The 142,678-nt window shown below is 51.6% G+C and overlaps 2 protein-coding genes and 1 long non-coding RNA gene across 3 annotated transcripts; 2 read left to right on the forward strand and 1 right to left on the reverse strand.

The window, feature by feature from the left end:
• Nucleotides 1-23,734: 23,734 nt before the first annotated feature.
• POU2F1 (POU class 2 homeobox 1) lies at nt 23,735-86,925 on the forward strand (the record flags this gene model as incomplete). The annotated part of the gene is made up of 15 exons (XM_038757990.1): nt 23,735-23,762; nt 43,670-43,735; nt 62,847-62,947; nt 64,834-64,953; nt 66,965-67,144; nt 70,069-70,195; nt 72,603-72,697; nt 73,284-73,457; nt 76,921-77,062; nt 77,895-78,040; nt 78,664-78,843; nt 80,310-80,418; nt 82,780-83,122; nt 84,330-84,418; nt 85,982-86,925. Coding segments are annotated over 15 exons (2,223 nt in total), but the record flags the coding sequence as incomplete, so codon positions are not given.
• A 13,941-nt stretch (nt 86,926-100,866) lies between these two features.
• On the reverse strand, nt 100,867-112,337 carry CD247 (CD247 molecule). Its single transcript, XM_038757952.1, has 8 exons — nt 112,269-112,337; nt 106,170-106,273; nt 104,953-105,006; nt 104,398-104,478; nt 104,039-104,071; nt 103,766-103,822; nt 101,620-101,664; nt 100,867-101,382 (listed from the first exon to the last, which is right to left on the reverse strand). Exons 1-8 carry the CDS (start codon nt 112,324-112,326, stop codon nt 101,317-101,319), a joined length of 498 nt encoding a protein of 165 aa, XP_038613880.1. The 5' UTR covers nt 112,327-112,337; the 3' UTR covers nt 100,867-101,316.
• Nucleotides 101,402-105,246, forward strand: LOC119938216. Its single transcript, XR_005454374.1, has 3 exons — nt 101,402-101,837; nt 103,605-103,695; nt 104,960-105,246. It is a non-coding gene; the product is annotated as an uncharacterized LOC119938216 (long non-coding RNA).
• Nucleotides 112,338-142,678: the final 30,341 nt, after the last annotated feature.

Consider the following 142,678-nt stretch of genomic DNA (forward strand, 5'->3'; position numbering starts at 1 on the left):
TATGTGTCAGGCACTTTGCTAAGCATTGGGGCAGATATAAATTAATCAGATTGGACGCAGTCCCTGTCCCACATGGGACTTAAAATCTTAATCCCCATTTTGCAGATGAGGTAACTGAGGCCCAGTGAAGTGACTTACCCAAAGTCACCCAACAGACAAGTGGCAGAGCTAGGATTAGAACCCAGGTCCTCTGACTCTCAGGCCTGAGCTATATCCACTAGGCCATGCTGCTTTTTCTCTGTCTCCCTCCCTCCCTCCCTCTCCCCCACTGCTACAGTACCATATTGATTCATCCCCATTGATTTCATGGGCATGGAGATAGCGTGTATGATATGAAATTCATCTTTCCCTTTAGTAGCTAATCTTGCCCATTTTATTTAATTTGGAAATTGATCTCTCTCCTCCCTCCAGCAAACCAAAAATAGGAAAATCAACAGTGCCTTCAGGTATACCCACTGTATTCAACTTTAATGGATACCCTGAATATTCCATAACCTACTTTTCAACTCGTCTTTGCGTTTTGGATATTCACTGGTTGTGTAGAATCTTTTCTGAATTTCGGTAGGCTTATAGCGTTATGATTTTTGCCCCCCTATCTCTTTTCTTGGGTAGAATTTAGAGTGTGTCTCAGTGGTTTTATCTGTAGTAGAATTAATCTGGATTTATTAATCGAAATTACAAAAATGGCAAGAGTCAATAAATATGGTTGAGTCATCCTGTCGGTCAAGAATAACTCTTAAGTGTTTTCCCGTTCCTGGATTTCTCCGTTAATGGGTAAATGTCAACTTTGACTTCACAAATAACCACCTCCCTCGAAAGCGATTTCCAGTGACTGCCTCCCAGCTTAGCCTAGTGGAAAGAACACAGGCTTGGGGATCAGAGGACTCGGGTTCTAATCCCAACTCTGCCACTTTCCTGTTGTGTGACCTGATGCAAGTCATTTCACTGCTCGCTGCCTCAGTTTCCTCATCTGTCAAATAGGGAGTCAGACACCCATCCTCCCTCCTACTTAGGATGGGAGCCCCTTGTGAATCAGGGACAGTGTCCACCCTGGTTATCTTCTGTGTATCCCAGCGTTTAATATAGCGTTTGACGCGTTTGGCACATAGTAAGTGCTTTGCAGATATCTAAAAAACAAAATTACTGAAACACATTCATCTTGACCTCAAGCACTAGTTTTCCAGTACTGTCCAGCTCCTTTGCTTTTACTTTTTAGATGATTTCTTGGATTTCACTTAAGAAAGACTCGTGATTCCTTATTTAACATGTGTTCTGTACACCATGTGGAAGATGGATTTTTGTGTCTGCTTAATTATGCCGCAGGGGGAGGGATCCTTCTGCTAAAAACTCTTTCTTCGGATAACCTCTGCTCCTCGTCCCCTTCAACTTTGAGAAGCAGCGTGGCTCAGTGGAAAGAGCCCGGGCTTTGGAGTCAGTGGTCATGGGTTCAAATCCCGGCTCCGCCAATTGTCAGCTGTGTGACTTTGGCCAAGTTACTTAACTTCTCTGTGCCTCAGTTACCTCATCTGTAAAATGGGGATTAAGACTGTGAGCCCCCCGTGGGACAACCTGATCACCTTGTAACTTCCCCAGCGCTTAGAACAGTGCTTTGCACATAGTAAGCGCTTAATAAATGCCATAATAATAATAATAACTTTGATTGTTGCAGCATTACTCCAGTTTTTTATGGTATTTGTTAGGAGCTTATTCTGCGTCCGGCACTGTGCTAAGCATGGGGGTAGCTACAAGCTAATCATGTTGGACACAATCCATGTCCCACCTGCGGCTCACAGTGTTAATCCCCATTTTACAGACGAGATAACTGAGGCACAGAGAAGCCAGTGACTCGCCCAGGGTCACACAGCAGAGAGGAGACGGAGCCGGGATTAGAGCCCAGGTCCTTCTCCCCCCCACCCACCCCAGTTTTAACAATTCATCGAATTCTGTAAGGCTGGTACGGGAAGTGCCCCGCGAAAAGATTCACAACTCTCTAACCTGAAACACAGTCTCTTCGGGATGTAATAATTCCCTGACATTTATTTATCTGGTGGATCAGATTCGCCGCAAGCTAAATACGAGCGCACGTTGGAGTGTCTGCTTTTTAGTGTTTCAACACAGCTGTTGAAAGGGCTTTCCGTGGAGCAGCCGTGCAGATGGCTACTTGGCAGAGGTTGACCACGATGGGTGGCCGTCGGTCGCCCTCCTGGTCACATGAGGTGGCGGGCCTGCTCCATGCCCAGGTGCCACCTTATACCGTGGCTTATCACAGTGGCATTTTGGCTCCTGGGCTTGCTAGGTGCCGGACGCTGTACTAAATGCTAGTATAGGTACAAGCTAATTAGGTTGGACATAAAATAATAATAATAATAATGATAATAATAATAATGGCATTTATTAGCACTTACTATGTGCAAAGCACTGTTCTAAGCGCTGGGGAGGATACCAGGTGATCAGGTTGTCCCTTGGGGGGCTCACAGTCTTAATCCCCATTTTACAGATGAGGTAACCGAGGCCCTGGGAAGTTAAGTGACTTGCCCAAAGTCACACAGCTGACAAGTGGCGGAGGCGGAATTTGAACCCATGACCTCTGACTCCAAAGCCTGGGCTCTTTCCACTGGGCCACGCTGCTTCTCCAACATGGGGCTCACAGTCTTCATCCCCATTTTACGGATGAGGTCGCTGAGGTCCAGAGAAGTGAAGTGACCGGCCCAGGGTGTCACAGCAGACAGGTGGCAGAGCCCTGATAAGAACCCATGTCCTTTGAATCCTAGGCCTGGGCTCTTTCCACTAGGCCACACCGCTTCTCCAGGGATTATTCTAGAACCGACAGGATCCATTGGTGGAGGGGGTAGTACCGAAGGCAGAGCGCTGTACTAAGCGCTTGGGAGAGTCAAGCGCTTAGTAAAGTGCTCAGCACACAGTAAGTGCTTAATAAATACAATTGAGTGAATGACTGGGAGTCCAGTAGAACAGAGTGGGCCGACCCGTTCTCTGTGATCTGCGCGTTTCTACTCTAGTTCCCTCTTTATTCAGTATTCCGAGGACATGGGAACCAGGGGCTGTACTCCCCCTGCCCCATCCACCGTTGGCCTGGGCTCTACAAAAACACGATGGCCATTCTAGTAAAATGTGGCCGAATTTGTTTTTGTTCCCCGTCGTTTCTTTAAGTTGGAGTGTTGTGTGCGTGCTCTAGATATTTGAACAAGAAAAAGAAAGATCCTTCCCCTCTTAGCGGGAGGAAGTATTTGCGGGCCGGATAGAATTAGAACGGCATCTTGCAGCCCGCTGTCTTTGGCCGACTACTGACAGAGCATTAGCCCGGTGTGGTATTCCTCAGAGGGAGGATGCCAGAGGGAAATCAGAGATTACAAATTTCCACGAAGGCTCCAGGGCTGGCCCGGAGTCCCTCTGGCCAAAATCTGGACTGTCCGGGCTCCTGACCCTGAATCATCTCAGTTGATTTTTTTTTTTCTTTTTTTTCCTCCTCAGGTTGGGGAGAAGGGATGTGGAATCCTGGCGGGGGGCATCAAGGCCTGCCTTTACCTTGATTTTCTCCAACCCAAATTCCCGGCGCCCTGGAAATTTTGAGAGATGTGCGAGTTGTTAGGTTTCTCCTCATCAGTGGCTCAGCGAGAGGATTAGTATTAGGTGGGGCGGAGGGCTGAAGCTTTTGGCTCAAATGAGGTTTGGGGGTTCAGGTACCACATTGCCCCCCTTTCCTCATTATTAGAGTCTATCAAGAGCCAGCGGGTGTCCTGGATTCCTCCCTCATCACCCCCAAATCTGCTTTGTCTGGGAAGTTTCACTGGTTTTCTCTCTCTCCCCCTTCTGGACTGGAAACTCTTTATGGGCAAGGAACCTGTCTACTGATTGTGTCCTATCGTCCTCACCCAAGCGCTCGTAGCACGCGCTTAACAAGTACTGTAACTACTGTAATAATAATAATAATGATGATGATGATTGTGGGATTTGTTAAGCCTTTGCTTTGTGCCAGCAGGCTTACCCCTGAATGCCCCCTGCATTCACTAGGCAGCCCTGTACTACTACTGCTACTCCGACTCCTAATGGTTGTGGTATTTGTTAAGCACTTACATTATGCTAAGCACTGGGGTAGATACAAGATCATCAGATCAGCGACAGCACCCGTCCCAAATGGGGCTTACAGCCTAAGGGGGAGAGAGTGCCAGTGTTTGAGCCCTGTTTTACAGATGAGGAAACTGAGGCACGGAGTGGCTCGCCTCCCGCACCCACCCCCGAAGAAGCAAGTTGCGGCCAGCTAGGTCGGAACCCACGGGGCTGAATTCCAGATCACCATCCTCTTCCTCTCCCTGACCAAGCTGGCCAACTCTGCGTCTGGGATTTGGGATGGGTTTCCCCAAATGCCCAGATTTTGCCCCCCACCTCCGGCTATTGCAGGCATTGGGCCAGGAAGCATCCAGGGGGATGGGGAAGATGGGGAAAAAGGGAGCAGAGAGGGAGTTGGCCCGGTTCCTGGCTCGTTTGGGTCTGGTGCCCGCCGGGCCTGCTGGAAATGTGAGGCTCCGGCCGATTTTGCCGGCCCAGGAGGACGTCCGTGGGCCTGGAGGTTTTCTCAAGTCCTCACGGAGGGGTCTGCAAAGGCCGCCTCAGCCGTGTGACTTTGGGCAAGCCACTTAACTTCTCTGTGCCTGTTGCCTCATTTGTATAATGGGGACGAAGGCCGTGAGCTCCATGTGGGACAACCTAATTATCTTGTATCTACCCCAGCACTTTGAACAGTGCTTGGCACATAGTAAGCGCTTAACAAATACCATCGTTATCGACAGAGAAAACAGTAACTTCCTCAACAGAGAGAAGGGTAACACGAACCCTCGTGGCGGCAGAGCCTGAGGAACCAGGGTTGAAAATGGCGAACAAAGGGGAGGAAAGAGGATAGTTCGGAAGCCTCCCCGCCATTTTCTTCTCTCTCTCCCCTACTCCCGAACGGGCAGAAAAACAGAACCCGAATCATCAAGGGAGAGGGAAGGAAGAGATTACCCCCATTTCGGTAGGGAAGTATAATAATAATAATTATGGTACTTGTTAAATGCTTACTATGTGCCAAGCATTCTTCTAAACATAGGGATGGGTGCAGATTAATCAGGTTGAATGCAATCCCTGACCCACATGGGGCTCTCACTCTTATCCCCACTTTCCAGATGAGGTAACCGAGGCCCAGAGAAGTGAAGTGACTTGCCCAAGGTCACACAGGCACGCGGCAGAGCAGGGATTAGAACCCAAGTCCTTCTGACTCCCAGCCCCGGGCTGTAGCCTCTAAGCTGTGGAAACGCAGCAGCGGGAAAGAGGGAAAGCTAAATTGCCACACCTGTGTTCCTTCCCCAAGTGTGGGCAGCTCCCAGATCAGGAGGGATTGAGCTGACGAGCTTTGTCTCCCTCCACCTGTGGTCTGGATCAATTTCAGCTCCCTCAGGACAGGTGCTTTGAAGGGGATATAATATTTTGGAACCCTTTGAAACCTGAACGCATTGCTAAGAGGACACCAACAAAGAAATGAGAAAAGTTAGCCCAAAGTCTCAAAGACCCGGCAGGGAAAAACAAATAGAAGGCGAGAGGGCGCCTGCGAGGGAAAGGAGAGTGGATTCAAAATTGGTTGGGTGAATTACCAGCTTTCCAAACTGAGTTAGAGCCGCACAGAAGCTAAGCTTCCTCCAAACACGCTCCCAAACACCTAATACGGTGCTCTGCACCCAGGGCCGGGGTTCTAATCCTGCCTCGGCCACTTGCCTGGTGTGTGACGCTGGGCAAGTCACTTCATTCATTCAATGGTATTTATTGAGCGCTTACTGTGTGCAGAGCACTGTACTAAGCGCTTGGGAAGTACAAGTTGGGAACATATAGAGACGGTCCCTACCCAACAGTGGGCTCACAGTCTAGGCCCACTTCTTCTCTGGGCCTCAGTTTCCTCAACTGCCAAAGGGGGATTCAGTCCCTCTCCCTCCCTCCTATTTAAACCGTGTGCCTCGAATGTCTCTGGGTGATAAAATGAGGTTTTCATTCATTGTCATCTTTATCGAGTCACTTCACTTCTCTGTGCCTCAGTTCCCTCATCTGTGAAATGGGGATTAAAACTGTGAACTCCACGTGGGACAGTGGAGTTCCAACTAATCAAGCGTCCAACTTGATTAGCTTGTATCTACCCCAGTGCTTAGTACGAGGCCTGGCACATAGTAAGTGCTTAATGTGCTTAACATGTACCACCAAAAAAATTGAGTCCTGTGTGTGGTCCGTACGTTTGCATGGTGTGGTCACACACTTGAACAATTCAGTCAGGTATTTGGGGGTATTTGGACCACTCCCACGCAACATCAATTTTAGCATAATCTAGCCCCTCGCCATCACGTTTGCATATTTTGCATAACTTCTTAATTGAGCACTAGGGTAAATAGTCGATAATTTTCAAAAGCGATTCCCGTATGACAGTAGCATAATCAATCAATCAATCGTATTTATTGAGCGCTTACTTTGTGCAGAGCACCGTACTAAGTGCTTGGGAAGTACAAGTTGGCAACATATAGAGACAGTCCTTGCCCAACAGTGGGCTCATAATCGAAAGCCTGCAGCTGATTCACACAGGCACAATTGTTATTTCTACGATTTGTTCATTAACCCTAAAGTTCAATATCTTTTGGCCTGCGGAGTCAGATTTCCAAACGCGTTCACTTACTACAGCGTAATAAAATTTCCGTCGCCTGCTCAGACGGGCCGAGCAGGTATGCACGGAACTTCCAGGACGCGTCGTTTAGCCGTCAAGGTAAGTATTTCACGGTCTGCGTGTTTAATTTGGCGAGGTAGTCATAAATAGCCCACCTGTCCGATCTGCCTAATTTATTCATCACGTGTACAGCTCACTGGTCCTAGTTTATATAACGTGGTCCGTTCCCGGACCGCGAGGCCTTGAATGATTTTTCATATTCTTTTTGGCTCTGCGTGAATAACTGAGGAGGGGGTTCTGAATTTGTGGGGAGGGGGAGGAACGTGGAATGGAGGCCGCAGTCACTGATATTGGGGGGTGAGGGGTGGGGCACAAGCCCACCCGGCTCTACCGGAGGGGCTCCGGCAGCACTGGGTTCCTCAGAGGCCATCGAGGAATAATAATTTATAGTTAATAATTATGATACTTGTTAAGCCCTTACTAGATGCCAGGCACTGTTCTAAACTCTGGGATAGATCCAAGCTAATCAGGGGAAACACAGTCCCTGTTCCACACGGGGCTAAAACTCTTAGTCCCCATTTGACAGATGAGGTCACTGAGGTCCAGAGAATTAATTAATTAATGATGGTATTTAAGCGCTTATTGTGTGCCAAGCCCTGTTCTAAGCGCTGGGGTGGGTATCAGGTTATTAGGTTATCCCATGTGAGGCTCAGTCTTAATCCCCATTTGACAGATGAGGTAACTGAGGCTCAGAGAAGTGGTGACTTGCCCAGTGTCACAGAGAAGTGAAGTGACTTACCCAAGGTCACACAGCACACAAGTGGCAGATCTGGGTTTAGAACCCAGGGATTAGGACTGTGAGCCCCATGTGGGTCAGAGACTGTGTCCAACCTGATTAGCTTGTATCTACCCTGGCTCTTAGAAGACTGCTTAGCAAATACTATTATTATTATTATTATTATTATTATCATTACTGGCTAAGAGATTGAATCGGGTTTTCTCTTTTAACCTCCCCCTAAGCCTTTGGGGAAAAAGGCGCTGGGTAATAGCATGAGCAAGCAAAATCCAATTTTCATTTCAATTTTTATCCTACTCATCTCTAAAAGAAAGCCACCTCTTATGGGTGGATTGATCGACTAATGAATTCAAGGAGGTGGACTCTTATGATCATTTGGGGACCCATCTGGGCTGATTCTTGTGGAGGAAGAGTATCCTAAGCTTCTGTAAAACACAGACGCCCCCGAGAAGTCTCTATGCAAATAGTTCCCAAACTCAAGAGCCCGAAAAACCATCTCCCCGCCCCATCCACACGCTTTCTATAAATCAGGCCCTGGGAGCAGTCCAGTTTTTTATAAAGCAGTTTCGGTTTTTATCGTGCCAGATCTTCGAAGCCTTCGCAGTACTCTTGGCTGGAGTGCAACACCCTGTTGTAATATTTGGTTAGGGCCAAACAGTAGTTCGATAGATGGTTTGAAGACGGTTGAAATTCGGTGGTCGGGAAGGTGGCCATCCAGTAGCCATTGTGGGAATTCTACCCGAAAAGCTGGAGAGTGACCTTAATGGACCGGCTTTATTGGAAGCAGCGTGGCCTAGTGGATAGGGCACGGGCCTAGGGGTCACAAGGTCGTGGGTTCTAATCCCGGCTCTGCCACTTGTCTGCTGTGTGGCCTGGGACAAGTCACTTCACCTCGCTGGGCCTCAGTTCCCTCAACTGTAAAGTGGATATTGAGACTGCGCCTGACCCGATTTGCTTGTATCCACACCAGCGCTTAATGCAGTGCCTGGCACATGGTAAGCACTTAACAAATAGTACAATTATTATTATTATTATTATTATTTTTGGAGAAGTCATCTGGGAGAATCAATGGCAATCATGCATCCTCTTCATTTTGGCCTGATCACTGGACAAATAATTTCCCCCTCATACCACCTGAAGTCAGACCCTGTCGAAGAAATGCATTGTGCATTAAATGGAGATTTTCACTTTCATAGCGCACCTGTTCTCACTCCCTTTATTCATTCCCCGCCCCCCGCCCCCAAGCACTTACGGCCGTATCAGTCATCGATTTATTTCTAGTCACGTCCATGTCCCCCTCTAGACCGGAAGCTCATTATGGGCAGGGAATGTCTCGGCCAGTTCATTCAGTCATGTTTATTAAGTGCTTACTGCGTGCAGAGCGCTGTACTAAGCTCTTGGGAAAAATTCAATGTAGCAATAAAGAGTGGCAGTCCCTGGCCACAGTGAGCTCACAGTTTGGGGTGGGGGGGGGATTGTGTTGTCCTCTCCCAAGTGCTTAGTACAGTGCTCTGCACATAGTAAGCACTGATTAAATGCCATTGATTGAACCTGGGAGGAAGGGAGAGCAAACCCTTATCTTACCCATTGCCCGTGGAGGGGGGTGTCTCAGGATGGGGGGGAGAGGGCATGAATCTAGGATGGAGCGGGGAATGTGGGCACCATAATGCTGACGTGATATCACGGCATGCCCGGCACCAACATAGCATGGGCCCTGACCTGCGGATCCTATTCATTTATAATAATAATAATAATAATGTTGGCATTTGTTAAGCGCTTACTATGTGCAAAGCACTGTTCTAAGCACTTGGGGGGATACAAAGTGATCAGGTTGTCCCACGTGGGGCTCACAGTCTTAATCCCCATTTTACAGATGAGGTAACTGAGGCTCAGAGAAGTTAAGTGACTTGCCCAAGGTCACACAGCAGACATGTGGTTGAGCCGGGATTCGAACCCATGACCTCTGACTCCAAAGCCCGTGCTTTTTCCACTGAGCCACGCTGCTTCTCAGAGATTTAGAGCCCAACCAATTCCTCCTACGTTCAGATGTACGCACCCGATCGGCGCGCAAGCCCAAACACGCACCCGTTTTTTTTCCTTCAGCCTGAAACGATCTGCATGCTTGAATAAAATTAATGTAATTCATTACTGGCTCGGCGTACATTCCCTCTCCCATAATAAAAGTAGCCAAGAGCTACTTCCCGAAGCTTCTCTTGCCGCAGAGTGACAGGAGGAAGCCAGACACCCCCGAGCCGTTGAGGTGCAGTTAATGCCTCATCGTTCAATTGTATTTATTGAGCGCTTACTGGGCGCAGGTACTGAGCGCTTGGGAGAAGACAGTGCAGCAGTAAACAGACACATTCCCTGCCCACAATGAGCTTACAGTCTAGAGGAAAGCTTACAATACCTCCTCTCCCCCCATTACTAGGAAAACCACAACCTCGCAAGTGTTTGCTTCTGCCAAACAGCAAGGCTGGGAAGTTCCCTCCCCACACACTTTGGCAAGACAACCTCCAAGTCGCAATAATAATAATGGTATTTGTTGAGCGCTTATGTGCCAAGCGCTGTACTAAGCTCTGGGTTAATAATAATTGTAGCATTTGTTAAGCGCTTACTGTGCACCAGATACCGTACTGAGCGCTGGGGTGAGAAGCAGCGTGGCTCAGTGGAAAGAGGGTGGGCTTTGGAGTCAGAGGTCATGGGTTCAAATCCTGGCTCCACCAGTTGTCAGCTGTGTGGCTTTGGGCAAGTCACTTCATCATCATCATCATCAATCGTATTTATTGAGCGCTTACTATGTGCAGAGCACTATACTAAGCGCTTGGGAAGTACAAATTGGCAACATATAGAGACAGTCCCTACCCAACAGTGGGCTCACAGTCTAAAAGGGGGAGACAGAGAACAAAACCAAATATACTAACAAAATAAAATAAATAGAATAGCTATGTACAAGTAAAATAAATAAATAAATAGAGTAATAAATATGTGCAAACATATATACATATATACATGTGTATATACATGTGTATATATATATATATATATATATATATATATACATATATATATTCACTACTGGGCCTCAGTTCCCTCATCTCTAAAAGGGGGATGAAGACTGTGAGCCCCCTGTGGGACAACCTGATCACCTTGTAACCTCCCCAGCGCTTAGAACAGTGCTTTATACATACTAAGTGCTTAATAAATGCCATTATTATTATTATTGCAAGCAAATCGGGTTGGACCCAGTCCCTGTCCCACGTGGGGCTCCCCATCTCAATCCCCATTTTCCAGATGAGGGAACTGAGGCCCAGTGAAGTGACTTGTCCGAGGTCACACAGCTCCCCTCCCCTCCTAAAACCTTTGCCTGAGAGGGTAGGGGCAGAGCGCCAGACCCTTGGTGACCCGAACCTGGCCACAAGTGCCCAGAGCCATTTTCCCTACCTCCACCTCCCAGAGACCTTTGAGAGTAACAAACCTTATACGAGCGAACGCAGTTTTCACACCAGAAAATGCATCCCACAGATTCCCGCCCCATCAGAGGTAATGGGAATTCCTCGATGGAGCCAAAACCATTTTATCCCTCTCTTGCGGGGTGGCGATTTTCGCTCCGTAAAAATCGCTGGGCAAGAACGGCCAGCCCGGCCTGACGAGGAGGATAGCTCCTCCGTAGCTTTCAGTCTGAGTACCGTGAAGAAGATTGGGATGGAGCCAACTGCCTTCTCTAGGATGGATTCTACCAACTTTTCGGCACCCAGGCCGATCTTGGAAACTTGCCAAGAGCTGCTCGGGGTTTGGCCTGATCTATATATGTGCATTTGCATGGACGTTTGCATAACCTAATTGGGCCTCTGGGTTTTTCATAAAGTCGACCTGCTTCGGAGTAGCCTGAAGTTGGTTGTAATTCATTTTTTTAAACCAGGATTTAGTGACTGATTTGCTAATGAAACGTCCCCTTGATTTGGATCCCCAGGAACTCTGAAGAGAGGGTCCCAACTTAAGGGGGGCAAAGTTGTGGGGGAAAGGAAAAATGCCCACCTTCATTTTTTAAATATTTAGATCGATTCTGTAGAAATTAGAAGTGTCAAGGGCTGGAGGAAAGGATTCTGGGTCCATACCCCCCTAGAATTTTAATGAGCAACACAGGGACCGTAGCTGTGGCAGCTACTTGCCTGCTGTGCTGTTATTATCATTATTATTATTATTACTATTGTGTGGGAGACAGGGATGTTCTCTAGGGGCAGGAAACCTGTATTTTGTTTCTTTTCTTCTCTCCCAAGCATTTAGTACAGTATTTTCCACTCAGGTGCTCATTCAGTACCTCTGATTGATTGATTGATTGATGGGCTTCAAAGACTTATTGGCACAAAGCTATCATTTTGGGTCCTTTTCAGCCGTGATTAGAAACTTCGTCTTGTCACGGATCTTGGAGGAAGGGGCTGGAAATCCAGGTCATAAAGCTGAAGTGGGGGAAGGTGACTCTGGGGTCGGGCACCTCCTGTGCCGCGGACTTGTGCTGCATGATTGTAGTGTACCCTCCCACTGCACGCCGGCACCATCAGGCCTGCCTTTCACCCGTGGACCGTGCCCAGGAAGCGGTGCCCGCCCCGGTCGCCCTCCCAGGCGTGGGCACAGTTTCCAGTGACTGGAGGAGGAGAGACACTGACCAAGTCCACAGTGGTTCCCCCGAGGCAGCAGAGGCATCACTGTCGACGGTATATTTATCGACTGCTTGCTATGCGCAGAGCTCTGTATTGAACATTGGGGAGCTTGCAAGAGAGCTGGCATATGCATTCCCCGCCCTCCAGATTCCGTCTTTCTACCGGCCATGTGGGCGATTGATGCCCCTCTAGGACCTTTCCTTTGCTCTCCAAATTTCAACGCCACCACCAATGCTGAAGCCGCTCCAAGATGGTATCTATCACCCAGGGCACCTGTGGGGATACGCTTGCTATTAGTTGGATCGGCGAGTCGCAGTGTTTCTCCAGAAGGGAGCCATTAATTGTTCTGTACAAGAATCCACGCTGGCGCGGACTCCTGTTTTCACATTCTGTGCAACAAATAACCTCTCGCTTGTGTCTTTACCTAACACGGCCATCTCTTTGATACGAGCTGGGAAAATCAGGTGCCAGGGTGAGAAAGGGGCTGGCGGGGGGCAAGGGGCGGGGGAAAGTAGCTGAGAAACAATTTCTTGGAAATTCAGAAGTGAGGAAATCCTGGATGGTGGTTCCAAATAACTGTCAGAATCTGAGGATTCGGGGGTTTGGTTGTTTCGTTTCTGCAAACAGGAGTAGGTGGGTAGCCTGGGCATAGTTGGGGACCATGGCACGATCACTCACGACATAGGAGCGTTACCAAATGTTTCTGGGCAAGAGATTTTGGAGGGAGCAGCAAGTTAAGTCCTGAAATAGATACCCAGCTTTGCCCTGGAAATCTGAAGGCGGTCTAATCGGTCAATCACTGGTGGTTTTTTTTTCCCTAGTATTTGTTAAGTGCTTACCGTGGTTCAAACACTGTTCAAAGTGCGGGGATAGATACAGCCTACTTAGGTTGGACACAGTCCCTCATGGGGCTTGCACTCTAAGTAGGAGAGAGAACAGGGGAACTGAGGCACAGGACAGTGAAGCCACTCTCCCAAGGGTCACACGTGCCTGTATAGTGATAAGTACGATTGAGTGAATGAATGAATAGGGGAAATGAGGGCTCAGTCGGGAAGGCTCTTGGAGGAAATGTGCTTTAAGAAGGCTTCGAAGGTGGGGAGAAGGGTGGTCTGTCAGATACTAAGCGGGAGAGAGTTCCAGGCCAGAGGGAAGACGTGGGTCGACAGTGAGATAAATGAGGGAGGGAGGGAAAGAGATATGAATTTCAAATTCCCTTCTCTTTTTTGGTAGGCACTCCCCTGAATAACTCCTATTCTTTACCCAGACTTGGTGAAGGTGTTTTCCTCCGTCAAGTGCAGTTAATATTTCCTCTGTCCTCTCCCATCTTCTAAAATATTCAGATCTCACTCTGTGAATTTCTTCCAAAACAGAGACTCCGGAATGTTTCCCTCCTGCTCTTTCCTAATCCTAGAAGACTTAGGAAGGCCCAGCCCAGTCGTCATTGCTATTCAGCATCTAGCGTTGACTCGACACAGAATCAAGCGTTTCACTTGTAGGAGGTCTCCAGAGGGAGAGCTGAGGCATGGATTCTGGCCTCCACTGACCGTTACTCTGCCCGGCTATTGCAGAGATGCGTGCCGAATGCTGCTCGGGCCATCTTACCCAGGTCCCTGGCAGCGGAATCAGTCATGGGCAGGCTGCTGAACTAGGGTTTGCTTTCAGTCTGGGAAGAAATGAAGCTTTTGGTTTTTTTGCAGGGCAGTTTTTTGGGCTTTTTAAAAGATATTCTGAATTATGTGTCTCGTTAATATGTCTCACTCTCCCCACCTTCGAAGCTTTATTGAAGGCCCGTCTCCTCCAAGAGGCCTTCCCCGACTAGGCCCCCCTTTCCTCTTCTCCCACTCCCTTCTGTGTCCTTCTGGCACTCAGCTTTGCCCCCTTTATTCACCCCTCCATCAGCCCCACAGTACTTGCGTCCACATCCGGAATTCATTTATTCATATCTGTCTTCCCCTTTAGACTGTAAGCTCATTGTGGGCAGGGAATGTGTGTACCAATTCAATCAGTTGTATTTATTGAGCCCTGACTTTATGCAGAATGCTTGGGAGAGTACAATATAACAGAGTCGGTAGACCTGTCCCTCGCCCACAGTGAGCTTATAGTGTGCTCTCCCAAGTACATAGAACAACGCTCTGCACACAGTAAGCACTCAATAACTACAGTTGATGGACTGATTAAAGTCAGTTGACCAATAGGAGTCAATAAATAATGGAGAAAGATTCAGAAGAACATACGCTTCTTGGTTTTACGAGGTGGTGGCCAGCTTAAATTTTTTTCTGTGGAATTATTGGGTGGTAGAGGACGGGAGGACGGAGATTCTTGAAATATGTAATATTGTTTCCAAACGCTCCATCCAGTGTCCACATCTCTGAGATAAGGCAGTTTAATTCTGCACATTTTATAGATGAAGAAACAGATGCAGAGCGATTAAAAATAAACTTGCCCCTTCCTACACAGCATTTCGGAGGCAGAGCTGTTCCGGAATTCAATTTTGGACTCTTAATTAGGTTCTGGCTGAATCAGAACTCTTTTTTTTTCTTTAAATGGTATTTGTTCAACACTTACAATGTGTCAAGCACTGGGGATACAAATTAATCAGGTCAGACACCGTCCCTCTCCTCTGTGGGACTCACAGTCCAAGCGGGAGGGAGAACAGGGATGGAATTCACATTTTACAGTGAGGAAACTGAGGCCCAGTGAAGTGACATGACCAAGGTCACACAGCAGGCAAGCGGTGGAACGGGGATTAGAACCCAGGGCTCTGTCTGCTAGTTCGCTCTGCTTCTCTTGATCCTTGGAGCCCTCAGATCCTCGTTTGTCTGCCCATTCGCTATCTTGTCCACTCATTCTTCCTTGGCTCAGTCATTTCATTTCCTATATATGCACACCTTTCAGTGCTTTCTCATCTCTCTGTCATCGTTGGTGTGATATCACTACCCACCCCTCTTACTCTTTGGTGGTTTTTTTAAAAACAAAAAAACCTACCAGCACAACAAGAGCATTGAAGAGTTTGGGTATTGTACTAAATAAATCTACTGTTGTTCACCAGGCCACCTCTGGACGAGTTCATTGCTAGTTTGAATCTTGTATTCTGTGCTCTTAGCAGGGCCATCCTATGTAGGAGTTGAACCTTTTTTATTTTTTATTTTTCTGTTGTTGGTAATTGTTAAGCATGTACTGTGTGCCAGTATACTAAGCGTTGGAAGAGACACAATCAGATTGGACATATTCACTCTAGGGGTGTGTGAAAGTAACTTCTCTGGGCCTTCCATTATTATTATTATTTTTGAGGGGGGTATTTAGTAAGCACTTACTGTGTGTCCAAGCACTGTCCTAAGCACTGGGGTAGAAACACATCTATCAGGTTGGACACAGTCCCTGTCCCGCATGGGGCCCTCAGGCTTATGGGGGAGAGAGAACAGGAATTGAATTTCCGTTTTACAGATGAGGTAACTGAGGTGTAGAGAAGTAAAGTGACCTGCCCAAGGTCTCACAAAGCAAGATGTTGGCAGAACCAGAACTAGAGCCCGGGGTCCTCTCTGACCCCCAGACCCGAGCTCTTTCCACTTAGGCGTTTCACAACTCTCTCAAAATTATTCTAGGAACTTAGATCAGCCGGAGTACTCCAGCTGATACTACCTCAAATCCAATTTCACGAGGGTTTTTAAGATGGTAATGCGTGTGTGGGCATTTTATTACTGCGTATATATAAATTCACCAAGTATAACTATAAAGCGTATAGACAGAAACTATTTCCCAGAATTCTCTTCAGCTTTGAGCATTCAAGACATCAGTATAAGTTCTTCACCGTACACTTAATTGTAAACTCGGAAGTCGAAATTTTGCAGATTTACAGTTCTCCCCCTCCATTCTTTCGTTCATTCGTTCAGTCGTATTTGAGTATTTACTATGTGCGGAGCACTGTGCCAAGTGCACGGGACAGATCAGTATGACAATAAACAGATACATTCCCTGTCCACAGCGAGATAGACTGTAAGCTCGTTGTGGGCAGGGAAAGTGTCTACCAACTCTACTCTGTTGGACTCTCCCAGGTGCTTAGTACAGTGACCTCCGCACATCTGCCAAGCTACCTGTCTTCCTCCCTTCAAAGCCCTACTGAGAGTTCACCTCCTCCAGGAGGCCTTCCCAGACTGAGCACCCTCCTTCCTTTCCCCCTCCTCCCCCTTCCCACCCCCCTGCCTTACCTCCTTCCCCTCCCCACAGCACCTGTATATATGTTTGTACATATTTATTACTCTATTTATACATATTTATTCTATTTATTTTATTTTGTTAATATGTTCTGTTTTGTTGTCTGTCTCCCCCTTCTAGACTGTGAGCCTGCTGTTGGGTAAGGATCGTCTCTATATGTTGCCAACTTGTACTTCCCAAGCGCTTAGTACAGTGCTCTGCACACAGTAAGCGCTCAATAAATACGATTGAATGAATGAATGAATGAATGACGTGCATACAAGAAGCGCTCAGTAAATACCACTGATTGATGGATTGATTGAATGGACCAGTAGAATGGGTGGGAGTCAAATGGCCATTAGGAAGTTGAGTCCGGCAGCGTGGCTTAGTCGAAAGATCCCGGGTTTGGGAGTCAGAGGTCGTGATTTATAATCCCGGCTCTGCCACTTGTCAGCTGTATGACTTTGGGCAAGTCACTTAAGTTCTCTGTGCCTCAGTTCCCTCATCTGTAAAATGGGGATTAAGACTGTGAGCCCCATGTGGGACAACCTGATTGCCTTGTATTCTCCCCCGGCTCACCCCCGACACTTAGAACAGTGCTTGGCACATAGTAAGCGCTTAACAAATATCATCATGAGAAGCAGCGTGGCTCAGTGGAAAGAGCACAGGCTTTGGAGTCAGAGGTCATGGGTTCAAATCCCGGCTCTGCCAGTTGCCAGCTGTATGACTTTGGGCAAGTCACTTCACTTCTCTGGGCCTCAGTTACCTCATCCGTAAAAATGGGGATTAAGACTGTGAGCCCCACGTGGGACAACCTGATCACCTTGTAATATCTCTAGCGCTTAGACCAGTGCTTTGCACATAGTAAGTGCTTAATAAATGTCATCATTATTATTATTATTATCATCATCATCATCATCAAATGAGGCCTCGTGCGATTGTGCGTGTCCTCCAGGTGGCGCTGGCTGTTTTGATGAGTTCTTTTGCCGCTCTTTTTCCAAGGGAAAAATTCCCCTTCCAGGGAATTAAACTTGATTAATTGGGGCGGCCCTTAAAACACACTCCTTCCAGGGCCCTGCTCAAAACCAGATGTTTTCCTGGTACTGTTGTAATAAATAAATATTTATGTCCACAGAGAGTGGGAACAGAAAGGAAAACAAATGAAGAGGGCCTAGAAGGGAGTAATTTGTCTTACCCCCTCGCCCCCCAGACACACACGTTTTTACCCTTTATCTGGCCATTTTATCCCCGTCTACTAACTTGCCTATTGCGATCCAGGTAAAATTCCAATAATTTCATCCCACAAACAGAACTTTCCCTTTTCCCCTCCCCCCAAGAACCAACACAGGCAATACAACTGGATTTTTTTTTTCCAAATGAAATCTCTTTGAAGTCCTTTCTTTTTCCTTTTCTTTGTGTCTCTCTGGCTCTCCCCCTACTCCCCCCTCTCCTCCCTCCCTTTCTCTCCCGTCTGTCAAGTTCAAGAGCTGCTCAGATGCCATGAATTAAGCGAAGCACAAAAGGGGGAAAGGAGACCCTTTTGAAGAACAAAGGCCTCCCATTAGGCCGCCGTGTTCTTTTTTGCCCAAAAGTGCTCCCTACACGGCTTCTATTGTCATCTCCATGCCCTGCACAGAAGGTAAATATAGGAGCTCCTCGTTACCTCACGGTCCTCCGCTCCTACCCTTCTCTCCCCCACACAACTAGTCCGGGTCTCGTGTCTCTGATGTCCGCCACACTCTTTCTTCCCCGGACACCTCACCCTCCTCCCCAAATGGACGGGGGAAGGTAACGGAAGCGGGTGACGGCCACCCCGCAGAAGGAGAGCCCGCCGGGAGAAACCGCCGTCCGAGAATCCAGGCCAGGCGGCCGGAACCGAGGGCCATGCCGGCTACCTTCCCTCATTTTCCTTGGCCTCCCGACATCCCGTGCCTCTCCTAATTTTGATTTGCGTTCACCCCCGGCTAGGTGAGTGAGTTTCCTTCTCCGTCCGCCCAAGCCCAAAAGCGGGCCAGCGGGAATTGGCATAACATCCGAGACCCGTAGCTTCCAGAGAACTCCGTCATCAATGAGATGCTCTTGTTAAAACCGCCCTCATCGTCCTGCCTGGGATCGGCCTTTCCGACGGGCGAAGGGGGTTTCAGCGGAGGCCAACGCCCTGAGAAATTGCCTCTTCTTGGGGGCCGCCCCGAGGGGTCCTTAAGCGGAAGAAAGTGGGGGGTTCCCCGGAGGTGAAAACCAAGGGCACAATCCCGGGAGAAAAATGGCATCATGTCCAAACGGCGGCAAACTGCAACGTACTGCGGGGCTGTGTGGTTGCCTTGCCAACCCTGACCAATGCCAGTGGCTTTTTGCGTGGCAATTGAGGGGTTGGAAGCGGTTGCACCTGTTAATTTTGGAAGGGATCTCACCTCCTCCCGACCCCCCACAATTCCCCCATGCAAGCCCCCTTAAGGCAGCAAGGAGGCCGGATAAATCCACTTTGAGAAATAGGAAGCGTCTTGCCTGGGCTTTGATTTTTCTTTCTTTCTGCACCCTGGCAGCCGGTAGATGATTTTTGTTTTTTTTTTTCTCTGTGTGGTTTTTACCTTGCTCAGTGCTTTTTATAATTGGAATTTATGACAAGATGTGCACTTTAATATAGGAAGACACTTCTATCTCATTATAGGTGGGGTGTGTGTATGTGTATATGCTTGGTATTGAATTTGAACCGTCTGGTTCTCCAGTGTGGGTAGCCATCAGGCAGTGACTCTGGCTAAATTTTCACCTCCATCTCCCATCCAATCGTTTTCGGGCTCTCGGCCTTTGGATATTTGGGTCGAGTAAGAGAGGTGAGGATAATGGCAAGGGTGTGGGTTTGTGAGACGGGGAGGAGAGTGGTGTTGTCTACGGTGATGGGAAAGGCTGGCGTGGGCCTTCCTAACTAGCATGGTGTGATCGATAGAGCATGGGCCTGGGAATCAGAAGTTCATGGGCTCTAATCTTGTCTGCTGGGTGACCTTGAGCAAGTAAATTGACTTCTCTGGGCCTCCGTTACCTCATCTGGATAATGAGGATGGAGACTGTGAGCCCCACGTGGGACAGGGACTGTGTCCAACCTAACTCGTGTCTACCCCGGCGCTTAGAACAGTGCTTGGCACATAGTAGGAGCTTAATAAATACCACAGTTATTCATTATAGCTATATATATGGGATGGGAACGGTTTTCCTTTTGCCCTAGGGATGTCTGTCGCTCTCCTGGGCTTCCTTCCGTGCCACCTGTTTAGCTTTTTTTTTTTCTTTTTCAGTTTTTTTTGTTGTTATAAGCGCCGGGGAAGGTGTAAGTCAGTTAAGTTGGACACAGTGCCTATCCCAAATGGGGCTCACAGTCTTAAATGGGAGAGAGAACAGACATTTAATCCCCATTTAAAGATGAAGAAACGGAGCCCCAGAGGACTTAAGTGACTTGCTCAAGGTCACACCCAGCAGGTAAGTGGCCGAGGTAGAATTAGAACCCCGGTCCTCTGACTCCCAGGCTTGTGCTCTTTCTATGAGAAGCAGCCTGGCGTAGTGGATAGAATATGGGCCCGGGATTCAGAAAGTCCTGGGTTCTAATCCTGGCTCTGCTACTTGTCTGCTCTATGACTTTGGGCAAGTCACTTAATTTCTCTCAGTTACCTCATTGGAAAATGGGGATTGAGACTGTGAGACAGGGACTGTGTCCAACCCCATTTTGTTGTATCCATCCCAGCGCTTAGTACAGTGCCTGGCACATAGTAAGGGCTTAACAAATACCATAATTATTATTATTAGTAGTAGTAGTATTACGAGGCCATGTCGCTTCTCAGCTGTGCGTGCAGAAAATCTAATTGATAGTATTATTATTGGTACATTTTACCTTGTCATTTGAATGTTTACCCTTATTGTGTCTTTTTTTCCCCCAATCACTTTAAAAAAACCACTGTCATATTGTTTTGGTTAATTCCTTGGATCCTGAGAGCACATTAATGCGCTGTACATTATTTCCTGTGGGAAATCAGACTTCATTTAGGGCTGTTTCGCTTAACGCTCTATTTTCATGGTTCCACTTAAGAATGTCCCCCAGGGGATGGCAGCCCTCTGGCCTGGAAGTTCAGCAGGTAGGCCTGCAACTGTTACCCTGACGGTCACCGGACTTCCCTTTCTGTGCCTTTTTTGTTTATTTTTAAGGTATTTGTTGAGCGCGTACTGTGTGCCAGGCACTGTATTAAGTGCTGGGATGGATACAGGTGAATGAGTGCCTCAGTTACCTCACCTGTAAAATGGGGATGCGGACTGTGAGCCCCACATGGGATAGGGACCGCGTCCAACCGGATTTGCTTGTATCCATCCCAGCGATTAGTAGAGTGCCTCGCACATGGTGAGCTCTTAACAAACACCACCGTTATTATCATCAATTTCAGTTTAAGCTTGGGTTTGTGGCACAAAATTGCACCAACAGGGCTCTCTTCAAGGCCGTGTGCCAACTGAGTCCCCTGTTTCAGGTCTCGGACAGTGCAGCATTTTGCCCACTCAGAAAGTCTGCCCGCGTAACCCAGAATGTTTTGTTTTTGTAGTCACCAGCCCCCTCACTCAGTCGATCCTTAGTATCTCCGTGTAAATATCTATTCTATTTATTTTATTTTGTTAGTATGTTTGGTTTTGATCTCTGTCTCCCCCTTTTAGACTGTGAGCCCACTGTTGGGTAGGGATCGTCTCTATATGTTGCCAACTTGTACTTCCCAAGCGCTTAGTACAGTGCTCTGCACACAGTAAGCACTCAATAAATACGATTGATTGATTGATTGATTGATCTGCTGAGCGCCTGCACTGGGCAGAACTCTGGCAAGCCTGAGTCCCGGGGAGGGGTCCAGTCGAGGGAGGGGATGTGGGAACTCCGACGGAGCCGATTTTATTTTGGCCCCACTGAATATGGGTGAAGGGGGAGGTGAATGGGTAGAGAGGCAGCCTGGGCCTGGACCTCGGAAGACCTGAGTTCTAATCGCAGCTCTGCCAGTTTCTTGCCGGGTGAACAAGGGCAAGTCACTTCCCTTCCCCGTGCCTCGGTTTTCTCAACAGTAAAATGGGGATTCCATGCCTGTCTCCCTCTCCTACTTAGACTGTGAGCCCTATGCGGGACAGGGATTGTGTACAACCTGATGAACTGAGAGATACCCCAAAGCTTAGAACAGTGCTTGACACATAGTAAGTGCTTAACAAATACAGCAACAACAATAATTAATAATAATAATAATAACAACAACAACAGGGAGAGCCCTCAGGCGCCTTGCAATTCAGAATGATCAGTTTGGGAAATGAGGATTATACCTCAGTTGATGAAAAATTTGGAGCTCAACCCGACTTTTTCCAGCCCCTAATGATTTAAAGGCAAACAAAATGCAAGCTGTAATTCACAGCTGGGAGGCCCACACCTGCTATGCATAGGGAAACCAAGTTTAAGAGTCAGCTCCATGAGGTATCTTTCGGCAGAGCAAATCAATCAATCAATCAGTTGTATTTATTGAGCGCTTACTGTGTGCAGAGCACTGTACTAAGCGCTTGAGAAGTACAAGTTGGCAATATATACAGTCCCTACCCAACAGTGATCTCACAGTCTAGAAGGGGGAGACAGAGAACAAAACCCAACATGTTAACAAAATAAAATAAATAGAATAGATATGTACAAGTAAAATAAATAAATAAATAAATAGAGTAATAAATATGTCCAAACATATATACATATATACAGGTGCTGTGGGGAAGGGAAGGAGGTGGGATGGAGAGGGGGAAAGCTAGTAGGTTTGACAAATGGACAGAAAGGCTGTTGAGGGAGCTTCACAGTTAGAAAATAAATGCTGTAACTTCCCTTCCTTCTCATCCTCTCCCTCCTCACCTTCAAGAAATAATAAAATCAAGTCCATAACAGTAAGTCATTACCCCAGAGCCAGTCGAAGGGGAGGGGAAAAGGAAAGAAATTCAGGGGAAAATTGCAGATCCGAATCCCCACGATTCTGCCAGAGAACAGGCTTCCACTAAAATGACTTTGGCCGCTAGCTTCCACTACCCCTCATCTCTCCTCGGGCAGATTTAGGGAGGAGGGGAGGCGTCACGGGTTCCTCGGTTGAAGCCCACGTCACTTTATCGTGACACAGAGCCGCGGCAAGGAAGAGCATCCCCGAGCGTCCTTGGGTCCGAAACCTGGCTCCCCATCCCGCGCCTCGGTCGTCCTAGGAAGGTACCATACCCAGCATCTCCCACTCTGTCCCTTGGACTCCAGTTGGTGACGCCGCTGTCTTTCCTCAGCACTTTGGGAGGCCGCCAGAAGGCTAATTTCTGATCTTGAAAAGATCCTGGGTGACGATTGTAGACTGCCAACTTGCTACAGGCAGGGAACGGGTTTCCTAATTAATAATAATAATAATAATAATGGTAATGGCGTTTGTTAAGTGCTTAACTTCTATTACATCTATTATGTGCCAGGCACTGTTCTAAGCGCTGGGGTCGATCCAAGGTAATAATAAAAATAATGGTATTTGTTCATTCTTTCATTCAATCGTAGTTATTGAGCGCTTACTGTGTGCAGAGCACTGTACTAAGCGCTTGGGAAGTACAAGTTGGCAACATAGAGATACGGTCCCTACCCAACAGCGGGCTCACAGTCTAGAAGGGGGAGACAGACAACAAAACATATTAACAAAATAAAATAAATAGAATAAATATGCACAAGTAAAATAAATCGAGTAATAAATATGTTAAGCGCTTACTATGCGCAAAGCACTGTTCTAAGCCCTGGGGAGGTTTACAAGGTGATGAGGTTGTCCCCTGGGGGGCTCACAGTCTTAATCCCCATTTTACAGATGAGGGAACTGAGGCCTAGAGAAGTGAAATAACTTGCCCAAAGTCACACAGCTGACAATTGGTGGAGCCGGGATTTGAACCCATGACCTCGGACTCCAAAGCCCGGGGTCCTTCCACTGAGCCACGCTGCTTCTCTGGTTGGACACAGTCCACGTCTCACATGGGGCTCACAATCTTAATCCCCATTTTCCAGATGAGGCAACTGAGGCCCAGAGGAGTGGAGTGCCTTGCCCAAGGTCATGCAAGAGACGTGGCGGAGCCGGGATTAGGACGATCTCCTCCGACTCTCGAGCCCGTGCTCTTGCCACTAGGTCGTAATTCTGTGTTGTACTCTCCCGAGCGCTTAGTACGGTGCTCAGTATATAGTAAGCGCTTAATAAATATCACTGACTGATTGATTGATGGGTTGATTTGCCCCTGGCAGTGGGATTGGGTGATCTTGGCGGAGAAGGGAGAATGGAGGCTGTATCGATGAAGCAACGTACCCTGGCGGGAGAAGAGCCCGGGCCCGGGGCTCAGAGGACGTGGGTTCTAATCCCGGCTCTGCCGCTTACCCGCCGCGTGACCTTGGGTAAGTCACTTACCTGCCCCGGGCTGAGTTTCCTCATCAGTTGCAAATAGGGATTCCCCTCCCCGTTTTGTCTCCCGCTTAGACCGCACGCCCCGTGTGGGACAGGGACTGTGTCCGGCCAGATGATGTCATACCCACTCCGGCGCTCAGTGCAGCGCTTGGCACGTGGCGCTTATCAAGCTCCCAACTCTCTGTACGCACTTCAACATTGGCCTTAACTTAGTCATGCAAGGGGGACACCCCCCCGCCCCCGCCACCGTATTTATTGAGCGCTGACTTTGTGCAGAGCACTGTACTAAGCGCCTGGGAGAGTTCAGTATGACGATAAACAGACACATTCCCTGTCCACAACTTCCCGGTTTTTGCTGTACTTGCCGGCCAGGAAAGATAACCAAAGGTGAGCGAAAATAGGGAAACGAAAGGGATCTGTCGGGAAGAGCCCAGCATTTAAGCATTTAAGACTACATTATTACTTTCTTTTGTTCATGTGTGTCTCCTCTGGACTGTAAGCTCTTTGCAGTCAGGGCAAGTGTCTCCTACCCGAGTTGTATTGGACTCTTCCCAAGCGCTCAGTCCAGCGCCCTGCACACAGTAAGCGCTCAATAGATACCACTGTTTGGTTGGTTGATTGAGAGCAAAGCCGCACAGCATTCGAGATTGGACTATTTCTCAGAGATTTCATCGCGAGGACCATTTAGGACGCTTTTAGCTTTTTTTTCCCAACCGGACTGCTCTCAGGGCGAAGGTGGAAAAATGCCCACTTTTGAATGTATCCTATTAGTGAGTCAGGTTGTTACGCTTTCAGCCAAGCTGCATTTGTTTTTTTTTCCTTTCTGGTCTGTCCTCTGCTTTGTGCAGTCAAAATTACAGAAAAGTCGGAACAAGTACCCTGAAAGCTGCCTTTTAAAGGGAGGTCTGGCACCTCTCATTTTATTCAGTGAAAATACCGACCAGCGTTGTGCTTGAAAGGGGAGGTCGGAGACTGTTTCAGAGCCGTTGGGGTTGCTCTTTTAGAAATTAGTTTTATTTAGGTAATTGGGAGAGCGTTGACTTGGATGCCCCGAAGCATCTTTCTGAGCACGCGGGCCTGACTCGAAAGTCACCTCCTGTTTTGGTTCCGTCGCGGGAAAGACGCAAAAGGAGGCGGCTACCTTCCGTCCCTTTCGCCCCCAGTCAGATGTTTTTGCTCAAACAGCCCTGGTTCCAAATTGGCCGGCGGCAGCGAGGCGTCATGACCAGAGCCTGGGCCTGGGAATCACAGCACCGCCTCTTGTGCGCTGTGTGACCTTGGGCAAGTTACTTCACGTCTCTGGGCCTCAGTCACCTCATCTGGAAAATGGGGATCGAGGCTGTGGTCCCCACGTGGGACAGGGACTGTGTCCAACCTGATTTGCTTGTATCCACATAGCAAGTGCTTAACAAAAACCATATTATTATTATTATTATCATCATTATTATTATGATGATGCCTCTCCCACTTTTTCTTTTTCCATGGCAGTCATTAAACTCGCTTGAGGTTTCGGTCATTTAAGCCTGTAGCAATCAGAAAAATATCTTTGTTACCAACACCGCAAGATGGGCATATTTATTGGTCATAAACCTTTTCTGTTTAGGCTGGGAAATGTAACGGAGCAACAGCCGAATGAGTAACGGCAACGATTGCAAAGCTTGGCCGCCCGCTGTGGAAAAAGAGCTGATTATTTTTTGTCGAGGCCATCCGGCTGATTTTAGCCAAATTCCAGCTAACCTAGGAGTCAGAAGGACCTGGGTTTTAGTCCCAGCTCTCCCACATGTCTTCTGTGTGTGGCCTTGGGCAAGTCACCTCACTTCTGGGCCTCAGTTACCTCATCTGTATAATGGAGATAAGAGTATTAGCCCCATGTGTGACAGGGACTGTGTCCAGTCTCATTAACTTGTATTATCCCTAGTGCTTAGAACAGTGCTTGGCACATAGAAAGCACTTAACAAGTATTATTATTATTATTGTTAGTATCAGGGCTATTAGTCAAACCAGGAAAGAGCTCACCAGGTCATTGTTCACCTTTTTTTCAAATACCAGGGGGTTCCAGAGGGATTTGGGGAGCCCCAGGTGGTCCAGTTAGATTTGCTTGTATTTATTCATTCATTCACTTGTATTTATGGAGCGCTTACTGTGTGCAGAGCACTGTAGTAAGTGCTTGGGAAGTACAGTTCAACAACAAATTGTATCTCCCCCCCCACACCCCAGAGCTTAGTACATTGCCTGGCGCATAATAAGCACTTAACAAATACCACAATTATTATTATTATTATTATTGTTATTAATAATTATTATTCATTCATTCAGTCGTATTTATTGAGCACTTACTGTGTGCAGAGCATAGTGCTTAAGTGCTTGGAAAGTATTATTATTTGGATCCATTCATCATTGGTTCCTAGACCCTCCCGACTGTCAGCTCATTATGATCAGGGAACACATCTGCTAATTCCATTCATTCATTCATTCAACCGTATTTATTGAGCGCTTACTGTGTGCAGAGCACATTGTGTCGTCCTCTACCAAGCGCTTAGTCCAGCACCCTGCCCACAGGAAGCGTTCAATAAATGCCATTGCTTGGTAGCGCCAAAGGCGGAGGGTGTTAGCAGATCCCCGCCTAACGATTAGTATAATAATTGTAGTATTTGTTAAGAGCTTACTATGTGACAGGCACTATACTGAGCTCCGGGATGTCCTGCAGGGCAGCCTTCAATCAATATTGTGTGTGTGTATGTGTATGTGGCGTGTTTTAATGGTTTGTGGGCTAGCTAAAGGACTAGATTCTTCCGTGTCTGCAGGGTGAGGGCAGGTAAGTTATTTTCTTGCTGTTTGCTCCTAAAAGAATAGGATGTAAATGTGGCCCCCGCCGATCGAAACGCATTGAAACCACCTTCTCTGTCTGAACGCCCGAGACGCATCCGCCCATTGTTTTGCTTTTTCATTTGCCACCATAGGCAGACCTGGAAGGAGACCGTCTGGTGGGTTTATTTGGCTTAATTTCTCAGGAGTCCTCCTCAGCGGGCCCCAAACCTAGTTTACGCGATGACCGTTCGCCCTGGGGCGGTGGTCCGGGCCCTGTCCCCCTCCCTCCACCCACGCCAGTCAATCAATCGACGGTGTGTATTGAAAGCTTACTCTGGACAGAGCTGTGTTTTACACGCTTGGGAGAGCACAGTACACCGGAGTTAGCAGACATGTTCCCTGCCCAGAGCGAGCTTGCAGTCTAGTGGGAAAAAGAAGGCATTCGCTTCTCTGTGCTCTGATGCCACATGGATCTGTCATCGCCACTTGCCATCTGGCTGACAGATTATTCATTTTAAATCTTGCACCTAAGTGACTCGTTGAGTGCAGGTTTCAGAGTTCAAAGAAAAAAGATTTTTGGCCCAATAGAACTGTAACTCATCTGATAAGCATCTAAATGATTTAAGAATGTCCCACTTCATCGAGTTTACGCGACAACGAAACGCGTGCCCGGTTACGAGTTCCGTGCAACTTCGTCATCCAGAAATTACTGCACGTCAAATCGAAATCATAACTGTGAGGGCTTCTGGGTGCCTCCGTAACTGAATTGACAGTGTGTGACTGTTTGAAAGAGCGATTTGTGTAAGGCAGCGGGCGCTTGTTATTCAAGCCCAGGACCTTCTCGAGATGGAAAAGTCTTGTATTATAGGTAACTATTTGGATTTCCACCCACTCTTCACAACCCAAAATACAAAGACGGGGGAAGGAGGGAACAAAACCTTAGATAGCCTGTCAGGAAACTGGGTGACAGAAAGGGAGCTACAAACAATGAACTCCAGGACCTCCGTTGAACTGTCAGTACCAACATGGCCCAATCCCCTACAATTAAAAGCCAGCTTTCCTCGGAGAGGGATTTCTTGACAAAAGTCTTTCTCACAAAACTCTCCACCGATCACTGATTTTTCTTACCAGTCTTCACGGGACGCCCAAGGGCTGCTCGTTTTCCATTCTCATCTTCCAATAGTAGTTTCTCCCTCTCCACAAAGAACATTGGCAGCCTGGTGCTAGCCCGTTGTTGGGCAGGGATTGTCTCTATCTGTTGCTGAATTGTACTTTCCAAGCGCGTAGTACAGTGCTCTGCACGTGGTAAGCGCTCAATGAATACGATTGAATGAATGGTGTGGGTAATGCTAGAGTACTTTCTACCACATTTTTGCCACTCCATGGTTAAACACCCACTCTTTCCGCCCTTTCATTCGTTCAGTCAGTCAGTCGTATTTATCGAGCACTTACCGTGTGCAGTGCACTGTCCTAAGCTCTTGGGAGAGGACCAAACAACCATAAACAGACACATTCTCTGCCCACAACAAGCTCCCATTACAAATATGATGATGATTAAGACCGTGAGCCCCATGTGGGACAGGGATTGCCTCTAACCCGATCAGCTTATGTCTACTCGAGCGTTTAGTACAGTGCCTGGTACAGAGTGAGCACTTAACAAATACCATTAAAATTAAAAAGAAAAAACCCAAAACCACTTTATCTGCTCAGTGTAGGTCCGAACAGAGCTAGGTGTGTGGCATAGTGGATAGAGCACGGGCCTGGGAATCAGAAGGTCGTGAGTCTTAATCCCAGCTCTGCCACTTGTCTGCTGTGTGACCTTGGGCAAGTCACTTCACTTCTCTGGGCCTCAGTTACCTCATCTGGAAAATGGGGATTATTATTATTATTACCCTGTGCAGAGCACTGTGCAGAGCCCGGTGGAAGCACCTGTTTCCTCTCCCTGTCCATCCTCGTCGGAGTAGGACCGCGGAAACCGTGGACCCCATCTTCCACCTGGTAACTCAGTCAGTCAGTGGTATTTAGCCCGTTGTTGGGTAGGGACTATCTCTATCTGTTGCCAAATTGTACTTTCCAAGCGCTTAGTACAGTGCCCTGCACACAGTAAGCGCTCAGTAAATACGATTGGATGAATGAATGAATGAATTGAGCGCTGACTGCATGCAGAGCACTGTAGTAAGCACTTGGGAGAGCCCGGTACAACAGTAGTGTTTGGCACAGAGTGAGTTTAGCAAAGTCCACAGTTATTATTCCAGAACCCCACTGTGGGCAGGGAATATGCCTGTTTATTGTTTCAATGTACTCGCCCAAGCACGTAGTACAGTGCCGTGCACACAGTAAGCGCTTAATAAATACAACTGACTGACTGACTCAGTGAAATAGTCGCAGTTCCCTCAGCCTTTCCTGATCTCCAAACTTTTAGCCCTTCCTTTTCTTGACCCGCTCCCAAGTTCTCAGGCGAAGATTTGAAATATCCGGCAGGTTCAGTTCAGCGTTCTTCCCACCCGAGGGAGGTAAACTGACTCCTGGGAGGAGGTTGCGTTTGAGGGCCTTTCAGATAAAGATAATGAAAACAGAATCCCAGTCACACTGTGGGGTCAAGAAGCCTTTTTTTTTTTCTTTTTCTAAAGATGGACGATCCCTGCTCAGAGTTTTGGTACCCGGTCCAAACGGCCGAGGGAAAAGACTATCCATTCAGAGGATGCGTCTGTCACCGAAGCGGTGACCTCAGAGTATTAACGTGTTTGAATCCAGTCCACGCGGGTGGGTGGATCGAAATAATTATTAGTTATGGATGGCTTTGGTCGCTTTGGACGAGGGGCTTCTTTCTCTCCTAAACGGATCACATTCTAAAATCCCCTTTTGTTTTCGGGGTATTCATTTTATTCAGGGTTAAGCAAAACCAAATGACAAGCCATTGAATTGATGGAGTGGCAAGAACCCACTTGATTAACCTTTTAACCTTGGGATTTGCACCTGGATTTCTCTTTCCATCAAGAATCAACTATTCACTGGAAGTTTATTGAGCTAGAAATTGAGATATGGGCACTTCCCCGAATTAAAACCCTGCCTCGAGCGTTTTTATGCCCTGGGTCAAACATCTTCTCTTATAATTTAAGGAAGGGAAGGGAAAAACCAGTGAAATAAACAGGTAGAAAAAGCCAATAGCCCTTCTTGCCCCCCCCCCCCCCGCCTTTTTTTTGTACCATCTTACTAGGTTTAATGACAGTCTAATTTTAAGACAGCTCATCAATTGCTTCTAGGAACCATCTAGCACCAATAAATTGAAATGCACCCCAGTTGACCTGGGCTTTATTAATTCGACACACCTTAAAATGTAATTACCTTGTATTTCCAAGTGTGTCAATTTTGCCAGCTCCACGCCGAACGGATTTAGTCATGTATTTTTCGTAACGAATTGCAGAACACTCTTGATTTAGTTGGCGCCAATTCACCAGTTCCAACAGCCTGTGGCATATTTCACTTTCCCAGTGGTTGTATCCCATTAAGTCTCTGTCTGTCTCTGGTCACTTGAATGTCACTACCTCAGCTGTTTCTTTGGAACAGCTTTAAAAGAGAAGCGGCATGGCTTAGTGGCAAGACTGAGCTTGGAAGTCAGAAGACGTGGGTTCTAATCCCGGCTCCGCCACTTGTCTGCTGTGTGACCCTGGGCAAGTCACTTCACTTCCTTGTGCCTCAGTTCCCTCATCTCTAAAATGGGGATGAAGACTGTGAGCCCCACGTGGGGCAACCTGATTACCCTGTATCTACCTCAGCGCTTAGAACAGTGCATGGCAAATAGTAAGCGCCTAACAAATACCATCATTATTATTGTTATTTGAAGCCCTGCCCATTAGCTTGAAATGCAGTCTGGCAGGTCATTGATTGTAGGAGAATTTGGGCCTTTATGGAGAAGTGAAACAGAAATAAGGCAAAGCCAGCAAATAAATTGCATTCCATGGTGTGGGGAATTAGGGGATTGTAGGTAAGGGGTGAAGGTGGTAATACTGCCGAACCCCAGAGCCTTACCATAAATTTTATAATTTTGTAACCATAAAATTCATAACTCATTTCCACATGCATAGTCCAGTCTCTCCCATGCAAATAATTATTCTCTTTCAAATGAACCAGTGTGTTTTCTGGCTTGCTGGGATGCGAGGGAGGAAGACAACAGTTCTTTCGGAATGGTAACTGAGGAGACTGATGTGCTCTGTGTGTGTGTGTGTGTGTGTGTGTGTGTGTGTGTGTGTGTGTGTGTTGTGTGTGTGTGCGTGTATACATGCATGCACACTCCTTGTTGTTCTTGACCGATTATAGGTGTCTTCAGGGTGCTCGTAATAATAATAATAATGATGATAATGGTTCTTGTTTAGCCCTTGCTATGTTCTAAGCACTGGGGTAGATGCAAGTTAATCACATCAGACCCAAACCCTGTCCCACCTGGGGCTAATCCCCATTTTACAGATGAGGTAACTGAGGCCCAGAGGAGGGAAGCGACTTGCCCGAGGTTACACAGCAGATGTGTGGCAGAGCCGAGATTAGAACCCAAGTCCTCCCGGCTCCCAGGCCCAGGCTCTGACCATTAAAACACACTGCTTTCTTGCATTGTCAATGGTATTTGAGCGCTTACCGTGGGCCGAGCACTGTGTTAAGCGATTGGGAGAGTTTGGTAGACACGTTCCCCGCCCACAATGAGCTTATTACCTAGAGGGGAACACAGGCATTAATAGAAATGAATAATTTATCATAGACAATTTATAGATACATACATAGTAATGATGATAAGAGAATAATAAGAGAAGCAGCGTGGCTCAGTAGAAAGAGCCCGGGCTTTGGAGTCAGAGGTTATGGGTTCAAATCCCGGCTCCGCCACTTGTCAGCTGTGTGACTTTGGGCAAGTCACTTAACTTCTCTGGGCTTCAGTGACCTCATCTGTAAAATGGGGATGAAGACTGTGAGCCCCATGTGGGACAACCTAATCACCTTGTAACCTCCCCTGCGCTTAAAACAGTGCTTTGCACATAGTAAGCGCTTAGTAAATTAAAACAGCATAGTAAGCGCTTAATAAATACCATCATTCTTCTTATTATTATTATGGTACATGCTAAGCCCTTACTATGTAAGCATTGGGGTAGATACAAGCTATTATTAAAAACTTTTCAAAATTTACTTTTATCATTAAAAACCGCTGCTCTTCCCCTGCCAACCAGAAGGCCCGTCAACTTTTGGGTCCAGGGTGGTCAGAGACCACCAACCAGCACTTGGCTGTATTTTGCTGTACTTGTCAAAGCGGGGTAGGATTTTGCAGGGAGGGTGGTAATATGTGTTTTGTTTTTTATTTTAACCAAGGCACCATAATTGGCATTTCCCTCACCGAGGGTTTAAACTTTCCTAGCCAATCGGCGGGCCGACGGAGCCTCCCTCCAGTTGCCAGCTGTGCCCGTTGCCATGGGGACGCAGTAGGGACCGTGGGCCGATGGGCGTTCTGAGGACCACACCTGGCTTATTTGCATTCAATTTAAGTTGGGGAAATTCTAAAGAAGAAAAGGAGAGGGTAGATTAGGCGGCGGGCAGCTCGAAAGGGCCCGTCATTTTGGAAACGGTCTCACGGGCCGAGGGAGACGGGGTGGGTGGGCGGGTTTCTGTGGGCCATCAGGGCTCCATCCCAGGTGTTCCGGGATGGGGGTTGGTGACTCTCAGCCCCGAGATGCCGTGGTGGCCACTCGGGCCGGCCGCAGGCCCTCGTCGCCGCTTGGAAAACCGTCATTTCCATCTCCTGCCTTTCTAAAGGCTTAAAGAAGCATTAAGGAGGTTTAAAGAACCCCCTTTTTGCCGAGGGCTTAAAGAAGGAGCATCCAAATAGAATTTTATTTCTTAAAAGGGGTGGCGGTGAAACATTTTCTAGGGTGTAATATTAAAATCCTTTGAAAGGGTTTTGAACTCACCAGAGGAAAGGTGGCGAGCGATTTTCCTTTTATGGTGTGGCTTCTATCTAACCTTTTGCTTTTTATGGTACTTGTGAAGTGCTTACTATGTCCCAAGCATTGTTTGCTGGGGTACACAGAAGTTGATCCAATTGGACACAGTCCCTGTCCCACATAATAATAATAATAATAATGATGGTATTTGTTAAGCGCTTACTGTGTGCAAAGCACTGTTCTAAGCACTGGGGGGATACAAGGTGATCAGGTTGTCCCATGTGGGGCTCACAGTCTTAATCCCCATTTTACAGATGAGGTAACTGAGGCCCAGAGAAGTGAAGTGACTTCCCTAAGGTCACACAGTAGACAGGTGGCGGAGCCAGGTCCTTCTGGCTCCCACACTCCCTAACCTTCCCTAACCTTGGCCCCACTGCCCCATTTTCCCCTTAGGAACTGAAGCCGTGGCTCAACATTGCTTAGTGATTAGAACCCGGGCCTGGGATTCGGAAGGTCGCGGGTTCTAGTCCTGCTCTGCCCCGCCCCGCCCCTTGTCTGCTGGATGACCTCAGTTAAGCAAGTCACTTCACTTCTCTGGGCCTCAGATAGGTAAAATGGGGATTCCGATTGTGAGCCCCATGCGGGACAGGGACTTTGTCCAACCTGATTAACTTGGACAGGGACATTGTCCAACCTGATTAGCTTGGATCTACCCCAGCGCTTAGAACAGTGTCTGGCACATGGTAAACGCTTAACAAACACCACAGTGATTATCATTATTTTTTCACCGACCCTTCTCCTTTTGGGACAGAGAGACGCGGGACGCCAAAGTGGAGAAAAGAGAAGCCGAGGAAGGGAAACAGTTTTAGCTTAGTCTGATAGCCTCATTTGGGGCAGGGACTGTGCATCTGATCTGCTTACCTTGTATTTGGCATCTATAATAATAATAATAATAATGGCATTTATTAAGTGCTTACTATGTGCCAAGCACCGTTCTAAGCACTGGGTGGGGGGGCCTCACAGTCTTAATCCCCATTTTACAGATGAGGTAACTGAGGCCCAGATAAGTTAAGTGACTTACCCAAAGTCACACAGCTGACAAATGGCTGTCGGGATTTGAACCCATGACCTCTGACTCCAAAGCCTGCACTCTTTCCACTGAGCCACCCTGCTTCTCTAAAACTCTTCTATTAAAAGCTTACAAATCCAACTATTATTATGATGATGATTATGATGACAACTCTGAAGTCACCCTGCGTCAGAAAGCAAATGGGAGAGGGGAACACCGATTTCTCCTAAGGATCGTTTATCGAAGTACCATTTCAAGTTCATTCTGTTAGCTGAGATTTCACATTTTTCCCCCCGTATGAGTCTGCATATTGATCACCCAACCTCACAGTAGCTCAGCGTTATATGTTGCCTGACTCATCTCTTCAGCAAAAGGCACCTGCAGTTTAGAGTGGTTAATTGGACTTGTTAGTCCTTAGAAGAGGGCCTGGCACATAGTAAGTGCTTAACAAATACCATAATTATTAATTCTATTAAGAGTGTCAGGCAGTAAGGCATTTGACTGGATTTTGCATTACTGTGAAAGAGACTTAGAGCCTCACTCTGGACAGTTGCAATTATTTAATCAGTCAGTCATTGGTATAGAGCCTTCACTGTGTGTAGAGCACTGTGCTAAGCCCTTGGGGGAGAATAATAGAACAGAGTTGGTGGACAAGTTCCCTGCCCACAACGAGCTTTCAGTCTAATATACATTAAATAAGTTGTTATAAAGTAGCTCCTGCTGTCTAGGTAGGGTTGAGTGTCCATAGAAATTTGCAGTTCTAAGAAAGTTTGGTAGAAATTTAGTGAATGGTGGTGGTTTTCGTTCCTCAAGCAGCTTGGCCTAATGGGTAGAGTCCAGGCCTGGGTGTCAGAAGTACCTGGGTTCGAATCGATTTTTCTTTTCAGCTCCGATTCTGAGCCCCTTGAGGGCAGGGGTGGTGTCTCTTACTTCTTCTGGTGATTTCCCCAAGTACCTGCATCATAAAACGTCCAGTACGTAGGCCAGCAGTCTATACCGTTGACAGCAATGACAGTAACGATGATGATGATCCCAGGTAGCGGGGCTGGCTTGCGATACAGAACCAGGCCAAGAGCGAAGCCGACCACTTGGCGCGGTTATTAATCATGGAGCCGGGAAGCCCAAACTGTATGTGTTTGTGAAGGTCACGCCTGTCAAACTGAAATGCCTCGTGGTAGAACTTTCCCACCGCGTGTAGGAAATGACATTTTACTGCGCTGGGAAAGCGCGATCATGGATTTCTGAGCCTCGTGCTTCGGCAAACCTCTGTTGTTTTTGAGGTGTGCTCTATCTCCTCGGAAAAAGGAGACTTGGGGGCCAAGAAGTCCAGAAAACGACAGAATTCAGATGTTTTTTCCCCGAGAGGTGGGCTTTTTCACCATAACGTCAGGCTCGTTGCGGGCAGGGAACGTATCTGGCAGATCTGTTGTATTGGACCCTCCCAAGCACTCAGTACAGTGCTTGGCACCCAGTAAGCGCTCAATAAATACCATTGACAATGGCGATGATGATAAAGTGTGTGGTAATGGAAAGCGAGGTGCCCGTAGCCATAGTTTATTTTAACGACCATCTCTCCCTGTGGACTAGAAGCTCCTGGCAGGCAGGGAATGTGCCTACCGAATCGTTTACGTCGTTCTCTTCCAAGCGCTCCGTACAGGGCTCCACTCACAGGAAGTGCTCAGTACGTACCATCGATCGACTGATTCGATTGCTTATTCTGTGCCGAGGACCAGGTCAAGAAGGTCATCAGGTTGCCACCATGCCACGCTTTGCCGCACGAGCCTCCTCATGTCTGCCCATTAAAAGTGGGCACTGCACCCCCCTTCCCTTGCGGTCGATCAACAGGACAGGACCTCTAGATTGCAAGCTTGTTGTGGGCAGGAAATGTCTGTTGATTGTTTTGTGGGACTCTCCCCAAGCGCTTAATACAGTGCTCTGCATTCATTCATTCATTCATTCAGTCGTGTTTATTAAGCGATTACTGTGTGCAGAGCACTGGACTAAGCTCTTGGGAAGTCCAAGTCGGCAGCATATAGAGACGGTCCCTACCCAACAACGGGCTCACAGTCTAGAAGGGGGAGACAGACAACATAACAAAACATGTGGACAGTTGTCAAGTCATCAGAACAAATAGAATTAAAGCTAAATGCACATCATTAACAAAATAAATTGAATAGTAAATATGTACGAGTAAGCGCTCAATAAATGTGGTTGCCTGACTGACTGACCTGAGTAAGCCACCCCTGTGCCCACCATGGGTGAGGAGCTAATGAATTCCTGATCTCTCGCAATCCATCAGCGATATTTATTGAGGGCTTATTGGGTGCAAAGCACTGTGCTAGGCGCTTGGGAGGGTACTACAGAGAAGCAGCGTGGCCTAGCAAAAAGAGCAAGGGGCCCGGGAGTTGGAAGACCTGGGTTCTAATCCTGGAGCTGTCAGCTGCTTGCCGCGTGGCCGCGGGCAAGTCACTTCACTTCCCTGGACTTCGGTTTCCTTGGCCGTCAAATAATAATAATAATGGTGGCATTTATTAAGCACTTACTATGTGCAAAGCACTGTTCTAAGCGCTGGGAAGGTTACAAGGTGATCAGGTTGTCCCCCGGGGGGCTCACAGTCTTCACCCCCGTTTTACAGATGAGGTAACTGAGGCACAGAGAAGTGAAGCGACTTGCCCAAAGTCACACAGCTGACAATTGGCGGAGCCGGGATTTGAACCCATGACCTCTGGCTCCACAGGCTGTATACTCTTTCCAGGTGAGTCACGCTGCTTCTCGAATGGGGATTCAGGAACTGTTCTCCCTCTTATTTAGACCATGAGCCCCAGGCGGGACGCGGACAGTGTCCGACCCAATTTAACTCATCCCTACCCAGAGTTCACAGACACATTCCCCGTCCCCAAGGAGAGAAGCGGCACGTTGTAGCGGAGAGAGCCCTGGCCCGGCCATCAGAAGGCTCCCAGCTCCGCCACTGGCATGCTGCGTGACCTTGGGTGAGTCACTTCAGTTCTCCGGGCCTCAGTTCCCTCAGCTGTAAAGCGGGGATTAAAACCGTGAGCGCCATGTGCGGTTGTCATTAGGGGGGCCGTCGACTCCATCCCGATGATTTCTTTTTTAAAAATGGGCCCGCCCCGTTTTCCCATCGCCCGCATCACCCCTCTGATTTTAAGCGGGCTTCTCTCATGGCAGTCCAGTGCTCTGCACACAGTAAGTGCTCAATAAATCCGAGTGAATGAATGAATGGCACTAACGTTCGGCGAGCTCCAACCAGACAGGCGAAAAGGACCATCTCGACGGCCCTGTGCTTTCCGTCTCCCTGGCTGATTGTTTCTGGGGGATTATTTGGATGGGGTAGAGAGCCCTTTGCAAATCCCCTTTCTCCGCCAAGTCACCATTGCCAGCAGGAATAAGATAAAAGGTTGCTTAAGTCCATCGAGTCGCCCCCAATTTGTCCGCGTCACCGCGGCGGCATCTGAACCGTACTCCGTCTCTCCCCCGTCCCTAGTCCGGGCGGAGGAGCCAGGCCACCTTATTCCATCCCCCTAATCGTTCCGCAGGCACTGGGGAGATCATTTTATTTGCCAATTAATATGCAAACGAGCCGATAAATATTTATACCGCCGTTGAAATTATGCAGGGAGCGCTTTTGGGGTGCCCGGCAAATGAATCGTTCCCCGGACTTCAAAGCACTGGCTGCTGTGCTAACGAGGGGAGATTTGCATAAGGCCCTAATCAGGCGCATACTGATTAAGCTTCATTATGGAAACTGCCAGCTGCAATCTTTGTTTCTATTTTATTACCAAAAGGGGAACTTTTCACGCTTTAGTTGCCTTGACGATGTCAGCCCCAGCCCGTCGGAGAGACTAAAACTCCACGGAGCAACTGAAGTTTCTTTTATTCAGTTGAAGATTGCTATGGTGTAACCGAAGTTGAATTTCGCTTCTCTCCCCGACCCCCGCTTTCCCCTCACCCCCTTTCCCCTCCCCCCTCCCACCCCCATCCCTTTCTGGCTCTGCTGTAGAGCGATAACGAAGATTTGTGAGAAATAGTCCCCCCCACCCCGCCACCCCCCAACTCCCCAAAGCCCCGTCGTCTTTCTTCCTTCCCTTTGGATGATCCAACCCGGGAGCGGATCCCACCACCATGCTGGCCTGCGGCGACTACATCCTAGGTGGGTACCGGAGCCGGCCTCTCTCCTCGGAGCGTTAAATATGGAAATAGGGGGGTGCGGATGAAGAGGGGGGTACGGGCAGACGGGAGCTGGAAGAGGCCCGCGCGGCTGATGTACCGTATCGCCTCCCTCCCGACCGAGACCCTCCCTCCACCCCCGTCCCCCCCGTCGCCCCCAGATCTTCTGGTTCAGAGAACCGCCCCCCTCTTTCCTCTCTCTCCCCGCCCGCGTTCAATAAGGATGTTCGATCTTAAATGAGAACCAATGGGGAGGGCCGGGGTGGGGGGTAATATTTTTGCTTTGGAAATAGGCCCGCCGGCCTCTTCGGTCGTCGAAGGTGAAAACTTGACATAGGCTTTTTGTGTTGGGTGGTTTTTGCGGGGTGCCGAGAGCCCCACATCCACTCCGAAACAGGGCGTCAGCTATATCGGACTGCGTTTGCATATAGGTAGGAACGAGTGTACCTAATTATATATAGATCCGTATATATGTAATATCTACATTCATATCGTAAGAGCGGGTGTGTGTTAGACCCACTGTGAAGTGGTCCCCGGATCTAACCCTGAATCTTAGAGTCTTAAAGCGAGGTGGAGCCCTCAGGGTGAATTGTTGCCATTGCCGTCACTGCTCAGCGCCAACTTTGATGCCGGAGACGCCAGTAGCCGCTTGTCAGTCGGTGCCAAGATAATAATAATAATAATAATGGCATTTGTTAAGTGCTTGCTATGTGCAAAGCACTGTTCTAAGCGCTGGCGGGGGGATACAAGGTAATCAGGTTGTCCCACGTGGGGTTCACAGTCTTCATCCTCATTTTATAGATGAGGTAACTGAGGCACGGAGAAGATCTGCCTCCGTGATAGGCGGCGGGTTAAATCACTCCCCCCGCAGCTTGCAAATGGCTCCTCGGATCTGTAGGTGTCTCTTTTCAGGCACTGGTTTGGTTCCAGTGGGGCGTTTGAGTTCTACTCAGGACTGTTTGACCATCCATCCACGCTAAGGCCGTTTCCATGTTTTACGGGAGGCGACATTCAGCCCGTTGACTTTCAGACTCAGAATGACTTTGCTCAGGAACGTGAGGCAGCTTTGCCAATTCCCCACTTGGTCACTGACAGAGATGTAGAGGAAATGTGTCTTCAGAGAGGCCAGATTCCAGCTGGGGCATAACAACAACAACAATAATAATAATAATTGTGGCATTTAAGCGCTCACTGTGTGTCAGGCACTGTACTAAGTGCTGGGGTGAATATAAGCAAAATCGGGTTGGACCCTGTCCCACATGAGGTCACAGTCTCAGTCCCCATTTTCCAGATGAGGTAACTGAGGCCCAGAGAAGCCAAGTGACTTACCCAAGGTCACCCAGCTGTCAAGGGGCAGAGCTGGGATTAGAACCTAAGACCTTTCGACTGCCAGGCCTGGGTTCTATCCACTATCTGTGCATTTTTCTTGGCTTCTATTGCTCCTAATAAAATACATTTTGGTCCGTGCTTTAGGCAGTAGCCGTTTATCAGTCTGTCCCTAGCCACCATCCCTTGCCAATGAACCTGCAGTTCCCCCAGAAATGTTAGTGAGGGAGGTTAGTAATGGTATTTCCAAAGCAGAGCACTGTACTAAGCGCTGGGAGGGAATACACCGGTGAGAATTAGACCTGTGGCCTCCAGAAGAAGCGTGGTCTGGTGGTTAGAATCCGGGCCTGACAGTCCCAACTCCGCCACTTGCTTGCTTTGCGAGACCTTGGGGAATTCACTTCGCTTCTTTGGGTCTCAGTTCCCTCATCTGTAAAATGGGGGTTCAGACTGTGAGCCCCATGTGGGACAAGGACCGTGCCCAACCTGATCAGCTTGAGTCTACCCCAGTGCTTAGTATGGTGACTGGCACATAGTAAAGGTTTATCAATCAATCAATCAATAATATTTATTGAGCGCTTACTATGTGCAGAGCACTGTACTAAGCACTTGGGAAGTACAAATTGGCAACATATAGAGACAGTCCCTACCCAACATTGGGCTCACAGTCTAAAAGAGGGAGACAGAGAAAAAAAAACCCAAACATACTAACAAAATAAAATAAATAGAATAGATATGTACAAGTAAAATAAATAAATAAATAGAGTAATAAATATGTACAAACATATATACATATATACAGGTTTAGCAAATACCATTCAAAAAAAAATTAGACATGGGGGTCCCTGTCTGGGGGTAAGGGGGTTCCCATTCTAAATTAGGGCTGTCACCTCGGAGGGTTAGACCCTGTAAGCCCCTGACACCCAAGACCTTGCCCACCCTCTCCCCTGTAATGTGTCTTGCAGTAAGCGAATAATAATACTACTTATTAAGTGCTTGCTATGTGCCAAGCACTGTTCGAAGCGCTGGGGTAGATGAAAGTTAATCAGGTCGGACACAGTCCCTGTCCCACACTCTTATCCCCATTTTACATATGAGGTAAATGAGTCCCAAATAAGTGAAGCGACTCGCCCAAGGTCCCACAGCAGACAAGTGGCAGAGTCTGGATTAGAACCCAGGCCCGAGCTGTTATCCACTAAACCACGCTGCTTACACGTTTGCTCCCCCGGGCATTTTACCCGCTTCCCCTTTTCGTTTTTTCCCGCCTCGGCCGAGGGCCGAGCGGGGCTGGGCCCACCTCTCATTTACCCCCCTCCCTGTGGATCTCTCAACCAGGATGGGGTAGGAGCCGGGGGGTAGGGTGGGGGGTGGGCAAAATCTCCCCCCCTCCCGCCCCTGGACCTCCCAAGGAGCCAGTTGTAGCAGCCCACCTGCTGCTTTCAATCCCGAGAGCTGGCTTCAACGGCCAGGCTTACAGATGGTACGCACAGAGGGGTGTTGGCCCCGGGCTCTGAATAAGATCAGGAAATCTCTCAGGGAGGGGTAAGAGAGGCCATCAAGCCGCCCCAGGAAAACAAAACAGAAACAGAAAAAACACACAGAAGCACCACCAAAATTGCTCAGAGTTGTGTCTGCATCTGACCCAGGCCAAAGCCCCGGGTCTTTTAGACTGTGAGCCCACTGTTGGGTAGGGACTGTCTCTATATGTTGCCAATTTGTACTTCCCAAGCGCTTAGTACAGTGCTCTGCACATAGTAAGCGCTCAATAAATACGATTGATGATGATGACTCCCGTGTAGTAACCCTGTGCTAAGTTCCTGGGAGAGGACAATGCTATAGAGTTGGTAGAGATGATGTCTACCCTTAAGGAGATTACAGTCTAGTTTTAAATCAGCGTCTCTGTGGAAGAAGCCCAGCAAATCAGTGGGTTTTCTAGAGTTGTCTAGCGGAAAGGATCTGGGATTCGGGAAATCTGGTTCCCAGTCCTCAGCTGCTGGCCTGCTGGGTGACTTGGAGGTGCTCATAAGCTCTCTTTGCTCCAGACTCTTCATCTGTAAAACAAGGAGAGTACTAGCCACATTTATACTTAAATGTCGGTCGTGCCCCCAGCCCCAGACTGTAAGCCCACTCTGGGCAGGGAACGTGTCTTCCGACTCTGTTACATCAGACTCCCCCTAACGCTTTGCGCAGTGCTCCGCGTACAGTAAAAGTGTTCAATAAATATCAGGAATGATGAACTCCCTTCCTCACAGGGGTAAGCGTGGCGATTAAATGAGATAAGCGATGCGGAAGAACTTTGGAAAATAAAAGCACTCGACAAATTCAAGAGCAGTACTCTGTGGTCCCCTGGTTCGGGAAACAAGATTATAATAATAATAGTTATTATTATTATGGTACTTGTTAAGTGCTTACTGTGGTCTAAGTGCTGGGGCAGATGCAAGTTAATCAGGTTGGAAACAGTCCCTGTCCCACATGGGGCTCACACTCTTAATCCCCATTTTCCGGGTAAGGTAACTGAGGCCCAGAGAAGTTGAGTGACTGGCCCAACCCATCAGATGGGTGGAGGATCCCGGGATTAGAATCCAGGTCCTTCTGATTTCCAGGCCCGTGTCGTAGCCACTAAGCCACGCTGCTTTTATTCCTACGGATCAAGGCTCGGGGGCGGATTGCCGCGCGCCTTACTGTAGGGATTGCCAACCAAGTGAAGATGCAGCCTTTCAGAATTTGGCCTCAGCCTAATTTGAAGCCAGCCAGAGGTATAGTGTGAGGGGGGAAGAAGCCCAGCGCAGGCGTCAGGAGGCGAGATGGTCCGACTGACTCTGTGGAGCCTCTCGTGCCCCTCTGGCCCTTTCCTGTTTGAGGCTGATTTCGTGGAGGCGAAACCACCTGCTTCTGCTCTGACTGCAAAATGGGGGGCGCTGGGGACGGGACCCCAAGATTTGGGGGCGGCGGGGGCATTGAGATCCAGGCCCGATCTTGATTATTCAAACCATTCGGGGTCCAGATGTCAGTTGCCCCCTCCAGAGTGTGGCAGCTCCTTCCGTCTCTCCTCATGGTTAAATTACCGCCCGCGGTGGCCAAAACCCAACTCGACGCTGGCTCGGGCATTGCGCGTTCCTGAAGCTGGGTTTTCAGGCGAGTTTCTTTCCGCTAAAGGGAATTTTAGGAAGAGGAATAATAATTGTGAGCTCAAAGCTCACTGCCCCTCTAGACTGTGAGGTCACCGTGGCAGGGATTGTCTGTCTTTATTCCTGTATTGTACTTTCCCAAGAGCTTAGTTCAGTGCTCTGCACATGGTAAGTGCTCAGTAAATACGGCCAAATGAATGAATGAATTGTGGTACTTGTTAAACGCTTACTTTGTGCCAGGCAGTGTACTGAGTGCTAGGGTAGAGACAAGGTAATTAGGTTGGACGCAGTCCCTGTCCCACATTGGGCTTCCAGTCTTAATCCCTGCTTTTGACAGATGAGGTAACTGAGATACAGAGAATTGAAGTGACTTGCCCAAGGTCACCCAACGTCATCATCATCATCATCAATCGTATTTATTGAGCGCTTACTATGTGCAGAGCACTGTACTAAGTGCTTGGGAAGTACAAATTGGCAACATATAGAGACAGTCCCTACCCAACAGTGGGCTCACAGTCTAAAAGGGGGAGACAGAGAACAAAACCATACTAACAAAGTAAAATAAATAGAATAGATATGTACAAGTAAAATAAATAAATAAATAAATAAATAGAGTAATGAATATGTACAAACATATATACGTATATACAGGTGCTGTGGGGAAGGGAAGGAGGTAAGATGGGGGGATGGAGAGGGGGATGAGGGGGGAGAGGGGGAGCAGCAGACAAGCAGACAAGTGGCAGAGGCGGGATTAGAACTCAGGTCCTTCTGACTTTCAGTGCCGTTCTCTACCCACTACGCCACGCTGCGCCCGTCCTTTTCCTTCGTTCATGTGACAGTCCCCCCTCTCCTTTTCAAATAGGGCTCCTCGGCATGGATCTGCCAGACGGTGTTTATTAAGTTTCTATAAAGCTCTTCCAAAGACCCCAAAGATGGTTTCTTCTTTGAGAGATATTGGGAGAGGTGGCACGCAGAGCAGCGTGATCCTTTTCTTTGACAGTCTGATTAGGTGTATGTCTTCCAAATTCTCACGGTGCTTCGCGTGCATATATGTGTGTGTTTCCTGGTGATTCCCTGAAGAAAATTAGCTTTTGGACCTGTGATCCTTGGCTTCGTTTGCAAAGGGGCCTCGCGGAAAGAGCACGAGCCTGGGAATCAGAGGGACCTGGGTTCTATTCCCGGCTCTGCCCCTTGTCCACCGTGGGACAGCGGGCAAGTCGCTTCAGTTCTCTGGGCCTCGGTTTCCGCATCTGGAAATGGTGATAAATACTGGGAGCTCCTGTGGGATGGTGACCGTGTCCAACCGAATTATCTCCTTTCTACCCCAGCACCTAGGCCGCGCCTAGCACAAAGCAAGCGCTTAGCGAATACTACAGTTATCATTCTTGTTATTAATAAAGGTGATCCGGAAGGCCTCTTCCCAAGCTTTTGAGCTTACTCGTATTGCTTCTGTTCTGTCGCAGACTCGAGAATGAACAATCCGTCAGAAAGCAGTAAACCGTCGATGGAGAGCGGGGACAGCAGCACAGGTAGGAAATGAGAAGGAAGGAAGGAAAGAAGGAAGGGAAAGGAAGGAAAGGAAGGACTCAGAATTATCTATAATTATATTTATTTGTAGTTAATACCCGTTTACGTGTTTCAATGTGTGGTTCTCCACAAGAGCCAGCCATGTTGCTCTTCTCTCTGTGGTTCTGTCAGCTCGTTGTGGACAGGGAACATGTCCCCCAACTCTATTGCATTGGACCCTCGCAAGCGCTTAGTACAGTGCTCTGCACACAGTAAGCACTCAATAAATACAACCATTTTGATAGACTGACCACCTAAGTGGTCTGTCTCCTCATTTGAACATTAATTGTCACACTCGCCAGACAGATGAACGTTCACAAAGGGCTATAATAAAGTCTCTGGGGAAAAGGAGCGCTCTACCACTAATAATAATAATTGTGGTATTCGTTAAGCGCTTACTATGAGCCAGGCCCCGTTCGAAGGGTAATTGGGTTGGATGCAGTCCTTGTCCCACATAGGACTCACAGCCTCAATCCTCTTTCACAAGATGAGGGGACAGAGGCACAGGGAACTGAAGTGACTTGTCCAAGGTCACACAGCAGACAGGTGGCAGAGCCGGGATTAGAACCCCTGACCTTCTGACACGACTGGTGTTCCCTGCCCACAACGAGCCGACAGTCTTGAGGGGGAGACAGGCATTAAGTAGGAAATGTGGATATGGGCTTAAGTGCCGTGGGGCTGAGGAAGGGGTGAGTAAAGGAATAAAAAGGAAGAAAATCCCAGCCTAAGGGCGATGCCGGAGGAAAGAGGAAATGAGGGCTTAGTCGGGGAAGGCCTCTCGGAGGAGGTGTGCTTCAGTAAGGCTTTGAAGGTGGGAAGAGTGGTGGTCTGTCCAATATGAGGAGGAAGGGCATTCCAGGCCAGAGGCAGGGCGTGGGTTGAGAGGTCGGCGGCGAGATAGATGAGATGGAGGTCCAGTGAGTAGGTTAGCGTTTAGAGGAGCAAAGTCTTTTACCGTGGTTTTCCCCTAGCTGGCAGGGATGGAACCGAGAAGCAGAAAGAGCTAGCCTGGATCTTTTACCGGGTGTTTATCACGTTTAAGTATTCCCGTTTAGTGCATCCCCTGAGGCACCTTGGCTTACCTCATTATAATAATAATAATAACAATAATAATAAGTAAATCTGAACCTGCCTTTTAAGACTCTTGTAAGATTTAATTAGGCTTGTAAAAGAGTTTGGAATCTTTGACAAAAGACTAGGGAATTTCAGGATATTACTGTTTATTAGACGTAACGGTTCATTTATTTATACGTTACGGCTCTCACCTCCCAGGCCCCGGCCGACCCCACGGACTGACTCACCGGGTTCCTTATTGGTTTTTCTTTCTCTCGTTCCGCAGCGCGTTCCCCGATGGCTCGTAAATCCGCTGCCGGTTTCTTTTTTCCCTTCGTTTGTTGGTTTGTTTTTTTCCCCCCGGTCAGAGGTCTACCAGAATAGACACCGTATGGAAAGACTCAAGGAATTTAGGCTAGGACTGCTTGGTAACAGCCCTTAGATAGATCAAAGATGCACGAAAGATGGGGGGAAAGGTTATACCCAGATAATTGCCTGGTATCATTCATTCGTTCTTATTTATTGAGCACCTACTGTATGCAAAGCACTGTACAGTATAACAATAAACAGACACATTCCCCACCCACAATGAGCTTAGCGTGGTAGGAATCTAAAGTCCAACGGTTCGCCAAGAAGGCGGACATAGAGGCCCCTCATCCCCTTTCAGATTCCTCCTGATACCGGGGAAGTCGATGTGAATCAGTGAGTGGCATTTATTGAGCACTTACCATGTGCAGAGCACTGTACTAAGCACATGGGAGAGTCGAGGACAACAAAGTTGGTAGATACGTGATACGGCCCCCTAAAAGAACCGCTCTCATCTCCCCTCTGAGCTCAGTCCTCATGCACAAAGGCAGGGGCCTGGCTCCTCTTCCTGGTGGCCTGGTTCATTCAAGCTCCATCATCTCAATAATAATAATCACTGTGGCATTTGTAGTAACAATAATTGTGGTATTTGTTAAGCGCTTACTATGTGCCAGGCACTGTGCTAAGCGTCAGAGTGGAGACAAGCAAATCGGTTTGGACACAGTCCCTGTCCCCCTTGGGACTCCCACTCTTAAGCCTCATTTTACAGGTGAGGTAACCGAGGCAAGAGAGAAGTCGTGGCTTGCCCAAGGCCACACAACAGACAAGTGATGGAGCCGGGATTAGAACCCCGGACTCCCAAGCGCTCTGCACACAGTAAGCGCTCAGTAAATACCATTGATTAACTGATTTCTCTTCTTCAAAAGTGGGCTGAGGGTAAAGCCCAGTTGCCAGGCCTTCGATGTTTCAGGGGTGACACCACCTCCCTCCAAGCCACCTCTCCCATTCCCAATTCCCTTTTTTCCTCTGACCACGGACGGGGGGCTCTCTACCACATCACTTCCCGTGGATCAATCAATCAACCAATCAATCAATCGTATTTATTGAGTGCTTACTGTGTGCAGAGCACTGTACTAAGCGCTTGGGAAGTACAAGTTGGCAACATATAGAGACAGTCCCTACCCAACAGTGGGCTCACAGTCTAAAAGGGGGAGACGGAGAACAAAACCAAACATACTAACAAAAGAAAATAAATAGAATAGATATATACAAGTAAAATAAATAAATAAATAAATAAATAAATAGAGTAATAAATATGTACAAACATATATACATATATACAGGTGCTGTGGGGAAGGGAAGGAGGTAAGATGGGGGGATGGAGAGGGGGACGAGGGGGAGAGGAAGGAAGGGGCTCAGTCTGGGAAGTCCTCGTGGATCTACTCATAATAATAATAATGATGGTATTTGTTAAGCGTGTACTATGTGCTGAGCACTGTTCTAACTGCTGGGGTAGATACGGGGTAATCAGGTTGTCCCACGTGGGGCTCACGCTTTTAATCCCCATTTTACAGATGAGGTCACTGAGGCACAGGGAAGTTAAGTGGCTTGCCCGTGGTCACAGAGCAGACAAGTGGCGGAGCCGGGATTAGAACACACGTCCTCTGAGTCCCAAGCACGGGCTCTTTCCACTAAGCCACGCTGCTTCTCTGTGTCCCTCCTACAGAAAAAAAAAAAGGAGTGTTTCTCCATGGTCAGGCTCGGTGCTCAGTGATTATTCATGGGCATTAATGAGCTTCATGAATATTGATGGCTCCGGGCCACCGTCGTCCTTCATTAGTATTAAAGAGAGCTGTGAGTATTAATGAGATTCACACCCATTAGTGCCATCTTGGAAATCTTTTTTTTTTAATGGATGTTCCCATAATAATAATGATATTCATTCATTCAGTTCAATTATTGAGCGCTTACTGTATGCAGAGCACCGTACTAAGCGCATGGAAAGTACAATTCAGCAATTAAGAGAGACAGTCCCTGCCACCATGGGGTTTATAGTCTAGAAGCGGGGAGACAGACATCAAAACAAGTAAACAGGCATCAATATAAATAAATAGAATTAGAAATACACAACAAAGAAAGTAAATAGGCATCAATGGAAATAAATAGAATTAAAGATATATACATCTATACATAAGTGCTGTGGGGCGGGGAGGGTAAAGGGTGCGAATCGAGGTGAGGCGGAAGGGAGGGGGACCTGAGGAAAGCGGGGGCTTTGGCTGGGAAATAATAGTTGTAGTGTTTCTTAAGTGTCTATTATGTTCCAAGCACTTGGGTGGATTCAAAATAAGCAGATCGGACAGAGTTTCTGTCCAACATGGGGTTCGCTTTAGGCTGTTGTATTTGGACTCTCCCAAGTGCTTAGTCCGGTGCTCTGCACATAACTCTCACTAAATGCCATGAATCGCCAATTAGGAGAGAGGACAAGTATCGAATCCCCATTTTGCAGATGAGGAAACAGGCCCAGAGAAGTGAGAGGACTCCACCACAGCAGGCAAACAGCTGAGCTGGGATTAGAACCCAGATCCTCTGACACCCAGACTCCGGCTCTTTTCACTAGGCCACGAGGCTTCTCTTTGGTTAATGTGTTCACCTTGCAGGCTTGCCCTAAAGGGTGGCGTCACCTGGAGAGAAACTGAGCGTGTTTACTGGTAATGGCATTTGTTGCTAATGAGATTTTCCTGTTCCTCCTGGATCTTCCAAGGATAGGGGTCCGGTCTATTCGTGGGCCTCGTGAACCCCAGGAAGGGGCCTAGGCTAGAGATTGTCGACTTGGAACCATCCTAGATCCTTCAGCTCCACCCCCCAGGGGAGAAATCCACGGGAAAATGGGTCACCACCACTGCCTCTCGGTGCGCCCCATTTCTTTTTTTTAAAATGGCATTTGTTAAGCACTTACTATGTGCCAGTCACTGTGTTAAGCGCTGGGGTAGATAAAATCAGTGAGATTGGCCACAGTCCCTGTCCCACTTGGGACTCACAGTCTTAATCCCCATTTTACAAGTGAGGGAACAGAGGCCCAGAGAAGGGAAGTGACTTGCCCAGGGTCACCAAGCAGGCAGGTGGCGGAGCCGGGATTAGATCCCAGGTCCTTCTGACTCCCAGGCTGACGCTGTAGCCACTAGGCCAAGCTAGGCTTTAATCTCTGCTCTGCCACTTGTCTGCTGGATGACCTTGGGCAAGTCACTTTACTTCTCTGGGCCTCAGGTCCCTCATGTATAAAGTGGGGATTAAGACTGTGAGCCCCATGTGGGACAGATACCGTGTCCAATCCGATCAGCTTGTATCTACCCCAGCACTTAGTACAATGCTTGGCACGTAGTAAGCACCGGAGAAATGCCATTAAAAAAAAAAAAAGTGGCAGCCCAGCAACTAGATGCTTCTTCAGAGGAGATGGGGAAAATATAGAGCTCTGTGATTTTAGAAGAAACCAATTTTATTTCAAGTGAAAATCATTTCAGAACTAAATTACATGCCCCCTCCGGAGAATTTCCACCTAAAAAGCCAACAGAACCAAAAGTGAAATTCACGTTATGCTGATTTCCTTCCCGGTTTAATAATAAAGTTTATTATTTTTTTAAAAAAAGAGAATATATGCGAGTGCATGAGTTCCATGAGAAACAATTAGTGGAAATGGGAAGCTGAAAAGAAATAGGGTAAGAAATCGCTCTTTAGACTGCTTGCTATATAAGGTAAAAAATTGCTCTGTAGACTACTTCCAACGGCAGTTTGATGGTTCTCAAGTTTTTACCGTGCAAAAGATTCCCTTAGGATTTGATTGTATTTGGGGACGCTGCTTGGACACCTCACAAAATTTCAAGCCCCGCTTTCAGTTTTTATATTGGAGCTCTTTGAAGCCAGTGATGTAAGGGTTTGTTTCAGGGGGAGCGGGATGTTGCTTTATTTTATTGTACGTGGTAGGGGCTACTGTGGGTCCAGCACTGTGCTAAGAGCTGAGGTAGATACAATTTAATCAGGTCGGACCCAGTCCCTGCCCCACATCACTTCTCTGACCCTTCTTTTCCTCATCTGTAAAATGGGGATTCAATATCCATTCTCCTTCCTCCTTGAATGTGAGCCCCACATGAAAATTGATGACCTTGTATCTATCCCAGCGCTTAGTACAGTACGTGACAAAGAGTGAGCACTTGAACCAGTACGTCAGTCATTGCATGTGTGTGTCCTCTAGGCTGTAAATGCGTTGTGGGCTGGGAACGTGTCCCAAGTGGTTACTGTAGTGGCCTGCACACAGTAAATGCTCAGTAAATAATAATAATAATAATAACGATGGTATTTGTTAAGCACTCACTACGTGCCAAGCACTGTTCTAAGCATGGGGGGAGATACAGGGTAATCAGGTTGTCCCACGTGGGGCTCACAGTCTTAATCCCCAGTTCACAGGTGAGGTAACTGAGGCACAGAGAAGTTAAGTGACTTGCCCAAAGTCACCCAGCTGACAAGTGGTGGAGCTGAGATTAGAACCCGATGGATTGAATACGATTGAATGAATGAAAGCGTGTGTGTGTGTGTGTGTGTGTGTGTGTATCTTTGTCATGGGTATATTTTCCTCTATAATCAGTGGTTGCCCTACTGATGGCTTGGATGCCCAAATCATCTTACCTTACTACCGTGAGAAATTCTGCACCTAGATTAACCGGTTGTCAAAACGGCGCGTGGCCTTCAATGACTATTCAGTTGTATTGTCGTATCTTGAACCTGGATTTGCCAGAGAGAAAACCCCTGACCATCTAAGACCAAACCAAGAATCTAATAAGTGCGATGTCCCGATCCCTAGGCAAGTTCAGCTCATCACCATCGACAGGGAATAGAGAAACGTAGTGATAGGACAGCCTAAGATTCAAGAAGATAGGGGCAACCTTTTCATCCAGTGTGTCTGGGGTGTATTTTCAGTGCCCGGAACACGTGCTTTGGATTTCCAAATGCCACCTGATCTAGGATTGCTTTGGAAACACCTTGGAGAAGATGTGCCAAGCCCCAATAGGGGAGCCTCAGAGCACCCGCCATTTTGAGCGGATCTCACCGGGGGCCATCCCAATCAATTAATCGGATTTATTGAGCTCCTGCCGCATGCAGAGCACTGTACTAAGCACTTGGGAGAGCACAGTGTAACAGAGTCGGTAGATGTACTCTCTACCCACAATGAGCTCACAATCTAGAGGGGGAGACAGACATTAATATAAATAAGTAAATTACGGATATGGACAGAAATGCTGTGGGGCTGAGGGGGGATGGAATAAAGGGAATAAAGCAAGGCAATGCAGAAGGGAGTGGGAAAAGAGAAAGTGAGGGCTTAGTCAGGGAAGGCCTTTGGAGATGTGCCTTCAATAAGGCTTTGAAGGAGGGGAGAGTGATTGTCTGTCAGATATGAAGAGGGAGGGCGTTCCAGCCTAGAGGCAGGAGGGGGGCGAGAGATTGGCGGCGAGATAGACGAGATCCAGGTACAGTGAGAAAATTGGCTTTAGAGAAGCGAAGTGTGAGGGCTGAGTTGAAGTAGGAGAGCAGCGAGGTGAGGTAGGAGAGGGCAGCGGGATTGAGGGCTTTAAAGCCGACGGTGAGGAGTTTCTGTTTGATACCGAGTTGGATGGGCAACCATTGCAGGTTCTTGAGGAGTGTGAAAACATAGAACAGTTTTGTAGAAAAGTGATCCGGTCAGCAGAATGGGGAGAGAAAGGAGGCTGAGGGGTCAGCAAGGAGGCTGATCCACTAATCAAGGCAGGATAGGAGAAGCGATAGCAGTTTGAAGGGAGAGGAACGGGTAGATTTTAGCTACGTGAAGGTCGAACAGACAGGATTTAAGAACGGATTGAATGAATGGGTTGAACAAGAGACGAGTCAAGGATAACTCCAAGGTAACGGACTCGTGAGACAGAAAGGATGGTGGTGCTGTCTATGGTGAGGGGAAAATCACAGGGTCCACAAGGTTTGAGTGGGAAGATGGGGAGTTCTGTTTTTGGGCATGTGCCCACGGGACACCCGGGTAGAGATAATAATAATAATGATGGCATTTATTAAGCACTTACTATGTGCAAAGCACTGTTCTAAGCGCTGGAGAGGTTACAAGGTGATCAGGTTGTCCAACGGGGGACTCACAGTCTTAATCCCCATTGTACAGATGAGTTCACTGAGGCCCAGAGAAGTGAAGTGACTTGCCCAAAGTCACACAGCTGACAATTGGCAGAGCCAGGATTTGAACCCATGACCTCTGACTCCAAAGCCTGGGCTCTTTCCACTGAGCCAGGTTGCTTCTCTGTCTTCAAGATATCTTGAAGACAGGAGGAAATGTGAGAATGGAGAGCTCAGGACTGGATTGATAGGTTCCCCAAGACATAGAAGCAGCCTGGTTTAGTGGATAGAGCCCGGGACTTGGAATGCAGAAGGACCTGGGTTCTAATTCAGGCTCCGCCACTTGTCTGCTGTGTGATCTTGGGCAAGGCACTTCACTTCTCTAGGCCTCAGTTCCCTCAACTGTAAAATGGGGATTAAAACTGTGCGCCCCACATGGGACACGGGCTCTGTCCAACCCGATTAGCTTGTGTCCACCCCAGTGCTGCGTTCAATGCTTGGCACCTAGTAAGGACTTAACAAATTATCATTAAAAAAAAATTACGATACCAAGAGAACGCATTCCCCAGTGTTAAGACGCAGAAGTCTTTGACACAGGGCAAATATCAGGGTCTTCTAGGCAACAGTTGGCAGGGCCAGAGATGATTTATGGTGCCATCTCTTCTAAATTCATTGCAGGAAGTAGCAAAGCTTTCCCAAGAAGTCCTTAGCAACCAAAGGAAGAGCAGGTCTGTGGAATATGTATGCGTCTCAAGAATTCCTACTAGCGGGCAGGAGGGTCAGGTAATGGGGAAGTCCATTATTGGGAAATCACTCTTAAAAAAATCAATTTTCAAATTGCTCGTCCTGACATCAGGCAGTTCTTGCAAGATAAGTGAGAGCACGTTGCCCCAGCAGACGTGTCTTTGAAAAGGCTTACTGCTCTTTGAGGGGTTTGGTTAGTTAGTCCTTTTGCACTGGGTAACTCTTCGAGGCTGCCAGGTATTCATTCAGTGGTATTTATTGAGCGCTCACTGTGTGCTGTGCACTGTAATAATAATAATAATAATAATGATGATGGCATTTGTTAAACGCTTACTATGTGCAAAGCACTTTTCAAAGCGCTGGGGAGGATACAAGATGATCACTTTTCCCACAGGGGGCTCACAGTCTTAATCCCCATTTTAGAGATGAGGTAACTGAGGCACAGAGAAGTGAAGTGACTTGCCCAGAGTCACACAGCTGACAATTGGCAGAGCCAGGATTTGAACCCATGACTCCCAAGCCCATGCTCTTTCCATTGAGCCACGCTGCTTCGCGCTTGGGCAAGTACAATACAGAATCAACAGACACATTCCCAGCTCACAATAATAATAATAATAATGATGGCATTTATTAAGCGCTTACTATGTGCAAAGCACTGTTCTAAGCGCTGTTTTTTTTTGTAATTCATTCATCTTTTATTATACTTTTGGCAAGCCTCATATATGACCAAAAAAACCATTGCTCACTATAATTAAACATATTCTCTTGCTTTACACAAATTGTAAACATCATAAAGTGGACAAAATAGATGGATTAAGACATATTCCTGAACTCTGACATCCTCCTTTCTCTGAGTTAGGACAAAAGAAATGCTGTGAAACTTCAATTACAAAAGGTTTTATGCCATACAGTTAACCAAGTTAGCATATACTGCATTTAAATTAGCATCTGTTATTATTTAGGGTTTCAATTTAGGTAATACTTAAAACAATGGTAATTAATGCTTGATTAGGGTTGAAGTTTTAGGAAAGAAAGAAAAGAAAAGAAAAAAGAAAAGAAAAGAAAATGAACTTACAATGAACTTACTCAGTTGGATACCAGGCGCAGAGTTGGAAAACACCCAGAAAACCTCACCTTATCGAATCAGTTAATCAGTTGTATGTATTGAGCATCTTACCGAGTGCAGGGCACTGTAGTAAGCGCTTGGGAGGGGTCAGTAGAGCAGTGTTGGTAGACGCGTTCCCTGCCCACAATTTACTTACCATCTAGGGGAGTTTGGAGAGTGTAGGAGCAAACCCGATGTCTGCCCCAGCACTTAGAACAGTGCTTAATAATTGTGGAGTTTGTTAAGCGCTTATTATGTGCCAGGCGCTTTACTAAGTGCTGGGGTAGATACAAACAAATTGGGTTGGGCACAGTCCGTGTCCCATGGGTGGCTCACCGTCTTAATCCCCATCTTGCAGTTGAGGAAACTGAGGCTCAGAGAAGTGAAGCGACTTGCCCAAGGTCACACAGCAGACACGTGGCGGAGCCGGGATTAGAACCCTGGTCCTTCTGGCTCCCAGGCCCAGGAGGCCACTTTGCTTTTAACGCTGCTTGACACAGAGTAAGTGCTTAATAAACACGATGATGATGGTAATAGCAGTAGTAGTAATAATAATAATAAACTCCAGATCTTGAGAATCCCGGCTTTGCTGGATCCCGGGGCTGGGCCTCTCGCCACTTTAATAATAATAATCATCATCATCATCAATCGTATTTATTGAGCGCTTACTGTGTGCAGAGCACTGTACCTAGCGCTTGGGAGGTACAAGTTGGCGACATATAGAGACAGTCCCTACCCAACAGTGGGCTCACAGTCTAAAAGGATAATAATAATAATTATTATTATTAAATAAATAAAGGATAATAATAATTGTGGTATTTGTTAGGTGCTTACTATGTGCCAAGCACTGTACTAAGAACCGAGGTCGATACGAGATAATCAGGTTGGACACATTCCCTGTCCCACATACTCTTAATTCCCGTTTTCCAGATGAGGTAACTGAGGTTCAGAGAAGTGAAGTGATTCGCCCAAGGTTTCACAGCAGACAAGCGGCAGAGCCGGGACTAGAACCCACGTCCTTCTGACTCCTGGGCCCCGGGCTCTAGCCACCAGGCCGCCCCGCTTCTCCGCGACATCCCCAGCCCTGTCGCTTAGACGGCGAGGAGCGGTCGGACCAACCGACGGTTGGTTGATCAGAAACTCCTGCCACAGATGAAGCGATGTCCGATATTCCAAACCCCCCGTTGCGTTCCTAAAGGAAGCGCCAATCTTTTCCCAATTGGTATTTCTGCCAAGAAATGGGGCATAGAGAAGAAGGGGCAACAGCGTGGCTTGGAGTTCACCCCTGCGTTCAGGAAGCCCCACACCTTAGTGCTCATTGGGTCCGACGCCCCGGCGTATTGTTCTATCGTCCTCTCCCAAGCGCTTAGTACAGTGCCGTGCACACAGTAAGCGCTCAATAAATGCGACTGAAAGAACGGGCACCTCTAACGGCCTCCCGACTCCACATGGGCCCGCTTCACTTCGCCGAAGGTGGCCCAACTCGTTGACGTACTACACTCGGATCAGTAATACGACTGCTGTACCCTCCTTCCAAGAATCGTCCTACCACTTCTTTGAGGTTAAATCACCCCGCGAGCTCGGAATCCAACGCGCCAATGAGCCAATCCTTCCTTTTTTTGTCAGTCCCCAAAAGAGTAAATGAAAACAAGCGTCACCCGCTCAGGTGCTAAGGAGGTCTTGGTTTTATTTAAGAGCAAAACTACTAATGCCTCACCGTAAATAGCGTCTTCCAAAACACTTCCGCCATCTCGTTTCCCCCGCGCAGTGGTCCTGTGAGGTAAATAAGGGCAGAATTATTATCCCTAGACCGAATTCAGGTGGCAGTAAGTCTCTAAAAACTACCTCTGAACCACTTTCGTCGGAGATTTGTTGCCAAGGGGATGGAGAAGTCTCCAAATGAGGTAACACGGAAAAGAGTAGAAGTGCTCGATGTGGAAAGATGGAGGCCGCCAAAATTCTTCTGTAGGCCGCGGATAGGACAAATGCCAAGGTTTTTTTCTTTTCTTTTTCTTTTTTTAGCGGTATTTAAGCACTTATTCTGTGCCAGGCACTGTACTGAGCACTGGGGTAGGTACAAGATTTAATGCAGTCCACATCCCACGTGGGGCTCACGGTCTTAATCCCCATTTTCCAGATGAGGTAGCTGAGGGACAGAAAAGTGAAGTGACTTGCCCATGGTCACCCAACAGACAAGCGGCGGAGTCTTCTGAGTCCCAGGCTAGCGCTCTGTCCACTAAGCCACACTGCTTCTCTGGACGACACGTGTCCGTGTAGAAATGGAAGCCACATGGCCCACTGGATAGAGGTTGGGTCTGAGAGGCAGAGGACCTGGGTTCAAATCCTCTCCCCTAGGGTTGTGGGACCTTGGACAAGTCGCTTCACCTCTCTGGGCCACATTTTTCTTAACTGCAAAATGCCAAATCCCTGTTCTCCCTCCTACTTAGACTGTCAACCCCATGCTGGGCAGGGGCTGTCGTCCGGCCTAATGGACTCATACCCATCCCAGCGCTTAGGACAGTGTTGTGGGTGTGGAACGTGTCTGTTTACTGTTGTATCGTCCCCTCCCAAGCGCTTAGTACAGTGCTCTGCACCCAGTAAGCACTTGATAAATGCAATTGAATGAAAGAGCGAATGCACAGTAAGCATTTACCAGGTACCATAAGCCAACCAAACTAACCAGCGCTTAGAACAGTGCTCTGCACACAGTAAGCGCTCAATAAATACCATTGAATGAATGAATGAACCCAACAAACAGTGCTTAAAAATTAGCCCGAAGTGGGGCAGGGACTGTACTTGGCCTGATTAACTTGTATCTACCCCAGTGCTTGGAACAGTGCTGGACACCTAATAAGCACCTAACAAATACCAAAAAAAAAAAAAAATGGGGGGTGGAGGAGAGGAAATATAGTTACTCTGTCTTCCAGAGGCAAGTTACCTGGAAATCACCAGGGCTCCAAGATGAGAACCTTTGAAAGCCTTCAGGGTAGCACTGAAGCCCATCCGCCTGTAGCTGGTAATAATAATAATAATAATTATAGTATTTGCTAGACACTGTTCTAAGGGCTGGGGTTGATACGAGGTAATCAGGCCGTCCCACGTGGGACTCGCATTCTTAATCCCCATTTTACAGATGAGGCAACTGAGGCACAGGGTAGTGAAGTGACTGGCCCAAGGTCACACAACAGACAAGTGGCGGAGTCCGGATTAGAACCCACGTCCTCTGACTCCCAAGCGCAGGCTTTTGACAGTGGGCCTCTCAGAAGATGGTTGTGAAAGGGGGACAGAAAGGGGAAGAGGGCGCTTTCTCTGCTTATGCAATATTTCGAAAATACCGTGAGGCCTGTCAAGATAGGCCCCTGCCCCAATTTTGTTGCTTTTATCTCCGCTTCAGGCAGAATTTTTGTAAAGAAAAAAGAAACAAAATCAGAGGGAGCTGGGAAATCGTTGATTTGTCTCCCTCTCCTGGTTGATGCTTTTAAAGCCATGGCTTCCTCTAGTTCGAAGAAGTTAGAGAAATCCTCTTCGGGCCACAAAACGCCTCTCTCTCGGTGTAAATCAAACCGAAGCCTCCCAAACAATATCTCCTCCCCTTCTCTCCGATCAAGAGGACGAGCCACTGTGTTCTGTATGGACCTCTCCCCTCGAGGAGGCCCGAGGGCAGGTGGCCGAGAACCCCGCCACACTGCTGCGCCCTCATCCGCGGAGTGAGACGGAAAGGCCGTTCCTGAAAAGGACCCAACGTCACTCAGGAAAGCGGAGAACGGACAAGAGAAGCGGAAAGCCTTAGACGGGCGATGGTCACGCCGTAACGGTTGGGCTGCTCCTGCCACTAACCATCCCTTTTCACGGCGATAAGCTTAGGCCGCGACTGTGTGTCTTTCTCACCCTTAATGCCCCCGATGCCAACCTGGCCCAAATCAATCATCAACTTAGTGTTTACCGTATGTGTGGAGCAGTTAAGCGCTCACTGCACTCCAGGCGCTGTGCTAAGCCCTGCATTAGAAGCGAATCAGGCCGGACGCAGTCCATGTCCCGTTCGGAGCGCACGGTCTTCATCCCCACTTTACAGATGAGGGAACCGAGGCACAGGGAAGGGAAGCGACTTGCCCAACTTCCCACAGCAGGCAAGTGGCAGAGCCGGAGTGAGAACCCAAGTCCTCGGGCTCCTAGGCCTGGGCTCTTTCCACTAGGCCGCCCTGCTTCTCAGGTTAATTAGGAAAGCTAATCCAGCAGGCCCTAAATGTCTCTTGGAAGTCTGGTAAGCCAATGCCCAGTCGCCCCGTTGCCTGACACATCAAGTCTGAAGTCATTTTGAGGAAGGAGCAGTGTGACTTAGGGGCCGGAGCCCGGGTCTGGGAATCAGAGGACCTGGGTTCTAAATCCAACTCTGCCACTTACCTCCTGCTTGACCTTGGGCTTAAAATCTCCATTTTCTCACCGGTATACTGTTATTTAGGGTAGGGACTGTCTCTATATGTTGCCAATTTGTACTTCCCAAGCGCTTAGTACAGTGCTCTGCACATAGTAAGCGCTCAATAAATACGATTGATGATGATGATGATGATTTAGACTGTGAGCCCCACTTGGGACAGAGACTGTGTCCAACCTGATCAGCTCGTAGACACCCTAGCGCTTAGAACAGTGTTTGACCCATAGTAAGCACTTAGCAGATACAATAATGATAATAGGAAATTTCTACTCAATCAATCAATCAGTCGTATTTATTGAGCGCTTACTGTGTGCAGAGCACTGTACTAAGCGCTTGGGAAGTACAAGATGGCAACATATAGAGACAGTCCCTACCCAACAGTGGGCTCACAGTCTAAAAGGGGGAGACAGAGAAGAAAACCAAACATACTAACAAAATAAAATAAATAAATACTCGAGGTAATTTCTTAGCAGACCTAGGCCCCCTTGCCTTTCCTAGGAGAGCAAAGATTAGAAACAGCGTGGCTTAGTGGATAGAGCCCCGTTCTGGGAGTCAGAGGGACCTGGGTTCTAATCCTGACTCCTCCACTTGTCTGCCGAGTGACCTTGGGCAAATCACTTCACTTCTCTGGACCTCAGTTCCCTCACCTATAAAATGGGGATTCAGAGTGCGAGCCCCATGTGGGACAGGGACTGTGTCCAACCTGATTAACTTGTATCTACCCCAGTGCTTAGAACAGTGCTTGGCACATTGCAAGTGCTTAACAAGTACTATTATTATTATTGTTATCTACTCCAGTGCATAGAACAGTCCTTGGCACATAGTAAGTGCTTAACATGTACCACTATTATTATTATCTACCCCCGTTCTTAGAACAGTGCTTGGCCCATAGTGAGCACTTAACAGTGCTTGGGTAAGTACTCAATAGGTACCGTAAGTACCATTATTATTATTATCTACTTCATTGCTTAGAACAGTGCTTGGCACGTAGTAAGTGCTTAACAAGTACCCTTATAGTTACTATCTACCCCAGTGCTTGGCACATAGTAAGTGCTTAACAAGTACCCTTATAATTATTCATTCATTCAATCATATTTATTGAGCGCTAACTGTGTGCAGAGCACTGTACTAAGCGCTTGGGAAGTACAAGTTGGCAACATATAGAGACGGTCCCTACCCAAGAGTGGGCTCACAGTCTAGAAGGGGGAGACAGAGAACAAAACAAAACATATTAACAAAATAAAATAGGTAGAATAAATATGTACAAGTAAAATAGAGTAATAAATACATACAAACATATATACAGGTGCTGTGGGGAAGGGAAGGAGGTAGGGTGGGGGGGATGGAGAGGAGGTATTACTATCTACCCCAGTGCTTAGGACAATACATGGCACATAGTAAGCCCTTAACAAGTACTATTATTATTATTATTATTATTATTATTGTTGTTGTTGTTGTTTAGCTGTCTTGGGCCTACCTGCCACTTGCCCCCTATAACTGGAGTCCCTCCACTAGTAGGGGGGAGCATCTGAGTTTCCCTCTCTGGCTGCAGGGCATCTTCTCACAGAGCCCACGCTTGGTACAGTGCCTGGCACATAGTAAGCGCTTAACAAATACCGCAATTATTATTATTAGGCTGGCAGAGAGCCACGGTTCATAGCTTGCGTGATCACTGTTGATGTACTATTCATCCTTCAGCTATCCCCGCCCGCACCCCCCAGGGTGGAATGTTTTATACGGGGACTGAGACGGGGTGAGCATTTGGAGCCGAAGCCCTCCGTCCTCTCCTTCACCTCACCTCCCTGCCTCAGTTTCTCTAGCTAGGAAATTACCCTGGCCCGTATTTATTGCTTTTCATTTCAGGAGTTCAGACATCAGATATTAACTCATTAATCTTCCCCCCAGCCCCGCGCAGCAAGCAGGCGATAGTACATGGCGATAACCCTTGCTACTGTACCTTGCCGAGATAGGGAGAAGCAATTAGTTATTTCTACAGGACTCGGAGGCTCGGGGATGGGGGGTGTATTGCAGCGCTACTGGGGGGTTCATTTAGGCCCAGGGCGTCGCGTTGAGCTGCATCTGACTGATAGGAAAGGCATGACAGCCCTCTAAATTCTTGTCCTTGTAGACGGCGCTTTGGGTACTTCGCTGACCTCCACCTTTGTGGATTATGCAGCATTTGAGTCTTCTTCGATTTTTTTTTTTTAAAACGGTATCTGTTAAGCACTTACTACGTGCCAGGCATTGTACTAAGCGCTGGGGTGGTTACAGGTTACTCGCAGTCTCAATTCCCATTTTCCAGGAGAGGTAACTGAGGCCCCGAGAGGTGATGGGACTTGCCCAAGGTCACACAGCAGGAAAGCGGCGGGGTCAGGATTAGGACACAGGTAGTCCTCACTCTCAGGCCCGTGTTTGATCCACTAGGCATGCTGCTTCTCGTGATGTGATTTTCTCACCAAGTAATACTGTTGTGGCTGTGTAAATATGGGATTTGTATTATTATTATTATTATTATTACTACTACTACCAATGATAATGATGATGATGGTATTTATTCATCATCATCAATCGTATTTATTGAGCGCTTACTATGTGCAGAGCACTGTACTAAGCGCTTGGGAAGTACAAATTGGCAACATACAGAGACAGTCCCTACCCAACAGTGGGCTTACAGTCTAAAAGGGGGAGACAGAGAACTAAACCAAACATGCTAACAAAATAAAATAATTAGAATAGAAATAAAATAAATAGAATTTATTAAGCGCTTACTGTTTGTTAAGCTCTGTTCCAAGTGCTGGAGTAGATAAAAGGTTATCAGGTTGCCCCATGTGGGGCTCACGGTCTTAATACCCATTTTGCAGATGAGGTAACTGAGGCACAGAGAAGTGAAGTGACTTGCCCAACGTCACACAGCTGACAAATGGCGGAGCCGGGATTAGAGCCCACGACCTCGGACTCCCAAACCCCTGCTCTTTCCACTAAGCCACGCTGCTTCTCTACTCCTACCACTACTAATAATAGTAATTGTGGTATTTAAGTGCTTATTATATGCCATGCACTGTACTAAGTGCTGGGGAAGGTAGAAGATAATCAGGTCCCACGTGGAGCTCAAGATCTAGTAGGGCAGAGGACAGGGATTGAATCCCCATTTTGCAAATGAGGGAACCGAGGCACAGAGAAGGCAAGCGACTTGCCCATGGTCACACAACGGGTAAGTGGTGGAGCCGGAATTAGAACCCAGAGCCCTCGTATCTCAGGCCCGGGCTCTTTCCATTAGGCCACACTGCTTCTCCTTTTAAGGAACCATCCATCCGCCTGGGAACCAAAAGGCCCAGTTCCTTTTGGCACTTAAGATTTGTCCTTAGAAGATTGGTTTCTGCAATAAAGAAGCAGGGTGCTTCTACTAGGGCCGCCTTACCTTTAATGGAATTGAGAAGAGTGGGAAAAAAAAAGTTGTTACAGATATCTGCTGTGGATAAAGCTGTGAAGTGCTGCCATTTAAAAGCTATTTCATACTGTTTGATCTTTCCCAATAGCCTACTTCGTATAAACCTATTAATTTTGAGGTGCTTTGTGAATTCGTGTATTAATTTGGAACGGGGCAGGGAACACGTCAACCAGCCCCGTTAGAGCGGACTCTCCCAAGTGCTTAGTGCAGTGCTCTGCACACAGTAAATACGATTGACCGACTGACTAACTGTTGAGGAGTGGAAGGAGGAGAATTTGTAACTCCTGGCTTTGACAGACTAGGGCATTATAGCCTCACATAGGTCCGTCGGTGGTATGTATTGAGCATTTACTGCATGCAGAGAACTGTACTAAGCGCTTGAGAGAGTTCAGTACAGCACAGTTGGCAGACGTGTTCCCTGTCCACGGAGAGCCGTCAGATTTGCAAGATGGCCTATCTGGTCCGCTGTAAGTCGCCAGAACTTTCAGGCTCGGATGTCGATAACGTCGTTGCTCTGGGAGTCCTTTCGTTCGGCAGAAAATGGCGTCAGACTCCACTGAGACTTTCACTTTGAATCCTGTTAATCCTCAGGTCACCATCCTCATTAATGGTATTTATTGAGCGCTTACTGGGTGCAGAACGCTGCACTAAGCACTTGGGGGAGGACAATTCCACAATGGCCTGTAAGCTCCCAGCCTACAAGGAGCTTCCAGTATGCTGTCTTTTAAAGAATAGGTGGTATGAACGGAGCTCCCTTCTGAGCCCTAACCACTGCACTTCCCCTGCCCTCAAGAGGTTTACAGTCCAGTGGGGGAGACAGTAATAATGGTTGTGGTATTTGTTAGGTGCTTACCATGTGCATGCACCATACTAAGCACTCGGGTGGATACGAGCAAATCGGGTTGGACATGGTCCCTGTCCCACATGGGGCTCACAGTCTCATCCACATTTTCCAGATGAGGAAATAGAGGCCCAGAGAAGTGAAGAGACTCGCCCAGGGTCACCCAGCAGACAAGTGGCGGAGCCGGGCTTAGAATCCATGACCTTTTGACTGCCAGGGCCGGGCTCTAACGACTACGCTTCTTAAACCAAACCAAAATGACTTCCAAATAGCCAGTGCCGGAGGCGGGCTGAGGAGATAACAGGAAGTAGCCACAGATATGGCGGGAGGAGATGTGACTGAATAGGGAATTTTAGTGTACAGTGAATAGCATCTGGTGTAGTACAGCGATAAGCGCTTAACAAATACCATAGCTATTGTTACTATTACTAGTAGTAAAGTGCTTAGCAAGTGCCATAATAATAATAATTGGAATTATCCTAGTGGCATCAAAATATCAAGTCTGGTCTCCTGTTATCCGTCCCACTCAGACTCTGAGCCCCAGGTGGGACAGGGCCTACGTCTGGCCTGATGATCTTATTTCGCCCCCAGCGCTTAGAACAGTGTCTGACCCTAGAAGCAGCGTGGCTCAGTGGAAAGAGCACGGGCTTTGGAGTCAGAAGTCATGGGTTTGAAACCCGGATCCACCACATGTCTGCTCTCTGACATTGGGCAAGTCACTTAACGTCTCAGAGCCTCAGTTCCCTCAACTGTAAAATGGGGATTAAGACTGTGAGCCCCACATGGGACAACCTAATCACCTTGTATTTCCCCCAGCGCTTAGAACAGTGCTTTGCACATAGTAAGCGCTTAACAAATGCCATTATTATTATTATTCTATTGCTATACCGTCCTCTCCAAAGCGCTTAGCTCCCAGAGATGCCACCGGAGGCTGACGCCCGGTTCGAATGCAGTCGGTTGGTGCCACGCAGACGGGGTAACGTCTTGTGTCTCTGGCATTGCAGGCACCCAGACAAACGGGCTGGACTTTCAGAAGCAGCCGGTGCCAGTGGGAGGGGCCATCTCGTCAGCCCACGCCCAGGCCTTCCTCGGACACCTCCATCAGGTAAGGCCCCGTGAGCCGTCAGCTCACTGCGGGCAGCTTGGCTCGGCGGATGACGCATGGGCTCGGAAGCCAGAGGCCCTGGGTTCTAACCCTGGCTCCGCCGCTTACTTGCTGTGTGACCTCGGGTGAGTCACTTCACTTCTCTGGACCTCAATTTCCTCAACTGCCACCTGACCTCTAGACTGTCGGCTCATTGTGTCTACCCACTCTGTTGTATGGGACTCTCCCAACCTCTCAACTCAGTGCTCTGCACCCAGGAAGCGCTCAGTAAATACCATTAATCATCATCATCATCATCAATTGTATTTATTGAGCGCTTACTGTGTGCAGAGCACTGTACTAAGCGCTTGGGAAGTACAAGTTGGCAACATATAGAGACAGTCCCTACCCAACAGTGGGCTCACAGTCTAAAAGGGTGGTGATGACTGGGCCAGCCCCAGAGGGAGTGTTGGAGATTCATTCATTCAGTCAGTCCTATTTATTGAGTGCTTACTGTGTGCAAAGCACTGTACTAAGCGCTTGGGAGATTACAATGTAACAACAAACAGACACATTCCTGCCCACAACAAGCTCACAGTCTAGAGGGGAAAACCGACGTTAATATAAATCAATCAATCAATAGATAAATTACAGATATATACATGTGTGCTGTGGGGATGGGAGGGAGGATGGCGATTGTAGACTGGAAGCTTGTTGTGGGCAAGGAACCCGGCAACCAACTCGGTTGTGTTGGATTCTCCCAAGCACTTAGTAGGGTGCTCTGCCCACACTTAATAAATACAGATGATCGATTGATTGTTGGAGTGAGAGAGAGAAAGGGGAGAGACAACCATGTGGGGGTCAACCGATCCGCCACGACCTCCAGAGGAACATGGACCCAGTAATGCGGGGGACCATTTCAGTGGGAAAGACTGGGGCGATAGTGACGAGAGAGAGAGAGAGAGAGAGAGAGAGAGAGAGAGAAGAGGAGGAGGAGGCAGAAAAAAAAAATGGTTGCCATGGTAAACTTTCATCCCCTGAGAGAGATGTTGGCCAACAGGCTGGCTCTCCAGTGCTGAATGTTTACAGTCCTGCACTGTAATTATCTCTCGTTGACTGGCAGAATTAATCAGAGCCTTTATGGTAATTAGCCGGTTCTGCAGTCCCCAAAACAGGTGGTGGAAAATATGCAAATCGATGCAGAATTTTAATGCTCTGCATAACTAACGAGTTTTAATTACTAGAAGATATCTCTGCATTCCTTTCTGGTGCCTATTGCGTGCAGCCTCGCTCTCCTTCCTTCTCCCTTTTGGATGCAGTATTTTCTTCTCTTTAAAGCTTATTTCTACTGAATCAGAAACATGCGATTTTTAAAGTTCCCCAAAATCACTGAGAAGGGAGTGTGTGTAGGGTGATTCGTTTTTCAAAGAGGGCATTTAAAGGCGTTTGAAACTGGTCCCCCCCCCCATTGGAAAGCCATGTGATGAAGCTATGGCTGAGCTTGGTGCATAGGCGACTTCATGGAGAGAATTCCCTCTACTGTTTCTCGTTTCCATCATTCAGGACTTTAGGTGGGGATTAAGTTTTAGGGATTTGTGGAGGATCAAACCCTTTTTTTCTTCTTTTTTCCTGTTGAATTAAGGTAGCTACAGCTTTGGGGTTTTTTTTTGAAGGGGCGAGGGAGGGAATAAAAAAACAGTTGAAATACGTAGAAGACAGGAAAAGTCTGCAATATCATTAGCCGTACTGGTGCCTATAACAGGATTGTGGGGGTCCAGTTTTTTTTTTTTAACGACCCCAGATTTTAATCTGCTGAATCAAGATGATGGTATCCGTGTAGACATTTGTTATCCGTTTAAGACTAAACAGAGTTATTCCTTGTTGGGTTTTTTTTTTCTTTTTCTTAGTCCAAATCTAATGAAGAATCTGGGGACTCACAGCAGCCAAGCCAGCCTTCCCAGCAGCCTTCAGTGCAGGCAGCCATCCCCCAGACCCAGTTGATGTTGGCCGGAGGACAGATCACCGGGGTAAGTCTTCCTAAAAGGATTGGCAGCAAGGCTCCGCCCCAGCAATATTGCCAACCTCAAGCCGCGCCTTTATTAAAACAGTTCATCCCACCTCTTGGGAACGTGGTTTCAAATGGCGCTCTTCCACTGCCCTGATGAAAGAAGGATTTGGTCTCGAGCGGTCTGCTCATTGGGGGAGTTTTCGCCACCTCTCTTGCGCTGATTGCAGAGGTTCAACTTGAGGGCTAATAGTAATAATCGTGGTATTTATTAAGCGATTACTATGTGCCAGGCACTGTTCTAAGCGCTGGGGTAGATACGAAATAATTGGATTGGACACGGTCTTGTCTCCCATGGGGCTCACGGTCTTAATCCTCATTTTACAGATGAGGGAACTCAGACACGGAGAAGCTAAGTGACTTGCCCAGTGTCACCCAGAGGATAAGTAGCGGAGCTGGGATTAGAACCCAGGTCCTTCTAGATTCCCAGGCCCGACTTTTAGCTCCCCCTCCTTCCTGGCTTCCCCAGTTCAACTTCCTCTTCAGCCCGTGAGGAAATCGTTAATCCAGTTTGAGACCAGTATGTTCAGAAAATGGTTAAGGTTGCTGATTCAGCGTCGCGAACTTCACAGTGGGGTACAAGTCAAAGAACTGGGAGCTATAAGCTCCCTGTGAGCAGGAAACGTGTCTGCCAGCTCTTGAATTGTCCTTTCCTGAGCGCTCAGTACAGCGTGCTGCATGCAGTAAGCACTCAGTAAATACCATTGATCAGAGCCCAGGTCATGCCATGTATCTCTTTGCTTAGGCTTTAGAGGGACCAATTCCTCCACCCCATCTACCGCTCCTATCTGTACCAAGCGCTTAGCACAGCGCTCTGCACACAGTAAGCGCTGAGTAAATACCATCAACGATGATGATCTTATCCTTCTGGGAAGGTTTGCGTTGGGGGAGGAAGGTAATTTTAATGGGGCGCCGGGATCGCAGCAACAGTTACGACAGAGTACACTGGACAGATTTGAAGGTGAATCGGGTTTCTTGGCCGGGTGATTTTTGTTGGGTTTTTTCTGTCCGGATGGCGGAAGAAAGGGAACTCGGGCAGGGATGGATTATTCATTTAATTTCCCCGGCCCACCCCCGAGCGATGTTGCTGCTCGTTCGGACAATGGCTCTGGGCCTTCGTTCCGTTCCATTCCATTCACTGTGGAGGCTTCATGGAGGCCAGACTCGGCCACGGTTTCCATGGTCCGGGGCAGAGAGATCGGCTTCCTCTCGGCGCCTTTAAAAAGCGCATTTTCAATTCACTGCCTCGAGAAAGCCGGCCCAGATCCCCTCTAAATAAGTGTCCCCCTTTGGATTATTTATGTTTTATTTTGTCTGACTTGTGCCTGCCTGCAGTGGTAAGAGGCACATGGGGCTCCGGGTCTGTGTAGACGGGGATTTTCTTAAACCTGGGCATCGGGGTTCATTTGCTTGTCGAGAGGGAGGCCAACGCCACCTGTTTCCCAGAGGTGATGGGGATGTCGGAGAAAGGATGTGAAGTCGCAAATTCCATCCGTTGAACCATGAGGAAAAAAAACGTTGCTCTGGGAAATCTCTGGAGGGAGACCAGACGGAACTCCCATTTCTCACCACCGTCGCAGCCATAGTCCGGGGTGTGTGTGTGTTTATGGAGGGGTGGGAGGGATCTAGTCCAGACTGGGGCTGCTGTCAAGTTCCCTCAGCGGCCACATTCCGCAATCAGTGGCCATTCCGTTGGCGGGGAGACCTTCTATCCTGGCGGGGCCAGGTTGGTTTTATGCGTTTTGTGTTTTCCCCTTTTCGTTAAGTCCCCTTTCAAGGGACCCATGGGACCGGGGAGAAGCTGGGTGGGTTCTGCCCGTGTCATCAGTGATGACCGGTTAAGCCTGGGTGCGGACAGAGTGGACCCCGCAACCCGGGCCTAGCCCTACCCATGTCTAATCCCTGCACGTGACGGACTGGAAGTCCGGCCCCGGCCGGCCGCGTTGACCCGTTTGCTCTGCTTCCGTGTCCAGCTGACCCTGACGCCAGCCCAGCAGCAGCTCCTGCTCCAACAGGCCCAGGCCCAGCTGCTGGCGGCCGCCGTCCAGCACTCGGCCAGCCAACAGCACAGCGCTGCCGGGGCCACCATCTCCGCCTCCGCCGCCACGCCCATGACCCAGATTCCCCTCTCTCAGCCCATCCAGATTGCACAGGTGAGCGGCGAGGGACGCGGGATACGGGGGGGGGACAGGCCTCGGCCGTCTTCCATACTGCAGGGGCGAGCTGCCCCTTTCACCCTCCTGAGTCGAGGAGGTCAGCGTGGCGCCGAAATAGCCGACTTCCCCTGGAAGCGGCAAATTGCGAAGGAGAATTGTGGTGTTCAGTACGCGCTGACTCTGTGGCAAGCACTGTGTACCGAGCCCGGGGAGACAGAGACGAGATGGTCGGGTCGGACCCGGTTCCTGGTCTTATGTGGGAGGGAGAACAGGTGCCATTTTGCAGATGACGAAACCTAGGCACAGCGAAGTTCACAGGTTCTCACAGCAGGCAAGTGGCGGAGCTGGAAATAGAACCCAGATCTTCCGTATCCCAGGCTCGTGTAATTTTTTTTTTTTTCAAATGGTATTTGTTAAGCGCTCACTATGCGTTCGGCACTATTCTAAGCACTGGGGTAGACTCGGGATAGTGAGGTTGGAGACGGTCCCTGTTCCACGTGGGGCTCACAGTTTAAATAGGAGGGAGAACAGGAATTGAATCCCCATTTACCACACAAGGGAACCGAGGCCCAGAGAAGTGAAATGACTCGCTCAAGGTTACCCAGAAGACAAGCGCAGGAGTTGGGATTAGAACCCAAGTCCTTCTGACTTCCAGTGAGGCTTGAGGCTGGTGGTTTGTGCCTGTCTGTCTCTGACTCTTTCCGTTCCTCTGACATGTACCTGACTTGATTTCCCTCTCTCTCTAGCCCAAAGCCTACATCTCTCCCCTGTTCATCAGATGATGTGGGTAGAACAGGAAGAAAACGATAAAGCATGAGCTTAGATTTGCCACTTATCCAGTTAGGAAGATAGCCTATTTTTCAAATATCTGGCCGACTGACTTTTTAAATCATGGAGCAGTGTGGTTCATTTTCATCAGCATTTTCAGCAAAATTAGTAGAAAGATCAGGGACTTGAAAGTCAGAAGACCCGGGTTCTAATTGTGACTCCTTCCCTTGTCTGCTCTCTGGCCTTGGGCAAGCCCCGAACTTCTCTGTGCCTCAGTTTCCACATCTGAAAAATGGGGATTAAATCCTATTCCCTCCTTGTTAGATTGTTAGCACCCCCACGTGGGACATGGACCGTGTCCAACCTGATTATCTCATCTACCTCAGAGCGTAGTACCATTCTTGGCACAGAGTAAACACTTAACCAATTCCATTTAAAAAAAAATTAAAATCATTAAATTTCAATCATCCGTATGCCTACCGACCGCACCCCGTTCTTCCAAGTGCTAAATAAACCAGCGACCCAGGCTTCCCCTGGGTGTGAGTTTTCATTTTGTGTGGGATTGGAAGTTTACTCCATATCTTTTTCATTTCTTCCACGATACTAGTTAATGTATCAATGAAGATGCGGGCAGGTGACAGATTTCAGTAGGTGCGTGGATCGGTCATTGATGCAAGACAAGCTAGAAAGCATTGGAATTTCTGTAAGGACAGGAGAAATCTCTAAAATGCGTAACCTTCTGGTTTTTGGCTCCAGCTGTATTTTAATCCCCCCTGGGCCTTTTGGGTTCAAGGTGGGCTCTCAGCTTGCAGGGAAAGCCCTGACATCTAGACTGGAAGCTTGTTGTGAACAGGGAATGTGTCAGCTAATTCTGTTGTATTGTGCTCTCCCAAGGGCTCTGTACAGTGTCCTGCACATAGTTAGCGCTCAATAAATACCACTGATTGATCAATCGATTGATTCAGCCTCATGCTCCCCACACTTTCAAAGCCTTATTAAAAGCACATCTCCTCCAAAGAGGCCTTCCCCGATTTAGACCTCATTCTCCCCGTCCCTTCAGCATCGCTTGGTTCTGTGACCTCTAGACTGAAAGCTCCTGGTGGGCAAGGGAACATGTCTACCAACTCCATTCATTCATTCAATCATATTTATTGAGCGCTTACTGTGTGCAGAGAACTGTAATAAGCGATTGGGAAGTACAAATTGGCAACATACAGAGACGATCCCTACCCAACAACGGGCTCACAGTCTAGAAGTCTGTTGTACTGTCCTCTCCCAAAGGCTCAGGACCCTGTCTGGCACACAAAAAACGCTCAGTAAAAACCGTCGTTTGCTTCCCAAACAGCCCTTTTATGGAGGCCCAGAGCAAGCAGCGTGGCTAAAGTGAATAGAGCACGGGTCTGGGAATCTGAAGGACCTGGGTTCTCAGCCCGGCTCTGCCGCTTGTCTGCTGTGTGGCCTTGGGCAAGTCACTTCACTTCTCCGGGCCTCAGTTCCCTCATCTGTACAATGGGGGCTAAGAGGATGTGAGCTCCATGTGGGGCAAGGACTGTGTCCACACCTGATTCAACTGTATCTACCCTGGCACTTAGAACAGTGCCTGGCATATAGTAAGTGCTTAACAAGTACCATGATCATTATTATCATTTCCTCATCCCCTGCCTCATCAGGGCCAGAGTCATCGGGTGAAAGAGCGCCGATAGTCCAGCGTCACCCGACTGACCGGGAAAAAGCCTGGGTTCCTGGACGGTGCCCAAGCTGAGCGGTTTCAGAACCTCCAATAGACAGTGACTCTCCCCCCGACTTTCAAAGCTTTACTGAAGGCACATCTCCCCCCGTGACCCCTTCCCTGACTAAGCCTCCTTTCCTCTTCTCCCACTCCCTTCTGCATCACCCTGACTCTCTCCCTTTATTCATCCCCCCCTCCCAGCCCCACACCACTTATGTCCAGATCTGTCATTTCTTTTTTAAATTTCTATTCAGGTCTGTCTCCCCCTCTAGACTATAAGCTCGTCGTGGACGGGGAATGTGCCCGTTTATTGTTCCCTTGTACTCTCCCAAGCGCTTCGTCCAGTTCTTTGCACACAGTAAGCGCTCAGTAATTACGACTGATCGAACGAATGACTGGGCCTCCCATCTTTTTCGTCTTTCAGGATCTGCAGCAGCTGCAGCAGCTGCAACAACAGAATCTCAACCTGCAGCAGTTCGTCCTGGTGCACCCGACCACCAACTTACAACCAGCCCAGTTCATCATCTCGCAGACTCCACAGGGGCAGCAGGGTGAGCACGGCCGAGGGGACCAGACCGGAATGGCCGGCCCCAGCCCGGAGAGCCACGGCTTCTTCTCTCCCGCCTTCCCTCTGAGAGGCCGAAGGGTCTGTCTGGATGCCAGGCGGTTTAGATTGAAATGCCACTTAGCTCCTGGGGAAGGGGCCTCAGGTGTTTGTGGCGAGAGGGGAAGTGTCCACCTTCCATAATCACATTCCAGAAGAAGCATCATATCCCTAAGTCATCTCTCTGGAGCGGCTAAGAGCCCCATCACCGACTAGGCCTGAATACGTGGCCTCTGTGCGGTCAGATGCACCATCCGGGCCCGGGACTCCATCAAACGATAGGGAGCAGGTGGAGGCAGCAATGTGGGAGGGTGGAAACCCACGGCAGGAAGAATGGGTGAAGAGAGTTGGCCCCGGTGGGAATGGGGGGCTGGGGGCAGGGCTTGCAGGGGAGCTGGAGAGAGACCCTAAGCTTCCCCGGGCCAGCTCTCTCTTTGCCCGATTATCCTCAGAAGGGAGCAGCAGAACATGGGTGGGTTCAGCATTCCATGGGCCTCTGGTACCCTGTGAAGCTCGTGGGTTTTAGTTGTTGACTTGGCACGCACTTTTACCGTCCGACTCCGCCACTTCAAAAATGACTACCAACTAGAGGGACTGATTTTTCAGGTCTCTCCGAATCTGACTTGAAGGGCAATTTGGGCTGATTGGTACCACTCTAACTCCGATTTAAAAACACCTTCCCCAAGATCCAGCTTTTACCTCTCATTGCCCATGGCAGCAAGAACCCTGTATTTACAAGGAACGGCGTCAATCCACTTGAAGAACCTTTTAGCAGTGAGAGCTCCCAGGCTGCATCTGTTGGCTGATGAGTCCGCCGGTAGTCTCATGGGAGAAATTAGGGCTCAATCAGTGGTATTTACTACTGCTACTGATGATGATGATGATGTTGGTGTTTTTGAAGCGCTTACTGTGTGCCAGGTACTGTTTTAAGCGCTGGGTTAGATTCAAGGTAATTAGGTTGTCCCACGGGGGCTAACAGTCTCAATCATCGTTTTACAGATGAGGTTACTGAGGTGCAGAGAAGTTGTGATAAATGACGGTGCCAAGATTAGAACCCATGACCTCTGACTACCAAGCCCATGCTCATTTATTCATTCACTTGTATTTATTGCGCACTTACTGTGTGCAGAACACTGTACTAAGCATTTGGGAAAGTACAATACAACAATAAACAGTGACATTCCCTGCCCACAACAAGCTTACAGTGTAGAGTGGGGGAGACAGACATCAATACAAAGAAATAAAATTACAGATATGTATGTAGGTGCTTTGGGTCTGGAAGAGGGGAAGAGCAAAGGGATAAATGAAATGACAGATCTGGACGTAAGTGCTTTCGGGCTGGGAGGCGGGTAGAGAAAGGGGAGCAAGTCAGGGCGATGCAGAAGGAAGTGGGAGATGAGGAGAAGTGGGATTTAGTCTAGGAAGGCCTCTTGGATTAGATGTGCCTTCAGTAAGGCTTTGAAGAGGGGGAGAGTGGTTGTCTGTCGATTAGACGAGGGATGGCATTCCAAGCCAGAGGCAGGATTTGGGCGAGGGGTTGGCAGCGAGACAGGAAAAATGGAGGCCCAGTGAGAAGGTTAGCGGCACTACAGGAGCAAAGTGGGCAGGCTGGGTTGTAGAAGGAGAGAAGAGAGGTGAGGTAGGAGGGGGCGAGGTGACGGAGTGCTTTAAATCCATCGGAGAGGAGTTTTTGTTTGATATGGAGGTGGGTGGGCAGCCACTTGAGGTTTTTGAGGAGCAGGGTGATGTGTCCAGAACGTCTTTGTAGAAAAATGATCCGAGCAGCGGGGTGAAGTGTGGACTGGAGTAGGGATGAGACAGGAGACAGCAAGGAGGCCGATGCAGTAATCTGGGCAGGATAGGATGAGTAACTGAATCAACTTGGTAGCAGTATGGCTGGAGGGGAAAGGGCAGATTTTAGCGCCAGAAAAGTTGGGCATACAGTGGGAAAAGTAGGAAACACGTAGTTATACCCTAGCAAGAATTTCATACTTTTTTCCATAGCCCTCTGCCTCCCTGCGTTTGCCACGATGACACGTAAAATTACCTGTTAGTCCATCCTGGCTTTTCACTCTTCAGCGGGTATTTCTTAGCCCCATTAAAGCCTTCCACAATCACAGTCGGGGTGGGATGAGGTGGGGGGGGTTGGGGGGCAGAGGGATGTTAGTTTCTCCCCGAAAGCCTTGCTCTTTGTGGAGGGCAGATTTTCATTTCGATCGCTGGTATCTATCGAGCATTTCCCGTGTGCCGAGCACCGCTTTAAGTCTTTGGGTGAGGATAGTATAATCGTCGGGAGATACGTTCTTTACCCGCAACGCGCTAATATCCATGGAAAACGTATTTGTCCTTTGCAGGCCTCTTGCAAGCGCAGAATCTTTTAACGCAACTACCTCAACAAAGCCAAGCCAACCTCCTGCAGTCTCAGCCAAGCATCACCCTCACCTCGCAGGTCAGCCTTCCCGCTCCGAGCTTGTTCGTTACGGCGTTCGTTAAGTGCTTACTACGTATCAGGTCCCGTACTAAGCGCTGGGGTGGATAGAAGCAAATCGGGTTGGACGCCGTCCCTGTCCCACGAGGGGCTCACAGTCTCGGTCCCCATTTTCCCGATGAGGTCACCGAGGCCCAGAGAAGTGAAGTGACTTGCCCAAGGTCACTCAGCAGACACCTGACCCTGCTGCCAGAGACGGGGAGGAGCTCAGCCGCCCCTTTGACAGCACTTCCACGACCAAACTGCCTTCGGCCCTCATTCATTCATTCAGTCGTATTTATTGAGAGCTTACTGTGTGCATAGCACTGTACTAAGCGCTTGGGAAGTACAAGTTGGCAACGCCCTCGGGGGCGTCGGAGCCGGAGCGGGTCAGGCCTAAGAAAGGGGAAATGGAGGGCTGAGGCTCCCCCTCTCCCTCCCCGAATCGGCCACAGGGTGCAGGTTAAATGTCCCCGTTTCTAACGGCGCGCCTAAGGGTTTCTCATTTTTGTTTGTGTCTGCCTCTGTGTTTTTTATTTTTTGGTCCTCCGGTCCCCTTCTCCAACAGCCAGCAACCCCAACCCGCACAATAGCAGCAACCCCAATTCAGACCCTTCCCCAGAGCCAGGCTGCACCAAAGCGAATCGACCCTCCCAACTTAGAGGAGCCCAGTGACCTTGAAGAACTCGAGCAGTTCGCCAAGACTTTCAAACAAAGACGGATCAAACTTGGATTCACTCAGGTAGGACCGAGCAGCCTTTTCTCATCCCCGTCCTCTCATCCCCGTAGAGAGAACAGCGGTGATGTAAAACTCCCCCACGGCCTCGTCGGTCAGAAACGGTTCCCCCTTTTTCCCAGTGAACCTCTCTTTGGGCTAGCTCGGGCTAACGTGGCTTCTCTTACAGCGCTGAAAAGTCCCGTTTGAAGTTAGCGGCTCCAAACAGTCCTTTTTTTATTTATGGTATTTGTTAAGCTAAGTCCCAAGCACTGCACTGAGCGCTGGGGTGGATGCGCGCTCATCAGATTGGACACAGCCCTCGTCCCGCGTTTGACTTCTGGTCTTAATGCCCATTTTACAGGTGAGGGAACTGAGGCCCAGAGAAGGGAAGTGACTCATCCAAGGTCCCACGGCAGACAAGGGGCAGAGCCGGGATGAGAACCCAGGCCCTTCTGTCTCCCAGACCCGGGCTGTATCCACTAGGTCATCCTGCCTCTCGTTAAGGCCACCCTCCGAGACTGAGGGGCTGGAGGGTCACACACCACTAGCAGTTGTGAGCGCTTAAAAGGTTGTGTTGAAGGGTGATGGGGTGGTGGTGAAGATTCTCGCCATTTGACCTCTGTGACTAAAAATCCTCAATGCTCTAAGGGGGGAGATTAAGAATTTTTTTTAAAACAGTACTTACTAAGCACTTACTCTGTGCCGGCACTGAAACTGAGCACCGGCATAGATACGAGGTAATCAGGTTCGGACACAGTCCCTGTCCCACATGGGGCTCACAATCTAAGTCAGAGGGAGGAGGATTGAATTCCCCATTGTCCAGATGAAGGAACCGAGGCCCAGAGAAAAGTTACCTGACTTTGCCCAAGGTCACACGGCAGACAAGGCCACTGCTTCTAGTGCTTCATTTCTTCCAGGGTGAATGATTGTTTAGCCTCCCTTCTTGACAGCATGGAAGCACTGTGGCCTAGTGGAAAGAGTCCGAGCTTGGGAGTCAGAGGACCTGGGTTCAAATCTCAGGTCTGCCATTTGTCTGCTGTGTGTCCATGGACGAGTCACTTCATGTCTCTGGGCCTCAGTTCCCGCATCTGCTAAATGAGGATTCAATACGTGCTCTCCCTCCTACTTTAACTGTGAACCTCGTGTAATAATAATAATGATGACATTTATTAAGCGCTCACTACGTGCAAAGCACTGTTCTAAGCACTGGGGAGGTTACAAGGTGATCAGGTTGTCCCACGGGGGCTCACAGTCTTCATCCCCATTTTACAGATGAGGTAACTGAGGCACAGAGAAGTTAAGTGACTTGCCCAAAGTCACACAGCTGACAATTGGCGGAGCCGGGATTTGAACCCATGACCTCTGACTCCAAAGCCTGGGCTCTTTCCACTGAGCCATGCTGCTTCTCTAAGACCCGATTATCTTGTAACCGCCCCAGCGCTTAGTATAGTGCTTGGCACATAGTAGGCAGTTAACAAATACCACAATTAGTATCATTATTATCATTAATACTAATTATATTTATATATTAGTCATAACAACAATAATAATAAAATTCCCCTTTCCTTTTCTCTTTTTGGCGACCTAACCGAGTAGTCCAGCTAACTCCCCCCGGGATTTAATTTGTGGCGAGTGGATGGGTACCCTCACCCGTTGTGAATCACAGGTGTAGTAAGATAAAGGGCCCCCTAGCCGATTGTCCAATAGTGTTTTAACCGGATGAACTAATTTCATTTTAAAAAGTTTCCATTCCTTGGAAAAATTTGCTCTTGTTCTCCAAATAGCCCCAGGGGTGCATATGGCTCCTGAGTTTTCAAAAGTCCTTAAAAAAAACAACCCAAAAAACCATTCTTCCCACATCGCCAGAGTTGTTGCCAGCACCGGACTACCTTCCTCCTCGGCCGTTGGTTAGGGGTCGGGTTCTTTGCATCCCCGCTGCACCTGCGTGATTGGGTTGCTAATACCGACCCACCTGACTGCTTAGGGGGGCTAGTGTAAGAATTTTTGGACTAATGTTTTGAGATCCCTGGAGGGGAAGGGAACCAGCAGTTGAGCGGTAGTAGCGGTGCTTACAACGAAGATTAGCTTGTCTGCCGAGCTAGTACTTCGATGCAGCTAATGAGGCGGGAGGTAGTGAGGGTTCGAGGAACTCTCGGTTACTTGGGAGGAGGAGAGGCGGGCGATCTACAGCCAACCGCATTCTGATTTCCCGCCTAAATGAGTCCGAGGAAAAGCGTGAGCCACTAAAATGGTGTGATAACCCCCAGCCTTCCTCTTGGGAGCCAGCCACGCTGACCTCCCCCCGCCGCTTAACGTTTTTGAGGGGAAAAACAGCCGGATGGCATCGTCCTTAGTTGATTCTCATCCCATCACCTCACGCATGCGCCAGTCTGCAGACGATATCCCAAGGGGCGGGTGGCCGAAGGGAGGAAGAGGAGGCAAAGAGCTGGATAATCCCCCACCTGACTGACTTTTTGCTGGCGAGCCCACGCTATTGGATCCAAATTAGAATCCAGGGGGGTCTCTGGGAACATTGGCTCTGTTGCCGATTGTGGCCCCGGCTCATACAAACTCTCCATTCTACATCCTTCTCCCTCCCCCCCGGCAGATTTTACAGAGATGATTAGTGGGATTCACTTTGAGAAGCACGGTCCCGAGAGTTAAAAGGAGCTGGGGTTTAATTCCGACAGAGCCGCGTGACCTGGGGCAAGTTGCTTCACTTCTCAGGGCCTCAGTTCCCTCATCTGGAAAATGGGGATTAAGACTGTGAGCCCCATTCATTCATTCATTTATTCATGCAATCGTATTTATTGAGCGCTTACTGTGTGCAGAGCACTGTACTAAGCGCTTGAGAAGTACAAGTTGGCAACATATAGAGACTGTCCCTACCCAACAATGGGCTCACAGTGGACTGTGTCCAACCCGATTAGCTTGTATCTATCCCAGCACTTAGTACAGCGTTTGGCACATAGTAAGTGCTTAACAAATGCCGTAAACAGAAAAAAGCTCCTCAGAAGAAACACAACCTAAAAAAACTGCAAGGTCTAAGTTTGAAGATAGAGATGCCATACTGGCTGAGTTGATGAAACTAGCAATTCAAAGACCTGCTGGTTGGCCAGACGAGACCCGATTGCTAGCTTTATGGAAGCATTTGTGAAACAGGTTCAACCCCTCCATTGTGAGTTCTCAAATATCTTTCTTTTTCAAGATTAGCAAAGCTGTCTTTTTAACTGTCCATCTGTACAGACCGTGGAATGCAGAGTTTGAGCCTGAAAACCAGGCTCAGTCCTTGTTGCCAGCAATATTGATGGCCATCGGGCTTCAGGTTTTAGGACTTACAGAGGGAAGACTATAAATGTTAGTGACATTTCTCTCTCATTCTCTCCCTCTCCCTCTCTCTCTCCCACCCCTTTTCCCTCTCTCTCTCTCTGCCTCCCTATCTTTTTCCCACTCCTTCTCTCTCCCCTCTTGGCTCTTTCTTGTGCAGGGTGATGTTGGACTCGCTATGGGCAAACTCTACGGAAATGACTTCAGCCAAACAACCATCTCTCGCTTTGAAGCCTTGAACCTCAGTTTTAAGAACATGTGCAAGTTAAAGCCACTTCTAGAAAAGTGGCTCAATGATGCAGGTGGGTGAAGGAGGGCATCAACAATCCTTTCCCATTCCACTGTTTTTTTTCCAGAAGGAGAGCATTGCAGGGTTCCCTGTAGTTGGGTTAGCATAACAGCTAACCAGGTCAGCTCTCCCGTGGCTTTGGGAGAGATTTAGTTCATTGATTTCTGAGCCCGAATGAAGAGTTTGCACTGCACTGGGTGGTGAGGGTTATCACAGGCTTCGGGTTCTAAGAAAACGGAGCATCGTGACCTATCTTTTTGTCATCCCAGTGGGTTTCATTCAGATGTCCTTATCATCAGTCAGTCGATCGTATTTACTGAGCACTGATGGTGTGCAGAGCACTCTGCTAAGCGCTCAGGAGAGGACAGCACATGTCTCCACCTCGAGTCTCCAGATTCAAGCCATCCACAAACGGGATCGGGGTGGAATCTGGTGGCTATATCCTCGGGTTTTCTTGGTGGTAAGCCACACCTGCTAGTTCCAAGAAGGGGTTCAGACCTGTGACATAAAGTCGCACTCCCCTCACGAATTGTACTTTCCAAGTGCTTAGTACAGTGCTCTGCACACAGTAAGTGCTCCATAAATATGATTGAATTGATGGCTTCAGCCTAGGTTGTGATTTGGCTTTGAGCTGTCTGTTTCAGAAGGCTCCTCTAGAACAGAGAGGGTTTAGGGCGTTCCCAACTCACCACAAAGACGAACGTGGGTGTCCACCTGAAAGGAGCCCCAGCTGATCAGGAAAGTGGGAGAGAAACGAATTCCGCCCCCGCTCCTTTGACCCCTTGACCTGAGAGCGTTAACGGCCGAACTCTGTCGGTTCTCCTCATTTTGGCTTTCCCTCCCAGAGAACCTCTCAACAGATTCAGCCCTCTCCAGCCCAAGTGCCGTGAATTCTCCGGGGATGGGAATCGAGGGCTTGAACCGGAGGAGGAAGAAACGCACAAGCATAGAGACCAACATCCGTGTGGCCTTAGAGAAGAGTTTCCTGGAGGTACGTGGTTCCTCGGTTTCAAGTTTGCGGGAGGTTGGTGGGAGGTGGCGGCTAGGGCCAGACGGAACGCCGACAAATCTGGACTTATCACATTCGGATAAATTCCCTCAAAGTCCCTCCATCGGGCTTCCCCCACTCCCCCCCACCCCCCGACCCACAGTGTCTTGGTTAAGAACCGGCCAGGAAAATTGGAGCAGTGAGAGTCAAAGGTAGCAAATTCATCGGTTCAGAGGCAATCCGCATACGTCAAGTAGACCTTCTAAGCACTGCCTGTTGTCGGGGCCAAACGTTTCACTGGGAATCACCATCTTTCCCAAAGCTGGGAAACGGGAATGAGGTCAGAGCCCTGTCGGCCCAAGTGAGATGGCTGCGCCGTCTCTCCAAAGGCAAGATAGGTTATCTTTTAAGAGGTAGTTTCCCGTGGCTTTATTTCCCCGATCCTTGTCTTGAGGTGCCTAGGGGATTAAAGCAGTTGGATCCGGTCAGTCTCAACCCGGTCTTAATCGCCCTCCACGCTCTCCCCCACTCCCTCCCTCCCTGCCTTAAGATGGCGACGGGCTTACGGGCCGTGAAGGCACCGCGTCCTTTTGAGAACGCGCCTCTCCCTTCTCCCCCCTCCACAGAATCAAAAGCCTACCTCGGACGAGATCACCATGATCGCCGATCAGCTGAACATGGAGAAGGAGGTGATCCGCGTCTGGTTCTGCAACCGGCGCCAGAAGGAGAAAAGGATCAACCCACCCAGTAGCGGTGGAACCAGCAGCTCGCCTATCAAAGCAATTTTCCCCAGCCCGACATCCCTGGTAAGCTGCCCGGGCGACAGGTCCGTGGGGGTGTCCTCGGACCGCTCTCCCCGTAAACGCACCCCCACTTCGTTAACAGCGGGGCGGGGGAGACGCTTCCCACCTAAATTGCCGCGACCAGTGCACTTGGGGCACGCCAGTTCACCTCCGCTTTGTCCGCTCTTAGCGACGCCCCGCATCCGCTGGTAAACACTTTGGGTTTTTTTCTTTTTTGCTAAGAACGGGGATGTTTCCGTAAGCCTGGAAAACATCACTTTCTGTTTGAAAGCCGGTTTACTCGTTGTCAGTGCCTCGCCACCATTACTGACCCCCTGAAGAAAATATCTACTCTTTCCTCTACCTGTCTTTTGTAGGAGTGGGTGGAGGCCTGGAGATGTTTGGGTATATGATAATAATAATAATGATGATGATAATTATGGTACTTGTTAAGCACTTACTATGTGCCAAGCACTTTTCTAAGTACTGGGGTACACACGAGGTATTCAGGTTGGACATAGCTCTAGGTTGGGTACTCTTAATCCCCATTTTTTCCAGATGAGGTAACTGAGGCACAGAGAAGTGAGGAGACTTGCCCAAGGTCACACAACAGACAAGTAGGGGAGCCAGAATTAGAACCCATGGTCTTTTGACTCCCATGCTTTATCCACTTAGACCATGCTGCTTCTCGATCGATGCTATTTATTGAGCGCTAACTCTATGCAGAGTACTTACTAAGCACTTGTAAAAGTACGGGTTTTGTTCCGCCATCCCTCAAGAGATCGTGGCAACTCCTTTGCCTCCAGAGGTTCTGATTTTCCCCAGGCTAATCCGGTGTCGGCACCGTTTCGATCCGACTCAAATTCTGTTTCTTTCCTCGATTCATTGTGTCGCGAGCTACATTTCGATTGGGGAGTCCCTTAAAGCAGGGGCAACTCAAAGCTCACGCGTGTTGCCTTGGCCAAGCGAACCGAAGTGTTTGGCTCAGATCACAGTAGCGCGGCCTAGGTGGTGGGGGAGCGGGGACATCGCTACTGGCTGTTGGAGGGGGAGAGGGGCCGGCACAGCGAGATGAAATGGGCGGCATGAGGCTGTGGCATCTGTGAGAGTTGAATTAAAGGAAAAGCTTTCCCTCTGCCCTCGCCCCGTGCTCCTGTTAGTTGGAGCCTGGCCGCCGTTAAAATCTTGAGCAGGGGCGTTTCATTTCCTTCTTCTCCCTTCTCCCCGCACCCCAGCCCCATCCTCAATGTCTCAAATTGTTTGGAATAATAAGAATACCTGCCCAAATCAGCTTTTTTCAGAAAGGTCCGAAGCGTAGGTCTGCCCGCCATCTGATGGGCGAGGAGTTGGCACTTCCATCCTCGGCATACGAGGCTGTTGGAATTTTTTTTTTTTAAATGCTTAGGGTGCAGAGACCGGTTGGTCCAGGATTGTTTTCCTTCCCAAAAGTTCCCGGGAGCCTCACGTCTGTTGTCACCTTCACCCTGTAGGTGGCAACCACTCCAAGCCTGGTGGCAAGCAGCGCGGCAACCACCCTCACCGTCAACCCAGTCCTCCCCCTCACCAGTGCCGCCGCCGTGACCAACCTCTCCGTCACAGGTAAGAGGCGGCCCCTTTTCCCGGCCGCCGGGCTCCCACAGAGCTGAGGCCGCCCGGATTCATTCATTCCGTCGTATTTGTTGAGCACTTACCGTGTGCAGAGCTCCGTACTAAGCGCTTGGGAAGTACAAGTCGGCAGCAGATAGAGATGGTCCCTACCCATCAACGGGCTCACAGTCTAGAAGGGGGAGACAGACAACAAAACAAACCATGTGGACAGGTGTCAAGTCATCAGAATAAATAGAAATAAAGCTAGCTGCACATCATCAACAAAACAGAATAGTAGATATGTACAAGGAAAATAAATAGAGTGATAAATCTGGACAAATGTGTATACAGGTGCTGTGGGGAGGGGATGGAGGTAGGGCTGGGGGGATGGGGAGGAGGAGAGGAAAAAGGAGGCTCAGTCTAGGAAGGCCTCCTTGAGGAGGTGAGCTCTCGGTAGGATGATGGAGCCAAACACCTCAGCCTGTGGGTGATGCTGGAGGCTAGCAAACTGACCCAGGAATAATAATGGTAATAATAATGATGGCATTTATTAAGCACTTACTGTGTGCAAAGCACTTTTCTAAGCGCTGGGGAGGTTACAAGGTGATCAGGTTGTCCCACGTGGGGCTCACAGTCTTAATCCCCATTTTACAGATGAGATAACTGAGGCCCAGGGAAGTGAAGTGACTTGCCCAAAGTCACGCAGCTGACAATTGGCGGAGCTGGGATTTGAACCCATGGCCTCTGACTCCAAAGCCCGGGCTCTTTCCACTGAGCCACGCTACTTCTCTGGGCGGGGGGCGTTTTTTTCACTGGATTTGTTGTCCCGTTGAGGTTCTCGGTTGTGGGGTGGATTTTTGGGGGTGGAATGGGCTGGCGGGAACTGGGGTTTCGGTTGGCCTAGAGCTGTTTTTTCGTGACCGGGGCCACGAAGCCTCTTGATCCCGGGACCTTAGATAGTGCTGGAAGCAGGCGGGACCCCTCTTCCCTGTTGACATCACACTTTCTCCCCCGCCCCCCTCCAATTTTAATTCCTGAGTTGTAGGATTCTAATTTCGGAGCTTTTTCGTTTGGACACGACCGAGCGAGCGATCCCTCCCTGGTTCAGTTGCTTTGTGCACTCAACTGCAAAATGACTTCTAAAATGGCCGTTTGGACGTGGCCATCATTTTGCCAATAAGAAGCGTCGCAAATTAGCCTATCCCGCCAGAGGAGCCTAAAGCAGGAGCAAGTCTGTTTAGAAACAGAAACAAACAGGAAAAAAAAAGCCGATTTCACCTCCTGTTTTAGACCAGAGAGAGACCCAGAACTCGGCAGGTTCCAGAGAGGTTTTCTGATTGCGAGGGGCGGAGTGGGGGAATCCAATTCTAAACCACAATTAATCATAAAGAGACAAACAGCTGAGAGGGGAGTCTATACAATAAAACCCCACTGAGCCCAACTTCAGAGTCTGGGGACCTGCAGTGTGACCTTAGCTAAGGCACTTCGTTTCTCTGTGCCTCAGTTTTCTCATCTGTATAATGGGCAGTAAGAGTAGAAGCCCACAGACATGGACTGTGTCAAACCCCTCAGAAGGAAGACCTCCTCGGGGTTTCCCAGCTGGGGTTCTCCCCTCTAAGCCCCCGCCGACCCTAGCCAGTTGTTTGAGAGAATGTCTACACCATTTTCTTCCAGCTCAGCTATCTGCTAAATCTGTTTGTTCTTTTCCTTGTGTGATTGCTTGTTTATTTAGGTTTGGGGAAGGGAAGTGGAAGACTTGTCATCAGGCCTACCTAAGCATGTTAGTTTAAAGTAGTTGACACCCGTGGGTGACCCTTTGGTGGAGTTTGTGGGGCGGGGTCTACGTTTTGGTTGTCCTCAGGTGGTTTACACTGTGCAAAGCGTGCTGCAGGGGGCCTCACAGAATGGGGGAGGATGGGGGGGGACATGAGGAGAGACAGATGCACAGAGAGAGAAAATCAAATGGAAAACAGTTTGCAAATCCTGGATGGAAACGGGACTAATTTTAAACAGCCATGTGCCCCTAGTCTTAGGCGGAGTGCCTGTGTGGGATTGGCAAGGAGGCACGTGTGAGGGACGGGGCCTATGGTCAGACAGGTGGACGGGATCTGGGAAAGCTTTTATTTATTAATTTTTTCAAATTTCTCCAGCTCCTTTACATCATTCCTCACGGGCAGATTCAAAGCCGGGGTCCCGCTATGGGTTGATTTTAGGGTCTCTTACTGAATTCTTCCTGGTGACTTCCTTAGGGTCTTTAAACGGGGTCCCCCGAGGAAGAGCGAGAATGTATTTGGAGCCCTGCTGTGCTGAGTGACCTCGCCTCCCTCTCCCTGTCGCCCCGCTCCCCCATTCTAACCCAGCTCCTCCTTTCAGGCCCCACAGAAACAGCCTCCAACCCCCCGGCCACGGTGATTTCCACGGCGCCCCCGGCCCCCTCGGTGGCGACGCCCCCCTCTCTGAGCCCCTCCCCCTCGGCCTCGGCCTCCGAGGCGTCCGGCGCCAGCGAGACCAGCACAACGCAGACCACCTCCGCCCCCTTGTCCTCCCCTCTCGGGACCAGCCAGGTGATGGTGACGGCATCAGGGTTGCAAACGGCGGCGGCGGCGGCGGCCCTGCAAGGCGCCGCACAGTTGCCCGCCAACGCGAGTCTCGCCGCCATGGCTGCCGCCGCGGGACTCAGCCCGGGCCTGATGGCACCCTCGCAGTTTGCCGCTGGGTAAGGAGTCGTCCCTCCCGCCCTTCCTCTCCCCCTCCCCCAACTCCCGTGAGATAAATGGGACCACCAGGTAGATCACCCTGCCAGCCCTTTCGTCCCAAAAGCTCCCTGGGCACGTCTAGCTGGAGGTGGCGGTCCCGTGTCCCCGGGATGGACCGTGGCCAGAGGTTTTACCGAGTCACCCGGCAGCTGTTGGGTGGGACCGGAGTGAAAACCCCAGGGATCCGGGCTGCCGGTTCCTCCGCTTTCCACCGTGCACTGCAGCGCCGCACTTATTCTTTATTCTGGACCGCATGGGTAGCGGTGGCTGCTAAGATCAATCCATCAAATTTATTGAGATCCCTTCTCCGTGGTCAGACCTGGGGCCGCAACTCGAAGCGAGATGCCGAGGGAGCTCCCAGTCAGTCAGTCAGCCATATTTATCGAGCGCTTACAGTGTACAGAGCACTGTTCTAAGCACTCGGGAGAGTCCAACAGAACAGACACGTTCCCAGCCCACAATGAGGGGGAGGCAGACAGATTAAAGTTACAGATACGGACGTAAATGCTGTGAGACTCAGGGGGATGAATAAAGGGAGCGAGTCAGTGCGACGTAAAAAGGAGTGGGAGAAAAGGAAAAGAGGGCTTAGTCTGGGAAGGCCTCATGGAGATGTGTCTTCAATAAGGCTTTGAAGATGTAGGGAGAGTCATTGTCTGTCAGATAGGATGAGGGAGGGCGTTACAGGCCAGAGGCAGGACGTGGGTGAAGGCATTCACGCCAGGAATTTCTTCCCGATCTGAAGCTGGAGGTGGCAGGAAGGGAGAAAGGGGTGGGGAGGGCGCCATTTGATCGGTGGTATTTATTGAGTGCTTACTGTGTGCAGAGTACTGTTCTGAGCGACTCAAAGCCTAGACCTAAAGGAGCCCTCGGTGTAGTTGGGTACCCGGTGCGGAGCAGTGCCCCCCTCCAGCGGCCCTAGCTCTTTGAACCCGACCCAACTGGGGGCGGGCCGGCCGTCCATCTGCGAGGTCACCGCGAGGCCGCGGGAGAGCGTGTCACCAAAGTGGAAAGCTCCGTCAAGCTGTCTTGAAATTGGGTCTTTATAGCCATCCCCGCCCCATCAGGGGGTCCGTTTCCCTCGGCGGGGCCGGTCGCCGTGGAGCGGCCGGTTTCCCGCGGTGGTAACGGACCGTCCCCCTGTGTCTGTCTCCCCTCTTGGAACGGCAGCGGTGCCTTACTCAGTCTCAATCCGGGGACATTAGGCGGTGCCCTCAGCCCAGCCCTGATGAGCAATAGTACACTGGCAACCATTCAAGGTCAGTTGAATTCTTTCCTCCGGACCCTCCCCACCCCGATCCCTCTCGTGCGGGCGGGCGCGGGCCGGGAGGCGGGAAGGGGGGAAGTCGGCGGCCCCGGCAGCGGAGGAGGGTGGCCGGCGAAGCGTCTCTCTTGGTCACCGCGTCCAGGTGCCGGTAGAGTTTCTGGTCGCCACGGCGGTCTGGTTTCTGGGGCAAAAAGTGAAGCTCGGCTCCGGGTTCCCGGTTAGAGAGGCAGTCAGTCGGTCATATTTGATGAGCGCTTACCATGGGCGCAGCACTGAACTAAGCACCGGGGAGGGTACGGTACAAGAAACAGACACGTTCCCTGCCCACAACAAGCTTATGGTCTAGAAGGGGAGACAGACGTGATGAGAAATAAAGAAATGACAGATACGGACGTAAGCACCGTGGAGCTCAGAGTGGGGATGAATAAAGAGAGCGAGTCAGAGCAACGCAGATGGGAGAGGGAGAAGAGGAAGGAGAGGAGAGCAGATTCACCCAAGGCCTGAAGCTACACGGCTTCAGAACTGTCATTGCTTCCGTCCCCACTGCCCCCCAGTAGAAGGCCCACTCTTAATAATAATAATGTTGGTATTTGTTAAGCGCTTACTATGTTCCAAGTGCTGGGGTACATACAAGGTAATCATTTTGTCCCACGTGGGGCTCACAGTCTTCATCCCCATTTTACAGATGAGGGAACTGATGCCCAGAGAAGTGAAGTGACTTGCCCAAAATCACACAGCTGACAAATGGCGGAGCCGGGATTTGAACCCATGACCTCTGACTCCAATGCCTGGGCTCTTTCCACTGAGCCACGCTGCTTCTTTTAGGTCAACATGCCCACGTAGCCCGGTCCAGGGATACGGTGGTCAGGATGGAAGGAGGGACCCCTCTGTAGAAACGGCTTTCCCGGCCAGGGCTGGGTTCCGTGGCCCCCTAAGGGCCGCCGACCCTGGCTCGGTATTATCAGTAATCAATCAATCAATCGTATTTATTGAGCGCTTACTGTGTGCAGAGCACTGTACTAAGCGCTTGTGAAGTACAAGTGGGCAACATATAGAGACAGTCCCTACCCAACAGTGGGCTCACAGTCTAAAAGATGTTGTGTAATACATAATTCATAGATATGTCCAAAAGTGGTGTGGGGTGGAGGGTATGGTGAAAGGTCATAGATCCAAGTATATAGATGACGCAGAAGGGAGAGAGAAGGAGGGTGATGGGAAACCTTCGCTTTGAGGGGGAAGAGGGAAAGAAAGGGGTTCGCTGGGGCATCTGCTCGGCTCCCCCGCGTCTAGGGTCCCGGATTCTGCCGGAAGCCAGCCGTTGGGTCATCATCATCAATCGTATTTATTGAGCGCTTACTATGTGCAGAGCACTGTACTAAGCAACCGTAGTCGGCGACCTAGAGTTCCGGGTGGAAGGTGGCATCGAGGCTGGGAAGGAGGTGGGTGCCCGTGGCTCCCTCACCGGGGTTGCCCCCACCAAGTACTAACCCTGTCCCTCTACTGCCCCCCCCCCCCCCCCACCCCGTGCCCCCTGGGGCCCGCCTCCCCCCCCCAGCTCTCGCATCCGGTGGATCTCTTCCAATAACATCACTGGACGCCACCGGGAACCTGGTGTTCGCCAACGCCGGAGGGACCCCCAACATCGTGACGGCGCCTCTCTTCCTGAACCCCCAGAACCTCTCTCTGCTCACCAGCAACCCGGTCAGCCTGGTCTCGGCCGCGGCCGCCTCGGCGGCCACCCCCGGCCCCGTCGCCAGCCTCCACGCCCCCTCCACCTCCGCCGAGTCCATCCAGAACTCGCTCTTCACGGTGGCCTCGGCCAGCGGGGCCGCCGCGGCCACCGCGGCCACCACCACCGCTGCCTCCAAAGCACAGTGAGCCGGGGGGGCGGGGGGCCGGGCCGGGCCGGACCGATCGCCGCTCCTGCCGCTCGCCGGCCCCTCCGCCGTCAGTGGGGGCCCCCCGCCAGCTGGGTTTATAAACTGAAAATGTGATTGGCTTCCTCTCGCCGAGTTGCTGGGGACAAGGGAGAGAAAGAAAACACACAAATACACATACACACACACGCGCGCATCCAAAAAACAAAAAAACCCACCACCAACCAACCAGGAAGAACGGAAAGATGGGACAGACGTTTGCCTAATTTTGTAATAAACACTGTCTTTTCAGGATCGCTTCACGGATCGGAGAACTTTCTAACCAAAAATGTAAAAAAAAAAAAAAAACAAAAAACAAACAAAAAAACCCAACCAAACCCAAGTGAAAGGACTACTTATCATTTCCAGCAGTCACGATGACAAGTTAAGGTGGGTTATCAATTCCAATATAGGAAGGGGATTTTCTCGTTTTGTCTGAATAGCTTTTTTCTTTTCTTTTCTTTTTTTTTTTAAAAAAAAAATCATTTTTATGGGTCTGTTGTACAGGCCGCTATGTCATAACAAGGTGTTTATAATCGTGTGAATCGCGTTGGGGGTTCCTTTCTTAACTGGTACAATTTAGGCAGGCCTGTATTACTGGTGTAGCTCTTTATAATTATTATTATTATTATTATTGTTGTTTTTGGTTTTATATATATATATATGTGTGTGTATATATATATATATATATATCTATATCTATCTATCTAGTTTGACATGTTTGCCTCTTGCTCCTGGATCCTTTTCAGTGAGCTCCCACCCTGTGGGAGGGCTTCTGGGGGCGTTGTTTTTCCTGGGCGGAGAAGGTCTCCCTGGTGTCCCTGGTCCCCCTTGACTGTCCACCGGAGAGATATTTTCTCTGGCCCCTGGGGCTCGGTGGCGAAACCGCGAGTCACGCGTGCAAACCCCCACGTCCGGGAGGGAGGAGGGTGGTCTTCCAGGACTGAGGTCTGGCCTCTCCCCACCCCCCAAATCATTGAGGTGCCGCTCCCCCTGATTCTCTTCCCCCTCCTCAACTCAACCCCGCGAGCATGCTGATGCTTTCAGGTGGGCATCCGTGTACTCCGGGGCTGGGCCGGGGCCCGTGGGGCAAGGCCTTCAGCAGATGCCAACAGAAAACGGCAATTTACCCCTCGGCAATCGACCCCACTGGAGGGGAAGGCGCCCACTTCCACATCACCACGAGATTCCCCCTCGGCCCAGTTGAGCGGTGGGGCCCTCACCTCCTTGATTGGGATGGTGAGAGCGAGGCCTCAGTCCTAGGATGCTCTGGAGGAGCCGTCCACCGCCCTCGTCCCCCCGGGAGGAGAGAGCCGGGCCTTGCCAAAGGATGCTGGGGCTTTGCACGCACGTGGGGGCTCTCACGCGATCGGGGCCGTGGCCGGCCCGAGCGGAATGGCCACAGTCCCCCCGGGAGTCGCGGCCGGGGGCGTCGGCCAGCCTCCGGGATGGAGCTCCTAAGCCGGGAGGAGCAGGATTGGCTAGCGATTGCCCGAGATTGACTCTGGGGTAGGGTTTTTCCTTGGAATAACCAAGAGTGTCTGAACCAAAAAGAAAAAAAACACACCCACGGACTGGACGGCTGCGGCGCGGTTCCCGCCGAGCCCACCGCGCCTGCCGTGACGGCAGAGGTTTCCGCCGGGGGTCCGGGTTGCGTGCTTGCTTTTGTCTTGGGTGTCCCAAGAGTGCACTTTGTTTCGGTGCCGGTGGTTCAGAGAGGGCCTGCACGCGGCCGCCTTCGTCGGCGCCGGCCAGCTTTGCTCTGGCTCCTGGATCCTTTCCAGTGAGCTCCCGCCCTGTGGGAACTGACGACCGAGAGGGAGCGGGGATTCTGTGCGTCCCCGTCTCTTCCCCTGGGACCCTCCCGGGTCGGTGGAAATGTACGCCCGGAGCCCACTCTGGTTCGGGACTGAAAATGGTTGGGATTCATGTGGGCGTGGAAGTGGTAGAAACCTTTCTCCCCCTTCTCTCTCTCTCTTCCCCCCCGCCCCCCATCCTTTCCTTTGACTTTCTCTTCGAGACTACTTAAACTAATTATCACCCCTTTCCCTTGTCCCCTAGTCTCTCTACCCCCACCGGGTCTCTCCCCACCCCCCAACCCCTTCGGGGAGGAAAAAAAAAAAAACCCCTTCAAAACTAGTGAACTGCAAGCAGGGAAACTAACAGATGTCCGTCTTTTTTATGTGTGTTTGGGTTTTTTTATGTTTTATTTTTTTAAAACTAAGCTTGAACCAAAGTCAATTTCTAGCAAGCTGCTGTACTAATGGACTAGTTTGTATAAGCGCAGTTCAGACGCAGTGAGGAGATAGATGCTACTGACAATTTCTTTTTTCATTTGTCTTTTATTAATTTTATATAAAAGTTGCTGCTTGTTTTGAATCCCTTTTTTTGTTGGTAATTTTTGTTCTTGGCGCAGACTATAACTTGATTTTTTTTTTTTTTACTAGTTTATTTGGTGTGTAAATAGAATGGCAGTGTCCGATGCTTACTAATACCCCTTCTCTCCCTCCCATCGTTCTTCTGATTTGGGTGAAAGTCGTCTTCTCCTGGCTTTTTGTCTCTGATATCGTCGGTCTGGGCTGATGGTTCTAGGGACGCGGATTAACACTGAATTTGCCCACAGCGAGAGTCTCTTTCTACCCCCCCCTTCCCCCTCCCCGCCAGCCCCCACCCCTCAAGGTAGTGTCGAGAATCGGTAGGGAAAGATTCAGGGAGAGTGGGGCTCAAACCCACCGTGTCGGTTTAGAGGTTATAGCATTGGTTACTGAGAAACTGTTACCAAAGGAGATGTGTGTCTCAAGGAACCGGTATCCGGGGAAAATGAGAAAAGGGGCCTAAATAAGATGCATCTACGGGCTTGGAGCGTAGGAGTTTGGGTGCCGTGCTCTATCTGGTGGTCTCTTCTCCCCTGAGCTTTTCCAACGCCCTCCATACCTTAGCGGGCTTGGACTAGGGAGCCCGCTGGTTCTTTCCATAAAGGGCCTGAAGTTCCCACTAAAAAGCTCATCCCAGGTTTTGGAGGCTTCGACCTCATCCTTCTCCCCCCTCTCTGAGGGCGGGTTGGCGAGGAAAGGGCTTGATGAATGCTTTCCGTATCTGGAACACTAAATGCAGCTCGGGGCGTTTCTTCTGAGAATCTGCTGCTACCCCCGCGTGTTTCTGCTCTTTGTACCGATCCGATGGCTGCCAGGGAGAACGCCGGGATCCCTTCCCTCACTGTCAGCCCTCCCTCGGTCGCTCTGTCACCTCGGACCCCTCGTCCCTTCCCGCCGGGGGCCTGGGCTTGAAGTCGCCGCCTCCGGCTAGTGGATCCGGGGGATCGGAGGAGTCAGGAAGTTGCCGGCTGCGTTTTCCTGAAATGGGGCGAGAATCGAGCCGGTGACCGGGTAGCCATAGTGCAGGTATTTATCTATCAGGCACTGGGAGGGAATCCACAGGTGGGAATTAGACAGGGCCCCCCTGTCAGGGGGTGCCCCACCTCCAGGCCCCAGGTATGGCCTTCCTGTGGGCCTTCTCCTCGCGCCTTGTTTCCCCGGAGCTGCCCTCTGTTGTGTCCAGGGCAGGGCCGGATTGCTCGGCAGGCAGCAGCTCTGCACTCGTGCGTCCCGGCGGCGAAGGTGTTCAGAAGGCAGTGCTTCTTAGTGTCGGGAAGGAGGAGACGGGGGTGGGCGGTGCGAGCAGGGCCTGGAGCGGAGGCCCGGGGGAAAAGCCGAGGCCGCCCAAGTGGCGGCGAGGCAGTGGAGGTGACCGGCACCTCTCCTCCCGGGAGAATCCCGCTTCGGGATAAGGGAGAATGAATCCCCCTCCCACCCCCAACCCAAAGTGGAACTTATATCCCTTCCATTTGTCATCCTCCAAAGCTGGCCCGGGGGCTTCCCTGAGTTAACCCCTGGGCCACGGAAGAGATCTGGCCAGTGTTACGGCAAGCGGGGAAGGAAGAGGAGAACCTGCTCGGCCCCAGGGCGACGGCCAGGTGGCCCGGCCCCGGCCTGCGTCAGACTTCTCTGCACGTGAGACAGTCGCAGCCCAAGCCTGGAGGAGGCTGGCAGGCAGGATGGCGTTGGGCTCCAAAGATGCAGGCCGGGCCTAGTAGAGTCTCGGCAGGATTAGGAAAGATTATCCGGGAGGTAACGCTCAGGTAGAAACGAGGCCTCCCTCCGGAGCAGGCCAGATTCCTGCCGATGGTTCTCCGGGGCCTAGGTAGACCCAAACAAAACTTCCTCAGCTTTGAAACTCCGACCTGTCTTCGAGGGCCGTGGCGGCCGGGCCTGGGACTTTCCCGGCACCTAGCATTCACGTCTCGTCACCATGACCCGTCCCTTCTCACGACGGAAGAGTGACGCAGACCCTCTGCGGCCCCACTGTCAACCAAGGTTGCCGGGCCGAATGGCCAACAAAAGATTTTTTGCCTTAATTTGTGGAAAATGAATCAGTCTCTACTTAGGGTTCATCCTCCCCGCCGTGAGTGTTCTTCGATTTCCACTGTTCCACCCGAGGGCTTGTCCGAAGACAAACTCTCATGAACTGTGGGTATCAACTGCCAGTTGAGGAGGGGGTGAGGCTCGAGAGCCGGAGGATCCTTTCCTGCCCATGGTCTCCGTGAAACCAAGACCGCGGCTCCTGAGCATCTCCGACACTCAGGCACCCCTGATAGAGGAGAGGCCTGCAAGCGGTGCCCGGCGGGGAGGAGCCGTGGTGCCTCCCAAAGACCCTGCCACGCGGAGAGGAGGCCGTCTCCAATCCGCCACGGCCCTGTGCCCGGAGAACATAACTCCCAGCCGCCGTCCGACCATACTTCCCGGCCTCTCCAGACTGGACACCGTTGCCCGACCCCAGTCGTCTGTATCCAGGAGGCCCAGGGGCTGATACAAACCTCGCCCCTTTCCCAGATGAGGTTCCGTATGACATCCGGAGTCATCCCAGAAGATGGCTAAACGTGAAACTCCGAACATCTGTTGCGTGCCCAGCCAGCGTGATGCTAAATTCGAAGGCTGTTTTTTAACTTGGGTCTCGCAAGCCGATCATTTGGCTACCCGGCGGCGGAGATGGCGAGCCAGATGGGCCACCGTTGGCACAGAGCTTTGGAGGCTTGGGATAAGACAGCCATAGCCCCGCTGCCGGCCCGAGGGATTTTCCCCTGATCCGGAGAGGGGTCACCCTTTCCGCATGTGCGTTCACGGCTCCCCGGCGTCCGATGGGGCCGGCCCGGATTGAGAAACCGGAAATCCCAGGAGAAGAGGAATTCAAAGGTTTGAGGGGTTTTCCCAGGGGCCACACCGTCAAACCGCCACCTTTAGCCCCTGATGGCCAATTTTGACCGAAACGGAGAGATTCCCCCGCCGCCCAAAGCCTTGCAGAATTTGAAAAGCGTCAGTTCGGAACGTACCTCCCTTTCGAGGCGTCTGGAATGCCAACGGACCTGAATCCGATGAAGGAGGGGTCTCGAGGAGGAGGCAGACCCACAGAGGGTCCTCGGGCGGGGTCCAGAAACAGATCATCCACAGAACGTGGCAATCGGGCCCTGCTGAGACAATGGGCTCCATTTCTGTTCCAATTGCCCTTCGATCTGTATGCCTGTATAAATCCGGAACACGGTCCCGCAGCCCGTGATATCCCAGAGTCAAAGCCGGCACCTACTAAAAGCTGGAAACCCAGAGGATCTCCGGTTCCCGACCTCAAGAGTTCAGAGCAGCGGTCGTCTTCATCTCGGCCTCCCCTGGGGTCTTCCCCTCGTCCCTCTGGCCCCCGTCATTCCTCGCCGGCGGGGTGGAATTTCCGTGCCGTCGAGAAGGGGCTCTCGGCGAGGGAGGAACGGGGGGCCGGGGGAGAGTGGGCTCAGTGGCTTGGAAAGTTAGGGGTCAGCAGGGAGAGCGTATAAGAGGCAGATATTTGGCCGAGAGAAGACCATCGCCCCGTGGTTCAGGGGGCCTGGCCTCTCCCGCTCGGGGTGGCCCTCCCTCCAAGGATTCAGAAGCCCGCTCACACCAACACCGGTTCAGGGGAGTGTCCACACAGTCCAGAGGCCGGCAAAGAGGAGAGGAGCAGAAATGGGCCCGGATGCCCCGGTCATTGGGAGGCGCCCGCCTAGTCCCACTGGAGCGTCTTAAACAGCATCTTCTCGGAACGCCCCCCACTTGGCTCCCGACCGCCCCGGGTCATCTTCGGCCGGTGGGGCTGGGCGATGGAGGAAGATGACAGCATCTCTCCCTTCTTGTTCCTGGCTCCGAGGCCTTTCCCGCGCCTCCCCATCCCTCAGAGTCATCAACGCCGGCCACCAACGCACCCACGATTCCCGTTTCCGGTGGGAATCTGCAGTCTGTCCCCGTCTTGTCCCCACGGGCCTCCCGGAGGCCGGGGACAGCTTGCCTGGCCGGGAGATGAGAAGGGTGCGAGGGCTCCGTCGGGATAGTCGGGGAAGTCCGGGTCTCTGGCTAGAGCGTGCGACAACTCTGCTTTTCCTCTTCCCATCCCAAACGCTTCCTTGCGTCTTGACTCTCCAGGCTTTCGGGGGTCACCGCTACAAGCAGCTGGCCGGGGCCAGTAGCTGTTTCGGAGGGTCTTCGGTTTGAACAGCCCGTCTCCTTCCCTGTGATCCCCCACCCCCAAATCCTTCCCGCTCCGTCTTTCCCTTGGCTTGTCAATGGTGGGTACCCCCTGGCCGGGGCCAGGAGGAGGAGGAAGGGGAGACTCGTGGGTAGCAAGCTCGCTTCTGGCGCCTTCACCGAATACCTCAGCGTTGCTTAGCTTTGTCGCCGAACTGGTTTTCAATGGAAAACTCGGAAAGAAGAGACAAAACTTTATACATAGTGGAGATGATTTTAGCTGTAGCGTTTAGTTGATTACAGTGGATGAGCCTGATTATCCTGTCTGTGTTTTGGGACCCTGTTTAGAGGTGGCGACTTTATAGATTGGGGGGGAAAGGTTGGTGGGGGTGGCTGGGGAGGGCAGGGGTGGGGTGGGGGGGGTTGATTATGTTGAAAGGAAAATGTTGTTCATGGATTTTTTCCTTATCTGTCTTGCCAAAGGAAAGTTTCTCGTCAGCTTTGGGATAGGGATTCTTGCTGGTTTATCTGTGGTCAGGGACTCAGCCCAGCTCCCGGTGGTAGGGGCAGGGGGTCTGCCCGCCGTTCCCCCCTCGCCACCGTCCCGCCCACCCCTCCCTCCAGGTTCTCCGGGGGCAACTCGCGCTTCGGGGAAGGGGCCGCTGCGGGAGTGAGCGGAGCCGAGGGGTAGGGCGACCGTTTTGCCACGGCTGTCGGGGGCAGTTGGGGGGACATCTTGACCTTACTGGGAAAGCGAGACCCGTTCCCCCCAGCCCCTCTGTCTTGTCGCTGAATGTAGTCGAGCCGGCGGCTCCGACCGGAGGAGAACCGACTTCCTCCTGGAATAGCAATGCTGATCCTAGTCTAGACCAAAAATGCAAAGAAGCAAAACCAAACGGGCCGGACGGGGCCTGGGTTGGGGTCGCCGCGCCGGAGGGTGGATGGGCGGTTGGCAAAACCTGGGCAGCTCTTCCCAGCCGGCCTCCGGTCCTGCCCTCCCGGGGGCACCGAGGGCGAAGGGGAGCGTTGTTGCGGGCAGGCTCGCTCGGCGAGCCTCGGGGTTGGACGGCCAACGTCCCTCCTCGGGCGTCGCGTTTGGTTCCGCCGGTTCAAGGGTCGGGCCGGGGCGGGGAGGAGGAATGGGCGGGCTCCCCTCTGGGCCAGCAGCAGACTGGTGGGCTCTCCGGGCTCCGAGGGAGAGTTTTCACCTCGGGTCATCCTTCCGGCGTTGGGAAGGCCAACTTGAATCGCTCCAGGTGGCGAGGGTAGCTTCGAATCGGCTTGGAACCGTGGGATGCCGAGAGAGAGCGAGAGAGAGGGCGGGTGAAGTGAAAGAACGTTTTCCCACCGTCCCTTGAACCCCGGTCTGTAATAAAAGGAGGCTCCAGCCCCCTCCCAATTCCAGACAGAATCCAGACAGACGGCTCTGAGGAGCCGCGGAGGGGAGGCCGTTCGAGGCTTGTGAGTTGGGAGAATAAGGAGACGGGGGATGGCGGATTCTCCCGGAGCGGAAGTCCGGCCCGAATGATCGGGATGGCTGGCGTGTTCTTACCTTGGGGCGGGAGGGCCACCGGAGGGGGGAAGAAGAGCAGTTTATGACTGGGCCGCCCGTCCTTCCGGCCGAATTCCACCGGAAAGCTTTACTGATCGAATACGTTGTTCTGACATGATGTAAAAGTGGTATTAATATTGTGTGACTTTTTCAGAGAGCTAGGTAGGTTGTTAGGTAGGTAGGTGATAGGGCTGTGCTGACGAAATGACTTCACAAAGATAAGAGCACCTGGAATAAAAGGATGTGGGAAAACAAGGTGTGCTTTAAGGAAAACCAATCCGAGGAAGGAAATGAAACGTCCTGGTGGCGGGAAGGGTTTAGTTTAGTCTTCGGTCCCCGGCTCTGCCCCGCTGCTTCGGGGCTGGCCCCAGCTCACCTTCTTTTTCTAACCAAACCGGGTCACTGATCCAGAGGGGGAGAGCCGCCCGCACCCCCCTCTCCGCCCCTCCCCGGAGAGGACCCACCCGGGTTAACCGGCCCCGCGGCTCCCCTCCGTTTCTGTAGCGTGTCCGTGGCCCGGCTCTGGGTTCGGGCCCCCGGGCATCCCGCCGGGGGCCATCGGCCGGGGCAGGCGGCAGGGCGCGGAGCGGTCCGGGAGAGCCGGCTGGACCCTGGGCGGCAGCGGCGGCGGTCGGTTTTTGGTGGCCCCAGGGGCCCGCCATCCCCCCACTGCTTCCAGTGGCAGTGCCCCAAGTCCCGGAGTTCCATTTCCTTCCTCCGACGGCCGGGTCAGTTAGGGGTGGGCACCCCCTCCGCCGCAGCCGCAGGACCTGTCGTATACCTCATTTCCAACTCGTGACGCGGTCACTTGCTTTAACTTTGTCCAAACCCCGCCGAGTTGCCCTGTCTGCCCTCCGTCCGCCCTACGGTGGCCCTTTCCCTCCCTTTGCCCGGGTGACACTGAACTCTGGCCTATAGCATCAGGTGAGCGGGACCTGGGCCTGGGGAGCCCCTTCCCTCCCGCCCCCGCCCCCCCCCCAAAAGCCTCTGAATGTTGCTGCTTAAAAGCTACTGCAAACTGAGGGCAAATTGCAATTTTCTACCACTTCCGTGGGTCACCGGTGGTCTTCTCCAGGCCTCCTCTCCTCCCCCATCGCCCCCCACAAACACACACACATACACACACGTGCACATCCACCCACTCCCACCATCCTGTTCCTTCCCCGGCGGCCGCATCTCCGACGCCTTTTCCCATCAGGGACCGAGGGGAGTGATCTCCCTCCCGGTGGGAGACCCTCAGCCAAGGAGGGAGCAGTCGGGAAGGGCGTGTGGCCGCTTTTCTTCTGATTCCTGGGCTCAAGGCTCCTTCCCGCTCACCGCCGCACAAACACTTCCCTGGGATTTTTTGTTTTTTGGGGTTTTTTTTTTTTTTGCTTTGATGTGACCAAAAAAACTCCCGACTATTTAATTTTTATTGTTTTTTATTATTATTATTACTAATATTATTTGACAATCTTCTGTCCGACGGACTGTTTAGCCGCTGCCGCCCCAGTCCCGTCACCTTTTCTTTGAATGTAGTTTCCCCCCACCCCTCCGTCCCGCCCCCACAGCGGAGTGAGAGACCCAGTGAGAGCGTGAGAGTGAGAGACAGTGAGAGAGAGAGAAGGAAGCTTGCCTAGGCCCCGACACTGCTGCTATAAGCCAGGGGAGGGTGGTTTCTTTGTCTTGTTTTGTTCTCTTAAAAAGTTTCCAGCCCAAACCAAAGATTTCTTAATGATTGTATAAACTCAAAACAAACAAAGAAACCAAAGAAAAGGGAGCGTGGGGCACGAGTCCCATCTGTGGCGGGGTTGGGGGCCGAGGGCGGTGGGCCCGGCCAAAGGGGGTCCAGGGGCCGGGCGGGGTGGGGGGCTTGGTTGCCCCTTTGGCTGCTTTAATCCTCGGGGAGGGGGGTTGGGTGACGATCACTACACGCTGAGGTGCCCTTCGGAGCTTTCTTGTTTCCTCCTCCTCCTCCTCCTCCTCTTCTTCTCGTTCCTTTTCTTCTTGACTGCAACCTGTTTGTGCGAAATGGCTCAGCAACGATCAAAGCTTTTCATTTCCCTCTGTTCTCGGGGTTCGTTTGGGCCTTTTCTTTTTTCTTCTTTTGCAGCACCACTGTGCAACTATGCATCCGTATTTCTCAACTTTTGCGCTAGGTAGATGCCTGTGACTTTTTAACTTGGTGGGCGGGCCGGGGGTGGTGGTGGGAGGGAAGGGGACTGCAAATGAAGGAACTTTTTACAAGGATCTTTTTAATCTCAGTTTTGGGGGTGGGGTGGGGGGGCGGGACGGGGGTTCTAGGTTCATACAAGCTCAATCCCAAAGCAAAATCCAAATGTTAATAATATTAGCCTGATGCAGATACCAAAGATGATTTCTTTCCTGCAGAACCTTAGACTTGTGTATCGAATACGATTACCCAGCACTCGCATTAGTCTAACCTCAGTAATTCCAAAGCTTAGATGTATATTTTGGTATATTTCTGGGATATTAAAAAAAAAAAAAGAATCGTCGTTTAAATCCTTGTTTGTTTCAGTGTAATGCTCTTAAAGTCATAGCATGGAAATAACTGAACTGTCCTATTCTTAGTAGTTTGAAATAATAGTATTTTTGTATGTTTTGGGTGTGTCTGCGTATGTATTGACCTAACGGTTTTCACTGCCTAGGTGTTCATAAGGAAAATGAAAAAGTCCTAAGTGTACATACTATTCAGAAACAGGTTTCCACCGGTCAGTTTGGATCGCATTTTCGCCGAATGCTGTTCCCCAGCGAGGATTGTTTTTGTTTCTTCTTCTTCTTCTCCTTCTTTCCAGTTTTAAAGAGACAGCCACGGGGCTTTTAGAAAAAGACTCATTCGCTGAGGAACCAACACCCCCCCGGTTTTTCGGGCGCCTCTGGCCCTGGGTCCTCTGGAGGGAGAGAGTTTTAAAGGGGCCTACTCTTTCCAACCTCCCTTTCCCCCCGCAATTTTCAACGCCGTCCGCTTCGGCGGGCGAGCGAGTCCGAAGCCGGGGCAGACTGTTCCCGGGACGCCTTGCCGCGTCCCGCAGGTAGGCCCCGTCCTCGGACGAGGACGCGGGGGAGAGACTTTAATTCTCAGCTCTTCCAGGGTTGACTCGTCCCACCTGGCGGCCCTGATTTTGGACACCGTCGGGGGGACGAATCGGGGTGTCTCCCCGGAGGGTGGGGGCGGGCGGTGGGGTGCAGAAGCGGTGCTGTCTCTTTAAAAGTGACCTTTATTTTTCTCCCCACCCGCCCGCCCCCCGGCCCCTTCCCTCTGGCGGCCGGCGGCGGGGGTCTGGGGGGCTTACGGGGCTTGGGGAGGTTGTGTAAGATGACAGTGAATCAGGACAAAATAGTAGGTTTTGTGTAGATGCATTTGTCTGCTGTAATTTTTTTTTTTATATATATATTAAACTTACTGTAACTGTACAGTCCATTTCTGTTGTAAACATCATTAAACCATTTTCCAAGTGTTTTAACATCGTACGAGTTCCGTGGCATTTCCTCACCCGCGGGCCGGGACCGGGAGGAGTGAGTGGCGGCGGCCCGTGCCCCGCCGGGTGGGTCCCCGGGCCGGTGTATCGTGCGGCCGGCCTCTCCCCCTTTTGGACTGTGAACCCACTGTTGGGTAGGGACCGTCTCTATATGTTGCCAATTTGTACTTCCCAAGCGCTTAGTACAGTGCTCTGCACATAGGAAGCGCTCAATAAATACGATTGATGATGATGATGATGGAGGAGGGATGCTCCCCGGGGCGTCTCCTCCGCTAGATTGTGAGCTTCTCGGGGGCAGAGGTCACGTCTGTTGGCCCTCTTGTCCTCTCCCAGGGGCTCGGTAAGGTGCCGTGACCGGAGCGGACCGGAAGCTCCTTGAGGCCGGGGACCGTGTCTAACAACCGTTGTCATTTTCTCCCAAGCGCTCAGTCCAGTGCTCTGCACCCTGTCGGAGCCCGGGAGCTCCTCGAGGGCCGGGATCCCGTCCGCTAACTCTGCGGCCCCTCTCCCGGACGCTCGGTCACGGATTGATCCATCGTCGACCGATCGAAACCCGGGAGAGGGCGGAGAGTGGATTTGGGCATCTAATTCTTTCTCCGGTCGGTCCTCGACGGAGCTCCCGGGTGGTCAGGCAGGGGGGCAGGCGGGCCGGCGGCCGGAGACGGGCCAGTGAGGACGGAGGTGCCCCGGAGCGGTGAGTCAGCCTGTTTCCCGGCAGGCAGCCTTCGGACCCCTTCTCCGCGGCCGTGGTCTGTTTTCATCCCATCCTCCCCTCCTCTCTCCCTCCTCACGGGTGCTCTTCCGCAGGACGCGATTCTGTCTGGGGCCGAGGCCGCCCTCCTCCGCACCCGTTTTCCTCCGGCCCTCGGCCGCGGTGAGAGAGGGCGAGGGTCGGTGCCCGGAAGCCGGCGCCTCTGGGCCTCCCCCGAGATCCCGGGGTGAGGGGGGAACCTTTGTCCTCACTCTTCCCAGCTCCCGAGTCTGGCGTCGTGTCCGCGGCTCTCCGGGCGGACAGAGCAGGGATCGGTCCCCTCGGGGCAAGTCCCCTGGATGACTCTCCACTGCTTTCTTCCCAATCTAGGGTCCCGAGCACCAGCCCTGCCTGCCTGCCTGCCTTCCCGCCGGATGGAGGGACACCCGCTGGGCCCCAGGGGGATGGAGTGGAGGAAGGGGAAGAGAAGAGACCCCGGAGCGGTGAGTCTACTGCCTCCCGTAGCGGGCAGGGACCGTGTGCTGGCGTGTGTGAGCCGACAGACGTGAGAAGAGCCTTCTGGGGCCCTCAGCCCCGTGGTCCTGGCTCTGCCCCTCCGCCAAGCTAGCTCTCTTCCTCCCTTCAAGGCCCTACTGAGAGCTCACCTCCTCCAGGAGGCCTTCCCAGACTGAGCCCCTTCCTTCCTCTCCCCCTCATCCCCCTCTCCATCCCATCTTACCTCCTTCCCTTCCCCACAGTACCTGTATATATGTATATATGTTTGTACAGATTTATTACTCTATTTTACTTGTACATATCTATTCTATTTTATTTTGTTAGTATGTTTGGTTTTGTTCTCTGTCTCCCTTTTAGACTGTGAGCCCACTGTTAGGTAGGGACTGTCTCTAGATGTTGCCAACTTGTACTTCCCAAGCGCTTAGTACAGTGCTCTGCACACAGTAAGCGCTCAATAAATACGATTGATGATTGACCTACTTCATTTCCAGGTTCCTAATCCGCACCGCTCCAGCGGGGGCCGGAATGACGTGTGCCCTCTACTTCACCGGTGGAACTGAGGGGTGGGCTCCGTCCGGGCAGCTCTGGGGCTCCCATTTCCAGCTGACGGTCAACTCTGACTGTCACGATTTCCGGGGAGCCGAGCCCCGCCCCTGTGCCCCCAAGAACAGGACCAGACAAGCCTCCGGGGGAAGAAGAAAAGCCTGATGCAGGTATAGATTCGTGGATACTAATTGTGCCGTTGAGCGTTGCCAAGGTGCTAAACACCGGATCAAAGGTAGATCCAATGGGATCGGGCCCAGGCCCCATCCGAGGAGCTCCCAGTTGTCGAAAGGGAAGAGAGAACAGGAGTTGAATGCCCATTTTTTACAGATGAGGAAACAGGGCCAGAGCAGTGGAAGTGACTCACCCCCTTCCTCCGACCCTAAGCTTGCCCCCCAGCCAAGCGCTGTCGGGGAGACCCCCGAAAGACCCTCGTGCTCTGTGCCAGAGGCTTCCCCGGCGAGACCCCCAGCTGGGCCCTCCCTCCCGAATGGCCATTTTGAGGAACTCCCCCAGACCGGCAGCCCTCGAGCCCCTCACCCCGCTGAACTCTGCGATGGGCAGATCCAAAATCCCCAAGGGATCCTGCCGCCTCTTTCAAGGGGGAAGGACTTCCCCACTTCCTTTCCCGGGAAGCGGCATGGCCTTGCGGGAAGAGCAGGGGCCTGCGAGTCAGGCCGGCTGTAAGACCTTGAATGAGTCGCTTTATTTCTCTGTGCCTCAGTTCCCTCATCTGTAAAAAATGGGGATTCAGTCCCTGGCCTCCCTCCTACTTAGATTGTGAGCCCCATATGGGACCTATCTGGTATCTACCCCAGTGTTTAGCACAGTCCTTGGCACATAGTAAGTGCTTCACAAATGCCAAAATCACTAGGATTGCTCAAGGTGGGCCAGCGGTTGAGTCAGGGTGAGCAGCCAGGGCTCCAGACTCCCAGCCCGGGCACTGTCCCCTGGGGCCCCGTGGCACAGAGAGAGGCCTGATCCCAGTGAGTGGTTGGGCCAAGGGCCAACTTGTTGCCCCGTTCCCCCTGGCCCTGGGAGCACCAAACAGACAAAAGGAAATACTTCCTTCCCCCAAGGTCGGCGGTGGGGGGGACGGACCCGCAGGGCAGGGAGGATGCCCACGCGGGAGGGCAACCAACCATCGCCCAGCCCCCAGGTGAGGGGCAGCTAGAGGACCCGGACGGCTGTCGCGTTTTTAAAGTAAAACTGTTTTTTATTAAAAGCAGGTGGAATGAAAACCATTCGAGGCTGGCCAACAGTATAAATAACAGGAGGCGGGCTGCTGGCTGCTGAGTTGCCGTGGTCTCCATCTTGCCCCGGGCCAACGATTCACAAAGGGAAATGCCGCAGCCCTGGGGAGGGGGGAAGGGGCGCGAGGGGGGGCACGGAGAGGGGAGGTGGAGAGTTTTAAGGGTGCAGCGAGGGTTAGGAGCCAGGCCCCCCCGGGAGCGTCCAAGCAGGAAGAAGCTACCTGTGGTGGGAGAAGAGGACGGGCTGCTGCCCCAATCCGGACCCCCACCCCCGCGGAGGAGCCCCGGGTGCTGGTGCTGCGGAGAGGGGAGGGGAGGGGAGGGGAGCGGGGCACAACCGGCTGGGCGGTGCTCTTTTCCGGGGATGTCTGGCTGGCGGCGGGGGTCGGAGCTGCCCGTTAGCGAGGCGGCAGGGGCTGCATGTGGAGCGCGTCGTAGGTGTCCTTGGTGGCCGTGCTCAGACCCTGCGAGGGACGAGGGGAAGGGGGGCGGTTGGCGGGGGAACGCTGTCTGGCCCTGCGGCTCTCCCGGGCCCTGAGCCCGCGACTTCCACCGGCCAGTCAGCCTTGTGTCTCCACAGTGGCCTCGGGGAGAGACCAACTTGCCAGCAAGTCCCCCCAGCCCTCAGGACCAGGACGGCGGAGGGTGGCGGACCAAGGTGCCCTCCCGCCCTCGGCCGGGCCTGGGTGCAGAGTCCCTACCTGGTACAGAACGTCGTTGCCGCCTTTGCCTCGTCTCCGTTGGTTCTGAGAGACAGACAGACAGACAGACAGAGAGATCAGCACTGCGGCTCGGGGCCCGGAGTCCTGCCCCGATAAAGGGTGGCAGCGCCATGGAGATGAAGGGGCATCCTCCAGCGGGTAGCCGCTCACCATTGGGCCCGGGAGCGATCTGCCTGGAGGCTCGGAGACTGCTGGAGGTAAGGGTTGGCGGGTTCCCGCTATTCTAACTTTTAACTCTGACCTCTTGCCCCTAATGACAGTGCCTCCTCCAGCACGGTCTCCCTTGGGTCTCCCCTGTCCTCCTCTTTGACTCTCAGCCAATCGCATTTACTGAGCACTAACCAAGTGTGGAGCACTGTACCGAGCGCTTGGGAAAGTACCCTAGAAAAGAGTTAGTAGACAAGTTCCCTGCCCACAAGGAGCTTCCTTGCAGTCTACAGGGGGAGGCAGACATGAATATAAATAAATTAGGGCTATGTACCTAAGTGCTGTGGGGCCAAGAGAGGGGTGAATAAAGACTCCCCATCTTTCCCAGCCAGATCCCAAGGGGAGATCTGCTGCTCTCCCTCTCCAAAATCCACCCCCTCTCCCAATGCCTCTGGCACTTGCCCTCCATCTCATCTCCCCTCCCTGACCACCATCTTCAACTGCTGACTTCCCCGTGGCTCCTTCCCCACCGCTTTCAAACACACCCATGTCTTCCCCTCCCCAGATCGCTTTCCCTTCTGCACTTCAAATGCCTTTGGACATTTGATATTCACCCCACTCCCAACCCCACGGCACTTCATATACTATAAATTATTTATTCATACTAATGCCTGTCCCCCTCTAGACTGTAAGCTCTTTACGGGTTTCTAATTCCGTTGTACTCTCCCAAGCCCTCTGTTACAGTGCCCTGCACCTAGTAAGAGCTCGATAAATACGACGTTTTGATTTGACTGAGCCTAAACAAGTCCTTCTTTTACCTCACGGCTCTCTCCGGTTATTGCCCCGTCTCCCGCCTACCATTCCCCTCCCAACTCTCTGAGCGGGTTGTTCCCACCCTCGGCCTCCTTGAACGAGAGAGACGAATCGAAGGTAATGCCAAGGTTCCGGGCTCGTGAGCTAGGGAGTATAGTGGTGGTGTTTATGGTGATAGGGAAGGCGGGAAGGGAAAGGTTTGGGTGGGAAGAGGAGGAGTTCCACTTTGGCCATCTTAGGTTTTGCGATGTCAGCGGGACATCCAAGTAGAAATGGCCTCAAGGCCGGAGGAAATGTGAAACTGCCAAGAAGGAGAGAGATGAAGGGATGGAGAGGTAGAGTTAGAAGTCATCTGCGTAGAGATTGTAGTTGAAGCTGTGGGAGCAAATGAGTTCTCCAGGGGAGTGGCTGTGGATGGAGACTAGAAGGGGATCCAGAACTGAACCTTGAGGAAGCCCCACAGTTAGGGGGTGGGAGGCAGGGGACGAGACCGTGAAGGAGACCGAGAATGAGTGGCCGGAGACATAAGAGGAGAACCGAGAGAGGACGGTGTCAGTGAAGCCGAGGTAAGGTGATGTTTCCAGGAGGAGGGGATGGTCCACAGTGTCCAAGGCCTGTGAGAGGTCGAGGAGGACTGGGAGAGTGCAGAGGCTGTTGGATTTGGCAAGATCACTGGTCACCTGAGAGAGGGCAGTTTCCTCGGAGTAAAGTGGATGGAAGCCAGGTTGCAGGGGGTCAGTGGCAGAACTGGAGGAGCGGAAATGGAGCCACTCAAAGTCCTCAGAACATCCCATCTCCTCCAAGAGGCCTGCCCTGACTCCCATCCCCTCCCCACCCTCCTGTCTGTTTTGCCTGAGGACTTGGATCTAGATCCCTTTAAGCACTTGATCTTCACCCCCGCCCCCCATTTCAGCCTCACAGCACTTATTTACAGATCTTTACACTTTCCCTTTTCCCATCTGTAACCTATTGTAAACTCTTTTAATGTCTCTGTCCCCGCCTAGACTGTGAGCGCCTTGTGACCAGGGGCCGGGTGCCTGGTAGAGTGCCCCGCACACGGGAAGCACTCAATCGCTACCACTGATGGACTGTCAGGTACCAGTGACCCCCCCGGCGACGGTGGGGGGTGGGGGGCACGCCGGCCCCGTCCATTCCAAGGCCTTACCTCCCCTTTCATCCCGATCTCGCTGTACGCCTCTGCCATCTTGTCCTTCTGCAGGGCCTGGGAGGGGAGGAGAAGGGTCAGGGCGTTAGTTAACACGGGAACCAGCCCCACAGAGCCTCCCCACCACCCGTCGTCTGACGGTCCATCTGTCCTTCCTCTCCCGTCGCCTTGTCACCCCTGGGAATGGAGTGATCTCCGGCTGAGGTCGGGGGGCGAGGGAGGGAGGAGCCGGCGGAGGGAGACCACCCGTAGCCCCAAGCTCCCCGTACTCACGTTGTACACGGCTTCCTGGGGGTTCTTCCTCCTCTGTGGCGGTGGAAGAGAGAAGAGTCAGAAGGGCATCCTTACAGACTGCTCCCCGTAGAGGGGGGGTTTCTGGACCGGCGGGCATCCACATGCACCTCGACACCCTTCCCCTGGGCTAGTAGAGGGTCCCCTTCCTCCTCCTCTCCCTCCCCGCTCCACTCAGGAGCACTGGCAGGGCCGGGGGGCAACGTGAGCCCCGGAATCCAGGGTGACCGAGCCCTCCCCTGTCCGCCCCCCGACCCGAACTCCAACCGAGATCCCGGCCTCCCCCAGCCAGAGGAGAATCCCGGCTTCTGGCCCACCCGCCCGACGGAGGCCACGGTTACCTGTTTCCCCCCCATCTCCGGGTCTCGGCCCCGTCTCTTGTCCAGAATGTCGTAGTCGTCTCGGCGGTTCGGGGAGAGCTCCTGGAACCGCAAGGCCGGGGTCAGGGGGGGCAGGGGGCATGGCAGGATAGGATGGGCCCGGGGTAGGGGCGGAGGCGGGCCGTTTGAACACTGGCATTCAGAACCCCCTATGGGAACCAGAGCCCGACTGCGGGAATCGGCAACGCCACGGAGGGGTCTCGGCTGGGGAGGAGTAAAGGGAACCCGGCAGGGGCAGGGGCGGCTGACAGGACCACCCGCGCCCCTCTCCGCCATGGCTCCGAGCACTTCCTCCCTGTGCTGGCGGCGGCAAATGGGGAGGACGAGCCATGGGGCAGGCCCTCCGGCGGACCAAGGCCTGGCTCTGGGGCCGAAGCTGCCGCTCGGGTGAGCCGGCCCCCTCCGCCTCCCCTCCATTGCCCGGGCAGCTTTGGAGGCCCACGGGGATTGGTCTGAGTGGCAGAGTGGCAACCCCTTCGAGTCCCACCCCCCTCCGCTCCCCAGCTGGTCACTTACGTTATAGATCTGGTTCTGGCCCTGCTGGGACGGGACCCCGGCGCTCCTGCCAAACTGGAAAAGTCAGAAGACCGGGTCAGGCACTGTCCGAGTCGCCCCCCGCCCCACCCCAGGCGGCCAGCCCCGAGGGAGACCTCAGAGGGTGAGCCCCGGAGGGCGGGGACCCAACAAAAGCCGCTGTTTGCCGGACCAGGCCCCACCGGACCCCCACCGGGTGTGTCCCCTTGCAACTGGACTCGCCCATCCCCGCCTTAGGGCAAGTCGTTTCTCCATGCCTCAATTATACCACCTGTAAAATGGGAATAAAATTTGTGTTCTCCCTCCTACTTATCAATCAGTGAGTATTTACTGTGTGAAGAGTTCTGCACTAAGCACTTCGGCAAGTACAGTATTGTAACCATTGCTAAATGTGAACCCTGCCCATAATGAGCTTACGGTCTACGAACCCTGAGAAGCAGTGAAGCTTAGTGGAAAGATCCCAGGCCTTGGAGTCAGACCTGTGTTCTAATACCAGCTCAACCAACTGCTTGCTGTGGGACCATGGGCAAGTCACTTGACTTCTCTGTGCCTCCGTTTCCTCAACTGTAAAATGGGGATTCAATACCTGTTCTCCCTCCTACTTAGACTATGAGCTCCATGCAGGACAGGGCCTGTGTTCAACCTATGTACCCTTCTCAGCACATAGAAGAGTGTTTGACACATACTAAGTGCTTAACAAATACCAAAAAACCACCCCCCACAAACCCTGTGTGGAACAAGGACCGTGGTCCAATCTGTGCTGTACCTTCCCCAGTGCTTGAATCAGTGCTAAGCACAGAGTAAGTAATAATAATAATAATAATCATGGCATTTATTAAGTGCTTACTATGTGCAAAGCACTGGGGAGGTTACAAGGTTAGGTTGTCCCACGGGGGGCTCAGTCTTAATCCCCATTTTACAACTGAGGCCCAGAGTAGTTAAGTGACTTGCCCAAAGTCACACAGCTGACAATTGGCAGAGCCAGGATTTGAACCCATGACCTCTGACTCCAAAGCCCAGGCTCTTTCCACTGAGCCCCGCTGCTTCTCTAATACAAATACCCACCAACCTCTCGGTCTAGCGGAGGCCTTCTCCCCTTCTCCCTCGTTGTGGTGGCGCCCGTCCTCCCCTCCCACCTCAGGCCTCTGAGCCCTGTCCTGCCCTCTCCCCACCACCGCTGACCCCAGGGCCCCGCTGACCTTGGCCCTGAGGAAGAGGGCGGTGATGACGACTCCGTAGAGGAAGAGGATCCCATCCAGCATGTAGCATAGCCGCGGGTCTGTCAGGCCCAAGCTCTGAGCTCCTGGGAGGGCGCGGGGGTAGAGGCCACAGAAAAAGGCAGAGAGAGAGAGAGAGAGACAGTCAGCCCGGGGACCCCAAGCCCCCTTTCCCGCTGCCTCCACCCACAAGTGGCATCACGTGATCCATGTGAGCCCACCCACATCCTGTCCCCTCGCCTTCCAGAGTGTGGGTGGCGAGGTCCCGCGGGCCCGGGGCCTACGGTCACGCCGAGTACCCGGCTCCCACCCCGGCCCTCCTGGGCATTGGCAAGGTACAATCAAGAGTCCCAGTGGGAGTGTGAACCGCTAGGCTGGGACAAGCTAAGAGGAGGAAAAAGGGAGGATGGGAGGTGTTCGAGGGGTCCCCCTGCCCCGGCCCAGGCTAGCCGGCCGCCTTCGAGCACAGCTCCAGGCCCGGGTTCCCTCCCCAGCCCTCACCACCTTCATCATCACCATCATCAATCGTATTTATTGAGCGCTTACTGTGTGCACAGCACTGTACTAAGCGCTTGGGAAGTACAAATTGGCAACATCTAGAGACAGTCCCTACCCAACAGTGGGCTCACAGTCTAAAAGGGGGAGACAAAACCAAACATACTAACAAAATAAAATAAATAGAATAGATATGTACAAGTAAAATAAATAGAGTAATAAATATGTACAAGCATATATACATATATACAGGTGCTGTGGGGAAGGGAAGGAGGTAAGATGGGGGGATGGAGAGGGGGACGAGGGGGAGAGGAAGGAAGGGGCTCACCTTCCAACGGTACATTGAGTTGGACGGGTCCTTGGGGAGCCACAGACTTCTCAGACTCCCCCCGCCCCAGCCTGAAGGAGATCCTGCAGCCTGCCAACACTGAACCGCGGCCCAGCAGCCAAAGACACAGAAAACTTCTGCCGGACCTGCCCCAGGAGGAGGAGGACCAAGTGTTTTCGAGAAGCAGCGTGGCTCAGTGGGAAGAGCCCGGGCTTTGGAGTCAGAGGTCATGGGTTCGAATCCCAGCTCTGCCACGTCTGCTGTGTGACCCTGGGCAAGTCACTTAACTTCTCAGAGCCTCAGTTACCTCATCTGTAAAATGGGGATGATGACTGTGAGCCCCACGTGGGACAACCTGATCACCTTGTATCCCCCCAGCGCTTAGAACAGTGCTTTGCACATAGTAAGTGCTTAACAAATGCCATTATTATTATTATTATTATTTTGCACCAGCTGGTCTCCCCTTGGTAGCTGCTGCTGTGGTGTGGCGGGCACTTGCCCCCTCTGGTCGCCACTAGCAGGCCAGGGGCTCATAGGGTTCCGTAGGCGGGGGCCACTCTTGGCCTCGGCCTCTCCCTGGACAGAAAGTGGGGAGAAGTGGAGGCTGGAGCCAGCCGGGAGGTGGAGGAGGAGGAAGAAGAGAGCGGGGGGGGAGAGGAAGGGGGCTGCCCGGAGTGGCACCGCACAACTCGTAGGACTCCAGTCCAACAATGTGGAATCTGCCCCTGGTCCCTGGGCCTAAGGCCAGACCTGCGGGAGGACTGGAGCCCCGACGACCCACTGGAAGGAATCCCGCTGCCCTGGGCCATGGGAGGCTCCGTGAGGAGAACACGGAAATGCCAGCTTTACGGTTTTGGTGAGGCCAGAGCCATCTCATCTGCCCCAGAGTGGTGTGGGCACGGGCTGGGCCAGACACCTCGCACGATGGGCTAGCGCCCCGGGTTTGAGGCGCCTGCTGGTACCCCCCTTCCATCATCATCATCATCATCAATTGTACTTATTGAGCGCTTACTATGTGCAGAGCACTGTACTAAGCGCTTGGGAAGTGCAAATTGGCAACATCTAGAGACAGTCCCGACCCAACAGTGGGTTCACAGTCTAAAAGGGGGAGACAGAGAACAAAACCAAACATACTAACAAAATAAAATAAATAGAATAGATATGTACAAGTAAAATAAATAGAGTAATAAATATGTACAAACATATATACATATTCATATTTCCCTTCTTCCCTTCTTGACGGAGTCTGGTCCCCTCAAGTAAAACAGCCAAATTAAAATGGCTATTAAAGTTCACCTGGAACTTCCAATGGCCCACGGCTAACCTCCTCGGCCCGGGGGTCCAGTCCAAGGCTCCCCAAACTCTCCACTCCTTCCAGCCGGCACGGCCCCCTAAGGAAAGGGAAGACCTCCGCTCCCACTCGCTCCCAGACAAATGCAACTGCCTCTTTCTCATCCTCTTCCCTACGGGAGGTGGGGGAAGACCACCAGGAGCAAAAGCCAATGCCAACCCTGGGTTAGTGCCACCAATGCTATCCTCCACATTCAACCGGGGGCTTCTCGGCGGGCGCTGACCACGACGGGACCCTTGTCCCTCTGGCCAAGCCTAAGGGGAGGGAGACCCCCGGGGGCCTTTCCAGCTAGGCCCCTGCCTCTTCGGGCATTCCTGACCTCATCCTCCACCTCCCACCCCACCATACAACCGGGTGGGCGGGGGCGGGGACCCCCACCCTCCCTCACGATGCCGAGCGGAAACAGATCGGGGCAGAAGGGAAGAGCCGGCTCCGCCCCCTCCCCTCCCAGGCCCCCCGATCCCCTGTGGTTAGTGGGAGCAATTCAACAACTCCTCCACTCAGGGGTTGACAGCTGTGTGCATCTCTCTCTCTCTTTCGTTGGAGGTTTCCTGTGCAGGCTCCAGCCCTGGGCCTTATCTCCCTGACATCTCCCCGGCGCACACGCGTACACAAACCCCCCCACACCACATACTCCTGTGTGTGTACACGCCCCCACACGGGGGGCCCCCTCCCCTTTCCACGTCAGTCCCTCTGAGAATCTCCCTGGGGCGGGGGGGGTGTTGTGAGGGTGGGACCCCCACCAGGTCGAAAGCCCCCAGGATCTCCCTGTTGCCGGTGGGGGTGGGGGGCTCCTCTGCAGGAAGGGATTAGTGGGGGAGCCCCAGATGGGGTGGCGGGGTTCCAGCCCCCGATCCCAGCTGGGGCGCGCAGGCTGAGCCGCCACCCGTGGGGACCACGCTTCCTCCCCCTCTAGACTGGAAGCTCACCGTGGGCAGACAGTTACATTACTACACATAATACTAATAATGATGGTATTTGTTGAGCGCTATGTGCCAGGCACTGTACTAAGCACTGGGGTGGATACAAGCAAATCAAGTTGGATACAGTCCCCGTCCCATATGGGGCTCACAGTCTTAATCCCCCATTTTACAGATGAGGTCACTGAGGCCCAGAAAAGTAAAGTGACTTGCCCACGGTCACACAGCAGACAAGTGGCAGAGTGGGGATTAGAACCCATGACCTCCGACTTCCAAGCCCGGGCTCCTTCCACTAAGCCACGCTGCTTCTCATAAAAGTGCTTACTATGTGCCTGCCCTCGCTCCCCTTGGCCATCTTGTCCTTGCGTGCGGCCCCGATCCCCGCATCTTCACAGTCACGGGGGCCCGCCCCGGCCCGCTTTCCCGAGCCTGGGGTTGGGAAAGGGGTTGGGAGGCGGCAGGGAGGGGGAAGCAAAGAGGGAGGAGAAAGCGTTCCCAGCAGCGGGTCCGGGGGCAGGCTGAGCGGGCTGGGGCGGCGGGCCAGGCCGTGATGCCCTCTCAGCTGGGATCAAACGTCCCACGGGCCCCCACTGTCCCCTCCGCTGCCCCCGCCACTGTGGGCATGGTGGTGGCTGAGCACAGGATCTCACGACGACACTGGTGTGCATGCTTACACGTGTGCGTGCATACACACTCAACGCTAGACATGGTCTCCTGGCAGGCGGGGTTGGGAGCTAAGAAGCCCCCGGTTTCCAGGGCAGAAATGGAGAAGGGGGAGCGGAGCGTACAGGCCAAACAGTCATATTTGGGCACTGACTGTGTGCCGAGCACCGTACTAAGTGCTTGGGAGAGGACAAGAGAACGATAAACAAGACACATGCAGGTTCCCAGCTGCCTCTCCTCCATTCCTCCCTCTGCTCTCCCTCCTCTGCCCACCCAACAAGGCCTAGGAGGGCGGAGGGGCATGAGGGAGCCCTGTGCCCCGCCGGGCTGCTGAGGAGGGGGTCTGCTCACGGACACCTCGCAGCCAGGAGCCCCCGGGGGGTGGCCTGGAGGAGGAGGCGTCTGGTCTGAGAGGCTCTGCGCCGGCTGGTTCCCCCGAGCCTCCGTCTCCCCATTTCCAGAGGCACAAACCCGACTGAGCCGGGGGCAAGCGACTGAGTGCCCTCTGGGAGCCCTCAACATTTGGTTAGAGCCCGGGCCTCAGAGTCAGGAGGACCTGCGTTCTAATCCCGGCTCCGCTACTGGTCTGCTGTGGGACCCCAGGCGGGTCACTTGGCTTCTCTGGGCCTCTCAGTTCCCTCATCTGGAAAATGAGGATTAAGCCCGGGAGTCCCATGTGGGACACGGACAGTATCCATCCTGATGATCCTGTATCTACCCCGGCACCTGGTACAGTGCCTGGCACACAGTACCCGTTAAAAAATGGGGGGCACCCATTCCCTGCCCTCAACAAGTCCAAGTGGACAGAAATTCTCATTGAAGGCAACAGCCTGGGATGTGGAAAATTGGGATGGGCAGATGGGGGTCTCGGTGGACGCTAAGGAGATGCAGTCCAGCTTCCGCCCCCGAGTCCCGCTGACCCCACCTGCACTCCCGCCTATTGGCACGACCTGCTTTTGGCCAGCTCGCACCTACGGGCCCGGGATTCCTCGCTGCCCGGCCTGCTAGTAGTGGGGATGGCCCTCACCGTGCCTCCACTGGGCACGGGACTCTCTATTAAGCACTTGCTACGGTACAGCATGAGCCTGAGACACATTTCCTGCCCTCCGGCGGCCTACAGTCTCACGGGGGAGGCGGTGCTTTTTGGGGTGAGAGTCCCCTGCTGCTTCTCCGCTTTCCACCATCTTGGCCTCCTCTCTGTGGGTCTGCATGAAGGAGCAGGGAGAAGGGCGGGCTCCCGTCCTGCCCCGACACTTTCCACTTAACAGCTCCGAAGCACAGATCCCCCCAACCTGACAGCTGTGGGCCCCGGGCCCAGAAGAAGTTGCCATAGGTGGGTTCATTAATGAGCGGGGACCACTCATTCACATGAGGCAGGGGGAGCAGAGGCGGCTCTTCCGAGTCACGGGCTACCCTACCCTGGTGACCCCTGAATTCCTGAACGGGGGGCAGCTACGGTGGGGGAGAGCTGCCGGCCAATTCGACCATCTCCCTGGACTGGCCAGGACCCCCGTGACCACTCTCCGGTCCACGGCCCAGCCACAAGTTCACAGTCCTGAACGCGGTCGCCCCCTCCTTGCCCCCAGGGCACACCCCCGACCCCGACTGGAAGAGATCCTTTTCTCCGGCCACTCGCTTGGGTCTTTTCTAGCTTGAGTAGCCCACATTAGGGAGGCAGCTTGGCCACAGTGGAGAGGGCCCAATGGCTGCCTGGGTGACCCTGGGCAAGCCGCTTTCCGGAGCCTCTCGGGCCTCTCAGTTTCCTCCTCTACAAAATGGGCGTACGATCCCCGCCCTTCCGTTCCACTGCAGAATGTGAGCCCTCCGTGGGGCAGGGACCGTGCCTAATTCTCACCTGTGAATTCTTTCCCAGCGCTTTGTACGGTGCTCTGCACCCAGTAAGCGCTTAATTAATACTCTCTGATGGTGGGGCAAGGGACAGAGTCTGAAATGATTACCTTCTAGTAACCCGAAAGTGACTCCTAGGAAATGCTTGACACCACAACGCGACAACCCTGCAGGCAGCATGTGTGTACACAGCATGTGTGTACCCAAATAGACCTATACTCGTGAAATCCCAGGGAGAAAGCTAACATTGTAAAGATTAAATATTGATGGTGGGCTGGCTCTCTCACACACATACACATATAAATATACACACACACACATACTCTCTCTCTCTCTCTCTCTGAGCTGCCAGCTCAGCCACAGCAGTGAGGGGAAGGACGGTTTATTTTATCCAAACAAACAGGGCTCAACGCTTGGGTTGCATTCGAAAGGCGCTGCCCACCCAATCACTCGTCCCTCGGCATGGTGAAGCTCACCGTGGTGTGCCCCTCCTGCGGGGGAGAGGGAACCGATCCACCTCGGTCGGAGACTCATCACAGGCGGCTGGCCGAGCCCCTCCACAGGCTGCCCGCCTCTCCCGCCACCTCCCTCCCCGTCCCTGCCAGGGTCCGGGGAGGGGCAGGGGGATCTGCCACTGGGTACAAAGCCGCCTCCAGGGTGGCACCCCCACCCTCTCCCTCTAGGACCCCTCCCTCGATCGCCCCGGATCCCGGGATTTTCTCCACTTGCCAAACGGAACCTGTGAGCCTGGCTGTTTGTCCCGGCGGCGGCAGCAGAGAACAACGTTTTAAAGAATTTTGTTGGGCTCCGAGGTCGGTTGGGGGACGGTAAGTTTTCTAACGGGTTTATCAATGAAGAAAACAGGCCGACCGCATTTGAAATAGGTGGAGGGGGAGGTGGGTTGGGGGCCAGGGGTGGGTGGGGGTGGGGATCCACCCAGATGGGGACTTTGAAAGAAAATCTCACCCTTCCGATTATTGCCCAAAGGCCGTGATCAAAGCCCACTGTGGGACGACAGGATTAAATGAGCGAGGCAGGGGAAGACGGGTCAACCGCGAGGTAGGAACATGGCTGTTGTGGCCTCGATGGAAGAATCCAGGGAAAAACGAGTCAGAGGAATTCAAGGGGGTAGCGGATAGGTTTGCTTTAAGTCGCTGGACGGGTATTCCAGACATTACCTTTCTAGATCCCAAAACACCCTGGCATTGGCCATCCGTGACTGAAATGGGTAATTCTGCAGTAGCCCTTCCCCCAGTCCCAGCCCTTTTATTGACGGGGCTCCGGACTGGACTGAAATCTGGCCCTTCCGACTCCCATCCCGGGGGAGGTTCCACGTGATGGCTCACTCGGGTGTCCTCGATCCTCAGACACAAAACAGATCTGGACCAAAAGCACCCCCAAATTGAGAAGCAGCACAGCCACCTGGAAAGAGCCCAGGCCTGCGAGTCAGGAGACCTGGGTTCATTCATTCATTCAATCGTATTTATTGAGCGCTTACTGTGAGCAGAGCACTGTACTAAGCGCTTGGGAAGTTATTCCCGGCCCAGCTACTTGCCTGCTGGGGGACCTGGGGCGGTTCAGTTCACTTCTCTGGGCCTCGTCTTCTCATCTGTAAAATGGGGATTCAATCCGTGTCCTTCCCTGGGTCTGACCTGATAAACCTGCCTCTACTTCAGAACAATGTTTGGCACATAATAAACATGTCAACGCCACTATTTTATTATTATCAACATTATTATTAGCATGACTGCATCCAACTACCTATATTTCCAGAATCCCTCCTTGCCTCTCCTTTTTTTAATGGTATTTGTTCAGTGCTTGCTATGTGCCAGACACCGTATGAAGAACTGGGGTAGATGCAAGCTAACCCAGCTGGACATCCCTGTCATTCATTCATTCAACCGTATTTATTGAGTGCTTACTGTGTGCAGAGCACTGTACTAAGCCCTTGGGAAGTACAAGCTGGCAACATTTAGAGACGGTCCCTACCCAACAGTGGGCTCATAGTCTAGAAGGGGGAGACAGAGAACAAAACATATTAACAAAATAAAATAAACAGAATAAATGTGTACAAATAAAATAGAGTAATAAATACGTACAAACCACGTGGACCTCACAGTTTTAATCTCCATTTTACAGATGAGGTCACTGAGACACAGAGAAGTGAAGTGACTTGTCCACGGTCCCGCAGAACACAAGCGGTGGAGCCGGGATTAATTTCCACCTGCAGCTAAATCTAGAACTACTCCGGGCAAGGTGCTCTGGTGGAATAGAGGGGAGGGGGGTCCAGTTACTCGCCACTGGGCCGGCCGGCATCTTTGGAAGTGACCGCTTTAGCTTCGGAGACTGCAGATGTCTCCTGCCCTCAGGCTCCACGAGCCACTGGGCCTGGGTGGCCGGGCTGGCTCAGCCCATTCCTCGCACGCTGCTCATTCATTCATTCGTTCAATCGTATTTATTGAGCGCTTACTGTGTGCAGAGCACTGTACTAAGCGCTTGGGAAGTACAAGTTGGCAACATATAGAGACGGTCCCTACCCAACACCTCTCTCCTCTCCTTCTCCTCGGCCACTGCCCGTGCCCCAGAGCCGGCCCGGGGGGCCAGCTTGGCAAGCCAAAGGTCGCCCCCCCCGCCGCCAGCACCCCACATGGTCTACCGCAAGCCCCCCGCCCCCCACGACTTCTCAACGTGCTCTCGGCTAGGGGTTGGAGCACAGAGGCCTCGGTCTAAAAATAGATGGATAGCGATAGCTATATATAAAGACATACATATATATACACGTCGGTATGGATATAAATACCTCACCGCAGCCCACCCCCCATCCCTGCCAGTCCCCCCTCCTCTCACATTTGCAGAGCCCTGAGCGGTGGCAGAGGGGGGACGGGAGCTTTTGCATGTTCCTTTAAAGTTAGATGCTAATCTCCGCTCACCCCACCCTGCCGACGCTTCGTTCAGACACCTGCCACCGACCAGGCCGGGGGGCCTGTGGAGACAGAAGCCCTCCATGCCGCCTGAGATAGACGGCCGCCGCCGCTAGCCTCAGAGACCTTATTAAATAATAAGGGGCTTGAGAGGCCGGAGGAGTGCACCACCTCAAAAAGGCCCTTATTAAATAACAGCTCCCTTGAAAGGGAGGATGGTTTCCTCCCTGGGGATGGCGGACAGGGGGAGGAGGGGGACTACGAGGAAAGACCAAGTCCGGAGGAACTGGAGCCACGGAAAGGTCAACAACGAGAGGCTGGGCCTCCTCAGGGACTGCAGTCCATCCCCGCTAAGCTCCTTGTGAGCAGGGAATGTATCTACTGTCTCTATTACAGTGGACTCTCAAGCGCTTAGTACAGTGCTCTGCAAACTATAAACACTCAGGAAGCACTGAAGCAGCCTGGCCTACTGCTGAGGGTGCGGGCCCGGGAGAAAGAGGACCTAGGTACCAATGCCGGCTCTGCCACTTGTCTGTCGTATGACCTTGAGAGAGTCGCTTTGCTTCTCCGGGCCTCAGGTTCCCTGGCCTGCAAAATGGGGATTCACTCCCTGTTCTCCCTGATTTAGACTGAAAGCCCCGTGTGGGACAGGGACTGTGCCCAACCTGATTAACTTCTATCTACCCAGTGCTTAGTACAGTGCTCCTGGGCAAGGAACATTTCTGCCAACTCTGCTATATTGTCCTCTACCACTTGCTTAGTATAGGGCTCTGCACATAGTAAGCACTCAATAAGCACCACTGATTGATTGAAAAATATCATCAACTGATCTCAAAGCGCCTTTCAGTTGCAACTCAGCCCACTGGGTGGATGGAGAAGCCCAAGAGGTAAACGCTTTTTTCCCGGCAAGGCAGGAAGGCGGGCTGGGAATGGGTCTCTGGGATCTCCTGGCTCCGGGCCCTTTGCGTTCCCATTCAGCGAGCCAACTGTCACAGACACCCACGGCAGCCGGCCAGTGACCCCTGTTCCCCGCCCCAAGCTTGACATTAGGGGTGCAGATGCATTTCTGGGACTCCTGGACTTCCCGCTGACGCTGCCCCTTCCACCACCAATCCTGCGGCCCCAGGGATCTGGACTGCGGGTGCCCCACCCCCCCAGAACGTGTCCAGTGACTGGGTGGGAGGGCCTTCGGCCAGTTCAGTGACCCTCCCGACCAGGAGGGTTCTCGCTGGCCGCCTGGGGGGTCCAAGTCCAGGGCACCATAGCCTATCCCACCTTGGGTCTGAACTCTCGATCCATCCTTCCCTGGACCCCGGGGCAGGGGCGTCTCCTTCCATACTCCGGACACCTGCCGGCAAACCTGACCAGTCAGCAGTGCTTAGAACAGTGCTTGGCATATAGTAAGTGCTTAACAAATACCACAATTATTATTTTTTTTATTGATGGTGGTGGTGGGGCAGCCCCCCCTACAACCCTCTGGAACCCATTTGGAGACCCCCTGCCCGCCCGTTGCCCCTCATCGGGCTGCAGGTCCCGGTCACCCCGCGGGCGGGATTTCCTGGGATTCTCTGACGGCCTTCCCTGGCTCAGGGGAGGGTGAGAATCAGGCGCAATGATATTTACTAAGCAACCACGGAGGGCTAAACGCTGTACGAAGCACTTGCAGTCTAAGCGGGGAGAAGGACACCATTGTTCTCCAACAGTGGAAGCAGGTGGAGGAATGCGGATATTAATAAGCTCTGTGGGATTTGTTACGTGCTTACTCGGTGCCAAGCACTGTTGAATAAACTTCTCAACGTTAAGTGCAGAGGGTGGATAAAAAAGACAAGCGTGAGCTAGAGGAGGCTACTAGTTTGACACAAGTTGGGGTGCTGGTGGCAAAATGGGGAGAGGTTTCTTTTTTAATGGCATTTGTAGGCACTTATTATGTGCCAGGCACTGTGCTAAACCCAAGGGTAGACAGAAGATAATAAGCTTGGACGTAGTCCATATCCCACATGGGACGCACAGTCTTAATCCCTATTTCACAGACAGGAGGGAACGAAGGCACCGAGAATTGAGACCTTTTTTAAAAAATGGCATTTGTTAAGCGCTTGTTATATGCCAGGCCCTTAATCAGGTTGGACACAGTCCCTATCCCACACTGGGGTCACCGTCTTTTAGACTGTGAGCCCACTGTTGGGTAGGGACCGTCTCTATATGTTGCCAACTTGTACTTCCCAAGCGCTTAGTACAGTGCTCTGCACACAGTAAGCATCAATAAATACAGTTGATTGATTGATTGATTAATCCCCATTTTGCAGATGATGGAACTACGGCCCAGAGAAGTGAAGTGACTTGCCTGAGGTCTCACAGCAGACAAGTGGCAGAGCTGGGATTAGGAGCCAGTTCCTCCAACTCCCAAGCCCGGCCTCTAGCCACTAGGCTACACTGCTCCTCTCGGTCCCTGCTGCTTCTCCCTGGAGGAGGTGGGGTTTCTGGAGGACTCTGAAGGTGAGAAGGGGGTTGAGGGGTACAGTTGGATCGCTATCTGGGAAGTGGTGCTCCCTCTAGATGGTGAGCTTCTTGTGGTCAAGGAAAATGTCTACCAACTCTGCTATATTGTACTCTCCCAAACACTTGGTACCCAATACCATTGACTGACTTACTAAAAGAGCACGGGCCCTGGAGTCGGAAGACTTGGGTTCTCATCCGGGTTCCGCCACTTACCTGCTGTGGGGCCTCAGGCAAGTCGCTTCACTTCTCTGGACCTCGGTTTCCTCACCTGCAACATGGGGATTCGCTAAATGCTCTCCCTCTTACTCAGACCGTGAGCCCCTTGTGGGAAAGGAACTGAGCCCGATCTGATGATCTTGCACCCATCCCAGTGTTTAGTGTAATGTTCGGCACACGGTCAGTGCTCAACAAATGCTAGATTGGGTCTAGACTGGGTAATAGCCCCAGACCGGTAGGCCAGCCAGAATCCTGAGTAATGGAGTGACCAAGGCATGTTGACGGGGTGGGGGGCGGTAGAAGTTGGGGGGTCGACGTGACTCAGAGCAGGCTGGGCTTTTTGGACACTGATACTGTGTGACAATTACCCATTAGTCTTAACCCCTGGTCTCGGGGGCAGGGGAAGATCAGATGCCGAGTGGATGGAGGGGGACGAGACGAGGGACGAGACTGCCCCCCGGACCGCGAGGAGTCCGAGGACCCCTCCGGGACAGAGTCTTCTGTCCCCTCTTCTCCCCTCGGTCACACGTGCCCAGCCCCGTGAGCGGGTGGCACCGATGTGGTTCCCCATCAGGCTTCTCCCACACGACCAGGCCCGAACCCGGGCATCCTCTCCCTCCTGTCTCTATGGGCTGCGCGCACCGCTGTCGGGGGGCTTCATTCCTGCTTCACCCATCGTGTCAAGAGATGGCCTGGGGTAGGCCAAGAAGACCAGCCACAAGGGTCACCGGTGCTGGCACGAGGCACCATTCTCGTCCTACTGGCGGCGGATGTTGGGGTGGGGGGGGTGCCAAGAGGGTGGAGATGTGGGGGTGGGGTCCTCAGAGTTGTAGCTCAGGGCTTGGTGCTGCTACTGCTGCTGCTGCTGTGAGACCGCACTGCCTGGCCCCCAGCCCTGCTATCTTGCTATCTGGAGCTCTATTTCGGTCGCGCGCTCACCGCAGTGCGTACGTGCTGACACGACACCTCGTTTCCCATGAGCTGGGGTGGGAAGGAGCTCCTGCAGCCCCTAATTGAGGGGGGAAGGACTTCTGCAACCTCAGGGCCGAGGGCAGAGAGCCCGGCTGCGGGCCCTACCGGGCCCGAGCCATGGACGCCACTGAGGGAGGTTCCCCCGGGCCTCTCCGGCGGCCCACTCTCAGGCCTCCGTGAGGACGGAGGAAGGGAAGCAGGGCAGAGGGGTGAGCTGCCGCGGACTGGACAACTGACCCAGGCCACCTGATCCAGGGTGGCACCATGGCTCCTCCCCTGCCCAGCGAAGAGAAGGGAGGATGGATCCGGCCCGGCCGGAATCGCTTGCCCTTTTGTATCTCCACCTGCCCCCCGCCGCGTGCAGATCCGTTCTCTCGGCTTTGCGTTCACTCCACTCCCTCGTCTGGACACGTTCCGGGCCACGATCCCGGGGCCTCGGCGGAGGCCAGCGGCAGACCCCCACAAACCAGAAGCCCCCCCACTTCACACCCCCAGTTCTAGCCTTGCTCTTTTTCCATCCATTCCCTATATCTGTTCATCTCTCCCAATACGCGGGCAGCTCCTTGAGAGTAGGGATTCTGTCCTTGACTCCTGCTGTACTCTCCCAAGCGCTCAGTACAGTGCTCTGCTCTCAGAGAGTGCTCAATAAATAGCACAGACTGGCTGGTGTGGCAGTGGCAGCAGTCCAGCCCAGCGTGGCCCCAGTGAGATGACCACAACCGGCCATCCCCTGGAGACCCGAGGGCCGGCCCTCCGCACCCGAGGCGGCTCCAGACCCCAGGGGCCGGGACTGGGAAGGAGTGTGGCCTAGTGGATAGAAAACGGGCCTGGGAGACAGAAGGACCTGGATTCGAATCCTGGCTCCGCCGCTGTCTGTTGTGGGACCTTGGGCAAATCGCCTCAGTTCCCTCATTGGTAAAATGGGAATAAAGATTGTGAGCCTCATGTGGGACAGGGATTGTGTCCAACCCTACTTGCTTCTATCCACTCCAGCTCTTAGTACAGTGCCTGGCACATATTAGGCGCTTAACAAATACCACAATTACTATTACTGTTATCCCGGTGACCATGGCGCCATCTGGCCTTCCCGCTCAACCTACTTGCTTCTATCCACTCCAGGTCTTAGTACAGTGCCTGACACATATTAGGCGCTTAACAAATACCACAATTACTATTACTGTTATCCTGGTGACCACGGCCCCATCTGGCCTTCCCGCTCAACCTCTATCACAAGGCAGGCGGCGGGACGGGTCTGGACATCTTGGGCCTGTGCCGCCAGGATGTCCGCTCAAGCCTAACTAGATTAGTCATTCATCCAGTTTCCCAGCCAGCAGTCCGGTTTTCAGCCAGGGCCCAGACACGGCACCAGAGGCCCGTCCGTCTGGTGTTTCTGGCCTCCCTCCGTCACTCTCAGAGTAGGGTGGCAGGTCATGGCTTTCTGCACCCTTGGCAAGCGTCAAGCCAGCGGCCTGCGAGCATAGGGCAATTCCAGCATCTCGGCCTCCGTGGGAGCAGCCGACCCTCTGGCCAATCCCTGACCCTCCACAGCGCCCGGCAGTTTCCCAAGGGGCCGCGGATCGCTGCCGGGGTGGGGGAGGAGACGTCTCCCACCAGACACTTTGTACCCTTGATGGTGGCTAACCTCTACCATCACCCCATCCAGCCCAGCAGCCCTGGACTCTGGCCTCGTACCCGGCTGCGGGCAGGAAGAGGGGGGCAGCTTGCCCGTGCTGCTGCAGTGGCATCTCTAACATGAGGGGTGGGGAAACCGAGGCTCCGGCATTTCCCCTTCCCCGCTCCTTCCCAGTGAATTCACCCACCCCACGCTCAGCCCCGGTGGGTCCAGCAGGCAGCGGTCCCTGTGGTCCCCAGCCCCGGGGCTCGAGGCGCCACGGCGGAGAGAGATATGTATATATGTTTGTACATATTTATTACTCTATTTATTTATTTATTTTACTTCTACATATCTATTCTATTTTATTTTGTTACTATGTTTGGTTTTATTCTCTGTCTCCCCCTTTAAGACTGTGAGCCCACTGTTGGGTAGGGACCATCTCTATATGTCGCCAACTTGTACTTCCCAAGCGCTTAGTACAGCGCTCTGCACACAGTAAGCGCTCAATAAATATGATTGATTGATTGGGGGAACCGGAGGTAACGGCACCTGGGGACGTAGCTATTCCGGACAGGGGACTGAGCTTCCCGTTGGGAACGACGACAGTCCAGGTGCCGGTGGTTTGCTCGATGCCCTCCCCCACTCGCTCCCCCGGGCTCGGTCGTATTCCAGCCGGGGACCAGAGTGCAACAAGCGAACAGGTGGGCAGGGATGCCACACATGGTGCAGTACCTGTGCCATCTCCACCCACGTTGGCCAACTCCAGGCGGAACCCGGTCTCCAGAGTCCCAGGACGACACTCTTTCCACCAGACCCCCGGCAGGACGGCCAGACCAGGGGCCCGCTGAAAACCATAATCAATCAATGATATTTACTGAGCGCTTGCTCTGTGCAGAGCACTGTACTAAAGTGCTTGGGAGAGGACGATACAACAGAATTAGCAAACCCGCTCCCGGCCCATAACGAGCATACGGTTTAGAGGGAAAGAACAGACATTAACATACACAATTTATAATATATAATTTAAAGATATGAACGTGTGTGCATTAGGGTTGGGGAGAATAACGAATGCCCAAAGGTCCAAGTACATCCAAACGTACCAACTGATAATCGATCAATCAATCTGTGTGCAGAGCATGGTACTAGCACTTGGGAGAGTACAATATAACAATATAGCAGATATGTACCTCGCCCACAACGAGCTTACAATCTAGAGGGGGACACAGACATTAACAGAAATAAATAAATGACGGATATGGACATAAGTGCTGTGGGCCTGGGAGGGGGGATGAATACTGGGAGCAAATGAGGGCAACACAGAAGGGAGTGGAAGAAAAGTTAAACGGGGTTAGTTAGGGAAGGCGTCTTAAAGGAAAAACCGGACAATGGCTGCCCTATTCATTTCTCCAGAGGGACTTATTCAGTCACCTCTGGCTGAAATGCAGCCACCTCTATGGGGAGAAACAAGGTTGGTTTGGGCCTGCTTGCCTGGTTGGAGGGCGGGCGGGCGGGCAGAAACTCCCGTTTGGCACTTGGCGTGGCCTCCCAACAGCCCCTCTGCAGAAAGATAAGGACAGGGCTGTGCCAGCTACTGCCCTGAGCTCACCCTCCTCTTTCTCCTCCTCCGGTCAAGACCTCCCACAATCTCCCTCACTACTTCCCGTATCGCACGGCTTCCCTCGGAGGCACCCCCTCCCCGCCCCCAACCCCAGGCTTGACTGGCCTGGGCCCGGACGGGAGGATCCCTAACTCGGGGTGGTGGGTTGCCATTGCCCGTGGTCACACTTCTACCCACACCACAGGCGCGGGGAGATGGGGCAGCTCTCAGGGCTCAGGGACCCCTGGCCCTGTCTGATCTGAGGTCTCTCCCTGAGCTGGGGCAGGAGTGGTGGGAGGAAGTCCCTTTCCTCGGCCTCCCTGAGGGGGACCGGATACCCCTCCTCCCCCGTAATCTGCCACTCTTCTCCTTATCCTCTGATGAGCTCAGACATTTTTTCTCCTCTGTTCCCTCCTGGCCTTCCTCTGGGAGTTGCTTGACCTTTCGTTGAGGAATTCCCCTTTCCAACCTCTTCACACCTATCTCGGTCTCAGCAACCCCCTACCCTGGCCATTCCCCAACCTCCACCGATCTCCTGCTAGGCCGCCTGCCCCCCTCCCAACTCCCTCCTCATCTACTCCAACACTCTCCCTCCAGTGCCATAATGAATTAATAATAATGGTATTTGTTAAGCGTTTACTATATACCAAGCACTGTTCTAAAGGCTGGGGTGGATACAAGGTAATAAGGTTGTCCAACATGGGGCTCACAGTCTTAATCCCCATTTTAGAGATGAGGTAACTGAGGCACAGAGACATTAAATGGCTTGCCCAAGGTCACATAGCAGAGTCCGGATTAGAGCCCACCTCCTCTGATTCCCAAACCCATGTTCTTTCCACTAAGCCACAGACTTAATTCATATGGAACCACATAATAGCCCCGTCCCTGTTTCAATGCCACCTAGATGATGTTAAAAAAAAAGTAGGGCGATTATGCAAGCAAATACGGTATAGACCAAGTGTAACCAAGAAGAACAACAAGGGTAAGAAATAGGTTGCAGTCTGAATGTGTTACGGTAAAAGAAAACACTTAAAACCGGAGCGACGTCACATATGTGTGACAACAATTCAAACTGTGCCTATCCATGTCTGAACTCTGTAAACAGAATGACCAAAAGAAAGTAAAACCCTGATCTTTCACATGTCTCACAAAGCTTCCCTCAAAGACCATTTACTGTATGTGGTACATTATGACAAGGGTATTTACTGAGCATACCCAGGGGTCAAAGAGCTGTACTGAGTGCCGGGTGAATAAAGGCGGGGGAGAATCGATGGACGGGGAACAGTCACGCCGAGGGCTCATAATCTGGAACAAAACGTTGTCAGGAACCGGAAAGGGGCTCAAGAAAGACATCTGGGCCTTGCCATTCTCTGCCTAACGTGGAGATCGTGCACAGGAAAGGTTAGATTTCATTTCTGTCCCTGCCTCCTGGACTCTGTGCCAAGCACTGTGGCAAAGTGTTGGGGTGGATAAAGGCTAATCCAGTCGAATGCAGTCCCTTTCCCTTGCGGAGCCAGCCGGCCTAAGAAAGCAGGGGTCTTTTTGCCCCCACCTCTGCACAGGGCCCAGAGAAGCTTGGTGGCTCTACCCCCAGGCACCCGGCAAGGCGGGGGTCTCTGGCCTTGCGGACCCCTGCCAGAAAGCCGTCAATGTGGGCTCCTGCCGGGTTCTGCTCCATGGCAGAAGGGGTGTGGGAGGGAGAAAGAGGGAAGCCGCCGATGGCTGTGAGAGCCTGAATTTCTTTAGTTTCCGCCGTACTCTGCTCACAACCACACCCCCTCTCTCTCGGGGGTGGTTTCTCCGAAATGAGAGCGCCCGAACAAGGGGGCTCCATCCAGCGCTCTCAGAAGCACGGGGGACCCCGGCCACTGTCCCGCCATCTCTGGGCTGGGGGATCCTTGTCCAGGAAGAACAGCGACCGTTCCCGGCTGGTCTCCCCCTCTATGCTCCGCACTCAACGTGGGGCTAGCTGGCTGCCAGGGTCTTGCCAACGTGGCAGGATCACTGAGCCCAGAAAGTCCGCAGGGGAAGGTTGATTCCCACCTGGGAAGACCCTCTGGAGGGATGGGGAGGGCCACAGAGCAGGGCAGGAGCAGCAGGACCCTCACCACACCAGGGGCAGGGAGGCCCACCCGCCACGGCTCGCACCATGCGTCACTCGGGAGTTGTGCGGCCCCACATTTTCCGCTGAGTCGGGGGAAAGGCAGGCCACGGCCCGTGATTTCCAAAGCGCCAGAGTGCCCGCCCCTCAAAGCCCCAGAAAAACAAAGGGGGCTACGGGCCTGGGCGGGGAGGGGAATTCTCCTCGCCTCCCCATCCCACTCCCCAGATCTGAGGCAGGGCATGGTCAGCTCTGCTCACCTTCCTCATCTCAGCCTCTCCCTGAGACAGGGCTAGCCTGCCCCCGCCCTCGGAATCCGGCCATCCCCAGCTCCTTCCGAGTCACCTCTGACCTCTGAGGGCACCAGAGGGGTGGCATCAGGGTCAGAGGTTGAAGGACGCCAGGTCCCCTGTCTGGAGGAGGCCGTTTCCACCTGGACTTGACCTGCCTGGGGGTTTTCTAAACCCAAATCCTCAGAGCAGCTGAGGTGTGGGTGGCCCTCTTTCCCGTTTCCAGCGAGTCTGTCCTTTGTCCTCTGTCAGGGGGAGAAGGAAGAAGGTTCTAGGAAAGGGGTGTCAGGCTTAGGGCCCCCCAGCCCTGTGAGCTGGCCCCTTTCGCTTCTGACTGTGATGAGGTCCGAGAATTTCCCTCAGGGGGCTGAGAAGACCCAGAATGGTGGGGAAGGGGATGTCTCTCTCTGGGTTCTATTGCCACAGAGATTTGGGGAGGGAAGACTTGGGAGGGAAGAGGGAAGACCGCTACCCTGCTAATTCAAGCTCTCATCCTATCCCGTCTGGACTACTGCACTAGCCTTCTCTCTGATCTCCCATCCTCGTGTCTCTCTCCACTTCAATCCATACTTCATGCTGCTGCCCGGATTATCTTTGTCCAGAAACGCTCTGGACATATCACTCCCCTCCTCAAAAACCTCCAATGGCTACCGATCAATCTGCGCATCAGGCAGAAACTCCTCACCCTGGGCTTCAAGGCTCTCCATCACCTCGCCCCCTCCTACCTCACCTCCCTTCTCTCCTTCTACTGCCCAGCCCGCACCCTCCGCTCCTCCACCACTAATCTCCTCACTGTACCTCGCTCTCGCCTGTCCCGCCATCGACCCCCGGCCCACGTCATCCCCCGGGCCTGGAATGCCCTCCCTCTGCCCATCCGCCAAGCTAGCTCTCTTCCTCCCTTCAAGGCCCTGCTGAGAGCTCACCTCCTCCAGGAGGCCTTCCCAGATTGAGCCCCTTCTTTCCTCTCCCCCTCGTCCCCCTCTCCATCCCCCCGCCTTACCGCCTTCCCCTCCCCACAGCACCTGTATATATGTATATATGGTTGTACATATTTATTACTCTGTTTATTTATTTATTTATTTATTTTACTTGTACATTTCTATCCTACTTATTTTATTTTGTTGGTATGTTTGGTTCTGTTCTCTGTCTCCCCCTTTTAGACTGTGAGCCCACTATCGGGTAGGGACTGTCTCTATGTGATGCCAATTTGTACTTCCCAAGCGCTTAGTACAGTGCTCTGCACATAGTAAGCGCTCAATAAATACGATTGATTGATTGATTGATTGATTGATTTCTGAGCCCACCCTCCCCAGTTACCCCACGGTGAAAGTCACCCACCCCAAACTGGCCTGGGTGCCAGGCCTCGAGCCTCACAGAGACAAAGGTTTGGCCACAGAGTTGTTGTGAGGTGATGACGGCGCTACATTGGAACGCCATGCTAACGGGCAGGGAGACACGCCACAGTCAGGATATGGCATGTCCACAGGTTGAGGCTATAAAGGGGCCGGAGAGGGCGGCTCGGGAGGCCCAAAGGACCTGGGATTCTATGGGTGACAATTCCTGGCACCCCTTTTCAAGTGCCTGTGCGGTGCCAGAGGGAGCTGAGGCTGAGAAGAAGGCCATGCCCCTTCCTCACTAGGCCTCGCTCTCATCACCCGCCTCCATGCCCTTGCCCCTGCTCAGAACTCCTCTCCCTTCAAATCTAACACACCACACATTCCCCATCCTCCCAGCCCTTCTATTTAAAAGTATATATATATATATATATATGTACATATATATACATACACTATACTATATACTATATATACTATACTATAGTACATATATATATATATATATATATATATATATATATATATATATATACACACACTATATGTACTATACTATACCATATTAAGGGCTTTCCATGTGCCAGACACTGTACTAAGCCCTGGGGTAGACACAAGCTAATCGGGTTGGACACAGTCCATGTCCCACATGAGGCTCACAGCATTAACCCCCATTTTTGAGAGGAGGGAACTGAGGCACAGAGAAGTGGCACTTGTTAAGCACTTATGTACCAGGCACTGTACTAAGCACTGGGGTGGATACAAGCAAATCAGGTTAGACACAGTCCATGTCCTATGTGGGGCTCACAGTCTTAGTCCCCATTTTACAGATGAGGTAACTGAGGTACAGAGAAGTGAAGTGATTTGTCCAAGATTACAAAACAGACAAGTGGTGGAGCCAGGATTAGAACCCAGGTCCTCTGATTCCCAGGCCTGGGCTCTTTCCACTAGTCCTTGCTGCTTCGCCTCCTTCAGGAAGCCTCCCCAGATTAATGTTCCCTATCTCCAAAGTCATATCTTCCCAACATCCTGCTTCCCAGGAGAAGCCGTGCTGCCTAGTGGGTAAGAGGGGCCTGGTAGTTAAAAGGGCTTGGGTTGCCATTCCGTCCCCACTACTTGTCTGCTGTATGACCTTGGGCAAGTCACTTCACTTCTCTGTGCTTCAGTTACCTCATACGGTAAATGGGGACTGAGACTTTCAAGCCCCGTGTGGGATAATGGACAGTGTCCAATCTGATTAGTTTGTATCTACCCCAACGCATAGTACAGTGCCTGGCACATGGTAAACGCTTAACAAATACCATAAAAACCCCCACCCAGTTCACACTCAGGACCACCAGTCCGCTTCTGTACTCAGTGGCGATTTTTTTACATACTCTACTAATTGAGAGCTAACTCATCCACAATTCCACCTCTCCATTCTCTTTTTCCTCCGCTCTATAAAATATTTTGAGTCTGTCTCCCCATTATGGGATGCATTCCCCGGTCTCGAAGGATTTACAATCTACTGAACTCTCCCAAATGTTTGCAAGACAGTTCTGCCCACTACAGGCACTCAATGAATACTATTAATAATAATAACAACAAGAAGATTGTGGTATTTGTAAAAGTACTTACTAAGTGCCAGGCACTGTACTAAGTACTGGGGCAACTTACAGTCTGAATAGGAAAGAGAATGGATACTGAATCCACAATTTAGGGTGGAGAAAACTGAGGCCCAGAGAAGTGAAGCGACTCGCCCAAGGTCACACTGGAGGTGGGTGGCGGAGCCAGGGTCGGAATCCAGGCCCTCAGACTCCCATTAATTGAAAGTCAAAGCGGTGGTTGTTCTTGGCACTCACTGGGTGCAACACATCGTGCTAAGGGCTTGGAAAGTACAGAAGATGTAGAGGATGCAGTTCCCTGCCCACAAGGAGCATCTACTCTACAGCACCCCAAAAGTACTCCAGAGCACTGCCCCAACTCCTCCCCAGGGACCCAGAGCCTAAGTGTTCCCAAAATCTCTCCGGAAAGACCCTCCCTGCCTTGCCAGGGTTGCTATTCCTGGCGCCTCCATCTCTTCAGCCTGGAAAACTTTAAACTGACCGGCTCTGAAACTCTTGCTGCTGTGGCTACGATATGGGGCCCCCAAAATTCAGGCGACTCTGGGAGTGAGAGGAGATTATTTGGGGTTTCTCTGATTCCCCTCTGGGGAATCAATGGACCCAGACCCAACCCCCAGTCTGGCTCCGACACTTCCCGCCCTGGCCAAGCTGGGGACAAGGAGAGTCCTGGGGGGTTTCCATATGCGGTTAGGCAACGCTGACCTCCCGTCCCCCGCTTCTCCCTCCTCCAGCCAGCAGCCGGTCAGCAGTAGCTTCTCCCAGCCGGAGGGAAGTCGGCCGGCCAGCGGCCAGCTTGTGCAGCCACCTCCTAGACCGTTCCCGGGGAGAGCCATCCCCAGGAGGGTGACCGCTGCAGCTTGGACGCCGGCTCCTCTGGGCCTCTGTCCCAGGCATGTGAGCGTGGACAGCGGTCTCCACGCCCTCCCGCCAATCGGCCCCAATTCGGCAACGGACGCCGACATCCGTCCGCCGGAAACTGGGGAACCACCAGGACTGGGAAAGAGGGCACGGGGGCAGGTGCAAAGTCTCAAAGAAGCCACCAGCCCTCTGGCCCAGAATGGCCAGCCGGCCCCTCAACTACCGGCCCTGAGAGGCATGCCCCCTACCCATTCCTTCAGCCCCATCCTCCCCTTCCATTCTTTCGAGAAGCAGCATGGCCTAGTGTCTAGAGCCCTGGCCTGGGAGTCAGAAGGCCCTGGGTTCTAATCCCAGTTCCGCCGCACGTCTGTGTGACCTTGGGCAAGTTACTTCATTTCTCCGGGCCTCAGTGACCTCATCTGGAAAATGGGGATAAGAATGTGAACCCCATGTGGGACAGGAACTATGTCCAACCTGATTAACTTGTATCATCCCAGGGCTTAGAATAGTGCTTGGCACATAGTAAGTGCTTATCAAGTAGCATTATTATTATTATTACTATTACGTAGCCTTCTCGTGAGGGCCCAGTCCTTAGCTCCCGAGCAGAACCTATGAGGTCACACAGCACCTAGGGGGACAGTGACAAATATCTGATTGCGACCCTACCTTCAGCTACCCTACTCAGGAGGAGAACTCCAACGAGCAGAAGTTGGGGAACAATTTCCAGGGCCCCTGCCCGCCCCCCGCCCAACATCTCCAGAGCTGGATTGGGGGTTCTTCAGCTTGCCGAGTCTTGCTTTCTACCCCGACAATTAGAACAGTGCATAGCACATAGTAAATGCTTAACAAGTACCATGATTATTATTATCATTCGCTACACCGAAGAGAAAAGGGTCCCGATTCACCAAACCCCAAAACCTGGAACTATTATGATATGCCTGTCCTGTCGGAGATGAGGAGGCACAATAATAATCTCCCTTCAGGCCTCCGGGGTCTTTGTGGTTCTGTTCGGCTCTCCTAAGAGACCCCGATGGCATTTTTGACTGCTTCCCCCCGCAAGAAAATGAAACACCCGCAGGTTCCGGAGCCTGAAAAATCTCTTCTAGAGAGATCGCTCCGGGGGTGAGGTCAGAGGTGGAAAATTTCAGTTCTCAAAGGAAAACCTCTGAAACATTGAGCAGAGAATGAAAACAGGATACAGAAATGGAAGTAGATTTGCAAGTTTCGAGAGAGGGTGTTGATTCCCACTCGCTGGATTTCTCCAATGTGATTAGAACGGGGTTCTGTTTAATGAGAGCCCTGCACTGCCCCCCTGGAGCTTCTGATCGTCTACTCCTTAGGCTGTGGGGAGTAGAAATATTCTCTAGCTAATTAAGCGTTTAACAAATACCATTGTTATTAATGAAATGACACCCTTGAACCAGAATCCTTAGGCTGTGGGGAGTAGAAATATTCTCTAGCTAATTAAGTGTTTAACAAATACCATTGTTATTAATGAAATGACACCCTTGAACCAGAATCCTTAGGCTGTGGGGAGTAGAAATATTCTCTAGCTAATTAAGCGCTTAACAAATACCACTGTTGCTAATGAAATGACACACTTGAACTGGAATCATTTTCACCACGCCTCATTGCCTAATGGAAAGAGCACACGTCTGAGAGACGCAGAGGACCTAATCCCGCCTCGGCCACTTGTCTGCTGGGTGACCTTGGGCAAGACGCTTTGCTTCTCTGGGCCTCAGTTCCCTCATCTGCAAAATGGGGATTCGAGACCCTGTTCTCGTTCCTATTTGGACTGCGAGCCCTATGTGGGACCTGATTATCTTGGACCTACTCGGGAGCTTGGTACACTGCTTGGCACATAGTAAGTGCTTAGTAAATTATTATTATCATTAGCCAGGGAAGGCTGTTGCTTCAGAGAAGCAGAATGGCCCAGTGGAAAGAGCACAGGCCCAGGAGCCTTCTCACCTAAATTCTAATCCCAGCTCTGCCAATTGCCAGCTGTATGATCCTGGGCAAGTCACTTCACTTCTCTGCTTCACTTTTCTCAAATGTTTTCCCCCTCTAGACTCTAAACTCGCTGTGGGCAGGGAATGTTTCTACTTATTGTTATACTGTATGCTTCCAAGCTCTTAGTACAGTACTCAATAAATACATAATAAACGCTCAATAAATACAATTGACTGACTGATAATGGGGATTCAGTAAGCAGTAGCAAGCCCGGGCCTGGGAATCAGCAGGTCGTGGGTTCCAATCCCAGCTCTGCCACTTGTCTGTTGCGTGACTTTGGGCATCATTTATTCTATTTATTTTATTTTGTTAATATGTTCTGTTTGTTTTGTTTTGTTGTCCGTCTCCCCCTTCTAGACTGTGAGCCCACTGTTGGGTAGGGACCGTCTCTATATGTTGCCAACTTGTACTTCCCAAGCGCTTAGTACAGTGCTCTGCATACAGTAAGTGCTCAATAAATACGATTGAATGAATGAATGAATCACCTCACTTCTCTGGGCCTCGGTTACCTCATCTATAAAATGGGGATTGAGACTGGGAGTCCCGTGTGGGACAGACAGGGACAGTGTCCATCACAATTAACCTGTCTCTCCCTCAGCGTTTAGAACTGTACTTGACCCATAGTAAGTGCTGAACAAATACCATCGCTACTATTATTACCACTAATTATTATTATGACTTGACAGACAATGGTTTTTACCGCCCAGCTTTTCAATTTCCGAGCAGAGAGGAACCCTTGAACACCTTCCGTTCCGGCCTCGGGTTTCTCGCTAATCCCTGTCCTACTGATCCAGGAGACCATTTTCTAACCTGGCACTCAACCCGAATGTAACCGAACGCTGGTCTTTCGTTTCCTGGCTCGGCGCCATCTTTTTAATCAAGCAAATTAAAACCGAAATGCTCGCCCACCCCAAGGTCCGGGGGCGATGGAAACTAAAGACTGGACTCATCTATTGGGTTGCCTACGGGCTGATCTTTACCTCGCCCAACCCACCACCCCACAGATCGAATGGGCGGCCTTTCAAGATGGCGACCTCCTGCTTTGTTATGCAAAGCAGGATTGTTGTGGGGTGGGGGGGAGGAAAGCAGTGCTTTTGGGTGACGTACAGTCTGTTCTTGGGAATGGAAACTGCTCGGCCGTAACCCTGAGCCAAGCACAACGTGACAGCGGGGAAGCCGGGAGAATTCTGGGTAACAAGAGTTCCTTGTCACTTGGCGGACCAAGGTCGGAAATTTCATCTGCCCCTTTGGCCGATCTCCGGGGAGGGGTCCCGAAACAGATCTGGGCCTTGAGTGGAGAGCCTGACTGCGTTTTAACACGTTGAATTAATGGCACGTCGGCCTAACGTATCGAAGGGGGCAATGAATACTGCGGGGCTGTTTGCCAAGGGTTCGACGATCGGCAGCTTTTTGACAGCAAAGCCTCTTGGGAGGGACCTATCGGAGGCCAAAACTCCAACTGCAACATGTGGAAAAACGGAACGGTCACCTCTGTGGCGGGGGCTTAGTGGAAAGAGCCCGGGACTGAGAATCGGGCGACTCGTGGTCTAATCCCAGCTCCGCCACTTGCCTGCTGCGTGACCGTGGGAAATCACTTCCCTGGGCCTCTGTTCCCTCATCTGAAAAATGGGGATAAAGTGCTTGTCTCCCTCCCTCTTAGGCAGTGCGCCCCATGTGGTACAGGGACGGCGTCTGAGCTGATTGAATACCTCCCCCGGCGTTCAGCACAGTGCTTGGCACAGTCAGTGCTCAACAAATACTGCAATTATGGTAAAGTATGGGCAAGCAACTTTCCCATACCTCCCTCTCAACTCCCATTTCTGACCCATCTGGGTCTTCATGCAGCCTGGGGACTGCCCCCATCCCCTCCAAACCCACCGTCCCCCAACCCTCTCCTTCCTCACCCTGGAAAACCCACCACCTTCGGGAGTCGCCCAGAGACTAATTTCCACCGCCTTGAGACTGTGATCCCAGCAGCCTCCTTCAGCGCGTACATAATAAAGCATGTAACTGCTGCACTGATTTGGTTCCCTCCCCTTGCCGTTACCCACTGTACAGAAATTTTTCCAGTTGGTCCTGCTGCAGGCCTGCGACTGACAGAGTGTACCGTCCTCCCGGGCAAGGCCTGGGTGCCCCACACCCCTCCCAACCCCCTTTTTTTGGTATTTATTAACCACTTCCTATGTGTCAGGCACTGTTCTAAGCACCGGGGTAGATACAAGTTAATCCGATTGGACGTGGTCCATGTCTCACACGGGGCTCACAGTCTTAATTCCCATTATACAGATGAGGGAACTGAGGCCCAGAGAAGTGAACTGACTCGTCCAAGGTCACCCAGCCGACAAGCGGCAGAGCTGGGATCAGAACTCAGGTCCTCGCTTTGACCGTGCTCTCCTGCCACCCAGGGCGCTCTCCATAAATAATACCGATTGGGTGAATGCCCCAAACTAGAAAAGTCAGGGCCTTGCCTGAATCAGCAAGAGGATGATCTATCATTAGTGGAGTTTAAGCTTTGAGGGCAGTGGATTTTACCACTGCCTCCCTAATTGGCAGATGGATCTGGGGTTTATCCAACCCTCCCCACAATGCTATTGCTGTCCTGAATCCACCCAAGCAATGAGGCACCCCAGGGCTGCAAACGCCACCGGCGAAGGAGTGGTCCATCCGGTGGATTCTTGAGCCAATCCAACAGCTGACAAAGGATGTGCTTGGAAGCAGCATGGCTCAGTGGTTAGAGCCCGGGCCTGGGAGTCGGAAGGACCCAAGTTCTAATTCCGACTCCTCCACTGTCTGCTGGGAGCCCTTGGGCGAGTCACTTAACTTCTCCATGCCTCAGTTACCTCATCTGGAAAATGTGGACTATGACTGTGAGCCCTATTTGGGACAGGGATTGTGTCCAACCTGATTAGCTTGCATCTACCCCAGCGCCCAGTACAGTGCCTGGCACATAGTAAGTACTTAAATACCATAAAAAAAAATTTGCCTTGTGTACACACTCTCAGCTGGACAATTTTGAGTCCTCCTGCACTGAACTGTAACAAAGGCGGAGTACAAATGTTCTACAGTAGTAATAATAATAATAATACCGATAATAGTGGTATTGGTTAAGCACTTACTATGTTCCAGGCACGTACTAAGTACTGGGGCAGGTAGAAAACAATCAGATCAAACCCAGTCCCTGCCTCACTTGGGGCTCACCGTTTACTGCCAAGTAGTTTCTCCCCATTTTACAGATGATGAAACTGAGACTGAAACTCAGGGAGGGGGAGGAGGCCGGGGGAGGGAGGGAGGCTCTGGTTTTTACCATGAAATCCCTGCTGACGTGGGCATCTGCGGTATGTCAGCTTACTTCCCAGCCGTTCTCCAGGAGAGCTCCTCTCTCTCTGGAAGCCTCAGTGGTCCCTTAGTTCTGGCCCGGGTGGTCCCACCCTCCTACCCCCCTGGAAGGCTCACTGGTCTCCCCCAGGGAGACACCCTCTGGATTGTCAGCTCGTTGTGGGCAGAACACAGGCCTACCAACTCTGTTACACTGGACTCTTCCAAGCGCTGAGCGCAGTCCTCTATACACAGTAAGCGTCCAATAAATACCACCGATTGATTGGCACCCCTGGGAGGGTCCAAATTTCTTCACTGTTGCCATTGGCTTCTAGACCATAGGCTCCTTGTGGGCAAGGAACGTGTCTGTTGTATTATACTCTCCCAAGCGCTCTAGACTGTAAGCTCGTTGTGGGCAGGGAATGTATCTGTTATATTGTTTTACTGTACTCTCCCAAGAGTTCGTAGAGTGCTCTGCATACAGTAAGTGCTCAATAAACACGACTGGCTGGCTCGGCAAATATTAAGCGCTCAATACGTATCTCTCATTGTTCACTTTTGCCATTGGCATTATGCCTGCCTAGTTTCCACAATCTCTCCTTGCAAGTGAAGAGGATGTGAGAAGCATCACTTGGAGATGACAGAAAGCCTAAAGGAATTTACAATGGTTGCGTGACGCCCTCAGACCTGCTTCTGACTCCGACCCCCCCCAATGATGGGAAGGCCAGCAGGCCGTCAGACGGGGAGGCCACTGATGCCGCGTGGGCCGCGGGGCCTCCACTGTGCAGGAGGGCACGATGAGAAGCCGCATGGCCTAGTGGATAGAGCCCAGGATGGGAGTGAGAAGGATCAGGATTCAAATCCCCACTTCACCGTTTGTTCTGGGATCTCGGGCAAGTCACTTCGCTTCTTTGGGCCCCGGTTCCCTCATCTGGAAAATGGTGATGACGACTGTGAGCCCCATGTGGGACGGGGATCGTGTCCAAATTGATTAGCTTGTCTCTACCCCAGCCCTTAGTACGTTACCTGGCACATAGTAGCTGAGGAACAGAAATGTTAAGTGACTTGCCCAAGGTCGTACAGCAGACAAGTGGTGGAGCTGGGATTAGAATCCAAGTCCTTCTGACATCCAGGCCGGTGCTCTATCCAGTAGGCCATGCTGCTTTTCTGCTTCCCTGCTCTGCCGCTTGCCTGATGTGTGACCTTGGACAAGTCACTTCACTTCCCTGGGCCTCACTTTCCTCAGATGCAAAACGGGGATTAAATGTCTGACCTCCTTCTTCTTTAAACCTTAAGGTCCCTGAAGGACACGGACTATGACAGATTACCTTGGATCTACCCCAGAACTTATCACATAGGAAGTGCCCAAGAAATACCACAATCACTATTACAATTACTATTATTTTTCCCAGCAGCTGCCCTAAGAGAGAAGAGGGGAGAAGAGAGGGTCAGGTTTAGTGATCCAGAGACTGATGGTCCAGGGGAGGGCCAGTGGGCTGGAGAAGGCTCTGCGTTGGTAATAACAACAACAACAATAATAATAATATTAATTGTGGTATTTGTTAAGCACCTACTTTGTACCAGGCACTGTAATAAGCACTGGGGTAGATACTAGTTAATCAGGTTGGACAGAAGTTAATGTCCAACTGTCCAACTTCTAACCAACTTCGTCCCTGTCCCACACAGGGCTCACGGTCTTAATCCCCATTTTATTAATGAGGTAACTGAGGCACAGAGAAGTCACACAGCAGACAAGTGGCATAGCTGGAATCAGAACCCAAGTTCTTCTGATTCCCACGCTCATGCTCTCTAGATTAGGCCACAATGCTGCTTCTGCTGGCACCGTGGATCTTCGGGACAAGACCCCGGCCGGGAAGATATTTTTCCGGCCCACCCGCAGGCTCGGAGGACAAGGAGCGGCGCGGTTCGCTAGTTGCTGGGGAACAGCCATCTTAGGACAGCCGAGACAGCGCTCGCCATTTCAGCCCCCAGGCGGCTCGAAGGCCTCCTCGGAAACCCCAGGTGTCGGCGGAGACACCAACCAGCTGTGGGTTTGGCAAAACAACGCAACCCTCTCTTTCCTTCCCTCATGGGGGCCTAGACGTTTCCCCAAACTTCACCTCAGCCCTCCAGGGATGGGTGGGCATCCCCAAAACCGAATCGACTCCTGTCCGGACCTCGGTTTCCTCCTCTCTAAAATGGAGGCCAGACCCCCGTGGGGACTGATGGAGTTCTTGAACAGGTTCATCGAACGATTGATAGCATCCCTCCGTGGGTCTCTAGCCGGGCCGCCTGCCTCTCTGATCGGGAATAATGATCTCTGGCTGAGACGAAGAAGGGATTGCGACGAGTCCTACGTGCGTCCGTGCCCCCTGGAAATCAAACCCACCGTGGCCCCACCGGCTCGTGGAAGGAGCTCAATCGGCCAACGGGGAAAGCTAGCTAACTGCAGCTGAAATGTGGCTCTTGGAATAATTTTTTTTTTCCCGGTGCCAGCCCACCAGATTGGCAAACAGGGTGGTTTTGCACCCCACCCCCTTAACCCTTCTGCCGGGTACCCCACGCCATCCTGGCAGAGCAGGGTTGGGGGAGAGAGGAGGGGACAGTCATGGGCAGACTGGGGTGAAAAGGAAGACATCCATCACTCCCCCGGGGTAAGGCATGAAGGACATTTCTGAGCCAGGAGCCTGGCGAGCCCAATGAATCCGTTTCTAAAACAGAACCATCTACAGACCCCTAGACTGCCCTCTTCCCAGCACGGTCAGAAGAACCAAGGGCCCGAGAGCTGGAAATGGTAAAACAAAGCCTGTGAGCCCTCGGGCTCTCACCCCTGTGAGGAAGCGGTTTTCCTGGGCTTCAGTTTGGTCGGGGCCCTGCTACTGCAGGGCGGAGAGGCAGGAAGCCAAGAGTGGAACGGGGTGGTCACCTGGCAGAACTGACCAATAACGTGGTGAGACCCGCTCGTCACTCCCCCCAACAAGACTAGTGTGGCTGCAGGTAAACCTGGGGCCCAGACCAAAATCCAGAGGAGGGGAAGCCCCCGAAAAAGCCTCACCTAATCTCCGCCAAGGGGCTCGGCGGGCAAGGAGGAGGATCCTCTGGTGATCTTTAACTACGGTGGCCTCCTGGCGGCCCCGCCGGATGACCACGATGCCAGACCCCGGCAGCCACGAGGGAGGACACAAACACAAAAGCCCAAGGGGATTTTCTGCGAGAAGCAGCATGGCCCAGTGGATAGAGCACAGGCCTGAGAGTCAGAAGGTCATGGGCTCTAATCCGGGCAACGCCACTTGTCTGCTCTGTGACCTTGGGTAAATCACTTCACATCTCTGTGCCTCAGTTACCTCATCTGGAAAATGGGGATTGAGACTGTGAGCCTCATGTGGGACAGGGACTGTGTCCAACCTGGTTTGCTTGTATCCTCCCCAGTGCTTAGTACAGTGCCTGGCACATACTAAGCACTTAATTGATACCGTAATTATTATTATTTTTATTATTCTCCCATCCCCCCATTCCGAGTCCCAAGTCTCTGCTCTGAAGATTACAAGGGTGATGTTTATTGTTATTTCGTACTCTCCCGAGAGCTTGGTACAGTGCTTTGCATACAGTAAGTGCTCAATAAATACAACTGAATGAACTGCCGCCTATGGCACTCAACAATCCGGATGCCCCATCTTTCGCACATGTACACGCACAGAACTGGGCACCAGGTGAAATTCAAAGTCACCCTAAATCAAACCGCTTCCTGTTGGGGCTCAGACCTTCCCCCAGAACCAGAACCGTTCGGGCCCTAAAGCCCCCATGGCCACCAACGAACCCGACAGGCCCAGGGCTGAGCGGAGCACCGGCCCGGAGCCGAGCCATCGAGCCACGCTGGCTCCAAGCGCCCAGGCCGGGGGAGCCGTCTGGGACTGAAGACATTACTGGCCTTGGCGGGGAGGGGAGGAAGAGAAAGGGGAGGGGGTGGGCCCCGTGACAGAGGCAGCTCCATCTCTGGGCTCGCCTCTGCTGGCTGAGTTGTTGTTGACACTCATTTCGAGATCGCACAATGTGTCGGCGGTATTTCTCCGAAGGGCAATCCCCAGGTGGGGGGGAGTGGGGAGAGGGGATCCGAGAGCACCCACTGGTTTTTGTCCAGGGGGCAGAGAGGCTGGGGAGGGAAGGGCTCTTTTGGGAAAATCCGCCCCAACCCCTCATGCCTCCGGGTCACCGGCCCACCCAGATCTGAGCTGGAAAAGAGTTTTAAATGGGTGAATCAGCCTCCCCACGGCGAGCCCAGCCTTGCCACTTCTGCCCTTGCTCTGGCCTCCCGCCATGCCCCCCATCGGCCTGTTCCCGTCTCTTTTCTTTTTGCCCTCCCTGCTCTGTCCTTCCCTGGCACCTTCCCAGCCCACCTGGGGCACAGGTGGAGTTGGCAACCTCACCTGTCCAGAGCCCACCGGAGCCTGAAGCTATGGCTCTGCATTTCCACCGTTGATGAAACCCTGCCACAGTTGGGGTGATCAAACCTTCTACTCCCCTTTCCCCCAAAGGCTGGAGGAGCAGTAGCGTGGACTAGTGAAAAGTAGTAATAGCAGTAGAAAATTTTACCTGTAAAATGGGGATTAAGACTGTGAGCCCTATGTGGGACAACCTGATGACCTTGTATCCACCCCAATGATTACAACAGTGCTTGGCACATAGTAAGCGCTTAACAAATACAATTATTATTATTATTATTATTGTTAATAAAAGTAGCCCGGTGAAAAGTGGCATTATGGATACAGCATGGACCTCAGAGTCAGAGGGGCCTGGGTTTTAATCCACTTGTCTGCTGTGTGACGATGGGCAAATCACTTCACTCCTCTGGGCCTCAGTTACCTCATTTGGAAAATGAGGATTAAGACTGTGAGCCCAATATGGGACAGGGACTGTGTCCAACCTAATTATCTTGATCTACCCCAGTGCTCAATACAGTGCCTGGCACATAGTACGCACTTAAATACCAAAGAGAGAGAGAGAGAAAGAGAGAGAGAGTGTGAGTGTGTGTGTCTGCATGTGTATGTTCAGGCCTGGACTGAAATCAGAAGACCTAGGTTCTAATCCCAGCTCTATCCCTTGCCTGCTGGGTGACCTTGGGCAAGTCACTTCCCTTTTCTTTGCCTCAGCTCCCTTATCTGCAAAATGGGGATTAAGGACTGTGAACCCCATGCTGGACAGGGACTGTGTCCAACCTTAGTACAGTGCTTGGCACATAGTAAGTGCTTAACCATCGTTATCATTACCATTATTAAAGGGTCAATACTCTATCTTCCCCAGAGGAGATGCCACAATCTGTCTGCCCTTTGCATTCAGTACAGCGCTTGGCACCTAATAAAGGCTAGTAAACAGTCAATCATATTTACTGAGCGCTTACAGTGTGCAGAGCACTGTACTAAGAGCCTGGGAGACATAAGATGTTGTTTATTCCCCTGGCTGGATCAAAGAGGCTGGTGTAGATCGTAAGCTCCCTGATGGCAGAGACCCAATCATTTACTTCTATCAAACCTGCCGAACATCTGGAATACAGCCATGGCATTTACAGAATCCTGCTCCCGGGAACACACTGCTTGAAGCTCTTGGGAAAATACAAGACGGGTGAGAGACATTTCCTGCCCACAAGGAGTCTACTGTCTAATGCTTGAGCTCTGTATGGAGCAGGTGCTTGGCTGAAGAAGAAGGGGGCCGATGATTTTAAGGCTTAAATGGGCAGGGAGTCGACCATGGCTGGCAAGCTGGCCTTTGAAAGCCAAGCCAAAGCCCATGGTCCCAAAAAGCTTGGGGGGCGGAGACCGGTGGGCACAGGCCTTGGAGGTGCCTGGAGGGCTGTGTTGTGGGAGTGGGGCGGGAGGGTTGTCCTGGGATTTTTAGGTTGGGGGGGCTTTGGCCGAAAAGCAGGAAGGTGGGCCCGGTGACCTGGCAAGGTCTCTTTCTGGGGCTCCGATTCTGTGATTTCAAAGGAAGCCCATGAGAGGGGGCGGGGCTGCACGGTGCAGGAAGCCGCACCCCTCCGCACGCCCACAGTTCCTGCTCCCCTCCCCGGAGCTGGGCAGACCCCAAGGCTGAGCCGGGGAACCAATTACCGGTCTTTGGGTGAAAAAAAAATCAATAAAACAAAACCAGGTCAGGGCGAGGTGGGGATTTAGCAGGGGCAAGCGGTGATGGCGAGACTGAAGCCATCTGGGCAGGGAATCTCACTCTTTTCACTTGATCCCTTGCGAGGGCCAGAAAGTCTGTATGGACAGACTTGTGGCAGATAAAAAGTGGCTCACGCAGTCACTGGCTTTCAGGAGAAATCCCAATCATCCAGGGAGGACTTTAAAGCTCAGCCCCATGGGGCTCACGGGCATTAGACTGAGCTGGGCTGGTGGGCGGACTTCCTGATTGGTCCAGGTGTCAACTGATTGACAGCTCCCCCCCCAGGGGTACCGGCTGTCCTGTGCTGCCCCTCACCACCTCCCGCCCCATCTCCCGATGCCACAGTGCTGGCGGCAGGCAGGAAAGGGGGATTTTAGTTCAGGCTCTTCCCCCGGCCTGACCTTGGGCAAGTCGCTTCCCTTGGCTGGACCGTGGTTTCCTCCTCTGTAATATGGATCATGGGGCCGGGAGGGATCCGGGGAGATCACGTTGACGTCGGGTGGGACAAAGACAGACAAAACCGAGTCCTCATTCTAATGGTTTCCTGAGAAAGGCAGTCCAAAAACCAGCTCTCCGAAAGGATCAGTGGCAGGGGGGGTGGGGGGGACCTGTGTGGAAATCCTTAGCTTTCTCAGGTCTGCCTTGACAAAACAGAATCCACCAGCACTGATAACATCATCCTGGAGAAGCAATGGCTGCCTAGTGAAAAATGCACGGGGCCCAGGATCCGGAGACCTGGGTTCTAATCCCAGCTCGCCCACTTGCCCGCCGTGTGACTCTGGGCAACTCCCTTCACTTCTCTGGGCCTCAGTTTTCTCACCTGCAAAATGGGAATGAGGCATCTCTTCTCCCTTCCACACAGCCCCAGGTGGGTGGGACAGGGACCATATCAGATCTGACTGCCCTGAGTCGACTCCAGCGCTTAGTTCATAGTAAGTGCTTAACGAAGACCACTTTCACTAACGTTTATCCTCCTTAGGAAGCGTCGGCAGTCCACGGATTCCCTCCTACTCCCGCTCAAAAAAAAATAAAATCAAAGGAAGAGGAGCCGTGAGGTCCCTTTGTCAAGAAGCAATGGTGTAGGGGGTCTCGGCCTGAAGGTCAGGGTTTTCTCCGTGTCCAGTAACGCCCAGCACTTTCTCCCAAACCAACTGTCACCACAACCAACCACGGCCAGGAATACTGGCGGGGTCTGATGTGAGCCAAGCTCGCCGTGACCTCCCATCTGACTGGCCTGCAACAGAGGACTATGGGACGGGGGCAATCGCCCGTCCGCTCCTTGGAGATCTGGCTAAATTGGAGCAGCAGTTCCTTGAGGGCAGGGGGTGGGGCTCTTCCTCCTGCTCACAGTTCTGTTCAGGGCACAGGGACTCAAAAAGCCCTATTCCTGCTAAATACCTAATGGCGGGTTCAAAACTCAAGAACTGGCAGAAACCCGGTCGCCAAAAGGGCCCAATCCAGTTTGGCCTGGTCTGCCAGACAGAGAAAGAGCAGACAGCCTCTTGGTCATCATCGTCGATGGAAGTGATTGATCCCCGACTGTGTGCAAGCACTGCACTAAACGCTTGGGAGAGTACAATTCATGAACTCTGCCCACAACGAGCTTACAGTCAAACGGGGACATGGATATTCGTGGACATAAGTCATTTTTGTTATACAGCTTGTTGATATGTACATAAGTGCTGTGGGGTATTTTAGATACATGCATAGGTGCTGTGATTCCCATTAGCTCAGCTCCTTGGCTTCCGGCTATTCACTGGATGCCCCCGCCTCCAACGCTTGTAGTTTGGGAGACACGGGGCTACCGTTCCTGTGGGAGCTTTTCGGTAAAGACCCGGGCAGACTGTGGGATGCTGTGAGCCAGACCTGACCCTCATCTTCAAAACTCAGAGAGAGGAGGAGGAAGAGGAGGAGGAGGAAGAAGAGAAAGAGCAGGATGAGAGACAAATGAGCAAACCTGAGTGGTGGCGGTGGCAGCTCTGCCCCCAATCCCCCGCCATTTTATGGCCGATCACGCCCTTTGGCAGCTCCATTCAGGTTGCCAATCCTCACGCAGACTGGGGCCCGCCTGAGCCCAGCGGCCTTGCAGGGGATAATAATAATAATAATGTTGGTATTTGTTAAGCACTTACTATGTGCCAAGCACTGTTCTAAGCGCTGGGGTAGATACAAGGTAATCAGGTCGTCCCACGTGGGGCTCACAGTCTTCATCCCCATTTTACAGATGAGGGAACTGAGGCCCAGAGAAGTTAAGTGACTTGCCCAAAGTCACACAGCTCACAAGTGGCGGAGCCGGGATTTGAACCCACGACCTCTGACTCTAAAGCCCGTGCTCTTTCCACTGAGACACACTGCTTCCCCTTCCAGATCCATCCGGAACATCGGAGGGGAGGAGAAGCCCCCATGGGGTGGCCCATGGACAAGGACACCATTTTGTGGGGTCTCCGCCTGAACCCTCCTCTGTCCCCGGGGTCCTGCCCTGTGCCGTCACTGCCTTTTCTTCCCAGAAGCCCCCTTCTGCTGAGGAAACTGGCCTGAAACACGCTCCCTCCTGTCCATCCTTTACCTTCTACCAGTAGAGAAACTGAGGCACCGAGGGAGGAAATGGCTGAAAGCTAAACCCCAGTCTCCGGTTTCCAGGGCCCCGACATCACACTTTGTCAGTGCGACGTACCCTGACAGTTTCTGAATGCCCGCAGCCTGGACAGAGACAGGCAGACCTGATGGGTTCGGGCCAGGGCCAGCCCAGGTTGTCTGGCAAGAGACCCGGCTCCACCACCGGCCTGCTGGGTGACCTTGGACGGGTCACTTCCCTTCTCTGGCCGGGGTTTCCTTCTCTGTAATATTCATTCAATCGTATTTATTGAGCCCTTACTGTGTGCAGAGCACTATACTAAGCGCTGTAATATGGAGATTAGCATCCCTGCCTCTCCCTTGGGAGGACAGAATGAGGTGACGGATGGAGGTGAAACCACTTTGAAAAAACAACAATGCCCGACAAAAACCCCAGCATTATTATTCCAGTTGAATAAATCAGAACACCTTAGGGAAGTCTCCTTTTTTCCTGAGAAAGCTGAAGAGGCCTCAGCGAAACCTGCCTCTGACCCCTCTTTCCAACATGTGATCTAATCACCATTATCAATTGTATTTATTGAGCACTTAATGTGGGCAGAGTACTTTACTGAGCGTTTGGGAGAGTACAAGAGTTGGCAGACATGCTCCCGGCCCACCACGAGCTTACAGCTTAGAGAAGCATCATGACGTCGTGCATAGAGCACGGGCTGGGAATTGGAAGGACCTGGGTTCTGATCCCGGCTCCACCACTTGTGGGTGACCTTGGGCAGGTCACTTCACTTCTCTGGGCCTCAGTTCCCTCATGTATAAAATGGGTATTAAGACCA

The sequence above is a fragment of the Tachyglossus aculeatus genome, chromosome 16, assembly GCF_015852505.1.
Source record: "Tachyglossus aculeatus isolate mTacAcu1 chromosome 16, mTacAcu1.pri, whole genome shotgun sequence".
Taxonomy (NCBI): Eukaryota; Metazoa; Chordata; class Mammalia; order Monotremata; family Tachyglossidae; genus Tachyglossus; species Tachyglossus aculeatus.

Bases quoted from the DNA above. Each gene is read 5' to 3' on its own strand.
- CD247 (XM_038757952.1), bottom strand. From the start codon at position 112,326: ATGAGTCTCCGACCGAGGTGGATCGGTTCCCTCTCCCCCGCAGGAGGG. The intron at 105,007-106,169 runs GTCAGCGGGGCC...TGACTTTTCCAG, and splicing joins CCCTCTTCCTCAGGGCCAAG to TTTGGCAGGAGCGCCGGGGT. The intron at 101,665-103,765 runs GTAAGGCCTTGG...TCTGTCTCTCAG, and splicing joins AGATCGGGATGAAAGGGGAG to AACCAACGGAGACGAGGCAA.